The sequence below is a fragment of the Scyliorhinus canicula genome, chromosome 29 (assembly GCF_902713615.1).
Source record: "Scyliorhinus canicula chromosome 29, sScyCan1.1, whole genome shotgun sequence".
Lineage (NCBI taxonomy): Eukaryota > Metazoa > Chordata > Chondrichthyes > Carcharhiniformes > Scyliorhinidae > Scyliorhinus > Scyliorhinus canicula.
Window position 1 is genome coordinate 14,324,550 of NC_052174.1, and position 118,781 is coordinate 14,443,330.

The 118,781-nt window shown below is 49.7% G+C and overlaps 1 protein-coding gene across 4 annotated transcripts; it reads left to right on the forward strand.

Annotated features, from left to right (window-relative positions):
• Positions 1-8,749: 8,749 nt before the first annotated feature.
• LOC119958354 (fragile X mental retardation syndrome-related protein 1-like) lies at positions 8,750-78,297 on the forward strand. Of its 4 annotated transcripts, none has more exons than XM_038786803.1 (17): positions 8,750-8,788; positions 34,546-34,598; positions 43,022-43,115; positions 45,005-45,076; positions 47,625-47,773; positions 50,389-50,482; positions 53,152-53,268; positions 55,362-55,532; positions 60,085-60,163; positions 62,935-63,044; positions 63,709-63,795; positions 67,727-67,907; positions 69,150-69,365; positions 74,606-74,806; positions 75,898-75,996; positions 76,260-76,369; positions 77,257-78,297. In XM_038786803.1, the coding sequence occupies exons 1-17, from the start codon at positions 8,765-8,767 to the stop codon at positions 77,422-77,424; spliced, it is 2,025 nt and encodes a 674-aa protein (XP_038642731.1). In that variant the 5' UTR covers positions 8,750-8,764; the 3' UTR covers positions 77,425-78,297. The 4 variants fall into 4 exon arrangements, with proteins under 4 accessions (XP_038642731.1, XP_038642733.1, XP_038642734.1 ...); XM_038786805.1 differs by having other exon boundaries at positions 76,266-76,369; XM_038786806.1 differs by having other exon boundaries at positions 76,290-76,369.
• Positions 78,298-118,781: the final 40,484 nt, after the last annotated feature.

The following is a 118,781-nucleotide window of genomic DNA, read 5'->3' on the forward strand; positions in this document are numbered from 1 at the left end:
CCCCCCCCTCACTCCTGCCCTCTCGAGCTGCCCCCACCCCCCATGCTCCCCCTGCCATCGAGGCACGCCTGAAGATGCAGTAAATGCTACGACAGCTCCAGAATTTTTTAAATTTTGGGATTGGTAACCCCCACATTGCTGTTCCAGGGGAAGGGCTGCCTGGTAGCCTGGTGCTTGCTTACTAACTGAATTGCTGTATGTGTGTAGATTCAAATGTCAACATCTTTTCAGGAGGATCCTGAAGATGTAAAAATATTGTTTTTGTATAAGTTGCAGATCCCCCTCAGCCCGTGGTCTCCAAGCGTGTTCGTGGTTTACACATATCTTTTCAGATTGTCTTTTGTGGTTTGTTTGTGACCGTAAGCATGAAGATATTGCTACCTGCCGTCTCGGTGCTTGATTGTGTAAGATATTACAAAGACTCCGTAAATGAAAAAAGCTCGTGGGGAAAGAGAGTGTTGACAATCCAAGGTAGAAGTTCACACTCTGCTGTGATGTCAGGTTCAGTGGCTAACCCTCTCGTACTTCCTCTGAGCCTCTAGTTCTTACTGTAGACACGCGACAGGCACTGGGGGAGTTGCTGTGCTGCACTGTCAGTCTCGGCAGTGTTTTCAAACTTTCGTTCCAGTCCCCACGCTTTGGCCGGCCGGCTGACTTTCGGGACCCACGCCGTGATGTGACTGGGTGAGCCTACCTGGTCCTCACCATCCCATCCATGGGTTTTGCATCTTGTCCTGCCCAACCTCTCTCCCTTAGACTGGGTGAGGACCAGGGTGCAGGAAGTGCATTCCGGCAGCACAGGCACAGAGTAACTGGAGTGCTGAGAAGCTGTCTGGTCTGTGTCTGTCTCCAAAATTTGCCAGCCCCATTTAACTGTCACTCTAGCTGTCACCTTTTAGTGTTCAGCGTTTTCACCCGGATGTGGAAATAGACAGAATCACAATAGTTTATTTATGGTGGGCTGCGGATTTAAAATGACGCCCGTTTTTTGTCCTGTTGTCCTCGCACGAGCCTAAGTCTTGATCTATATCAAGAAAGTAATCTAACTCCTCCGCTTCTGAAAAGCAGAGAGGACTGCAGTATTGGCTTCAGCGATGTGAGAGGAGGCAGTGACCAAATTGTATAAATCAATTGAATCTTCCTTCAGCAATATTGCCAGGATCTTTCTGGAATACCGCCACGGACCCTTCTGACTGCCGGTTTCGACCCGCACTTTGAAAAACCCTGGTCTACGGCGTCATCTTGCGGTGAGGCGTTAAACCGAGACTCTAGGCTGATTGTATAAAGATCCCATGGCACTGTCTCAAAAGGCACAGGAAGTTCCCAGCGGTTTGCCCTGGTCGGTATTTATCCTTCAGCCAACCCGGCAGGCAGACTAATGGTTTTTTGCAACAATGTGGGAGCTTGTTGCATTCACAGGAGCTGCTGCTTTCGCTGACATTCCCACACTGCGGAGCGCTTGCCGATATTCTGAGATAGTAAACGGTGCAGTCTCAAAGTCATGTTTTTTTGCCAGTGGCACAAAGATTGGCAGTAGTTTAGATGTAAACATAAGATAGGTTATTAACTGCGGCAGATGGATTTCAATAAGGCCAGGTGTGTCAGCGCTTCCTAAAGGATGGGATGGTGTCTACAGAATGTTATTCCACAACAGTGCAAAGCCCCAGTTATGTCTCATCCAGGGGCACTGTTGCATTCGGGGCACCAGCCCTTGGACCTTGTGAGCCTCCGAGGGTGTGCAGCCTAGATCTTTCCAAATGATCCCCCCCCCCCCCCCCCCCCCCCCCCCCCCCCCCCACCCCCCCCCCCCCCCCCCCCATTTTAATAGGGTCTGGGCATCACTGGCAACGTTGGCATTTTTTGTTTTGTTTTTTTATTAAGGGGCAATTTAGCGTGGCCAATCTACCTACCCTGCGCATCTTTCGGTTGTGGGAGTGAGACCCACACAGACACGGAGAGAATGTGTAAACTCCAAAGGAAGTAGGTGTGATCCTTGATGATTTTGCATCGGGATTCACAAAGGAGAGGGACGTTGATTGGTGGTGTCTCAGAGGGATGCGTAAACACTTTAGAATAGGTTGTTATTACGAGGGAGGAATTGTTAGGTGTGTTGAAAAGCATTAAGGTAGACAAACCCCCAGGGCCAGGTGGCATCTATCCCAGATTACTGAGGAGACGAGAGATGAAATCTTTGTTTCCTCGTTGGCCACAGGTGAGATCCCAGAGGATTGGAGGATAGCCAATGTTGTACCATTATTTAGCAAGGGTTGCAAGGATAACCCGGGTAATTATAGGCCAGCGTGCTTGACGTCAGTGATAGTGAGATTGTTGGAAAGGATTCTCGGAGATCGGATCCATGCACACTTGGAAGTGAAATGGTCTTATTAGTGACAGACCGCATTGTTTTGTACGAGGGAGGTCATGTCTCACTAATTTTTTGAGGTGACAAAGATGATTGACGAGGGAAGGGCTGCGGATGTTGTCTAGATGGACTTTAGTAAAGCATTTGATAAGGTCTCATGGCAGGCTGAAGCAAAAGATTAGATCACGTGGGGTCAGAGGTGAACTGGCTGGATGGATTCAGAACTGGCTTGGCCATAGACGACAGAGGGTAGCAGTGGAAGGGTGTTTTTCCGAATGGAGGTCTGTAACTAGTGGTGTTCTGCAGGGATCAGTACTGGGACCTCTGCTCTTTGTAATATATAAATGACTTGGAAGAAAACGTAACGTATCTGACTAGCAGATTTAAATGATACTAAGATTGCAGGAGTTGCGGATAGTGATGAAGATTGTCAGAATACAACAGGATATAGATAGGCTGCAAAATTGGGCGGAGAAATGGCAGATGGAATTTAACCTGACAAATGCGAGGTGATGCATTTTGAGATCCAATTCAGGTGGGAGCTATAAAATGGCAGAGCCATCAGGAGCATAGAGACAGAGATCTGGGCGTGCAGGTCCACAGATCCTTAAAAGTGGAAATGGTGGTAAAGAAAGCATATGGCATGCTTGCCTTCCTAGAATGGGGTATCGAGTATAAAAGCTCGAAAATGATTACAATTATATAGAACGTTGGTCAGGCCACATTTGGAATACTGTGTTCAATTCTGGTCACCACAGTACCAGAAGGACGTGGAGGCTTTGGAGAGTGTACAGAAAAGGTTTGCCAGGATGTTGCCTGGTATGGAGGGTGTTAGCTATGAGGAAAGATTGAATTAACTGGGATTGTTCTCCCTAGAAAGACGGAGGCTGAGGGGCGACCTGATAGAAGTTTATAAAATTGAGGGGTAAAGATAGGATGAACAGTTGGAGGCTTTTTCCCAGGGCGGAAATGGCAATTACAAGGGGGCACAAGTTCAAGGTGAGGGGGGAAAGGTTCAGTGGGGATGTGTGGGGGAGGTTTCTTTTTTTACACAGAGGGTGGTGGTGGCCTGGAATGCACTGCCAAGTGAGTTGGTTGAGGCAGATACGTTAGCGACCTTTAAGACTTATCTGGATAGGCACATGTACAGACGGGGTATAGAAGGATACAGGCGGTTGGCCTAAATAGGACACGTGATCGGCGCAGGCTTGAAGGGCCTGTTCTTGTGCTGTAATGTTCTTTGTTCTGAATCCCCTGTTCTGAATCTTGGTTTGATGCTCTGGATACCTGTGCTGAAAAAACGACTGCGTATTATATTTTCCACCTGAGTCCTAATGTGCCACACAGGCTGGGTGACGCTCTGCAGGGTAACCTGTCCTCGGACCACTGCTCCTTGACTTGTTTGTGACACCAAATTGCATTTCTAATTGTTCCTTCAACAGAATGATTGGATTTGTTTATTGTCACGTGTACTGAGGTACAGTGAAAAGTATTTTGCTGCGAGCGGCTCAACTGATATTAAGTACATGGGAAGAAAAGGGAATAAAAGAAAATACATAATAGGGCAACACAAAGTACACAATGTAACTACATCAGCACTGGCATGGGATGAAGCATACAGGGGGTAGTGTTAATGAAGTCAGTCCATAAGAGGGTCATTTAGGAGTCTGGTAACAGCGGGGAAGAAGCTGTTTTTGAGTCTGTTCGTGCGTGTTCTCAGAGTTCTGTATCTCCTGCCTGATGGAAGAAGTTGGAAGAGTGAGTAAGCCGGGTGGGAGGGGTCTTTGATTATGCTGCCTGCTTTCCCCCGGCAGCGGGAGGTGTAGATGGAATCAATGGATGGGAGGCAGGTTTGTGTGATGGACTGGGCGGTATTCACGACTCTCTGAAGTTTCTTGCGGTCCTGGGCCGAGCAGTTGCCATACCAGGCTGTGATGCAGCCCGATAGGATGCTTTCTATGGTGCATCTGTAAAAGTTGGTAAGGGTTAATGTGGACATGCCGAATTTCCTTCGTTTCCTGAGGAAGTATAGGCGCTGTTGTGCTTTCTTGGTGATAGCGTCGACGTGGGTGGACCAGGACAGATTTTTGGTGATGTGTACCCCTAGGAATTTGAAACTGCTAACCATCTCCACCTCGGCCTCGTTGATGCTGACAGGGGTGTCTACAGTACTTTGCTTCCTGGCTTTGAAAGCAGACCAAGGCAGGCCAGCAGCACGGTTCAATTCCCGTACCAGCGTCTCCGAACAAGCACCGGAATGTGGTGACTAGGGGCTTTTGACAGTAACTTCATTTGAAGCCTACTTGTGACGATAAGCGATTTTCATTTCATTTCAGTGACCAGCTCTTTAGTTTTGCTGGCATTAAGGGAGAGATTGTTGTCGCTGCACCACTCCATTAGGTTCTCCGTCTCCCTCCTGTATTCTGACTCTTCGTTATTCGTGATCCGGCCCACTATGGTCATATCGTCAGCAAACTTGAAGATGGAGTTGGAACCAAATTTTGCCGCGCAGTCGTGTGTGGTGTAGGGCGTAGAGTAGGGGGCTAAGTACGCAGCCTTGCGGGGCACCGGTATTGAGGACTATTGTGGAGGTGTCGTTGTTTATTCTTGCTGATTGTGGTCTGTGGGTCAGAAAGTCGAGGATCCAGTTGCAGAGTGGAGAGCCAAGTCCTAGGTTTTGGAGTTTGGCTGGGATTATGGTGTTGAAGGCAGAGCTGTAGTCAATAAATAGGAGTCTGATGTATGAGTCCTTGTTGTCGAGATTCTCTAGGGATGAGTGTAGGGCCAGGGAAATGGCGTCTGCTGTGGACTGGTTGCGGCGGTATGTGAATTGCAGTGGATCAAGGCGTTCCGGGAGTATGGAGGTGATGAGCTTCATGACCAACCTCTCGAACCACTTCATTATAACTGAAGTCAGGGCCACCGGACGGTAGTCATTGAGGCACGTTGCCTGGTTCTTCTTTGGCACCGGTATGATGGTGGTCTTCTTGAAGCAGGTGTGGACCTCGGAGTGGAGTAGGGGCAGGTTAAAAATGTCCACCAACACATCTGCCGGCTGGTCCGCGCAGGCTCTGAGTGCACGACCAGGGATCCTGTCCGGGCCTGTCGCCTTCCGTGGGTTCACTTTCAGGAAGGCCAATCTGACTTTGGAAGCTGTGATGGTGGGTATGGGTGAATTATGGGCTGCTGGGGCACTCGACAGGGGATTGTTGGTTTCCTGCTCGAACCGAGCATAGAATGCGTTGAGTTAACCCCGAAATGTTCTACAGGAGAGTTGTCAAACAAAACATGACCCCCAAACCACTGAAGGAGTTATTTGGACCAGGCGAGGAGAAACATGGTCAAAGTGGTCAAGAAACATAGAGCAGGAGGAGGCCATTCGGCCCTTCCGGCCTGCTCGGCCTTTCAATGTGATCGGGCCTGATTCTCTCTCTCTCAAAGCCATGCTTTCCCCATACCACCTTTGGTGTATAGAAATCTATCTATTTTCTTAAATACGTTCAGTTTCTCCTCATCTCAATCTTAATTGGCTACCCCATATCCTGCGACTGTGACTCCTTGTTCTAGACCCCACTCCCCAGCTAGAGGAAACAACATCTGTGTCTGCCTGGCCCTGTCAGAATTTTATACCTTTCAATGAGATCCCTTCTCATTCTTCTAAACTCCAGTGAATACAGGTCCCGGCGACCCAATCTCTGCTCAGAGCAACAATACGGTCTTAAAGAAGGAGCGAGATAAAAGGGGAGAGGTTTAGCAAGGGATTTCTAGAGTTTGGAGGCCGTCAGTGGCGGACCCTGGAAATCGGAGATGTGTAAGCTGCCTGAATTGGAGGAGCGCAGAGATCTTTGGGAGGTTGTGGACTGTTGCAGGTTGCAGAGGTTTGGAGGGGGAAGGCCCTGGAGGGATTGGAAAAACCAGGATGAGAAGCTGAAAATCGAGGTATCGCTGGACCTGGAACGAACAAAGTGAGTCAGTGAGCAGAGGGTGGTTGCTGGGTGAATGGGATTTGGTGCGAGTTTAAGTTATAAACCGTAGCCTGTACAAGGATGCAGCACATCTCATCTCAACAGCTCCCCTTTGAGTCTCGGACAAGGTGCAGCCTTTATTGTCTGAGAACAAAGAACAATACAGCACAGGAGCAGGCCCTTCGGCCCTCCCAGCCTGTACCGGTCATGATAGCAACCTTTGCCAAAACCCTTGTGCTGTATCCCTCTATACCCATCCTATCCATACGTTTGCCAAGGTGCCTTTCAATGCCATTAATGTATCATCCACAACCCCCCCTGGCAATGTTTCCAGGCACTCGCCACCCTCTGTATTTTTTTTAAAAAACCTGCCTCGCACATCTATACTTTGCTCCACGGACCTTAAACCTGAGCCCCCAAGTGACTGTCTCCCTCCACCCTGGGAAAGAGTGCCTGTCCATCCACTCTATCCATGCCCCTCATAATCCTGTAGACCTCTTATCAGGTCGCCCTTCAACCTCCATCTCTCTAATGAAAACAGTCCGAGTCTATTCAGCCTCTCCGCATAGCTAACACCTTCCAGTCCAGGCAACATCCTGGTAAACCTCCTCTGCACCCTCTCCCAAGCCTCCACGTCCTTCTGGTAGTGTGGCGACCAGAAATGTGCGCAATATTCCAAGTGTGGCTGTACCAAGGTTCTATATAGAAAGTGAAAAGTGTGGATTTGTAGTCGGGCCAGAGAATACCATCAATGGGAACATTTTATTCCATACATTACTCCCAAAACTTGGTGACATGCAGCGAGTGGAGTGATGCTGTCTTTAGTCGTCTTGTGTTTGAGGCCCACTGGAGCTTTTCAGAAACCAATTTGGTGCCTTACGCCACAAATGTGAGGTTATCCATTTTGGTTGGAATAACATCAAAAGGGATTATTATTTAAATGATAAAACGTTAAAACATGCTGCTGTGCTGCTGGGTGTCCTAGTGCATGAGTCGCAAAAAGTTGGTTTACAAGTGCAACAGGTGATTAAGAAGGCAAATGGCGTTTTGTCCTTCAGGGATGGAGTTTAAGACTAGGGAGGTTATGCTGCAATTGTATAAGATGTTAGTGAGGCCACACCTGGAATATTGTGTTCAGTTTTGGTCTCCTTACCTGAGAAAGGACGTACTGGCGCTGGAGGGTGTGCAGAGGAGATTCACTAGGTTAATCCCAGAGTTGAGGGGGTTGGATTCGGAGGAGAGATTAAGTAGACTGGGACTGTACTCGTTGGAATTTAGAAGGATGAGGGGGGATCTTCTAGAAACATAAAATTATGAAGGGAATAGATAGGATAGATGCGGGCAGGTTGTTTCCACTGGCGGGTGAAAGCAGAGCTAGGGGACATAGCCTCAAAATAAGGGGAAGTAGATTTAGGACTGAGTTTAGGAGGAACTTCTTCACCCAAAGGGTTGTGAATCTATGGAATTCCTTGCTCAGTGAAGCAGTTGAGGCTCCTTCATTAAATGTTTTTAAGATAAAGATAGTTTTCTGAAGAATAAAGGGATTAAGGGTTATGGTGTTAGGGCCGGAAAGTGGAGCTGAGCCCACAAAAGATCAGCCATGATCTCATTGAATGGCGGAGCAGGCTCGAGGGGCCAGATGGCCGACTCCTGCTCCTAGTCCTTATGTTCTTATGAGAGGGGGTGTCCACATGTACTTTTACACACTGTTTCCTAAATATAGAGCATGTGGTGTTATTGCTGCAGCAGAGAGTTGCTGCTGAGATTTGAACAAACCCTGTGTTGTGTTGCCTGCAGGAAGCTGCTTGGTTCAATTATTTTTACAAACCATTGTTGACGAATAACTGATATTGCGAGGAAGCAATGCGTGCCCGGCTGTTTCTGAAACATAACTGCCTGTAAATGGCCCTGAATGTTTTAGCCGACATAAATGATTGAGGAGCTCGGCGTAGTACAGTTCCAACCATTGTGAAGTCTTTATCCCACCTCCCCCCCCTTTCGATTTGTAGTCGAGCCTCACTGGAATCTCGAGTCCACTTTGAAGCTATAACTAGGGCTGGGCTGATGAAAGGGTTAAGGGTTTTGTGGCGGGAACTGTGTGCGTCTCTCTAATCTGATTTAATAACCCGCTGCATTGACATTTGTAAAGCTGGTGCGTGTGAAAGGGAAATGGAATGTGATTTACCAGCTTCAAGAGGATACATTGTGCCAGACTCCATCCACCGGAGTGCAGTTTTGCATCTTATTTTTCATTTGTTTTTGAGTTATTGCTTCGCCGATGAGAAAGCGATCGCCCCTGTGTGATAGCGGCGGGGTGTTACACTGGAGATTACCTTTTGTTCCCGAGCGTAAAGCATGTGGGTGAATTGTGAAGAGAGTTTGAGCAGATTTTTGTAGCTTTCGAAAGTTTCCTTTCGCCTATCCCCAACTGCAAAAAATGTCTTTTGTTTTCCGAAAGCAGGTCTGTGCCAACCTTCGCTTTGCAGTCAGTATTGAAGAGATGGGGGGGGGGGGGGGGGGGAAGAGGAGATATTCGAAAAGGAGTTGTAAATAAGTAACATGAGTGAAATCTAATCTGGGTGTAGGCGTTTTTGGATAGCGTGGAGGAAACTGTTTGAACTGAGGTCTCGTGGTTTGATATCTGACCTCCTTGATTGAATTACAGCCCCGATACTGCTGGCTGTCCCTTATCCTGTATTTTCAGGGAATATAGCTTTGAAAGGAGGAATTGTGGAAGCTCCTCTCTGCCCAATTGCAAGTTGCCATCAATGTCCTTGTGAATTAATTGCTCTTGTGGTTTGCAAAGGCGAGTGTCTCCATTTGGGCTGCAGCCCAGAGAGTAAATGGGGTATCGCACGGAACTGTTGGTGATTTGACCAGCGAAACCTTCCTTGCTACTCATCACTGTGGCAAAAGGAACAGGAGGAGGCCATTCAGCCCATCGAGGCCTTTCTGCCTCTCGGTCAGCTCATGGGTGATCTGCATCCTAACCTCTGCTGCGTGCCTTGGTTTACATGACCTTTAATATTCTTTGGCAGCAAATGCTTTTTGGGCATGTTTGATTTTGGGCGATGTGCACTACTGTAGAATGGCCATGCTCGGTCACTTGTCTGCCCCTTCATTTCCCGTTCCTTATGTGAGTAAGATGTGAATCGTGGGGAGTCTTGACCTCTGAAACACTGAATTTGAGGGTGCAGGTGGTCCGAATGAATATTTTGTCTTAACTCTCCAAAATGGGTCCAATGTAGTTGCGTTGAACAGAATGGACTCTGAAGAGGAGTGTGCCATTCACTGCCTCCACTTTATTCGGTCCATGCTGCAGGTTTGTTCACCATGGTAGCTTCATCTTTTTATCCCTGACACACACACACACACTCTCTCTCTCTCACTCTTGCTCTCCCTTGCTATATGAATACCCTGTTTGAATGTCCCAATTGCATGATAGCTGGAGTAATGCATTTTGCATTCTCAATCTGTTTAGTGTGGATTATTTTCCGTTATACGTTTCACTAGTTTGGTTCCGATTTCTAGGTGACAAGCCCGTGCTTCCTTCCGATGACTCTTCACTATATCGATCTTTTAATATCTTGGTTTCATAGAATTTACAGTGCAGAAGGAGGCCATTCGGCCTATCGAGTCTGCACCGGCTCTTGTAAAGAGCACCCTACCCAAGGTCAACACCTCCACCCTATCCCCATAACCCAGCAACCCCACCCAACACCAAGGTCAATTTTGAACACTACAGGCAATTTATCAAGGCCAATCCACCTAACCCGCACATCTTTGGACTCTGGGAGGAAACCGGATCACCCGGAGGAAACCCACGCAGACACTGGGGAGGATGTGCAAACTCCACACAGACAGTGACCCAAGCCGGAATTGAATCTGGGATCCTGGAGCTGTAAAGCATTTGTGCTATCCACAATGCTACCGTGCTGCCCTATCTCTACCTCGGTAACACAGTGGTTAGCACTGTGGCTTCACGGCGCCAGGGACAAAGGCTCGATTCCCGACTGGGTTGCTGTCTGCACGTTCTCCCCATGTCTGCGTGGGTTTCCTCCCGGTGCTCCAGTTTCCTCCCACAGTCCCGAAAGACGTGCTTGTTAGGTAATTCTCCCTCTGTGTACCCGAACAGGCACCGGAGTGTGGCGACTAGGGGCTTCTCACAGTAACTTCATTGCAATGTAAAACTACTTGTGACAATAAAGATTATTACTAATCTTCCCCCCCCCCCCCCACCCTTCTCTCACGTGAGCTCTCTCTCTTTAAAAAAAACAAATGCTGCTTAACACCTACCTCTGAACCAGCATTTGCTCACCTGTGTAGTGACTGTTAACGTGTCTGATTCTGTTCCTGTGAAACACCTCAAGGCAGGTTGTGTCTCTAAGTGAGTAGGGGCGGATGAGAACTATTTAAGATGGGGGAGTGCTTCCCAAGAATTGGCTATAACCCCATCTGACAACCTGACTCGTTTGATGACCAGCATCCCTTTCTGAATAGAATTGGTTGGTGGACAGGGACTGTGGTACTCTGATCTGATTTGTTTAAGTAGAAGTGGAGCGGAGAGAGAGAGAGAGAGAGAGAGTGTGTGTGTGAGTGAGTGCAAGATGGCCTGGGTTTCTGAGAAGCTAGAGGGCTGGTAATCCAGGGAGAGGCGGTGGTGTTGGTGATGGGGAGCTGAAATTTGAATGGTTGTGGTAGGGAGCCACGTTACTCCCATCACATCAGGCTTTCGGAGGTGCTAAATGTGTGCTAATCATGCCATGTAAAATAAACCAGGCTGTAATGAGGACAAGAGAGCAGGAAGAAAATCAGTGAAACTCTCCATCGTCTTTCTGTCGCAATTAACTTTTGACTCGCGTGCAAAAGACTTTGTGAAGCATGTAGATGTCAATTATAAATCTCCGCACGTTGGGACATAAAGGGACGTCCAAAGCGTTTAAATTCTTCCCCTATTTTCCATCTGCCATAACGTCCTGTCTGTAACCATGGCAATGCGCTGTCCTGCTCCCTTTCACAGACATTGTAGAGCGGCGTACACAGAATGATCAGTCGCCCTCCGACAGCCTTGTACCCAGGCAGCGTACGAAAGGAGGCTGTCGGGTCCCAAATGCTGCTCTTCCTTTTGATGGTACCTTCCACAAAGTGGTATCCTCTTGTTGTACAAGGTTTGACTGATGACTCGGGGCCACCCCGGCACTGATTTTAGTCTGGGACTGTCCCGATTAGCATATTCTCTGTAACTGGGTGAGTTACACGTTAATTATTCGCGCAGTACCCGAACTAACCAACTGTGGTTAAGCTGAATTGCAGATGGCTGAGGAGGCAATGAGTTACGTTCTGTACAAAATGTGATTTCCCCCCCCCCCCCCCCCACACACACACACTTTTCACCCTCTCGCTCTAGCTTCACATTGTGCCTTGATAACATCAGGCCAGGGTGATTTTATAACCTATTCTGTTGTTTGACGTCTCCAAGCTCAATGGGAAATGTACCGCTGCTCAGCAAATCTATTGCTACATTCCAATCAACCAGCTGCAAATTGAATGCTGGCATTAGAAGAAAGCCTTGCATTTCTGTTATTTTAAAAAATATATAAATTTAGTGTACCCAATTCATTTTTTCCAATTAAGGGGCGATTTAGTGTGGCCAATCCACCTACTCTGCACATCTTTGGCTTGTGGGGGCGAAACCCACGCAGGCACGGGGAGAATGTGCAAACTCCACACGGACAGTGACCCAGAGCCGGGATCGAACCTGGGACCTCGGCGCTGTGAGGCAGCAGTGCTAACCACTGCACCACCGTGCAGCCCCTTGCATTTCTGCTATAATAATTGCATTTCTATAGTGCCGTTTACTACCTCTGGGTGTCCCAAGTAGTTGCCAATTAAGTACTTTTTGACTTCGTCGTAGTGTACGAAACGCAGTTGCCAGTTTGCAGACGACATTTCAGCACCACCTCGTCCTGGCCTCCCTCCCCTTTCTTCATCCTACCTGAACTTGACCTCATCCAAAACTGTGCTGCCTGTCACTAACTCTCACCCTGTTCAGTGCATCCATTAACCTCCCTTGGCAATACCCCAATTTTAAAATTCCCCTCCTTTTCTGTTCCCTTGGCATTGTGCCTCCATTGCCCTGTCCTACGTTGTCTCTGTGCTCCTCCAACTCTGATCTCTTGTGCATCTCTGGATTTACTTGGGTGCTGGTTTAGCACAGTGGGCTAAGACAGCTGGCTTGTAATGCAGAACAAGGCCAGCAGCGAGGGTTCAATTCCCGTACCAGCCTCCCCGAACAGGTGCCGGAATGTGGTGACTAGGGGCTTTTCACAGTAACTTTATTGATGCCTACTTGTGACAATAAGCGATTATAATTACTTGGTGTCTGTGCTTTCCACTGCCTGGCCTGCCACAAATACCATCCTTGAGGAAGGTGGCCATGGGCTTTCATTAGATTGGTCCATGGTCATACACCGCAAAGCGCTGCGGTGATTTGCCATTGCCTTCCGCAGTATGGCTGACCAGGAAACCTCCGCTCTTACCGCCCATCATCGGCCCTATCGGATGGATTTACAGGCTGATACAGGCTTTGTTCTGAACGCACCTTCCATGGCCATTAACTCCTGAAGTGAGACCTGGAGCTCCACATGACCTCCCTAGCATGGGCCCTGTAGTCTAGAATTCCCTCCCTGAGCCTCTCCACCTCTGTCCTTTTTAAGGTAGGATTTAAAACCAAGCTTTTGGTCACCGGCCTGGATATCTCCTTGATGTGGTTCGGTGTTGATGATGCAGTGAGCATTTTATTATGCTAATGGCACTAAGTTAATTGCTTGAGAGATCAAAGTTATGCAGAACATCCCACTCTTTCAGAAGTAGTACCGTTGGCTGTTTTAGCATGGTGGTTAGCACAGTTGCTTCACAGCTCCAGGGTCCCAGTTTGATTCCCGGCTTGGGTCACTGTCTGTGCGGAGTCTGCACGTTCTCCCCGTGTGTGCATGGGTTTCCTCCGGGTGCTCCGGTTTCCTCCCACAGTCCAAAGATGTGCCGGTTAGGTGGACTTGGCTAAATTGACCTTGGTGTCCAAGAAGGTTAGATGGGGTTACGGGAATGGGGTGTGGGCTTGGGTAGAGTGCTCTGTCCAAAGGCCGGTGCGGATTCGATGGGCCAAATGGCCTCCTTCTGCACTGTAAATTCTATGATTTACACTTGCCTTGAGAGAGCAGACAGTGGATTAGCATCTCATGTATGTAAGAAGTGCATTTTTTATAATTTTTTATTGTCACCAGTAAGCTTACATTAATACTGCAATGAAGTTACTGTGAACAGCCCCTAGTCGCCACGTTCTGGCGCCTGTTCAGATACACCGAGGGAGAATTCAGAATGTCCAATTCATCCAACCAGCACGTCTTTTGCCACTTGTGGGAGGAAACCGGAGCACCCAGAGGAAACCCACGCAGACACGGAGAGAGCCTGCAGACTCCACACAGACAGTGACCCAAGCCGGGAATCGAAGCTGGGACCATGGAGCTGTGAAACAACAGTGCTTACTACTGTGCAACAGTGCCTTCTATTTAATACATTTAATTGCAAGGATGTTGACTAATTTGGTTTCACGCTCAGCAAGTTTGGGCATAATTGTAACCGGGAAAAATCTGATTTTGGTGTTTGGAGACCTTTTGGAAATGCTTCCTTTTGTATTTGTAATGAACATCTTGTGTACATAGAACATAGAACAGAACAGGCCCTTCGGCCCTCGATGTTGTGCTGAGCCATGATCACCCTACTCAAACCCACGTATCCACCCTATACCCGTAATCCCCCCCTCCCTTAACCTTACTTTTTAAGACACTACGGGCAATTTAGCATGGCCAATCCACCTAACCTGCACATCTTTGGACTGTGGGAGGAAACCGGAGCACCCGGAGGAAACCCACGCACACACGTCACACGGCACCTGAGATGGCTGTAAATGATCAGCCTACCCCATTGAGAATCAGTGACTCATTACCCTGTACTAGACATGGGTCTTGACTTCCCGGCAGCTTTTTAACAATGGGTGTATAATCTCCGAACCGTGAGAGGTGAGCCACTGGTCCCAAACATTGACAAACTCATTTGCTACAGAGCCCAAAATGACTCATTATGTCCTTGGCAGTGCCTTCCGTTTTGATCTCATTGGCTAAGTGAGTTATTGCCCTGCCGCTGTCTAGCACTCCGTCGCGCCGGTTTCTGAGCCTGTCTGAATACTTGATTATCTCCGAGTAACAGCAAAATACGCTGGGACGGACAAGTTCTGAGCCCTAAAATGAAGTGAATGAAAAAAGTTCTGCTGACCCTGGTTATGGCTGCGGTGACAGTCTCTATTCTGGTTATGGCTGCGGTGACGGTCTCTATTCCCCTGGTTATGGCTGCGGTGACAGTCTCTATTCTCCTGGTTCTGGCTGCGGTGACAGTCTCTATTCTCCTGGTTCTGGCTGCGGTGACAGTCTCTATTCTGGTTATGGCTGCGGTGACAGTCTCTATTCCCCTGGTTCTGGCTGCGCTGACGGTCTCTATTCCCCTCGTTCTGGCTGCAGTGACAGTCTCTATTCAGACGAGTTGTATAAAACTCTCCTCTGATCCCATCAGGAGTTACTGGGCCCCCGCACCCCAGGACGGACCCCATCAGGAGTTACTGGCCCCTGCACCTCAGGACAGACCCCATCAGGAGTTACTGGGCCCCTGCACCTCAGGACGGACCCCATCAGGAGTTACTGGGCCCCTGCACCTCAGGACGGACCCCATCAGGAGTTACTGGCCCCTGCACCTCAGGACGGACCCCATCAGGAGTTACTGGGCCCCTGCACCTCAGGGCAGACCCCATCAGGCGTTACTGGCCCCTGCACCTCAGGGCAGACCCCATCAGGCGTTACTGGGCCCTGCACCTCAGGGCAGACCCCATCAGGCGTTACTGGCCCCTGCACCTCAGGGCAGACCCCATCAGGCGTTACTGGGCCCTGCACCTCAGGGCAGACCCCATCAGGAGTTACTGGCCCCTGCACCTCGGGGCAGACCCCATCAGGAGTTTACTGGGCCCCTGCACCTCGGGGCAGACCCCATCAGGAGTTTACTGGGCCCCTGCACCTCGGGGCAGACCCCATCAGGAGTTGCTGGGCCCTGCACCTCAGGGCAGACCCCATCAGGAGTTACTGGGCCCCTGCACCTCGGGATGGAGATGTCGCCCTTGGAGGGGATGCAGTGCAGATTCATTGCAATGGCACCGGAGCTGAATGGGAATAAGTTAGGAGGACAGATTGCACCATCTCTGCTTGTATTCCTTCAGTGGAGTTGGTTAGCTCAGTTGGCTGGACGGCTGGTTTGTGATGCCGAGTAGCTTCAATTCCCGTACCGGCTGAGGTTACTGATGAAGATCCGCCGTCTCAAATTTGCCCCTCCCTCTGGGTTAAATCGGCAGCAGTCAGCTCCCCCTCAAAGCTGAGAGAATCCTTCAGGTATCTGGCTGGATTCCATTGTTTCACTGCGATGCAGGCGTTCTTGCTTGGTATCGCCCGTCTGGACCATCTTTCTGAACGATGTGGATATCTGGTGAACGTGACACCAGGCTTGCCTGAAGCTCCCTGCTGTCAAATAATTTGGTGACAGCAGCTGTTAGGATCACACATGGGGAATGGTATTTGAACAAGGCAACAGAGTTAGCTAGCACCTGTGGGATTGGCCTGCAGAACCAATGGTGTTATTGGGAAGGGAGAAGAGGGGGATACGAGATTAAAGGAAGCAGTCATTTGCCCCAGTTTAAAATCTCACCGTTTCAGTTGGGTGCATGGGAACCTTGCACTGTGTAGACAGACTGATTCCAACAGCATGGTTTCTGCCCTTTTGTATTAGATTTGAATTCCTGTGTCTGTCAGTTGCCCCTTTTTTAAAAATTAATTATTTCGCTCTAAAGAGAAAATGCAAAGGATTCAGATGATCTGAATTATATTGTAATCAAGCCTCGACAACTTGGAGCATTGCTTTCAAAAGTTGTCTTGTACAGTAATGCACTTTGTGGGATAGTAAGCTGTAATAGGAGCTCTAATCTCATGCTGTCCCTGTACGCAATGACTGCTTCAACCCTTCTCACCTTTGTTTAATGGAATGCTGAGTAGAGCTGCCTCAGTTTACCTTCATTTCCGGCTCATCTCGCTGTTCCGGAGTGATTCTACCGGCTGTGTTGTTGACTGCTGGGGCTGGGAAGGTTAAACTTGTGAGGAGAGGTTGCATAGTCTGTGCCTGTATTTCCTGGAGTGATGAAAATGAAGGGCGATCAAATTGAGGGGCTTAAAATTATTTGGCGGAGCCAAACTCTCTTTCTGGTGGAGGAGGAGGAGTCCAGGACAATGGGGGCTAAACCTTCAAATTGCAGCCAGGACGTATGGGGTGATGTCAGGTAGTGCCTTCCGTGCACAAAGGGCAGTGGAAATCCCGAATTCCCTCCAAAAAGCTGTTGGAGCTGGGAGTCAATTGGAAATATCAGAACGGAGGTTAATTTTTATTGAGGGTTACGGAGCTACGGTGGGTAGATGGAGTGATGATCTAATTGATTAGTAGAGCAGACTTAAGGGGCTGAATGGCCACCACCTGGTTTGATTTGCTGCAGAATCAGAAAATTGACTGCCACCGTAGTCAGGAATAGATTGCGATTTAATAGCCTTGTGCTGAGTGCGTTGTTTTATTGACCATAGTTTAAGTGTCATTGCAAAGTTAGTTTTCTCCTTTCCTCATTGAATTTGACGTTGATCGTGTCTCTGGCTTTATTTCGAGCTACATGCATGTGTATCATTGAAGACCTCCGAATGCACAATTGCTTGTGGTATTCTCCTGTACTGTAGACCTGGGTCTGCATTCCGAATCGACTGGTTTCCAGTACTGACCCTTCCCAGACACAGCCCCACTGGATTTGATTCCCACTGGGTTTTTTTTTTAAATGAATTTTAGTATGAAGTTTTGCAGAGCATTGATCACATCAGTGAACAGTAGGAATGGGGAACTAACCCAGGTTCAGTTTCTGGCTTGGGTCACTGACTGTGCGGAGTCTGCACGTTCTCCCCGTATCTGCGTGGGTTTCCTCCGGGTGCTCCGGTTCCCCCTCACAAGTCCCGAAAGACGTGCTGTCAGGTGAATTGGACATTCTGAATTCTCCCTCTGTGTACCCGAACAGGCGCCGGAATGTGGCGACTAGGGGGTTTTCACAGTAACTTCATTACAGTGTTAATGTAAGCCTACTTGTGACAATTACTAAGATGAGTGGTAAAGCGAAAAGTGCAGAGGATACTGGAAGTCTGCAGATTTGGATAGGTTAAGTGAATGGGCTCGGGTCTGGCAGATGGAATACAATGTTGACAAATGTGAGGTTATCCATTTTGGTAGGAATAACAGCAAACGGGATTATTATTTAAACAATAAAATATTAAAGCATGCCGCTGTTCGGAGAGACTTGGGTGTGCTAGTGCATGAGTCACAGAAGGTTGGTTTACAAGTGCAACAGGTGACTAAGAAGGCAAATGGAATTTTGTCCTTCATTGCTAGAGGGATGGAGTTTAAGACTAGGGAGGTTATGTTGCAATTGTATAAGGTGTTAGTGCGGCCACACCTGGAGTATTGTGTTCAGCTTTGGTCTCCGTACTTGAGAAAGGACGTACTGGCGCTGGAGGGTGTGCAGAGGAGATTCACTAGGCTAATCCCAGAGCTGAAGGGGCTGGATTATGAGGAGAGGTTGAGTAGACTGGGACTGTACTCGTTGGAATTTAGAAGGATGAGGGGGGATCTTATAGAAACATTTAAAATTATGAAGGGAATAGATAGGATAGATGCGGGCAGGTTGTTTCCACTGGCGGGTGACAGCAGAACTAGGGGACATAGCCTCAAAATAAGGGGAAGTAGATTTAGGACTGAGTTTAGGAGGAACTTCTTCACCCAAAGGGTTGTGAATCTATGGAATTCCTTGCCCAGTGAAGCAGTTGAGGCTCCTTCATTAAATGTTTTTAAGGTAAAGATAGATAGTTTTTTGAAGAATAAAGGGATTAAGGGTTATGGTGTTCGGGCCGGAAAGTGGAGCTGAGTCCACAAAAGATCAGCCATGATCTAATTGAATGGCGGAGCAGGCTCGAGGGGCCAGATGGCCTACTCCTGCTCCTAGTTCTTATGTTCTTATGTTCTAATAAAGATTGTTAATTGAATGTTGTGAGTAGTGAAGATTCTTTGAAGCCTTGTGGGGAATTGGAGGTGGGTGGGTGCAAAGAGAGAAACATTGTACTTCAATTGTTTTCATCATTTATCTACTATTTCTCTCGGTGCGGTTTGCCCGAGAAGGCACTGCTAGGTGTCCTCATCTAATGTGTTGCACTATAATATTAATGTTGATTTATTAAAATAAATCATGGGCGGCCCGTCACCTTTGGGGTCTCTTGCATTGCTCCGATCACTCCTCATACAGGGTGGGTTTTTTTGTATACGGGATGGTTTTCTGGACCATTGTGCTGAGGAACCAACAAGGGAAAAGACTATCTTGGACTGGGTGTTGTGCAATGAGAGGTTTGATTGGCAATCTAGTTGTGATAGAACCCTTGGGGATGAGTGACCACAATATGGTAGAATTCTTTGTCAAGGTGAATAATTCGGTAGGTATGTAAAGAGAAAAAGATTAACATGGGGAGAAAGTTAGCAGGATACTGGCACATCATCTGAGGAAACAGGAGGCAGTAAGAGAAATTGGGAAAATAAAGGATTTGAGGGGGAAGACGGTGACGGACCCGGGGACGGTGAATGAAGTGTTCCGGGAATTTTATAGCCAGCTTTACGAGTCGGAACCCCCGGTTTGGGGGGCGGAGGGGGGGCATGAATCAATTCCTGGGGAGGCTAGAGTTCCCGAAGGTAAATGAGGAGCTGGTGGAGGCCCCAGGGGGTCCGATTGGGCTTGGGGAGGTGATCGAGGGACTGGGGGCGATGCAATCGGGTAAAGCCCTGGGACCTGATGGATTCCCAGTGGAATTTTATAAGACGTTCTCTGGGTTACTGGGGCTGCTCCTGGTTAAGGCTTTCAACGACTCCAAGGAGCTGGGAGTACTCCCCCCCCCCCCCCCCCCCCCCAAAACATTATCACAGGCATCAATTTCTGAAGCGAGTCACGGATCCGGAGAGCTGTGGATGGTACAGGCCAATCTCCCTCTTGAATGTAGATGCCAAATTATTGGCAAAGATCCTGGCCACTCGAATAAAGGATTGTGTCCCGGAGATAATTGGGGAGGATCTGACGGGATTTGTAAAGGGCAGGCACCTTAGACGGCTTCTTAATGTAATTGTGATGCTAGCGGAGGGGCGCGAGGCTGAGGTAGTAGTTGCCATGGACGTGGAGAAGACTTTCAACCGAGTGGAGTGGAAGTAACTATGGGATATTTTAGGCAGGTTTTGGTTTGGGCAGGGATTTGTGAAGTGGGTCCGGCTATTGTACCAGGCTCTAGTGGGAAATGTAAGAACTAACCGAGTTCAGTCAGAATACTTTAGTCTTTGTCGGGGGACAAGGGAGATGCCCGCTCTCCCCATTACTGTTTGCCATGGCCACAGAGCCCTTAGCAATGGCTCTGAGAGCAGCGAATATCTGGAGAGGTATAGTGAGAGGTGGGGTGTGGAGCACAGGGTCTCTCTCTTTGCGGACGATTTGTTGCTTTATATCACAAACCCGGTTGGGGGGATGACCGAAATCATGGAGATATTAGGAGAATTTGGGTGATTTTAGGCTATAAGTTAAATGTGTGAAAGAACGAGATGTTTGTGATTCAGGCACGGGGGCAGGAAAGGAGGCTGAAGGAGCTACCTTTTAAAGTGGTTGGGAAGAGTTTGGGTATCTGGGGATTCCAGTGGCCAAGGATTGGGGGCAGCTTCACGAGTTAAATTTGGACAAAGCAGTGGATCAAATGAGAAGGGGTTTCTGTAGATAGGACATGCTCCCACTGACGCTGGCAGGGAGGGTAGTGGGAGTGGAGTTGGTCTGGGAGCGGGTGGAGGCAGCATCCTGCAAAGGAAAAAGTCTGGAGGCTTTACTGGCGGCGCCCCTGCTGTTCTCGCTGGCTCGGTACTCCACAGGTCCTGTGGTGATGGCAGCCCTGAGGGTGTGGGGGCAACATATGAGACTGGACGGGGTGTGTCAGTGTGGTCACTGATCTGTGACAGTCACCGGTTTGTCCCGGGGGGCTTGAAGGTATGGCAGCGGGCAGGGGTTGAGAGGTTTGGGGATCTATTCATCCAGGAGCGCTTCCCGATATTGGAGAAATTAGAGGAGGAGTTTGATTTGCCGGGTGGGAACAGGTTTCGGTACCTTCAAGTGTGGGGCTTTGTACGGAGACAGGTCCCAAGCTTTCCTCACCTCCCCCCGGAGGGGACTACAGGATAAAGTGCTGTTAAAAACGGGGTTGGAGGTGGGAAGGTTTTGGACATATGCCGGAATTTTTGAGTGGGAAGGGGCCCTATCAGAGGTGAAGAGGAAGTGGGACGAGGAGTTGGGAGGGGAGCTGGAAACTGAAGTGTAGGAAAAAGCCTTGAAAAGGGTAAATGCATCCTCATCCTGTGCTAGACTTAGCTTGATTCAGTTCAAGGTAGTCCACAGGGCCCACATGACGATAGCCTGGATCAGTAGGTTCTTTGAGGAGGTGGAGGACAGATGTGGGCGGTGTGAGGGTAGCCCGGCCAACCATGTTCAGATGTTTTGGGCATGTCCGGAGCCCCCCAAAATCAGGAGCGTGCATCAGCAATATGGTAGGATTTCTCAGTCTGGAGAAAATCAAGTTCGCTCTGAGAGGATCAATACAGGGATTCTCCCGGAGTTGGCAGCCGTTCATCGATTTCTTTAACAAAAACTGAATGTCAGCAGTAAGGGGAGAAAGGGAAAAGGGGGGGGGGGGGGGGGAAATAGGAGGCTTGGTAATGTTAAATAAGGACAGGGAATAGTATCCCTAGGATGCTTGTCTTCATTGGATGGGGCTTAGAGTATAAAAATTGGCAAGTCATGCTGCAGTTGTATAGAACCTTGGTAAGGCCACACTTGGAATATTGCGCACAATTCTGGTCGCCACACTACCAGAAGGATGTGGAGGCTTTGGAGATGGTGCAGAGGAGATTTGCCAGGATGTTGTCTGGTCTGGAGGATGTTAGCTATGCGGAGAGGTTGAATACCCTCGGACTGTTTTCATTGGAAGGACGGAGGTTGAGGGGTGAACTAATGGAGGTCTATAAGATTGAGGGATATGGATAGAGCGGATGGGCAGGCACACTTTCCCAGGGTGGAAGGGGCATAAGTTTAAGGCCCGTGAGGCAAAGTTTAGAGGAGATGTGCGCGCAGGTTTTTTTACACAGAGGGTGGTGAGTGTGTGTGTGTCCCCCCCCCCCCCCCCCCCCCCCAGTTTTACCATCTCTCCTGTTCCTTCCCGGAGGTGTATGGTGCACTTGCCACCTGTAGCAGGAGAAATGAAAGGTGCTTCCCAAGGGGAGTCTCCACCGTTGCCGTTGATTCACTTCCAGCTCCACAAACCCAAGTGGTGTCAAGTTCCTGGTTGCTAAGGAATTGGATATAGCTCTTGGGGATCAAGGGATATGGGGGGAGGGGGATCAAGGTATTGAACTTGATGATCAGCCATGATCATAATGAATGGCGGAGCAGGCTTGAAGGGCCGAATGGCCTCCTGCTTCTATTTCCCATGATTCTCTGTGTCCTTTTTGGTTTAGTTGCCTCAATTCTCCTATTGTTAAGCAGGTTATCAGGTATACAGAAAACAATAGTATTGTTCACCTGTCTAATGTTCAGTGTTAACTGAATGGCTGTCATTCAACGCTCCTCGATGCCCTCCATCCAATGACTTGGCCTTAAATGCTGACAAACCTGTGGTTGAATCCAACCTCCCTACACTGTTGTCCCACTGAGCGTTCCCACTGTCTCTTTGTACCCAAAGGTTTATCAAACTAGGAGGACGAATCAAACTGGTTGCATTAATTTTATTTCCAATTGAGCTCTTTCAGCTACACGGCAGACCCGAATCCAGGCGGAAGGTTTTTAATCTTGTGTGTGCCAGTACAATGAGTAACTGCGTTTGCCTCATCTTGGCCCTGCTGGAAGAGGGGTTTACAGGCATGGTACTTGCTCACGGAAATGTCTGCAGTGTGTCAGATCAAACTCTCCCTCCTCATTTTCCTGATATCTTAACTGCATTCCTGAAATTATTTGTGTGGAATGCCGTCTAATTTCGGACAGGAATCCAACTCGGTTGCAAATTTGTCATCTGGTTTTCAGTGTGGCTCTCAGCAGGATAGACTGAAGATGCTGCACCCCCTCGGGGGGGCTATGTTTACACAAAGGTGTCAATTTGCAACGGATCTGTCATTCCCATCACGCCCCTCGGTGCCTGCATGTCACAAACTTTGCTCATCAATTAGAATCTAACTTGGAAATGATTGCATGTTTAGCTGTAAGCATGAAGGGTGTGATAGCCACCGCTTCACCCTTCAGTAGTAATCTATCTATCTATTGGCTTTCCACCCACAGAAAGGCTCTCCGAGTTAGTAACTGGTGCCCTTTGGGCTGACAGGGCCCTGAAATCTGTGTCTCCCCTGTTTCTGCTTTGCCCTGTTTTGAATTTCTGGAGCTGTTTTGTCTGGGATCTCGCAGTCTGTGCATCGTGCACGTTCAACATCTAAATAGAAGGGCAGCACGGTGACACAGTGGTTAGCATTGCTGCCTATGGCGCTGAGGACCCGGGTTCGAATCCCGGCCCTGGGTCACTGTCCGTGTGGAGTTTGCACATTCTCCCCGGGTCTGCGTGGGTTTCGCCCCCACAACCCAAAAGATGTGCAGGTTAGGTGAATTGGCTACGCTAAATTGCCCCTTCATTGGAAAAATTAATTGGGTACTCTAAAATTAAAAAAAAAAACATCTAAATAGAGAGGACTGGCATGTCAGAAGCTGGATCAGGAAGCAGACCCCTCTCCTGTTGGGTGACGGACGCTGACTGTTAGCCTGCGTGTGCCCAAGTAGTTCCAGTTGGCAGAAGCCTGCATTTATATGGTGCCTTAACATCGTAAAATGTCCCAAAACGTTTCACAGGAGTGATTATCAAGCTCAATTTAACTCTGGACCACATTGTTCAATCACAGGGCTCTGCTTTAGAGAGTACTAAAGGAGGAGAGGGAGGTGGAGACGTTTAGGGAGGGATGGGTGAACAGGACTTAGTGTGGGTTAAGAAACAGGCAGCAATCATGGAAGAGTTTTTAAAAAAAAATTTAGAGTATCCAATTCATTTTTTCCAATTAAGGGGCAGTTTAGCGTGGCCGATCCACCTACCCGGCACATCTTTGGGTTGTGGGGGCGAAACCCAAGCAGACACGGGGAGAATGTACAAACTCCACACGGACAGTGACCCAGAGCCGGGATCGAACTGGGATCTCGGTGATATGAGGCAGCAGTGCTAACCACTGCACCACCGTGCTGCCCTCGATCATGGAAGAGTTCAAGCTTCTGAAAGATGCAAGATGGGAGGGCGGCAAGGAGAGCTATGGAATTGTCAATTCTGGAGATAGCGAAGGCATTGATGAGCTGAGGCGGGTGGAATTGTTCAGTAATATGGAGAGGATGTCGATATGTGATCCCTTGGCAAGATGAAATGCTGCAAAGTCTAAATAAAGGGGCTGGTTTAGCTCACAAGGCTAAATCGCTGGCTTATAAAGCAGACCAAGCAGGCCAGCAGCACGGTTCGATTCCCGTACCAGCCTCCCCGGACAGACGCCGGAATGTGGCGACTAGGGGCTTTTCACAGTAACTTCATTGAAGCCTACTCGTGACAATAAGCGATTTTCATTTCATTTTTCATTTCATTTCATAAATGGCAGATCAATGCGAATCAATAACTACTTTGCCCAACTGGAGACCAGTGTTAAAACCTGCACCCATTTATGGATTTTTCTGGAGGGGGGAGGTAACTCTGGCCTCCCAGCTGAGTAAAGCTCTCTGCTGCAGCAGTGTGTGGTGGTGTGTGCTCTTGGCCATGGTTTACTGTGACTAGTTGCTGGTTTGAAAGCCACTTTGTGTGTAGAATGCTTCAAGCTGAGCTGTTTGTGCTTCTTGTGACATCAGCGACCCCCAAGATAGAAAATTCGAGGGACATAGTGCACAAATAAAATGAATGTGATGTGTCGCAAGCCCCTTTGATGCTCAACGAGGATTTGTACCTTGCCTCTTGGTGACTGTATTGTTGTCTTCTAGGATTGTGCGTGAAATCTCATCCATCCCGACTCCTCGAGTTTTATGGAGCACAACTTTACTGCCCAGACATCGTGTTCAGTTTGCAGTCGTGCACAGGAAGTGGGACCGATGCTTGTTAGACAGTTCCCTTGGCTATTGGGACAATTGGAGGAGGGGGGGGGGGGGAATGCGGCGAGACCTTTTCTGACACGACACAGAATGACGTTGCTGCAGATACTTGCTGAGGTGTATGGTTTGCAATCCCGCCGTCCCAGACCCATTGATTTCCAGAGTAAACATGAGTGACAATAGCAGGAGTTTTGTGGTGGGGGTTGGAGGATAGCCACTCTCTACAGGATTGGTATCCGTGTATATGGGGCTGGCGTTAATGCCCCCCCCGTTTTACTGGAATGCATGGGGTTAGCAGAACACTGAAAGTCGATCCTTCTATTTTGTCAGCTTTAAAGAAAACTCCACACTTAAAATGACCGTGAAGTCTGCAAAAGGGCGTCAGCTGAGTGGTGTCAAGTGAGCAATCCCTAATTAGGACTTGTCACAGATCCTGGCATTCACAGCCTGCCTGGTAAAATTACCTCTGTGTCACATCCATGTGAGAGCTAGTCAGTGGCAGTCACAGGTGACCTGGGCTGTTGAAAATGTGCACCCCCCTCCTCTTCCAGTGCAATCTTACTGCTGGACCTGTAGCTAGTGGGGTCGGGGGGGGGGGGGGTTGAGTGGAGCAGCATGGCAAAGTACAGGCGTGAGGAAATCTTTGCAAAGCTTCACCAATTGTGGTTGGTCAGCTTTGCGAGGAGAAGCTTTATGTTTCTGGTCTGTTAGCTGCGCTTTGCTGAGATACTGCATGTGAAATGTAAAGCTTCATTCTCCGAAGAGATTCCTGGGGTAATTGATCTCTGAAACCTGGGCATTAAAGGAACTTTTTATTTCATCTTTTTCTAAGAGCTTTAAGTGATTACTGTAAATTACTCCCGTGCTGCTGGAAGGAGGAGCAGGGCATGTTAGGTCTTGTAGTTCCAATCCCAGGCATGTCCTCATCATCTCGTCCATCTCTATAGCCTCCTCTGCGCCCTCCCCGATATCTCCCCTCCTCCAATTCTGGCCCATGAACAAAGAACAAAGAAAAGTACAGCACAGGAGCAGGCCCTTCGGCCCTCCAAGCCTGTGCCGACCGTGCTGCCCGTCTAACCTAAAACCTTCTACACTTCGGGATCCGTATCCCTCTATTCCCATCCTATTCATGTATTTGTCAAGGCGCCCTTTAAATGTCACTATCGTAGCTGCTTCAACCACCACCTCCGGCAGCGAGTTCCAGGCACCCACTACCCTCTGTATAAAAAAACTTGCCTCGTACATCTCCTCTGAACTTTGCCCCTCGCAACTTAAACCTGTGTCCTCTAGTAATTGACTCTTACACCCTGGGAAAAAGTCACTTGACTATCCACTCTGTCCACGCCCCTCATAATTTTGTAGACTTCTATCGGTTCGCTCCTCGACCTCTGTCGTTCCAGTGAAACAAACCGCGGTTATCCAACCTTTCCTCCTAGCTAATGTCCTCCATACCAGGCAACATCCTGGTAAACCGCTTCTGTGCCCTCTCCAAAGCCTCCACATCCTTCTGGTAGTGTGGCGACTAGAATTGAACACTATATTCCAAGTGTGGCCTAAGTAAGGACACGAGCGGTTGCCATGAGTCAGTTTAGTAGCGTGGCCAACTGCCATGAGGCATCCCTGATTTTAATCGCTCCATCAGTTAGTAACTAAGCATTCAGCTACTCAGGCATGAGCTCTGGCATTCCCTCCCTAAACTCTTCCCCTCGTGCCAGGGCTCCAAAGATGCTTCTTGCAAAGTATTCCTGTGACCAAACCTTTAGTTGCCAGTCCAGATATCTCTGTGGTTCAGTTTTGTCTGTTTACACACCTATAGAGCACCGTTCGAAGTTTTACCATATGAAATACAAGTTGTTGCTAAACTCATTGGAGTTTAAAAGAATGAAGTGATTTTTTTTTAAATCTGTAAGTTCCCAAAGGGGCGGGGGAGGTTTGATGAGTGGATGGAACCTCGAACTTGGGGGCACAGTTTCAGAATAAGGGAGGTCTGATTTAAGACAGAGGTGCAGCCATGATCTTATTGAAAGGTGGAGCAGGCTCGAGGGGCCGAATGGCCTTCCCTATGAGATGGAATGATGCAGTGACCTACAAGTGCCCCGAATAGAAGGTGGGATAATTTTGTGGCCTTTGAGGTGCTGAATGCCAGTCAGAGTGTGCAATCTAATCTGTATCCTCCATGGCAGCCGTTGAATATTTGGACAGTAACCCGCGGTTTCAATGGCTTTAGGGTGTATCCTGTATTTGAAGCCTCGGTTCTTTTGTGATCTTGAAACCAGGAGACACGACCCGGGGGAATGGAATTGGTGGCGAGAGGCTCTGGTGACCGGTTGGAGATTCAGCCCCTGGTTTTGTCACTTCCGTGTCCGCCATTACAGCTTTTTAGTTTTTGCTGGGGCAATTGAACTTTGTCACTTTTGGGAGCTTGCTGCAGACAATTGGGGGCCCATATTTCCCAATTCCAAAGCAGCGCTGCTGCACCAAGCTCCCTTTCCTAACAGCACTGTGGGTGTACCTACAACAAACACTCCTCTTTTGGAGTGGGGTTGATGAGGGCTTTGTAGACAGTGAGACGGGCATCAAAATCGAAGTATGAGACTGGAAGATGAGATTTTAGACGGAACCAGATGATTTTTTAAAGATACGAGTCTGGAAAGCGGGACTTTCCGAGAGCTGGCATGGGACAATGGGCTGAATAGCCTCCTCCTGTGCTGTTAGGTTTCTCTCATTCTGAGGTGCAGCTGTTGTGTGTTTGAACTGAGGATCTGGACTGGTACAACAGCTAGCTTGGAGTCCCCCTTGTGTGAAAAGGACAGTGGAAGCTTGGTGCTGGTTTGACACATTTGGATACCCACACAAAAGCCTGCCTAGAAAATACCAGAGAAGGATTGTCACGCATCTGCTGGTAATGGACATATCTAGCCAACAAAGTCACGGTAACAGTCATTTTTAATGCTTTCATGGGATTTCATTGGCTAGATCAGCATTTATTGCCCTCGATGGGGTGCTGGTGAGCTGTCGCCTTGAACTCCCGCAGTCCACGTGGTGCAGGTGCACCCCACTGCTGTTCGGAAAGGGAGTTTTGTGCAGTGGTACTGTTCCAGCATTGGCAAATATGGGTGGGTGTCTCCAGTTGGCCTGAACTTGAGCTCCTCCTCTTCGGGGGGGGGGAAAATCTTTCCGTGGGAGGCTAGGCCACAGAATTGTTACACATTCACGAGAGAGAGGATGAAACTGAGCAATCGCTGCTCGTGGCCACGTGGGTATATGATTGCCGTTTGGGTCTCCAGTTTCAAGAGGGAAGAAATTGGACTAACTCCCCTTCCCAAACTCCCCTTCCCATGTCCCACGAGTGGCCCAATTCCTGCACTGGGAACAAGCACCTCGGTAAAATTGGGATTGAACCTGGGGCTGGCTGATGTGAATGTGTCTGTACTGTGGCTGTCCAGTCATTCTGGATGATGGCGCTCGTGTCTCTGGTGTGGAACCAGAGTCCCGGAACCTTGTGACTTGGGCAAAATTGCTACCCACCTGCGACTGGCTGGTACTGAGAGAGCATCTGTGCTCTCGCATTAGAATGTGGGACAATGTGGACACATAGCTGGCCTCGCTTCAGCCCTGCAATTGTGACAGAAGTATGATCTGACCAAAGAGGTATTCGCTGGTTATAAATTTACTGATGAGGTTTCTCACTGAGGTGGAATAATGCCGTGTCTGCAGAAAGCTGGCCTGTTGTAACAGTCGTTTATCTGTTATGTACTGAATGGAGTTGGCTGTGTAGGGACGGTGAGCTTGCTAGACACAGAATCTGAGCGAGGGCGAGAGTTTCCCATCGTCCTCGGATGGGGACTAACACTGATTAACTGGGCAAAATCCCCACAACTCCCGTCTCTGCGATCTGTTATTTGGAGAAAATGAGGGGGTCGTGGAAAATTGTGGCATTCTCAATTTAATTTCCAAGTTAAACTTTCAATGAGCGCAAGCTATACCTGTATTAAGTCCGGGAATAGGAATACTATTCCTCGTGTGACTTCCACAAGGGAGTTATAGACTTCGAGTTGTCTTTCCGTGGAAAAACCAGCACTTGGTGCCATTCTGTTAGGTCTCCATTCGTTGGTGTGAATGTTGTACTGGATTGCTCGTGTGGAAGTTGTTCTTCATTCCTGTGCCCGATGTTGGTGCGGAACACTGCTCCATCATTCCGTGTTATGGTCGGTGTCCAGTGACAGCGCGATTGCAGTGAATACTCTCATCGCAGCCTTGTACCTTTGGGTGCAGCATTCTTGTATAATTCAGATCAAATTTCACTTGGCAGACGTTTGAAAAGTCGTTTTGAGAATGGCCTGTTCTTCAGGGCTGCAAAGCTCAAGAGAAGATGATACTTTTATTGACTTGATGGCACAGATTGACCTCCGGGCTAACTGCTCTCCCCTTCCTCAACTTTTTCCGTCCGTTGACATCGCACGACAATCGCCAGGCAGGAATGTTCCCTTCCACACTTCAGCAGTCAGGGGCATTCAGCCTCTGATCTCCGGGTAAGTGTTCTCCAAGGCGGCCTTCAGGACGTGCGAGAACGCAGAATTACAGAGCAGAATCTGATAGCCAGGTTCTGCACGCATGAGTACAGCCTCAGCCGGGACCTTGGATTCATGTTGCATTACATTCACCCCATCTCTACCATCTCGCCTGGGCTTGCGAAATCCAACCAACTGTCCTGGCTTGAGACAACTCGCACCTTTTTATAAACAAAAGAATTTTAAAAATTTAGAGCACCCAATTCGTTTTTTCCAATTAAGGAGCAATTTAGCGTGGCCAATCCACCTACCCTGCACATCTTTGGATTGTGGGGCCGAGATGGGGACAAACTCCACACGGACAGTAACCGAAAGCCGGGATTGAACCTGGGACCTCCACCCCCAGAGGCAGGAGTGCTAACCACTGTGCTGCTCTATTCACACCACCTTAACCTGTGATTATCCTCTCCCTCTCTCTCTCCCTCTCTCTCTCTCTCTCTCTCTCTCTCTCTCTCTCATTGCACCATCTGGACCTGTAAAGACTTCATTACCTGCAAAGCCTTCCATTCAAAGTATGAAAAATGAAATGAAAATCGCTGATTGTCACGAGTAGGCTTCAATTAAGTTACTGTGAAAAGCCCCTAGTCGCCACATTCCGGCGCCTGTCCGGGGAGGCTGGTACGGGAATCGAACCGTGCTGCTGGCCTGCTTGGTCTGCTTTAAAAGCCAGCGATTTAGCTCAGTGAGCTAAACCAGCCCCTATACTCTATCATCTTGCATCATCGACTTTGTCTATATATGTGTTTGTGGAACCCACCTCTTCTTTCACCTGATGAAGTAGCTGGGCTCCGAAAGCTAGTGATTCCAAACAAACCTGTTGGACTTTAACCTGGTGTTGTAAGACTTCTTACTGTGCCCACCCCAGCCCAACGCCGGCATCTCCACATCAACTTTTATGATCTGAGCGTGAAGATATTGCACTATTTATTTATTTATAAACAAGAAATATATTTAGTGTACCCAATTCATTTTTTTCCAATTAAGGGGCAGTTTAGTGTGGCCAATCCACCTACTCTCCACATCTTTGGGTTGTGGGGGCGAAACGCACGCAGACACGGGGAGAATGTGCAAACGCCTCACAGACAGTGATCCAGGGCCGGGATCGAACCTGGGACCTCGGAGCCATGAGGCAGCAGTGCTAACCACGGCGCTACCGTGCCACTGCGACATTGAACCCAAAGTGATAACTGCCACTGAGGGCAGTCTGGTGCTGGTGTCTGATGCAGAGTGGAATATCCACTGGTTAGCCAATGCATTGTCCTGTAAAAGTCTGACTGTTCTACTCTTGAGGCGCAGTTTAAGTTGGAGTGTGTCTGCGTTCCCCAGTACTTGCTATACTTCTAGCACCACAAGCTTCCTGTGATACGGGTGGCGAGTGGCTCCGTTCCTATGATGATTCAGGGCTGATCCGAGTGGGTCAGTCACATTTTGAGCAGCCTCTGCTGTTGGCATCCAGGGTTGGTATTAATACCCCGTGCTGCAGTAGCTGCTGACTTTATATAGCTTGCCCTTTTCTCTTCCAGCATAACGACGGTGGTCTGGTTTAAAAATAAACTGGGCAAGGGCAAAATTTTCACCTGGAGTTCTTCAATTTTCTTTTACCTTCGATTTTGAGGCCTTCGCCCTCTCGGTCTGGGTTCTGGAACAAACAGTCTGCTTTCTGAATATACCGTTCCTTCCTTCTGCCAATTCCGGAGGAATCTCTTTTCCCCGCGGGAGCGAGTCCCACATTCTCCCCACTCCCCGCGTAGTGGGGAGAATGTGGGACTCGCCCCCACAGGGAGTGGTCGAGGTGAATAGTATCGAGACCGTTGGGGAGGAAGCTGGATAAACACATGGGGGGGGGGGGGGGGGGGGGAAGAGAGGGATAGACAGAGATGCTGATAGGGTGAGATTGGGCGGGGTCTGGGAGGAAGCTCGCGTCAAAGAGTAGCACGAAGCTGATGGGCAGAATGGCCTGTAAATTATAAATGGTAATCTTTCAGTCACAAGACTGGGGCAGCACGGTAGCATAGTGGTTAGCATCAATGCTTCACAGCTCCAGGGTCCCAGGTTCGGTTCCCGGCTGGGTCACTGTCTGTGCGGAGTCTGCTCGTCCTCCCCGTGTGTGCGTGGGTTTCCTCCGGGTGCTCCGGTTTCCTCCCACAGTCCAAAGATGTGCGGGTTAGGTGGATTGGCCGTGATAAATTGCCCGCAGTGTCCTAAAAAGTAAGGTTAAGGGGGAGTTGTTGGGTTACGGGTATAGGGTGGATACGTGAGTTTGAGTAGGGTGATCATTGCTCGGCACAACATCGAGGGCCGAAGGGCCTGTTCTGTGCTGTACTGTTCTAAATCTAAAGACCTTGGACAATAATCGGTTGACTTTTAATTCCATCATAATGTGAAGGCCATTTGTTTCTTTTTTGTTCTTCAACAAATTCTCACCTGAACGATGATGGATTTTTACCCCTGACTTGCCCCCATCGCATCCCTATTTGGTTTAGCGCCTTGGGCTCCAAGCAGACCCAGGGGCTGCAGCCTTTGCCTCGACGACAACTGTTACTCTGTGGAGCAGCCCGCTCCGCACCTGCTCAAGTCATCAGCTCCAGGGGGATGGTCATTTGGAACTGTGCTCCGATCAACGGCTCGATATAGAAACATTCGTCAGCTCCGGGTTCGGCTATTTTAAACCGCACTAGGCTGGGATCACTGCTGTTTGCTCAGGTGGCCACTTTTCCCTTGCTGTAGGAGGAGGAGGGGGTGGCTTTCATGCTGGAAAAACATTCCAGTGTCACCGTATGACAGTGACGGAACCTGCCAATCCACCGTGATCCACTTGATTCTGAGAACTCCCTGATTCCAGTTCAGACGAAAGGCCTGGCTTTAAAGCCATAGTATTCTGATATCCTTATGGTAGAACACATCTAATGTATGCGTGTTCCCAAATATCTCTGCTGACGTGCCAGATGGATGCTTAATCATCCCAGGAACAAGAAAAATCAAGGCAATTTTGTTTTTATTCATTCGAGGGATGCTGGCTAGTTCAGCATTCATTGTCCTTGAGACGGCGGTGGTGAGCTGCCTTCTTGAGCCACTGCAGTCCATGTGGTGTAGGTACACCCACTGTGCTGTTAGGGAGCACCAGTGAAGGAGCAGCGACACAGTTCCAGATTAAGATGGTGGCTGACTTGGAGGGGAACTTGCAGGTTGTGATGTTCCCCTGTCCTTCTAGATGGTAGTGGTGGTGGGTCTGGAATCTATCTGAGGCTTCCTACAGTGCATCGTGTAGATGGTCCACACGGCTGCTACTGTGCGTCGGTGGTGGAGGGCGTGAGTGTTTGTGGAAAGGGTGTCAATCATGTGGGCTGCTTTGTCCTGGATGGGTTTGAGGTTATTTGGAGCTGCGCTCATCCAGGCAAGTGGGGAGTATTCCATCACACTCCTGACTTGTGCTTTGTAGATGGTGGACAGGCTTTTGGGGGGGGGGGGATCAGGAGGTGAATTATTCTCCGCAGGATTCCCAGCCTCTGACCTGCCCTGGTAGCCACAGTATTAATGTGGCTGGGTCCAGTTCAGTTTCTGGTCAATGGTAATCCCCAGGATGTTGATGGTAGTGGAGGATGGTAATGTCCTTGAATGTCAAGGGGCGACGGTTAGATTGTCGCTTGTTAGAGATGTCTGGCACTTGTGTTGTGCGAATGTTATTTGCTACTTAACAGCCCAAGCCTGGATATTGTCCAGGTCTTGCTGCATTTGGAAATGGACTGCTTCGTTATCTGAGGAGTCACGAATGGTGCTGAACATTGTACAGTCATCTGTAAACATCCCCACTTCTGACTTTACGATGCAAGGAAGGTCATTGATGAAGCAGCTGAAGATGGTTTTGTCTCCGACACTCCCATGAGGAACTGGAGCTGAGATTTTTACGCAATTCATTTTTTCCAATTAAGGGGCAATTTAGCGTGGCCAATCCCCCTGCCCTGCACATCTTTGGGTTGTGGGGGTGAAACCCACGCAGACACGGGGAGAATGTGCAACTCCACACGGACAGTGACCCAGAGCCGTGATCGAACCTGGGTCCTCGGTGCTGTGAGGCAGCAGTGCTAACCACTGCGCCACCCTGCTGGAGCTGAGATGATTGACCTCCAACTACCACAAACATTTTCCTTCGTGCCAGTTATTTTCTTTCGGTCTGAGTAAGGGCAAAAGGTTTTGTTTTTAGTTTGGGCATCATGACAGGCACAGGCTTGGAGGGCCAAAGGGTCTGTTCCTGTGCTGTATTGTTCTTTTGTTCTTACGACTCCTACCAGTGGAGAGTTTCCTCCCAGATTCCATTGACTCTGGTTTTGCTAGGACTCCTTGATACCATACTCTGGTGAATGTGACCTTGGTGTCGAGGGCAGTCACTCTCTACTCTCATCATGAGTTCAACCCTTTTGTCCACGTTTGAACCAAGGCTGTAATGAGGTCAGCAGCTGAGTGACCCAGGCGGAACCCAAGCAAGCAGGTTATTGCTGAGTGAGTGCCGCTTATCGGCGGCGCACTAGCACAGTGGGCAGCACTGTTGCTTCACAGCGCCAGGGTCCCGGGTTCGATTCCCGGTTTGGGTCACTGTCTGTGCGGAGTCTGCACGTTCTCCCCGTGTCTGCGAGGGTTTCCTCCGGGTGCTCCGGTTTCCTCCCACCAATCCCGAAAGACGTGCTGTTAGGTGAATTGGACATTCTGAATTCTCCCTCTGTGACCCGAACGGCGCCGGAATGTGGCGACGAGGGGATTTTCACAGTAACTCCATTGCAGTGTTAATGTAAGCCTACTTGTGACACTGATAAAGTTTATGATTATTATTGATAGCGCTGTTGATGACACCTTGCATCACTTTACTGATCGAGGGTAAACTGATGGGTGGCAATTGGCTGGGTTGGATTTGTCTTGCTTTTTGTGTACAGGACATATCTGGGAAATCTTCCACGTCGTCGGTAGATGCCAGTGTTGTGGGGGGGGGGGGGGGGGGGGGGGGGGTCTGTCGGTAGATGTCAGTGTTGAGGCTGGGGGGGGGGGGGGGGGGGGGTGTGTCTTGTCTAGCCCTAATAGAAGTTTCCGAGTTGTTAAATTCCCAACATCACCTGTTTTTTGGGTGTGTGGGAATAGGAATTCCGAATGCTCAAGAGTTCTCCGATTCTTAAATCGGGAGTGTTCCCTTCCTCGCTCTTTATTCATTGTCTCAAAAGGTATTTAATTTAATTTTTATTTTATTTTTGTTTTGGTCTGTTCCTCTCTTAGGGCTTTGTGAAAGATGTCCATGAAGACTCCATCACCATCGCCTTTGAGAACAAGTAAGTGCCGTTCCTTTGTTTGACCTTTTGCTTCCCTCAGTCCACAGGGCAGCCTGGAGCTGTCTCCAAACTCCAGCAATCTGCTTTCTAGATTGGTCACAGGAATGAATCCAGCTCTGCCTGTCTCAGATGTGCGATAGAGAGCATCCTATCCGGCTGCATCACAGCCTGGTATGGCAACTGCTCGGTCCAAGATCGCAAGAAACTGCAGACTGTGGTGAACTCAACCCAACCCATCACACAAGCTTGCCACCCCACACTGATTCTGTATACACCTCCCGCTGCCTCAGGAAGGCAGACAGCATTATCAGAGGCCCCTCCCACCCAGGCTTTGCCTTCTTCCAGACCCTTCCATCAGGCAGAAGATACAGAAGTCTGAAGACCCGCACATCCAGACATAGGAACAGCTTCTTCCCCACAGCTACCAGACTCCTCAACGACTCCCCCTTGGACTGATCTGTTCCCTGTGACAACACTATTCACGACGCCCTATGCTGCTTTTGCTCATGTATTTGCTTTGTTTGGCCCCTTGTTCTGCACTGTAACCAATCACTGTTTGTCAATGTACCATTTGTCAATGTTCTCTGTTGATTCTTCTTGTGTCTACTATGTACGTACTGTGTACGTTCCCTCGGCTGCAGAAAAATACTTTTCACTGTACTTCGGTACATGTGACAAATCAGACCAAAAAAGTTTTTTAAAAATCAGAAATACAGCCTCTTTGAAATTGCGTTACTGGCCCCTCCCTAGGAAACTTCAAAGCACTTCTGTAACCACTGGATAAATCACTGGTTACTTACGTAACCAGTTGGTGATGGAGAGAGTTGCCAATTTTAACTTACATTGACCACTAAGCATTTCCTCGCTCGCTCTTCCTTTTACACACTCCTCCCAGGCTGGGATAGTCAGCACATTCTCCAGTGCATATATTCAGTTTACATTTCGCAGACTCTGAACGTTTCTACAGAACTCCAGGAGTCTATAGACCCCTTGTTTGAGAACCTGTGGTTCAGAAATTACAACTTTCATTTATATTGCCCCCATATCATAGTACATCACCCCTCAGCTGTGCATCATTTGTGTTTTCAAACCGAATTTGGCACCCAGCAATGAAGGAAATACTACGACAAGTGAGTAAGACCTTGAGCAAAGTAGTATGTTTCAAGGAGAACCTTAAAAGATAGAGTTAGACAGATTTCGAAATGGAAATCCAGAACTTGGAGCCCAGACAAATGAAGGCATGGGAACCAATGGTGGAGCATTTGAAATCGGATGTGCAGGAGGCCAGAATTACAGGAACACGATAATCAGCGGGCTGCAGAGTTAGAGGAGATTATCGCGAGTTTCAGAATGGTTAAATCCAGGCATTGCCAGACAGGAACACATGTAGGTCAGTGAGCACATGGGTGATAGCTGAACACAACTTGAACCATCAGCCTGTTCACATTATTGCACCCTTGAACCTGGAGGACTGACTGCCTTGCTCTGGCTACTCGCTCTGAACTCTCGGAGGCTCCATCCACTCGCTCTGAACTCTCGGAGGCTCCGTCCACTCGCTCTGAACTCTCGGAGGCTCCATCCGCTCGCTCTGAACTCTCGGAGGCTCCATCCGCTCGCTCTGAACTCTCGGAGGCTCCATCCGCTCGCTCTGAACTCTCGGAGGCTCCATCCGCTCGCTCTGAACTCTCGGAGGCTCCATCCACTCGCTCTGAACTCTCGGAGGCTCCATCCACTCGCTCTGAACTCTCGGAGGCTCCATCCACCTGCAGGCCCCAATTTCTTGCCTTTTTCTGGTTTGTGGGTGCGAATGTGAGCGTATCCAGAAATACACATTCAAATCACTGCACACGGGCACTGGCGGCGTTATCCAAATCGTTATTGAGCTGGTAGAAATGCAGAACTTGATTTCTCCTTCATTCCCTCCTTCATTCCCTCCTGCTGGATTTCAGTGAAGCCTAAACCCAGAATGCAATCCTGCAATTGTTCTTTGGTTGAAGAATGTGGTTTACATTATGTTCCTTGTGTACAGTTTTCTACTGTCAGGCTTCACTTTCCTCTGCCATTATCTTTGGGACCTGTCTAATTATTCGCCCATAACTGGCATATTACTATTTCAGCAGTGGCATTAAAAGAAAGGTGATTTTTGAGAGCTCATCGTGATAAGCTTATTGCTTCCTCACACTGACTACTCAACAAGCATGCTCGCGTTCTAGCGGAGTAAGCACTGCTTGACCAGTCATATACAGCGAGTATCTGTGGGGGGGTGGGGGGGCTGACAGACTCCTGTGCACAGGATGTCTCTGCATCGAAAGGCCCCTTAATCCAAGCAAAACATTTTCAGTCCATTTTGAGGGTTGTGATGAACAGGTTGATGTCAGAATCTTGGTTATTGATCCAGATGTGTATCTCCGCGATTAGACGATTCACCACGAATCCTGGAATAATTGTTGTAGTCGTTCCTAGTTTGTCTTATTTCACCTGTATTCCTTTTTACTCTAAGAAGTCTTACAACACCCGGTTAAAGTCCAACAGGTTTGTTTCAAACACGAGCTTTCGGAGCGCAGCTCCTTCCTCTGGTGAATTCCTTCACCTGAGGAAGGAGCAGTGCTCCGAAAGCTCGTGTTTGAAACAAACCTGTTGGACTTTAACCTGGTGTTGTAAGACTTCCTACTGTGCTCACCCCAGTCCAACGCCGGCATCTCCACATCATTCCTTTTTACTGGTTTCCCTGATTCATTCCTCTCCGCCCGCTTTCATTTGTGATTGTAACGAACAATTTGGGATAATGCCTTGATGGTCTTTATGCTGACGTGGGAAGGTAGCTATTGTTCCAGAGAAACTGGTTTACTTGGGAATTGCTGTCTGTCCCTTGGGCCCACGTTGGGGCAAACATCAGGTTTGACCCGATTGGAATGGAGTTTAATCCAGGCCTGTTTCTGGGGTAGAAATGTCCAGAGATCCTGTCCGTGTTTCTCGTTTTACAAAGCTCATTCGACATGAGCAGGACAGTTCACAGTACAGATGTGTTTCGTTGTGCCGAAATTCTCAAAAGGTCACAGAAATAAACTGGAGAACGAGGGAAAAGGTCAGTTACCCATTGTGGCTGGAATGTACACTTTGGACCAACTCCAGTGGGTGTGTGTGTGTGTGTCAGTAACACCACTTGTCTAATAGTCAGAACTTTGACACTGTAGAAACCCTGGATAGCATCAATGCCCAAGATGATGTTTTGTCTTTTCTGTAGAGTGGCGATTGCTGAGGGGTGGCCTTAAAGATTATGAAGGAGTTTGTTTGTACCTCCCGTTTCACTCGTGGAGGGGGCCACAAAAAAAGACAGACACACTAAACCCAGTTGGAAATTCAGGAGCTCGCTCCCACGGGGAGTGGGGAGAATGTGGAACTCGCTCCCACGGCGAGCGGGGAGAATGTGGGAGCTCGCTCCCACGGCGAGCGGGGAGAATGTGGGAGCTCGCTCCCATGGCGAGCGGGGAGAATGTGGGAGCTCGCTCCCACGGCGAGCGGGGAGAATGTGGGAGCTCGCTCCCACGGCGAGCGGGGAGAATGTGGGAGCTCGCTCCCACGGCGAGCGGGGAGAATGTGGGAGCTCGCTCCCACGGCGAGCGGGGAGAATGTGGGAGCTTGCTCCCACGGCGAGCGGGGAGAATGTGGGAGCTCGCTCCCACGGCGAGCGGGGAGAATGTGGGAGCTCGCTCCCACGGCGAGCGGGGAGAATGTGGGAGCTCGCTCCCACGGCGAGCGGGGAGAATGTGGGAGCTCGCTCCCACGGCGAGCGGGGAGAATGTGGGAGCTCGCACCCACGGCGAGCGGGGAGAATGTGGGAGCTCGCTCCCACGGCGAGTAGTCGAGGTGAATAGTATCGAGACCTTTAAGGGGGAAGCTGGATAAAGACATGAGGGAGAGAGGAATAGATGGATCTGCTGAGAGGGTGAGATGGAGAGGTTACTGGTAGGACTTTGCTCTTCAGTCTGTGCTTCAGACAGATCTTCACATGACTGTGGCAAAATTTGGCTCCAACTCCATCCACACATGCTGACTTCACAACTGTACTGAGTCGGATCTCAAACAACGAGTCACAGGAAACCCACGCACACAGGGGGAGGACGTGCAGACTCCACACAGACAGTGACCCAGCCGGGAATCGAACCTGGGACCCTGGAGCTGTGAAGCATTTATGCTAACCACCGTGCTACCGTGCTGAACAAGTTCAGCAATCTGAGGAACAAGGAATAGGTTTAATAATAATCTCTATTATTGTCCGGGGAGGGCAGCACGGTGGCTCAGTAGGTTAGCACTGCAGTCTCACGGCGCTGAGGTCCCAGGTTCGATCCCGGCTCTGGGTCACTGTCCGTGTGGAGTTTGCACATTCTCCCCGTGTTTGCGTGGGTTTCGCCCCCACAACCCAAAGATGTGCAGGCTAGGTGGATTGAACACGCTAAATTGCCCCTTAATTAGAAAAAAAAAAAAAAAAAAAAATTATTGTCCGGGGTATCCGGTGAGTGAATTCCTTCTGTTCCGTTTGGATCCCGTTGCCAGGTCTGGAATGCTGCTCGTTTGCAATCTTGAGTTTGCCTATTCCAGTCTCGTAACGTTTGGCAGGCCGGAGACCTCAAACCTTCTCTGCTTCCGTCACGGCTCCAGGTCTCTCTTGGGGGCAGACTCGAGTGCCAATATCAAGGTGGTCTGTCCCGACATTAACGGCACTGGAGTGTTCGAATTGCTCAGGTCTCTGGTCCCGACTGTCAGGTAGTCGGTTCGGTCGATCTTGGATATTGCCTGGATGTCCTGAAGCATTTCCTTTGATGGCGATCACAAGGTAAGGATTGGTTGGTATTGGACTTCTGAATTCCATGCTTTCCAATGTTGGCGCCCGATAGGCACGATTGCCTCCTGCCCCTGGTATTGAAATCACTGAAGTGCGATCTCCAACTGAGAGCTGCATCTGGGTTTCGTTCACTGCGTCTTTGGGGTCGACGGTAGGTGTTTACACGAGGATTGCTGGTGAAGATCTGCAAGTTGCCCGGTTTTTACAGACAGATTCACTGGAAATGCTTTAACTGTTGCAGGGTATACAGGGCAATTCACTAGAATACAATTCTCCCTTTCAATCAACAAAGTGAACAACAGACTGATCATCTTCTCTTCCTTACGCTATCCACTTCCCTTAGCCAACTACATGTGATGTGTTCTCTTTAGTTAACCCACCGGTGCAAATCCTTGATATTAGAGGATGGCGGAGAAAAAAATATTCATTTTGAAGTGCTTTCTTATTCCAAACATATTTCACTGCCTTTTAGAGTCGTAAATGTTTTTGGAGCAGCACGGGGGAGCTGTGGTCGGCAACGACCTCTCGTCTGTTTCATTGTGAAAATGGTCGGTGGGTTTCTAAAACCCGTCACCTGCGAGGAGCAGAACCTCTCCCATGGCAGCAGGGTCGCCAACCCTAATTGAAGAACTTGTTAACAGCCAGCACAGCTGGGATGGGCCGAATGGCCTCCTGGGCTGAGAGATTCCTGACAGTCGTGCGCTACCAACAAAATCAATGGTGGACCACAGCTGCCAGCTCGCGAACGAGCTGCCCCACGGCACCATGAGCTTGCTCTCCGGTCAAGGCCAGTGTGCACAGGCCCTTGTTCTGAGATGCGGGAATTTGCTGTACTGTACACTCGGTGCCGCTTCCTTACGCCAGACGGCTGCTTTGGGCCTCGTTGGCACTGATATGAACACCCAACTGCCTGTCTGTAAGAACTGGAATAGGAATCCTGACTGCTGGCCGACTGGACCCGATAGTTTTATAGGTTGTGAAATATTTACTCTGCCTTCCTGCCCCACTGCTCTTGTGCCACTTTCCCTTGAGTTGGCAGTACCCACAGGACAGGATTTTGTGATGTTGAAATGACCATTCAATACCCTACAATACTCTGAGGGTACGTCCGGCAGCTGCAATTGTTTCTGTGATGGTGGGGTTTGTCCAGAACGTACTCAAGGCCAGGGAGTGCCCGAGGAGAAAGACCCTTACTTAATCGGCTTGTGAAGTTTTTGAAGACATCAGGTTAATTGTGGATAATGTCTGCCTGGACGTTCAAAGCTTTTATTCAGAGGCCTCCAGGATTGGTGACCAGATTGCATATTGTGGGATTAGGGGTAACCTCCTGTGCTGGACTGAGAGCTGGCTGGAAGCCACCATACAGAAAGTGATGATTTAGTGGCTGGGATTCTGCTTGGCAGTGGTGTAATGTGGGAATCGGTGTTTAACATGTTGCTATTTAGCTATTTCATTAAACGCCTAGAGTGGGTGTAATGAGAATGGTCCACAAGTTGATGGACAATCCTACGTGGTGTGTGAGCTTTGGAATTGTGCAGGGTGCTTGACCACTGAAGGCGTGATGTATTTGGCAAATTATGTTTAATTTTTAAAGTGTAATCTTGAGCAGATATAATGCGGAACCGTACAGGGAAGGATAACAATTTATCCTTTCAACAAGACCATGGTGTTGGCAGCGCGGTGGCGCAGTGGTTAGCACCGCTGCCTCACGGCGCCGAGGTCCCAGGTTCGATCCCGGCTCTGGGTCACTATCCGTGTGGAGTTTGCACATTCTCCCCGTGACTGCGTGGGTTTCACCCCCACAACCCAAAGATGTGCCGGGTAGGTGGATTGGCCACGCTAAATTGCCCCTTAATTAGAAAGAATGAATTGGGTACGCTAAATTTATAAAATGAAACAGTCAGTCAGAATTCAATTTTGACGCCCTCGCGCAGCGGGAGTTTGACGCACGGGCGCAGCGGGAGTTTGACGCACTGGCGCAGCGGGATTTTGACGCACTGGCGCAGCGGGAGTTTGACGCACTGGCGCAGCGGGAGTTTGACGCACTGGCGCAGCGGGAGTTTGACGCACTGGCGCAGCGGGAGTTTGACGCACTGGCGCAGCGGGAGTTTGACGCACTGGCGCAGCGGGAGTTTGACGCACTGGCGCAGCGGGATTTTGGCGCACTGGCGCAGCGGGATTTTGACGCACTGGCGCAGCGGGAGTTTGACGCACTGGCGCAGCGGGATTTTGACGCACTGGCGCAGCGGGATTTTGACGCACTGGCGCAGCGGGAGTTTGACGCACTGGCGCAGCGGGATTTTGACGCACTGGCGCAGCGGGATTTTGACGCACGGGCGCAGCGGGATTTTGACGCACTGGCGCAGCGGGATTTTGACGCACGGGCGCAGCGGGATTTTGACGCACTGGCGCAGCGGGATTTTGACGCACGGGCGCAGCGGGATTTTGACGCACGGGCGCAGCGGGAGTTTGACGCACGGGCGCAGCGGGGGTTTGACGCACGGGCGCAGCGGGAGTTTGACGCACGGGCGCAGCGGGAGTTTGACGCACGGGCGCAGCGGGAGTTTGACGCACGGGCGCAGCGGGAGTTTGACGCACTGGCGCAGCGGGAGTTTGACGCACTGGCGCAGCGGGAGTTTGAGGATTTGGACAGGTTGCAGAATAGAATCACGAGATTAATTCTCTGTCTATAACACAGCCACCTGTTTAGACTCTAGTATTGTCTTGTTGACTGCAGAGAAATGTAGGCGTGGGTGATTTGATTGAGGTTTATATAGTGAAACGGGACTTAACGGTTGGTACGCAGAGGCGGAACTAGGTTCCATGTAGAGATCAGTGAAACAGGCTGTCCCCTCGTGCAGTGACTGCTGATTGGCTGAATATCTGTTTGATGCTTTTGGCTGGAGAGGAAATCCAATCTCGAGATGGAGATCCTGAAATGGGAATCGGCGTTGGTGTGATCGCTTCGACTAGTTCCAGTTTCCTGATGGAACCGTGGTTTCTCATAGTTTACATCCCTGCCTGCCGATTTGACTGAGTGGGAGGGCAGTGTCTGATGTACTTACAGCAATATCAGATAGGCCAGCTGGCCAATTGGGCCTGTACCTATCCTTCGTTTTCTGATGTTGGAGACCCATTTTAAGGGTGCAAAGGCTGAACTAGGTTAAATTAACTAACATTGCACACACATCTCTGCCCCTGATATTCCTTCCATTGGACCCTCCTGACCCCTCTCTTCTGCCCTCGCCGTTATGCTCTGCCTTTGTAGAAGCTTGCAAATCGGGTCTTTGGAGGGATGCCATCATTACAATGCTGCCCTTACTGGAGGAACACATTGGTTTCGCCCGTATATGACCAATAGCTTGAGTTAGCGCATCCCGGGAAATGGCTTAGACAGCTTTACCTTTTGTAAACGATATCGGTGACTTTCGGGTAGGACCACGGTGGCTGCAGCAGACCCTGGCAGGGCCCAGTGAGTAATGGACAGCGCTGCGTTCTCCCTGTCCTGGAAGGAATGTTTTACTGCCAGACCATGGTGCAAACTCCTGAACTACATCCACCGCCATTCTTTTACCCGCAGCTGGCAACCTGAACGACAGCTTCCCTTCAGTGACGTGCGCCTGCCGCCTCCTGCAGATTTCAGCAAAGAGATCAGTGAAGGAGATGAAGTTGAGGTAAGAAACGTGTAGCTGTCTTTAAAATTGCTAAATGTTCAACCGTTATGTTAACTTTGGGAGAGATCTTTCTGCAAGCTCCCTCACTGCACGCCCCCACCCAAAACAGCTCTGCTGCTTGTGGGAACGGCAGTGATTTTACTGAACTTCAAATGGGACCCACATTGAATATGCAAGCCATGCTACCGTCCTGACCGACCAGAGGCAGTAGTTTCTCTCAATCGGTCCTTTTTGAATCCTTTAATCTCCTTGGACACCTCAGTTAGATCACCCCTTTCTCCTCTACGCTCTAGGGAATACCCGGTCAGTTTGTGGAAACTGTTCCAATTGAACTCCTTTTGTCCCTGGTACCATTTTGGTAAATTACCCCCCCCCCCCCCCTCAGCCGACCAATATCTCCTGGGGTGTGATACTCCGAACTGGATTCGGCACTCCCAGAGGCTGTCTGACCTGAGCTGTGTAACATAGTTTCCATCCCTTGGTAATCCAGTCCCTTGGAGATGCGGCCAATATTCCCTTGGCTGCTGCCATTAGGTTTTGTACCTGTTCATTAGCTTTTAATGTTCTGCAGATGGGATGCAGGAGTCTCTGTGTTTTGCTGGCAATGTGCCCGGAGCTATAACGTGCTTTGCCATTGCACGTTGCAAGGGGATTGCTGTATGTGAATCAACAAGTCTTGTTACAATTGTACCTGGGTTTGGTGAGGCCACATCTTGAGTAATATGCGCAGTTTTGGGCTCCATGTTTTAAGAAAGAATACCATTGTGTGTTTTGGAGGTGGTTCAGTAAAGGTTCCTGGAGTTGAGGGGGGATATTAGTCAATGGTAGGCTGAATAAATTGGGTTTATATTCTCTGGCACTTAGAAGACTGGGAGACTATCTCATTGAAGCAGACAAGATTCTGAGGGGTGGGCAGCAGGGTGGCGCAGTGGGTTAGCACTGCTGCCTCACAGCGCCGAGGTCCCAGGTTCGATCCCGGCTCTGGGTCACTGTCCGTGTGGCGTTTGCACGTTCTCGCCCCCCCACAACCCAAAGATGTGCAGGGTAGGTGGATTGGCCAGGCTAAATTGCCCCTTAATTGGAAAAAATTAATTGGGTAATCTAAATTTATATTAAAAAAAGATTGAGGGAGTTTGACAGGGAGGACATGGATTCTGAGGGGGTTTGACAGGGAGGATATGGATTCTGAGGGGGTTTGACAGGGAGGATATGGATTCTGAGGGGGTTTGACAGGGAGGATATGGATTCTGAGGGGGTTTGACAGGGAGGATATGGATTCTGAGGGGGTTTGACAGGGAGGATATGGATTCGGACGAGAAGTTTCTTCACTCAGAGTTGCGAATCTTTGATTATAGATGCTCCATCGTTGAATGAATATATCTCTGGCTGAGATAGACAGATTTTGGGTATCTCTGAATCGAGGGATAGGGGAAGCGGACGGACAAGTGGAGTTGTGAAACCCATGATCTTATTGGATGGTGGAGCAGGCGTTACTGCTAGAACCATAGAATTGCTGCACTGCAGAAGAAGGCCTTTCGATCCATCGAGTCTGTGCCGGCCCTTTGAAAGAGCACCCTACCTAGGCCCACTCCCCCTGTCCTATCCCTGTAAACCCCATCTAACCTGCCCACCTCTCTTTGTGTGTTCTTGTATACTGCTGCATTGTAACACCGTAGCTGCTTTCTCACTAATTTATTGCCTCCCTGGTGGCACTAGCTCCTGACACGCACACCTGATAGGCCGAATGGTCGCCTGCGTTATTCAAAGTTTTACATTTCTTATGTGGGGGACACAACCAAGTCTCATTTTTTAAAAATTTGGTCAAGTGGATGTCCAGTGAAGCAAAAATTTGTACAAAATTCATGTCTGCGATCACTATAATGTTCCAGGTTTACTCGCGAGCCAACGAAAATGAACCCTGTGGATGGTGGATGGCACGGGTCCGGATGATGAAGGGAGATGTAAGTATTTGTTTTGCGATTATTTGGGAGCCAGACCGGGGGGGGGGGGGAGGAAATCAAGCAGCAATGAAAACAAATCCACTTGCGACTACCTTGGTTAAAATAGCGATTGTGCATGAATGCTAAATTGCAGCGGATTACAAAATCGGAAACCCAGGCCTCTTATTTGCATCGCTCATTCAGTCTTGTAAATAATTCCGCTGGGGGTTGTGGAGATGCCTAAACGAAAGTGGCAGGCCACTCTCGCCCAAATGAGTGTCCACTGCCTGCCCGTCGTATTGGAGGCTTAAGCATTTGGTTCGCGCCCGAGGTCAGGTTTATTTTGATTACCGCCAAATATTGTCCTCTTTTATTTCTACTCTATCCATCCTAAATATTTGCCGTCAGGAATGTTTACAAAAGGGGGTTGGCACTGCCACGCCGAGAGCAATCAAGGCCACTCTGGTGTGGCTAAATCCAACAGAAAGATGCTGATGTAGCCCCCTTCCTTAGTGGTTCAGGTCCTCGATGAGGTGCTGAGAATCTCTCTGAATTTCAGTGCTTGTAACATAAGAATGGCGTGTTGGTTTGTAATTTTAATTCAACATTAGCCTTCCTGTAATGTCCCGTCCACCACTCTCTATTACTTGCTGAATTTATTTTGTTTTTTGCTACTTGCACGATAGTTGTTCCAATCTTAACCTTGCCCAAAAAATTTTTGGATGCAAGTCCTGCTATCATTCAGCCTTCAGAACGTGTTCCTTGACTGAAATATTATTCTTTAAAAAGCCATTAAGAGTGTACTTCATACAGGCCATTCCTCTCCAGAACTGTTCCCGGGGAATCTCTCAACACCCATTCTAAGTCCTTCTCAGATGCTGAATCATTGAGACATCCTGGTACATGACCACCCTCTGTCTTGTCTGACGTAGACAGTTGGGGGTGAATAACTCTAGTTACCTATTCTGTGCTTTTTACCTCACGAATGAGAGATGCATTTAAGGGGAGTCTTGGTAAGTCCAACAAGACCAGTGCAGTAGATAACGGGGAGCCAATGGATGTGGTATATCTGGATTTCCAGAAAGCCTTTGACAAGGTGCCACACAAAAGGTTGCTGCATAAGATTAAGATGCATGGCATTAAGGGTAAAGTAGTTTCATGGATAGAGGATTGGTTAATTAATAGAAAGCAAAGAGTGGGGATTAATGGGTGTTTATCTGGTTGGCAATCAGTAGCTAGTGGTGTCCCTCAGGGATCAGTGTTGGGCCCACAATTGTTCACAATTTACATAGATGATTTGGAGTTGGGGGACCAAATGTGAGGTTATCCATTTTGGTAGGAATAACAGCAAACGGGATTATTATTTAAATCATAAAATATTAAAGCACGCTGCCGTGCAGAGAGACCTGGGTGTGCTAGTGCATGAGTCGTAAAAAGTTGGTTTACAGGTGCAACAGGTGATTAAGAAGGCAAATGGAATTTTGTCCTTCATTGCTAGAGGGATGGAGTTCAAGACTAGGGAGGTTATGCTGCAATTGTATAAGGTGTTAGTGAGGCCACACCTGGAGTATTGTGTTCAGTGCCAGTACGTCCTTTCTCAGGTAAGGAGACCAAAACTGGAGGGTGTGCAGAGGAGATTCATTAGGTTAATCCCAGAACTGAAGGGGTTGGATTGCGAGGAGAGGTTGAGTAGACTGGGACTGTACTCGTTGGAATTCAGAAGGATGAGGGGGGGATCTTATAGAAACATATAAAATTATGAAGGGAATAGATAGGATAGATGAGGGCAGGTTGTTTCCTCTGGCGGGTGAAAGCAGAACTAGGGGGCATAGCCTCAAAATAAGGGGAAGTAGATTTAGGACTGAGTTTAGGAGGAACTTCTTCACCCAAAGGGTTGTGAATCTATGGAATTCCTTGCCCAGTGAAGCAGTTGAGGCTCCTTCATTAAATGTTTTTAAGATAAAGATAGTTTTTTGAAGAATAATGGGATTAAGGATTATGGTGTTCGGGCCGGAAAGTGGAGCTGAGTCCACAAAAGATCAGCCATGATCTCATTGAATGGTGGAGCAGGCTCGAGGGGCCATATGGCCGACTCCTGCTCCTAGTCCTTATGTTCTTGTGTTAAGTCCACGTGGAAGAATGGAATTGGTCACGAAGATTTGATTTTGAAGAATTTGGGTGGTTTGTGTGCAGTATAAACCCTCGTGGACTGTACCTTCCCTGTAATTCAGAGCATTTCCAAGGGCCTGCAATAAAAAGCTCAAGATGGATGGGAAGTCCTGTGTGGGTGAAGCAGAGCTTTCCAGAAACCTAACATCTTGGTTTCTTCTGTTCTATTCCAGAAAGCCAGCTGAGGAAGGAGGGATACTGCCAATCTTTCTTCAGTTTGGCGTTTATTTACAATGTCAACATCATGGCCTCCAAATTCATAGTATCAGTTGGAGTCTCTTTGATTGAAGTTCTCCACTTGCATATCAGTTGTGTATTGGGGGGTGGTTGGGGGGGGGGGGGGGGGGGGGGGAACGTTTGCACACCCAGCTTCAGTGTGTATACTGCCTTTTTGTTTCAGTTTTACGTGATTGAGTACGCCGCATGCGATGCCACGTACAATGAGATTGTCACAATGGAGAGGCTTCGTCCTGTCAATCCCAACAAGACTGCCACCAAGACCATGTTCCACAAATACGCCATCCCAGTGCCAGAGGACCTGAAAGAAGCGTGAGTCTAGCTTGAAGCCTTGGCTGCCATGCCAGGCAGTCCTAACCATCTGCCCCCTTTTTTTTGCAATATCCATCCGTTTCCAATCATTTCTGCAGAATAACAGGTGATATTCAGATGGGTAAAACAGCCGACTGTGCAGAACAATGGGTCTGCAGGTTGCACTCTGCGAATTAATGTATGCCAGACTGTTGTATGGTGTTGGGCGGGGAGTAAGGCTTTAGCTCAGCACGGTCATTGTGTTTTGGGTTGGTGAACTGGTGCTGACATTTGCCTTTGTATTGGGCAGTTGCTGGCCAATAAGCAGTGTCACCGAGGCCCATCGATACGCTGTGTGTGTGGTGCCGATAAACTGTTTTGAAAAGGAGCCCATTCAGCCCCTCTCCCCCGTGGCCATTTCTGTCATGTAGGGAGATTACCAAAAGCTGACGCTAGTGTGCAAACGTAATACCTGGAGCTGATAGATTGTTGTTGGCCTTTATTCCAAGGGGGGGGTGGGATTCAAAATTATTCCGTGTTTCATTCCGTTATGTCGTGGCTGATCTGTACCTTAACCCCATCTACCCACCTTGGTCAATAAGGTTGGCACAGTTACTTCACAGGGTCCCGGGTTCGATTCCCGGCTTGGGTCACTGCCTGTGCGGAATCTGCACGTTCTCCCCGTGTCTGCGTGGGTTTCCTCCGGTTTCCTCCCACAAGTCCCGAAAGACGTGCTGTCAGGTGAATTGGACATTCTGAATTCTCCCTCTGTGTACCCGAACAGGCGCCAGAATGTGGTGACTAGGGGCTTTTCACAGTAACTTCATTGCAGTGTTAATGGAGCCTACTTGTGACGATAAAGATTATTATTATTATTATTATTAACCCTTAACCTCCTTACCCAGCAAAAAACAATCTCGGTTTTGACATTTTCGATTGATTCCAGCTTCTTATGTTCACCACTCCTGACTGGCCTGCCTCTAGTTTTAAGATTATGCACGTTTGTTCTGCCAAACCCCCCCCCCCCCCATTCAAGAGAAAAGATAACTCCATTAATTAATCTTGAACGCATCAATCAGCCTTCACCATTAATCTCCCTTACTTGAGAAGATACCAACCTAGTTGGTGTAATCTTTCCTCACTTTAACCTTTATTTTAGCCCAGGATCGTTCTGGTGAATCTGCACTGCGTTTGCCCCAAGGCCAATATCTCTCCTTCCTGGGTTGTGATGGCCCAGAACAGAACCCAGTTACTCCCGCTGGGGGGGATCCAACAGAGACCCTGTACCACTGAAATCACTCGTCCTCTTGTGTGTTTCAGTCACCCCTCGATACGCAGGTTGATATTCCATTCATCTTTTGGGTTGATTTCTGTACCTGTCCGCTGGGTTTTGAGTGTGTGTCTGGGCACCTCAATCCCTTTGTTGCTCCTGAAGTCCCATCAATGTGTTTCTGTCTGATCCAGGGTCATTTCCCAATGTTGGCCTCCACCTGCCGCACTCTTGTCCTACTCGCTGAGCTTAAGTTCTGCATGGGAATGACGTGTCTGGATGTGAATGGTGTGCTTTGGCTCCATAGACATACATAGACATAGAATTTACAGTGCAGAAGGAGGCCATTTGGCCCATCGAGTCTGCACCGGCTCACGGAAAGAGCACCTCACTTCAGCCCGCACCTCCATCCTATCCCCATTACCCCATAACCTCACCTAAGTAAGGGCAATTTAACATGGCCAATCAACCCAACCTGCACATCTTTGGACTTGTGGGAGGAAACCGGAGGAAACCCGTGCAGACTCCGCACAGACAGTGACCCAAGCCGCGAATCGAACCTGGGACCCTGGAGCTGTGAAGCAACTGTGCTAACCACTTGCCAACATGCTGCCCTTGCTCATCCCTGATGGAGTTTCCAGCTTCACTCTGCTCCCAGCAGCCTGCGGTATGATGTAGGCACAGCTCAGTGACTGGTGCACTCCACAGGTCAGAAGGCTGTCGATTCAATCCCCACTCGAGACCGGTGTACAAAGTGTAGGGGCGCGCACTAGTGTAGGACTGAGGAAGTGCTGCACTGTCAGTGGTGTCGTTTTTTTGTGTGTAGATGAAATGCTAAACTGAGGCCCCGTTGCCCTCAGTTAAGACCGCATGGCCAATATCTTTGAAAGAGCCAGGGAGGTACTCTGTGTCCTGGCCAACATAGGGGGTGGTTTAGCACAGTGGGCTAAACAGCTGGCTTGTGGTGCAGAACAAGGCCAGCAGCGCGGGTTCAATTCCCGTACCGGCCTCCCCGAACAGGCACCGGAATGTGGCGACTAGGGGCTTTTCACGGTAACTTCATTGAAGCCGACTTGAGACAATAAGCGATTATTATGTATCCCTCAACCAACAGCACAAAAATGGATTCTGTTAGTTATCACATTGTAGTTTATGGGATCTTGCTATGCACAGATTGGCTGCTGCGTTTCCTACGCAAGAGCAGTGACTATACTGGGAAGTGGTTTATTGGCTATAAAGTGCTTTTGAATATCCTGAAGTAGTGAGCGATGCTGGAGCAACAAGTGTTTTATTACACATTGAGATTATTCTTCCTTCTCTCCCTCTTTCCCCCACCGCCTCCCCAAAATGTTTCTCCTTTCTGCAGCTGTGCAAACGAGAACGCTCACAAGGATTTCAAAAAAGCTGTTGGAGCGGACTCCATCGTCTACAACAGCAGCAGCGGCGAGCTGGTCCTTCTGGTAAGCAGAGTGCCAATTTCGTCACGCACACCGTTTGGCCAGCTCTTTAATGTCCATTCAGCACCTGACTTGCTTTATGAGTCTTGGACCCTTCCCCTGCCTTGGCACTCTCTCTCTCTCGTACTTTCTTTGACCGCTGTAGCCGTTCAAATGAGGGGACACGCTGCCTTTTGCCTCCCCTTTAGAGAGAAGTTGCTGAGCTGTGGTTGGCCAGGGTGGGCCCCTAGATTGATCCCTCCTGCCTGTTTATCTATTTCTAGTCACCCCGCTTTAGGGGAAATTAGCCAAGGTTCCCCCTCCTGTGCTGCAACCTTGTGGTTAGGCATAGTGTGAACAGGGGCCAGTTCAACTAAGATGCCCTTTGCAGTTGAATAGCTGGACATGTTGTGGGGGGTGGGTGGCTACAGCTGAATGGGTGACTTTGATGGAAGTTATCCTCCCAATTTTCCTATCGGCCCTTCCTTCGCAGTCGATGGATCAAAATTTGGGAACGCCCTCCCTTAACAGCGTGTACCTACGCCACGTGGACTGCAGCCGTTTGATAAGGTGGCTCACCACCACCTTCATGATGGCAGGGAAGGGCAGTAAAAACACTGGCCACCCCAGTCATGCCCAAATCCCATGACAGCATTCATTTAAAAAAGTACTTGCGGGCATCCAGTACCTGTTGTACTGTTTGAACGAAGGGAAGTCAGTCCCTTCAGGAATGGAGAGACGAGATTATTGCACGGTCGCACAAGTGGTTAGCACTGTGGCTTCACAGCGCCAGGGTCCCAGGTTCGATTCCCCGCTGGGTCACTGTCTGTGCGGAGTCTGCACGTTCTCCCCGTGTGTGCGTGGGTTTCCTCCGGGTGCTCCGGCTCCCTCCCACAGTCTAAAGACGTGCAGGTTAGGTGGATTGGCCATGATGAATTGCCGTTAGTGACCAAAAAGGTTAGAAGGGGTTATTGGGTTACGGGGATAGGGTGGAAGTGAGGGCTTAAGTGGGTCGGTGCAGACTCGATGGGCCGAATGGCCTCCTTATGCACTGTATGTTCTGAAATAATCTCACAGGTGGAAAATGGGGCTCCTTCTAAAGTGAAAGGTAAATTCCATTTTTCCTCTTCTGTGAAGATGTGGAATGATGAAAGATATCTTCCATACCACATGAAATATCCCTCATTCTTGTTAATATGAAGGATATTGATTGTGCCATGAGCACATATAAAGAGGGATTGCTGTTATACTGGATTAATAGGTAGAAGGCAGACGTATGTAATGTTGCGCTTTGTCAGTGAAGTAACTATCACAAAAAGGATTTCATACATTAACATCTGGCTTGAAATCCCTTTTCCAGATTTATTTTTTTGGGGAATCTTCCCATTCACATACAACTTAACTGCCGGGTTTTCGATGGCTTAATTTTGTTTATTTGTAGAAGTGCTTGCAGTGTACTGTTTATATATTCTCACAATATGGGTGTTGGTGGTACGGCCAACCTTAACTGAGCCACTTGCAAATCCCATTTCCCAGGAAATGTCATTGCTGTGGGTCTGGAGTCACGTGTAGGTCAGGCCAGGTGAGGACGGCAGATTTCCTTCCCTAAAGGACATTAGTGACCCAGATGGGATTTCAACAACAATTAGGTGGTTTCTTGATCACCATTACTGAGACTCTGTATTGGAGATGTAGCAATTAACTGAATTTAAGTTCCCGAGCTGCCATGGTGGGATTTGCGGTCTGAATGGAGGAGATAATGTAGCATGGCTTATCTGCGTGAAGTGAAATCAGATTTTCCAAGCTGTTGGTAGGACCCGTATGACCCTTTTTTGTCTGAAAGGAGCATTAAAACATCATACCCTTGTCAGTCGAAATATTGTACATTCCTAAATTCTTTTCTTCGTAAACAAAATACCTTTCCAAATGAAATATGCTCACACGCTTTCTGCTTGCCTCCCTCTTGCCAGCACTCTGCTGCTTGCTGGAGAGAGAGTATGAGGAGGGGGGGGGGGGAAGAGAAAGAGTCGGCGAGCCAGAGAGGCTACTACAAAATGGCGACCATCAGGTCACTCTGTGACGTTGGCCCGGCAACGCTAAAGTCCAACAATAAGTGCATGTACTGGCCTCATATCTCCAGCGTTAAAGCTGAGGCAAGTTAAAACTGGTTTAAGATGCTAAATGGACTGTCCACTCTAATGTTGTGTTCGGAAGCAGCCGTGTCCCCGTCATAGTTTTCCTGCCACTTCTCTCAACCAGAGTGGGCTGCACAAAACACTCCACGGGCTGGAGACCGCGAATAAAAATAGAAAATGCTGAAAGTACCTGATGGATCAGGCCGGTTAGGACAGTAGCCAGCGTTTCGGGTCTATCATCCGCCATTGGAACTGGCAGTGTGGGATTTAACAGGTTTAAAACAAGTGCAGATACCAAAAAAGCAAACTAGTGTACGGGGAGGGTAGAACAAAGTGGGAGGTCTGTGCTGGGGAGGGTGGGAGAGATTCGGTGACAAAATGGAGGATGGTGAATTGTGATGGAAGCTGATCGCCGTTCTGAGGTTCTTCAGCTCAAAACGAGCTCCATGCCCCAAAAATAGACGGAAACTTAAATAAGGTGCAGTGTCTAGCATGAGGGATTTTTTTTACATTACCAAGTATCTGAGAGTAATGGAAGTTCTAATGTCTCTGTTACAGTCCATTAATGAGTCGACCGTGAAGCGTGCAGGCTTGCTGAGTGACATGCACTTCCGCAGTATTCGCACCAAACTGATGCTGATGTCCCGGAACGAGGAGGCGACGAAACACCTCGAGGTGAGCGAGGCTGGCTGGAGAGGAGGGGTACGGGCCCTGAGGCTCTCAACTTAGTAGCTTTGTATTGTCTCCTGTGGCCCGAGTGGTTCTGACACTGGACTGGCGAGCTGGATGTTGCGGTCGTCCCCGCAAAGTGTGAACCGCGGGGCTCCCGCAAAGAGCTACGGTTGGGAAAGTACAGCAACAAATTGCATTTACCCGGTGCCCGTGACATGGTGAGAGATCCTCAATGTTTCGTCCCGTCCTTGCCAGACACCCGATTGACACCAAACTGTTTAAGGAGGCATTGGTGCAGTAGGTTTGGAAAGAGAAATTGAGGGGTTTAGGAAGGGAATCGCGGAGCGGAGGACTCTGCCTCCTGAAGGCCGTCAGTGGCGGAAGGGTTAGAATTGGGGTTGCACAGCAGGACAGAATTGGAGGAATGCAGGTGTTTGTCGGGCTGGGATAGGGTAACGGTATGCTGGGGTGGGATTCAACAATAAGTCAGCAAGCATGGGCGATGGGAGAACTGAGCTTGGTGTGATACATACAGCAGTAGGGTTTCTCCCAGCGAAGTCTGAACGAATGTACTTGAAGGTGAATGGTGTGTACCCTCCGTCTCCCACGACGCTGTTGACTGTCCGTGTCCTTGGCGATGAGCGCAGTCTTTGGCCAGTGTCGCCTTCGCTCTGTGAGCAAACCTATCTATTTTAGAATCCCCTGCTCGTCGAAGCAACAATTTAGCGCAGAATCCAAGTCCAATTGGGCAGTTCAGACAGGATCCTCAGGCCGGCACCAAATGGAGACTTTCGCACCAACAGTCGGGACTGGATTTACCCCCAGGTTCTAAAGGCTGGACGCAGCCAACTCCCCGTTTCACTTACAGTCAGCAGACTTTGTATTGACGCTATCCCCACGATGAACTGCGAGGTGAGATATCCGAGTGTTTCAGGTCATGGCGCACTGTGATAAACAGTTCAGTGACTCGGTGGCAAAGCACCCAACGCTCTCTTCCTGGGAATGACTGACATCCTGTAGCAATCGGCCAGACCGTCTTGAGTTCAGGTTTATTTTGGCTGAATGTAGCGTGGGGGTGGGGATCCAAGTTTGTTTCCGTGGTTCTGTTAATGTGCACCGTGGAGGTACTGGTTGGGGCAAAGCAACCCCGTGCCAGTTTGAAACCTTCCATCCATTATCCCAAGCACCTAAAACCACCGGCACCAAGAGTTCCCAGTTTTCGGATTAAGGCTTTATCTTCCAGTGAGACAAACTTACTAAAATTAAAAAAGATAAGTCCCTTTTCCTGACCTGGCGGGCTCGAAAGTTCAAGCAGGACGTACTAGTGAATGAGAAAGGAAACATGCACATGGGTCTCGGGATGCCTGGGCTCCTGTTTGCCAGGTTCTTAGGGCTGTTTATGGGGTTCCTGGATGGGGTCAGCCACATATTTAGGGATACAACTCGCAGGCAGAGGGACCTGTGAAAGGAGAAAGATCAAAGAGAAACGTTGAGGTGTTACGGGTCAGTTTGCTGTCTTTAGGTTCTGACTTCAAACAGTGTGGTGTAGTGCAGGAACAATCAACTGGCATGTCATTTTTCTGTGCTGACTGTCTCTCCCCCTTCCCGTGTCTCTCTTTTCCCCCCCCCTCTCTCCCACTTTGTGTGTGTCTCTCTCTCTGTGTCTGTGTCTCTCTCTCTCCCCCTCCCCGTCCCTCTCCCTCTGTGTGTGTGTGTGTGTGTGTGTGTGTGTGTGTGTGTCTCCCTCTCCGTCTCTGTGTCTCTCCCTCTCTCTCTCCCTCCCCCTGATTGTGTGTCTCCCTCTCCCTCTGTGTGTGTCTCTCTCTCTCCCCCTCCCCGTGTCTCTCTCTCTCTCCCTCTCCGTGTCTCCCTCTCCGCCTCTGTGTCTCTCCCTCTCTCTCTCCCTCCGTCCCCCTGATTGTCTCTCCCTCCCCCACTGTGTCTGTGTCTCTCTCTCTCTCTCTCTCTCTCCCTCCCCTTCACTCTCTCTCTCTCTCTCCCTCTGTGTGTGTGTGTGTGTGTGTGTGTGTGTGTGTGTCTCTCTCTCTCTCTCCCTCCCTCCCCCTCACTCTCTGTGTCTCTGGCGAACCCCACAGACTACCAAGCAGCTGGCGGCTGCATTCCAGGAGGAGTTCACTGTCCGTGAGGATTTGATGGGTCTTGCGATTGGAACACACGGCGCCAACATTCAGCAGGCCAGAAAGGTTCCTGGGGTGACGGCAATCGAACTGGACGAGGTCACGTGCACATTCCGGATATACGGAGAGGTGAGAGGCAGGGTGGCTGCATTCATTTATTCATTCATTATCAACTGGCTGCGTTTCTAACCTATCACTTGGTTAATGGAGGAAAGTCTGTTCCAGTTCATGACGTTTCTAGCTATAGGTTTGCTCAATATAAAAAGTACAGCACTTTACAGAGAGGTTTACGCATGATTAGAAATATAGTTTGTGTTTATAGAATCATACTGCACATATTTCACCTGTACGAGCTCTTTGATAAAGCTGTCCGATTAACCCCAAAGCCCTCCATAGCCCTGCAAGTATTTTCTCTTCTGGAACTTGCACAATCTGATTCCAATATTCCAACTTGCTGTGTTTATATAAACAGAGTTTCTTCATGTTGCTCCAGTTCTTTTACCAATCAGTTTAAATCTGTGTCCTCTGGTTACTGACCCTCTGCCATTGGTGTAAGTTATCCAGACCCTGTCAAAACCCTTCCTGATTTCAAACTCCTTGAACCTTCCTTCTAAGTGTCGGGGGAATGAATCCGGCCTCCCCATCGTATTATCAAACACATCTCAATATCCTCCTAACTCAATTCTAAACTGGCCAACGTGCTTTTAAAATGGCTGAAGTTATGCCCATCTGTGGCTGTGAACAAAAGGAGCTTCCGTGGTAGTATCACAGAAACCTGTGCCTCGTTGTCACTGAAGAGACGCTAACGGCCCCTGGAGGCCACACGTACCAAGTTCGGAGAGGGCTATAGAAAGGCCAACTGCATTTCATAAGCACACCAGAGCCTATTCATCTCCTGGGGCAAAAGACCTTACCACCTCCCTTTTAACGTCTTAATGGTTGGGACGTTCAACAATCTCGGGGACCCAGGTAACAGGATGGGTACCCCTTGTCAAAGCTAGAGTGAGTCATGTGACATGGCGTCCCAAAAGCTTGTGTAACCAGTAATATTGCCTCGCTGTACTGGGCAAAACTTCAGTCGGCCAATTTAACATCTAAAGCCGCACCAAAATGGGGCTTTGTTCAGATTGAATACCTGGCCCCATCTACACTGTTTCTACTGGACGTTATGTACCCTTGTCAAGATTAATTTATTGCTGTGTCTCTCGTCTACCTGTGGGAAGTCAAGGAAAAGTGAATTATGCAGCATCAGATTTCAGCCTGCGAATCCCATTGGACTTTGATTCAAGGCTCTGGAAAGACATGAAATAACTTTCTCTGCGGTCACTTCCCTGTGAATGTTTGTTTGCTCTATCCCTCTTTTTTTACTGTGTGGAGGCAAAGTTGCTCCCTTCCCACTTTTGTGACTTCACCCTATCACGCGTTTGCTGTGAGGTCATTAATAGACATTGAATCACACCAAAATTGAGGAAATAGCTTTTAATAAAGGGGGAAGTCTCATCAAAAAAAGCAAGAGGAGAAATCCGGGCTGTTGAAATGAACCCCGCCTCATCCCTGGAACCATGCTGATAAATCTCGGCTGCGTCCTCGCCAAGGCCGTTTCTGTTTTCCTTATTCGCTCATGGGAAGTGGGTGTCGCTGGCTGGGCCAGCATTTATTGCCCATCCCTGAGGGCAACCACGTTGCTGTGGGTCTGGAGTCACGTGTAGGCCAGACCGGGTAAGGACGGCAGATTTCCTTCCCCAAAGGACGTTCGTGAGCCTGATGGGTTTTTACCACAATCGACAATGGTTTCATGGTCATCGTTAGACTTTTAATTACTGTTTTTAAAAATTGAATTAAAATTCCACCATCTGCCCTGTTGGGATTCGAATCCGGGTCCGGGATTATTAGTCCAGTGACAATAGCACTTCCACCTCTTACTGAAGTCTCGTGCTCTAAATTGAACACAGTAAAAACGTTTCCAGTACTCTCCTAAATACTCTGAATAAATCTAGAATAAAAATCTAGTCTCCAGTAACGGTCACCATGAAACTACCAGATTGTTGCAACAACACTGTTTTGTTATGCTCTTGACGTAGCTTAAGCTGCTTCATTGATGTACACTCTGACAAAGTTCAGACTTGGAGATAGCTTTAAAACGTTTATTAAACTGCTAACAATTCTCCTACTTGGATTCGACTCTCCTGTTAATCCTGCTATAGCTGCTCAGACTATCTAACCAGTCTGCTACAATCCACGTGGTGGGTGTGATGTGTTCAGTCAACCCTGTGTCTGTACTCACTGAGTGTCTCCACTGGAAAGAGGAGGATCATGTGTCCTGTGTCCTTTTATATGGGTTGGTGTAATGCCCTCCTGTGGTAGTGTCACCTCTGTGTGTATCGTGAATGCCCATTGGTCGTGTCCTATCTTACTGACTTATTGGTTGAATGCCTGTTGTGTCATGTCTCTGGTGCTCCCTCTAGTGTCTATCTAGTCTACGTGTATTTACATGAACCCCTTGTGTATTTACAGTGATGCCTATCACCACAGACACATCTGGTTCACTGATTTTCTATTAGAGAAAGAAATCTGCCGTCCTTACCTGGTCTGGATGTGACTCTAGACCTACAGTATTGTGACTGACTTTAACTGCCCCTCTCTGAAATAGCCTAGCAAACCGCTCCGGTACCAGACCACTCCAACAAAGTATAATAAAACCAACCGACCTCCCAGCATCGGTCTCTGACACGGCAAAGGCATGCCCTGCTGCAAAGTCCTCTTTGGTAACATCCAGGTACTTGTGCCAAAATTGGGGAGAATGTATCCCACACATGAATCGAGCAGCAACTTGACATGGTCGTACTTACAGCCGATGTCCCAGATTCCTGCTGATGTCTCCTGACATCGGGTCACGCATGGGTAAAGAACCCTCTGCGTTGACGCACCAGTCCTCCATGTTGAACGGCACTTGGAGGAAATGGAATGTCCGTCGCTGGCCCAGTAGCAACGCTAAAATGAGGACAGATCTCTCCGCTCGAGCTAGCTGAAGGTGGTGAGGGAAACGACACGGGGGGGGGGGGGGGGGGGGGGGGGGAAACCTACGTGAACTTGTCCTAATTGGTCTACCTGTTGTAACGGCATCTGCCCCATAGCTAAGTTGGTAGGAGTGACCCCCTCACTGGCCTTGTGGAGACAAAGTCCCCTCTTCACACCGAGGGCACTTTCCACTGTTATGTAGCACTGTCGCTATGCTAAATGAAACACACAATGGTGGATTTAAATGGAGAAAAGCTGGGAGGAGGCTCGAGTGGGAGTATAAACTCCAGTAAGAACTGTTTGGGCCGAATGGTCTGTTTCTGTGCTGTATTTTCTATGGAATCAATTTAGTGCAAATCTGTGATCTGGCATCTCCCTTGTTCTGCTGTCATTATCAAGCCAGTTGACCAATCCTGGTTCAGTGAGGAGCGGAGGAAGAGCATCATGCACAGCACTAGACAAACCACAACTTAAAAAACCAACCTGGTGAAGCTACAACTCTGGAGTACATGCACACTGCCGCATAGAGCGCAGTGGCACAGTGGTTAGCACTGCTGCCTCACAGCACCAGGGACTCGGGTTAGCACTGCTGCCTCACAGCACCAGGGACCCGGGTTAGCACTGTTGCCTCAGCACCAGGGACCCGGGTTAGCACTGCTGCCTCAGCACCAGGGACCTGGGTTAGCACTGCTGCCTCACAGCACCAGGGACCCGGGTTAGCACTGCTGCCTCACAGCACCAGGAACCCGGGTTAGCACTGCTGCCTCACAGCACTAGGGACCCGGGTTAGCACTGCTGCCTCACAGCACCAGGGACCCGGGTTAGCACTGCTGCCTCAGCACCAGGGACCTGGGTTAGCACTGCTGCCTCACAGCACCAGGGACCCGGGTTAGCACTGCTGCCTCAGCACCAGGGACCCAGGGTCAATTCCAGCCTCTGGTGTCAGTCTGCACGTTCTCCCCCGTGTCTGCGTGGGTTTCCTCCCGGGTGCTCCGGTTTCTTCCAAAGATGTGCAGGTCAGGTGGATTGGCCAGGCTAAATTAGTGTCCAAAAGGTTAGGGGGCACTACGGGTTAGGGTGGGGAATGCAGGGTAGGGTGCTATTTCGACGGGTTGGTGCAAACTCGATGGGCCGAATGGCCTCCTCCTGCACTGTAGGGATTCTATGAAAACGACCTCTTGACTAAAACATTTCATCCCAAGCTCTGCACGTCCTGTCATGAATGGTGGTGGAAAACCAAGGATAGAAGAAGACACTGATCGTCCCGTCCTCGGTAATGGTGAAGGCATTATTGTAGTCTTCAGCCAATTCAGTCCACTCTGCATCGAGTGGTTGAGCATTCTGGAAGCGGGTGATGGGGCTCCAGCAACACCCCGTCTACAGTGTTTGAAGACGTGTGCTCCAGAACGGGCCGGGATGTTCCAACTTCAGCTCCAACACTGGTATCTACCTGACAATGGGGAAAATCTGCCGAGCTCTGTCCTGTCGACAATAAGCAGGACAAATCCAATCTGGCCAGGACGCACTGCCATCATCCGACTCTCCACAGCATTAACAAATTGCTGGACGGTCTGGCTGTGAGGCAGCTGGGTGTGCTGATCAGGTTAACGTGTTTCAGTGCGACTAACTAACTTAATAACAAAGACTCTCCTTTCTCACCCAGACACCAGAAGCAGTAAAACAGGCTCGAGGTTACCTGGAATTCTCTGAGAACTCGGTCCAAGTGCCGCGCAGCCTGGTCGGTGAGTATTGTCCTGCTCCTTGGCCACAGTTACCATTGACAATCAGCAACACCTTTGAAGCAGCTAACTCAAAGCTCTGCTGTTTGCTACTGAGCTGCACTTTCACATAGATAACCGGTTTATTGACAGGTGCCAAATCGTGGTGGTGATGCAAATAAAACAAGTAATCATACTTCAGAACATAGTTACAGATAACCGTTAAAATAAAGTGTGAATTAATTAAAGGATTGCACAGTTACGATCATTTCAGCATCAATATAATTCCAGGATTGACCAGAGTTATGCCTGTCACTTCAGTGTTCTGTGTTACAGAAGCTCTGGGTACTCGTATTCGCAGTTATTCCCTGTGGATAGAGTGCCTCACGGCAGCGTTGAAATAGGCAGAAGCCATTCCGCCTGTTGAGCCTTTCGATTAGATTGTGGTTGGTCTGTATCTCGGCTCCATCAAGGTAGACTGGGAGTAAAGACTTTGTGGTGGAATAGTGGAGAACCTTCCAAGCGATTTTTCACAGTGCTCAGCAAAGGTTTATACCAACAAGAAGAAAGGACGGGGGCAGCACGGTGGCCTAGTGGTTAGCACAACCGCCTCACGGCGCTGAGGTCCCAGGTTCGATCCCGGCTCTGGGTCACTGTCCGTGTGGAGTTTGCATGTTCTCCCCGTGTCTGCGTGGGTTTCACCCCCACAACCCAAAGACGTGCAGGATAGGTAGATTGAACACTCTAAATTGCCCCTTAATTGGAAAAAATAATTGGGTAATCTAAATTTATATTTAAAAAAAAGAAGAAAGGACGGTAGAAAGAGGGAAAATCGACCGTGGATACCGAAGGAAATAAGGGAGAGTATCAAATTGAAGGAAAAAGCATACAAAGTGGCAAAGATTAGTGGGAGACAAGAGGACTGGGAAATCTTTAGGGGGCAACAGAAAGCTACTAAAAAAGCTATAAAGAGTCAGATAGATTGAGAGTAAACTCGCTCATAATATAAAAACAGATAGTAAAAGTTTCTATAAATATATAAAACAATAAAGAGTGGCTCAGGTAAATATTGGTCCTTTAGAGGATGAGAAGGGAGATTTAATAATGGGAGATGAGGAAATGGCTGAGGAACTGAACAGGTTTTTGGGTCGGTCTTCACAGTGGAAGACACAAATAACATGCCAGTGACTGATAGAAATGAGGCTATGACAGGTGAGGACCTTGAAATGATTGCTATCACTAAGGAGGGAGTGATGGGCAAGCTAATGGGGCTAAAGGTAGACCAGTCTCCTGGTCCTAATGGAATGCATCCGTGAGTGCTAAAAAGATGGCTAGGGAAATTGCAGATGCACTAATGCTGATTTACCAAAATTCACTAGACTCTGGGGTGGTCCCGGTGGATTGGAAATTAGCAAACGTGACACCACTGTTTTAAAAAAGGAGGTAGGTAGAAAGCGGGTAATTATCGGCCAGTGAGCTTAACTTCGGTAGTAGGGAAGATGCTGGAATCTATCATCAAGGAAGAAATAGCGAGGCATCTGGATGGAAATTGTCCCATTGGGCAGATGCAGCATGGGTTCATAAAGGGCAGGTTGTGCCTAACTAATGTAGTGAAATTTTTTGAGGACATTACCAGTGCGATAGATAACGGGGAGCCAATGGATGTGGTATATCTGGATTTCCAGAAAGCTTTTGACAAGGTACCACACAAAAGGATGCTGCATAAGATAAAGATGCATGGTATTAAGGGTAAAGTAGTAGCATGGATAGATAATTGGTTAATTAATAGAAAGCAAAGAGTGGGGATTAATGGGTGTTTCCCTGGTTGGCAATCAGTAGCTAGTGGTGTCCCTCAGGGATCCGTGTTGGGCCCACAATTGTTCACAGTTTACATAGATGATTTGGAGTTGGGGACCAAGGGCAATGTGTCCAAGTTTGCAGATGACACTAAGATGAGTGGGAAAGCGAAAAGTGCAGAGGATACCGGAAGTCTGCAGAGGGATTTGGATAGGTTAAGTGAATGGGCTAGGGTCTGGCAGATGGAATACAGTGTTGGCAAATGTGAGGTTATCCATTTTGGAAAAAGGGATTATTATTTAAATAAAATATTAAAACATGCTGCTGTACAGAGAGACCTGGGTGTGCTCGTTCAAAAAGTTGGTTTACAGGTACAACAGGTGATTAAGAAGGCAAATAGAATTTTGTCCTTCATTGCTAGAGGGATGGAGTTCAAGACTAGGGAGGTTATGTTGCAATTGTATACGGTGTTAGTGAGGCCACACCTGGAATATTGTGTTCAGTTTTGATCTCCTTACCTGAGAAAGGACGTACTGGCGCTGGAGGGTGTGCAGAGGAGATTCACTAGGTTAATCCCAGAGCTGAAGGGGTTGGATTATGAGGAGAGGTTGAGTAGACTGGGACTGTACTCGTTGGAATTTAGAAGGATGAGAGGGGATCTTATAGAAACATTTAAAATTATGAAGGGAATAGATAGGATAGATGCGGGCAGGATGGTTCCACTGGCGGGTGAAAGCAGAACTAGGGGGCATAGCCTCAAAATAAGGGGAAGTAGATTTAGGGCTGAGTTTAGGAGGAACTTCTTTACCCAAAGGGTTGTGAATCTATGGAATTCCTTGCAAAAACATCCAAGAGCAGTTCAACCTGTGCTGTAGACCGGCCAGCAGAGGAATCGGAATATTGTTTACTCTTTTTAAATAACTTTTAAACAGTTGAGGTTTTTCCTAGAGAATAAATGGTTGCTGGCTAACCCACCCGTGTGTCTGTTTGTAATTCAGGCAAAGTGATTGGCAAGAACGGGAAAGTAATCCAGGAAATTGTGGACAAGTCCGGCGTGGTGCGAGTTCGGATTGAAGGCGATAATGATAAGAGGCTGCCCAGGGAGGAGGTGAATGCTACTAAATGCAATCCTGTCCTTGTGCTAATGGTGCTGTTACTGTCCCCTCTGCTTTGCAGAGTGCAACAACCTTAGTCAAAGTGTTTTGACGGCCCAATTCCCAGCCAGTGACTTGCTCAGCGCTCCTCCTCCTCCGATGATGTGGTACCTTGGAGTTGTGCGCGGCGTTTGGTGCAGAATGAGGGAACAGACCTCCAGGGAGGGGTAACCCTGCATTAACCGAGATGGTGTGGGGAACGGGGACGTTCACGCCATCTGGCGGTGCCCCAAATAATCCTGACTCCAGAGGTTCAGGCATCCTCCCAGCCCGGCCCGAAACCTTGCAGCCGCCACCTCCCCGGGAATGCTCCCAATGTGGGCACATTTCCGACAACCACTCCTCCCAAACAGCATTCCACACAAGGTGACCGTTGTGTAAAGACCCCATGGACGGAGACGGTGTGAAAACCCTCCCCGTCCCAGAGAGAGATGTGCTCCCTGAGCCAGACGCTGTTTGGAACGTGATGACTGCCTACCGCTGGCCAGCACATCGACAACCGACCCCAATCCTTCCCCCTCGCCAGGCTTTGCAGGCTGCCTCGTGGACAGGAGGCGCTAGACGGACGGAGGGAGTGGGCCATCTGCTTTAACGGTTTTGTCCCCCTCTGTCCTGCAGGGTATGGTTCCTTTCACGTTCGTTGGCACCAAGGAGAATCTTGTCAATGCTCAAGTGCTGCTGGAGTATCACCTGTCCTACCTGACGGTAATGCTTAGTTAATTTGTCAAATTGCTGTTTCTGCTGCCCTTGTCTTTTGAGGCGTAGGTTGGAAATGGGGAGGGAGTCTCCGCAGAGCGGTCTAGGAGTCCCTGGTGTATTCCTTCTGTGCAAAATAGATAGTATCTCTTCCAAAGAGGGGTGAATGTGTATTCTACACTTTCTTTTATCAAATGTGCAGCATTGTTTTCCTTCTATAAGCTAGGATTGTTCAGCTCCGAAGCCGAGCGAGATTCAGTGGGAACATTGATTGGGTAGAAAAGGAGAAACTGTTTTCGTGACAGGAAGGTTGGTAACCAGAGGGGGACAGATTTACGGTGATCGGCAAAAGTACCAGCGCGCCATTGGGAGTTTGTTTTCCACAGCGAGTTGTTGTGATCTGGAAGGCGCGCTGACAGAAAGGGCGGCGGGAGCAGATTCTGAAAGGGAATCGGGTAAATACTTGAAGGGGGAAGTCTTGCAGGGATATGGGGAAAGAGCAGGGGTGGGGATGTGGAACGAATCAATAGCTCTTTGAAAGAGCTAGCACAGACAGGACGGGCTGAAGTGCCCCCTGTGTTGTATGATGCTATGTAAAGTATAATCTTGTGTGCATATTCTTCGTACTGTGCAAATGGCGGGGTGCTGCTGTTGAGAGTGAATGTCTGACCGCGAGGCACATGCGTGGCCTGAGACGAGGTCGCAGCGAGCTTACTGAGTGTCCACATGCTGTGCAAGCCTGTGCACCGGGAGCTGAAGATGTGCCGTTTGATTTTTGTGCCCGGGGGGGGGGGGGGGGGGGGGGGGTCTGTGATCTAATTCAGAATTCTGTGTGTGTGTGTGTGTCCCCTCCCTGTGTTGGGTCGTCTTTGAACATTTGTTAATTAAATCACTGGTATTTCCTTACTCCCACCTCCCCCAGGGATGGATTACTCCTTGCTCATCACTTGTGCATCTAAATACAACTTGATGCTGTGACCTCTGGCAGGGCTCCCAGGGGAGGGCGAGGTGTCTGATTTGGTGGGGGGAAGCTGCATTGTGTGGCCCGGTTTGGCGACGCTGAGCTGCAGGAATCTAACCTCCTGTCGCTGCCTGTAACGCGGGAAGATTGATTCCTTTTTTGATTTTTCAGCTGTTCTCGTAGGTCAGAAGCTCCTGACGATTTGCGATTCTCGTGTGTGCGTCCCCCCCCCCCCCCCCCCCCCTCGCCCCCCTGCTGCGTTTCAGGTGAGATTGTTGCCCGTCTAGCATCGGGGATTGCGTTTCGTCACGACCACTTGCAGATAGCTGAATCTGGTGCGGCCAATCCGGCATCTTTGGCACTCATCCGGCGAGACTCTCGTTGCCAGGGCTTACCATTGAAACCGAATGCAGAACAGGCCGGTTTGCATTTCCGTAGCACCTTTCACGGCCCCCTGGGCATTCCCTTGCAGCCAATGGAATACTTTGCAAAGTGCCGCTGCTATAACATAGGAAATGTGGGCCAAGTAATTTGCGCGCAGGAAGATCTCTCAAACCTCCATGCGCTAACAACTAGGTTAATTCTTTCTGCAGTGGGGTGGTTCAAGGATAAGTGGAACCCAGGGAGGATGCCGAATAATCCTGTGGGATCTTTGACGTCCACCTGCGCAGGCTGTCAGTGTCTCATCCAAAAGTGCACAAGTTAGTCAGCATCTGAAAGAGACCGAGTTCCATCCACTTATTGCCGTTTCCCCAGCCAATTCCACATTTATTTGATTTCCCTCACTTATTTTCACTGCTGTTCGAGTCTTGACTTTGGTCAGTGGTCCTGTGCGGTCTGATACTGGGTAACGTATGATTGGCTGACTCGATGCGGGCCTCTAGACTGGGCTGTTTGTGGGTGTGGGGGTCGGGGGAGGGGGGGGTCGGACTGTTGTCTCCACAGTCAAATGGCCCCATGCCCAGTGGGTGTGTCGGGGGGTGGTACCCGCTTGCTGCCAGTGTCCTGGAGCCAATCGTAATGAGGAGAGGTCACGTTCACGGGCCTTCAGTCCGACGTTGTGAATTTCTCCCTCTCTCAGCTCCTGATTCCGCCCCCTCTCCGAATTAGAACATAGAAGGAGGCCATTCGGCCCATCTAGTGCACTGACCCACCCAAGCCCTCACTTCCACCCTATCCCCGTAACCCAATAACCCCACCTAACCTTTTTGGTCACTGAGGGCAATTTATCATGGCCAATCCACCTAACCTGCATGTCTTTGGACTGTGGGAGGAAACCAGAGGACCCGGAGGAAACCCACGCACACACGGGGGGAGGATGTGCAGACTCCGCACAGACAGTGACCCAGCGGAGAATCGAACCTGGGACCCTGGTGCTGTGAAGCAACAGTGCTAACCACTGCTACCGTGCTGCACTTTTTGGGGAATGGTTTAGTCATGATCGGTGTTTACAGTTTCAGAATGAATGCAGTCACGCTATTTCTCTAAACCCCCCCCCCCCCCCCCCCCCCCCCCCCCTGCGGCCCAACACCATCAAAAGAAAGGAAGGGAACAAATAAAACCGGTTTTCTACCCATTCAGTAAAACAATCCTGACTTGAGAAGCAAATCCCTCGGCGTAGCAGAGAGTCGCTCACATGGTAACCGTGGGATAGTGCCGGGCTACCCTTGTACAGTGCTGCACACCCTTGTGTGAATCCATGCTGCCGTGCTCTTTAATGGACAACGTTTTGCACGGCAGAAGCTGTCTCTTTTAATATCAACATGTGAACTGTGTGGAATTCTGAAGGAGCCATTGTTTTAAACCCTACTGGCCGTCAGTGAAGCAGTAATAGCGCCCCCAGCTGGCTGTGTCGTTTAACAGCAGCCTCGCGTCGACCTGATTGCAATTAGTTTTTCCCCTGTGCGTCTGAAGCATATCCAAGTGTGGTGGTTTCTAAAGTAGCAGTGATCAGTGAACTTTTGCAGCTGAACATATCGACATACTTCAGGATTTTTCATCAGTGTCCCAAAGCGACTTTTATGAGGCTTTTTTATTCTACTGTGTGCTCCGTGTAGTGGTGCTCCGTGCAGTGGTGCTTCGAAAACGCTGTTGGCTTTTCCTGCTCGTTTGGCTTTGGGGAGAACAGTTTGGAAGCTTTGAGTGAGCCCTGCGCACCGTGAGCCTAGTTCCACTGCCAATCCAGCAACCAAATCTCTGCCCGCATTTTGCACCGAATCCCTCAGGCGCTTGAGGAACGAAGGTGGGTGGAGTGGGAATCATTACATTAAACGTAGCGTTGAGGAGAGGCTCACGCAAGCGGAGAGCGAAGGACGTTACCCAGAGTTCCACTCCCGGGGCAGTGTCCATTGGCCGTGGCTCAATGGGTGATGTGGAGGCTCGAGGAAGTGGAGAGCGAAGGACGTTACCCAGGGAAGGACATTACCCAGAGTTCCACTCCTCCCGGAGCAGTGCCCATTAGCCGTGGCTCTGTGGGTGAGTCTGAAGATTCTCTGAGTCACTCGAAGGACACGAACGGCATTAACCTATATATAAAAAAAATGATCTGCTCATTTATTTAATTACTATTTGTGGGAGCTTTCTGGCTGTTGCGCTTCCTGTAGTGTAAAACTCTTCAAACATACTTAGTTACTGTGAAATACTTTGGGATGTCCTGAAGTTGTGAAAGACGTTATCAAAGTGCATTTTAATTTGACCGCTGCTGACTCGGGCAAATATCTGGAGGAGAATCGGAGTGGAATTTGAGGCAGTTTCGTCCCTACACTTTCTCACAATGGAAGAATAGTTAGTCGAGCGCAGTAGTGAAAGGGCAGTTGTTGGCATGGAACTGTATCCCAGAGAGCGAGCTTTTCCTTCAGAGGGTAGAAACTGTGGGAAGAGGGTGCTAAACGTTGCCATTGCTCGTGTGAGTTGTTCACATTTGCCATGCGTCTTGAAATCCTGTTGTGGACTCGCTGTGTCTCTGGTCCTTCTCTGCAGGAGGTCGAACAGCTGCGATTGGAGAGGTTGCAGATAGATGAGCAGCTCCGGCAGATCGGCATGGGGTACCGCCCACTGTCCACCCGTGCTGACAAGGAGCGTGGCTACATGACGGATGACAGCACGGCCTCCTCCATGCACAGCTCGAGATCGTACAGCGGCCGAGGGCGAGGGAGGCGAGGTACCTGCCATTTAACTTCATGGTGCCCTGACGTGGCAGGCTGATGCACTTTATCTTTACTGTGCAGCTTAAGTTTCACTTTACCAAAAACAATACCAAGTTATAAACAGCGGGTATTGTATCACCAAAAACCCTCTTCTTACTAAAACTCTGAATTTCATTGCCCTCCGAACTGGCGGCTGTGTCTCCAGCTGATTAGGTCCAAAGCCCTGGAATCCTCTCCCTAAACCTCTCTGCTTCTCTACCTTCCCATCCTCCTTGCCGCCTTGTTCACCTGCCGTAGCATCTCCTTTTACAATTGTTAAATTTCCATCTAATCCACCTATAAAATGCCTTGTGGTGTTTTACCACACGCAAGTGAATCGATTGTAATTCTTAATATGTCTCCTTTCATTTTCTCCCTCCAGCGCGGTTTCTCTGCTAGACTCTGGTTCCGCCCTCTGCTGCCTCAGCGGCCTGGTCGTCCTTCATCCAAAACCCCGGGCCCAGTCAGCAGCGGGGACACAGCAGCAGCCGCCCGGTGCTGCACTCGGGGTGTCTGCCCAGGTTACATGACCCGCTCACTGGGCAGGTCGTTGGCTGGCAGCCACAGTGCCAGTGCTGAACCACACTGATGTTGAGTGTGGGTAGTAAAGGAGCAAAATAAATAGCTCCTAATTCCTTAAGGCTAGGGGTGTGCAGACACCCCAGCGGCCTGTTCAGATGACCTGCGTACAGAATTCCCCCTCCAATTGTATTCCGCACCTACGTACCTATGGGGCCTCACGGTAGCATGGTGGTTAGCATCAATGCTTCACAGCTCCAGGGTCCCAGGTTCGATTCCCGGCTGGGTCACTGTCTGTGTGGAGTCTGCACGTCCTCCCCGTGTGTGCGTGGGTTTCCTCCAGGTGCTCCGGTTTCCTCCCACAGTCCAAAGATGTGCGGGTTAGGTGGATTGGCCATGCTAAATTGCCCGCAGTGTAAGGTTAATGGGGGGATTGTTGGGTTACGGGTATACGGGTTACGTGGGTTTAAGTAGGGTGATCATTGCTCGGCACAACATCGAGGGCCGAAGGGCCTGTTCTGTGCTGTACTGTTCTATGTTCTATGTACGTAACTAGTTACAGGCGTGGCGGAGACGGCCACACCATCAGAAGCGGGTCTTGACCTGATGGTTGTTTGGCTCCAGTGCGCTGCAGAGACACCCCCCCCCCCCCCCCCCCCCCCCCCCACCCTTTAACCTCCGAACTCTACTTGCTGCAGACAACAACTCCGACTTCTCCAATGTTTCCGAGGCCGAGTCGGAACGCCGGGCTGAGCTGAGCGATTGGTCGGCGGGCCAGGCCGACGAAGAGAGGGATCGCCGGCAGGGATCGGACACGAACCGGAGGAGGCCGACTGGAGGGCGTGGCCGAGGGGCTCCTCCCTCCGGGAGAGGTCGCGGTGGAGGTCGAGGCGGGTCTTCATCAATCAGTGCAGGTACATTGAGCTCAAGAGTTTGAGTCGCATTTTCTTCTGTTGAACATTGTTAACGAAAGAAAGCGGACTGATTAAAGCAGTGGGTTTGAAAGCTGCTTGTGGCCAAGACCTGGATCAAATTCAAACTGATCAAACTGCATACTGACATTTTTGAGTTCTTTCATTGGATCTGAGCATCACCGGCTCGGCCAGCATTTGTTGCCCATCCCTAGTTACCCCTTGAGACGGTGGTGGTGAGCACAAGAAATGGAAACAGGAGTAGGCCCCAGGTCCTTCGAGCCTGCCCTGCCATTCAGAAGGATCATGGCTGATCCATGCCGGCCTTAACTCCTTTTCTCTGCCGTTTCCCTCTAGCGAATATTTATCCAGCTCCACTTTAAATACTTCTAATGACCCAGCCTCGGGGGCAGAGAATTCCAGGGATTCCACACCCTCTGTGTGAAGAGATTTCTGCCCACCTCAGTTTGAAATGACCGGCCCTCTATCTTGTAGCCATGCCCTCTTGTTCGTCACTCTCCCACTGGTGAAAACATCACACCATCTACCCTGACCTGCCTGCTGCCTTTTTGTGGTTCATGCACGAGAACACAAAGATCCCTCTGCACCTGCGGTCACCCTCCATTTTGAAATTAAAATGAAATGAAATGAAAATCGCTTATTGTCACGAGTAGGCTTCAATGAAGTTACTGTGAAAAGCCCCAAGTCGCCACATTCCGGCGTCTGTCCGGGGAGGCTGGTACGGGAATTGAACCGTGCTGCTGGCCTGCTTGGTCTGCTTTAAAAGCCAGCGATTTAGCCCAGTGAGCTAAACCAGCCCCTGGTTTTGATAATCTGCCTTTTGATTTCCCCCGACCGAAATCCCCCCCCCCCAACGTTAAACTCCATTCGCCTGGTTTTCGCCCAGTCACCAATCTATCGATATCCCGTCCGAGAATCGCAACATCCTCTTCCCAACATGTCCTTCCACCTATTTTCATCTCATCGGCAAATTTGGAAACCTTGCATTCTGTTCCTAATGCAAGTAGGGGCTGGTTTGGCTCACTGGGCTAAATCGCTGGCTTTGAAAGCCAGCAGCACGGTTCGATTCCCGTACCAGCCTCCCCGGACAGGCGCCGGAATGTGGCGACTAGGGGCTTTTCACAGTAACTTAATTGAAGCCTACTCGTGACAATAAGCGATTTTCATTTTCATTTCATTTCAAGTAGCTACTTGCATCTTTCCATCTGAAAATTTATTCCAACTCTTTGTTTTCCATGTTACAGCCAGTTTTCAATCGGTGCTAAGACACTTCCTCCAATTTCAGGGGCTTTCACATTATGCACCAGCCTCTTGTGCGACACCTTGACAGATGCCTTTTGGAAATCTAAATACACTAAACTACACGTTCTCCTCTATCTACTCTCCCTGTTATATCCTCAACGAATTCGAGCAAATCTATTAAACATGATTTGCCTTTCGTTAGACCATGTTGACTAGGTTTGATTATATTCGGCTTTCCTAAACTATTAGCTATTTCCTCTTTGATTATTGACTCCTGTTGTTACTTAACCAGCCTCCATCAGTCGTCCCACATTTACCTTAGCCGCCCACTTCCTATTTATATATCCATACAAACTGTTTGTTTTTAAACTGCATGCAAGCTTTCTCTCAAAATTCATTTTCTCCCCAATACGCTTTTTAGTCTTTTGCTGCTGGATCCTAGAATCTTGCCTGTCCTCAGGTCCACCAATATCCCGTTCCACTTTGTATATCCTGCTTTCCAATTTAACATCATCCTCGATCTTCTTTGTTAACCATGGATTTTGCCTCTTTCTCGTGGAATCCCTCTTTGAGATTGGGATAAGCTCCTGCTGAGCACTATGGGCTGCTTTTGAATACCTGCCATTGCTTGCCTACTGCCCTGTATCTTGGCTTGTTTACCCAGATCGCCGTAGACAACGCCTCTCGCATACCATTATAATTGCCCTTTTTAAATTGAAGACATTGGTTATGGACATATGGTGTTTGCCCTCAAACTGTATCTGGAATTCTATCAAATTGTGGTCACTACCCCCTAGGGGATCATTAACAATGGGATCCCTTATTAATCCTTCATTACACAAAGCCAAATCTAAAATAACCATTTCCTGGGTAGATTCCACAACATACTGCTCTAAAGGCCATCTTTGATGTATTCCACAAATTCTTCTTCTACTTTGCCCTTGCTGCTTTGGTTTGTTCAATCGTAATGCAACTTAAAATCCCTCCTGATAATTGCGGTTCTCTTCAAACGTGCCCTTGATATTTCATTTATAGGGCAGCAGGGTAGCATGGTGGTTAGCATAAATGCTTCACAGCTCCAGGGTCCCAGGTTCGATTCCCGGCTGGGTCACTGTCTGTGTGGAGTCTGCACGTCCTCCCCCTGTGTGCGTGGGTTTCCTCCGGGTGCTCCGGTTTCCTCCCACAGTCCAAAGATGTGCGGGTTAGGTGGATTGGCCATGCTAAATTGCCCGTAGTGTCCTAATAAAAGTAAGGTTGGGGGGGGGGGGTTGTTGGGTTACGGGTATAGGGGTGGATACGTGGGTTTGAGTAGGGTGATCATGGCTCGGCACAACATTGAAGGCCGAAGGGCCTGTTCTGTGCTGTACTGTTCTATGTTCTATGTTCTATTTATGTGTTGACCTCCTTGAGTGGTCACGTTCTGTAGACCGCTCCCACCCTCGTCTTCCTTTCCCTGCTCTTGCTGATTTTAACCCTAAACAATTCTGCATCACTCTCCATTGCCTTTATATCATGACTCGGCACTGCACTGAAACCTTCCTTGATTAACAACGTTACCCCCCCCCTCCCTTTCCCCTTTGACCCCTCTGCATCCCTAGTTATACAGTCCGCAAGAACACTGCATGGTTCAGATATCGGCCGTCCCAGGCGTACAGCCCCCACTTTCCCCAGTACTGATTCCAATGTCCTACAATCCGGTACCCACACCAGCCTTTGAGCCGCGTACTCACCTCCCTAATTTTACGTACCCTTTGCTAGTTTCCACGTGGCTCAGGTGATTGATTCAGAGATTATAACCCTGGCAGTTCTGTTCTTTAATTTAGTGCCTAACTCAAAACTGCCTCCACTGGGCCCCCTTCCTCGTTTTACCTGAGTCATTGGTGCCTACGTGAACCATTAGATTGACATCTGGCACTCTTTCTTTCCCAAAAAGCTATCGAGGCTGGGTGGCAACTGAGCATTTCAAAAGTGAGTTGTTTGTTAGGCAAGGGACCGGAGGGTTACGGTATCACAGCTGGGGGCAGTTGAAATACCGATGGTGTTTCATACGATTAATTAGAACATAGAACATAGAACAGTACAGCACAGAACAGGCCCTTCGGCCCTCAATGTTGTGCCGAGCCATGATCACCCTACTCAAACCCACGCATCCACCCTATACCCGTAACCCAACAACCCCCCCTAACCTTACTTTTTTTATTAGGACACTACGGGCAATTTAGCATGTCCAATCCACCTAACCCGCACATCTTTGGACTGTGGGAGGAAACCGGAGCACCCGGAGGAAACCCACGCACACAGGGGGAGGACGTGCAGACTCCACACAGACAGTGACCCAGTCGGGAATCGAACCTGGGACCCTGGAGCTGTGAAGCATTTATGCTAACCACCATGCTACCCTGCTGCCCCCAATTAGGTGACTGGATTATGCTGGAGGGCATTATTCCTGTGTCCAGACCACTCCTCAAGCACAGACAATGGAAGTAACTGAGTTAAAGGTGTACAGTCAAATAAAGATCGCCCATTGTGTGTTTAAATCACTTTGAGTAGAGGGAAGAGAAATGCTTAATTGTTCCTCCCCATAATATCGTGGCTCTCACTGATCTGTCAGTGTTCGGATGAAGGCCCATCAGCCAGTTTGACATCCTCTCTGAATAATGGCTCCACTCTTGACAGTAAGAGCTTAGATTTAATCATCTTTATTGTCACAAGTAGGCTGACATTGACACTGCAGTGAAGTTACTGTGAAAAGCCCCTAGTCGCCACATTCCGGCGCCTGTTCGGGTACACGGAGGGAGAATTCAGAATGTCCAATTCACCTAACAGCACGTCTTTAGGGACTTGTGGGAGGAAACCCACGCACACACGGGGAGAACGTGCAGACTCCGCACGGACAGTGACCCAAGCTGGGAATCTGTGAAGCAACAGTGCTAACCACTGTGTTCATTTAGTGCATTTTGATGTACAAGCCACTACTGCCCTTTGCAGGCTGGTACAAGGGAAATCTGAACGCTGAGCTCGAGGAGCGAGGTGATAACATTAGACTTGGGTAAGAGGAAGAAACTGCATTTCTATAATATTATCTTTTTTTTTTTTAATTTAGATTACCCAATTATTTTTTCCCATTAAGGGGCAATTTAACGTGGCCAATCCACCTACCCTGCACATTTTTGGGTTGTGGGGGCGAAACCCACACAGACACGGGGAGAATGTGCAAACTCCACATATACAGTGACCCAGAGCCGGGATCGAACCTGGGACCTCAGCGCCCGTGAGGCGGTTGTGCTAACCACTAGGCCACCGTGCTGCCCAGAAACTGCATTTCTATAGCACCTTTCTACGCCCCTGATGGTGTCAAAGCACTTGATCCATTTTGAATTGTAGCCCCTTTTTAATGCAGGAAACAAGGCAATAAATTGACACACGGCGGGTTCCTCAAACAGCCTTGTGTTAATGACCCAGACGGCCTGTTTTTGGTGACGTTGGTTGAGGGGTAGGCAGTGACTCCGATCGCCCTTGCTCCTCCGAGGTAACCCTCTTGCCATTATTCTAGAAAGATGTCACTTCCAGCAAAGCAGCACTCCCAGGCTCGGTTATATCCACGAGCTACAATTCTATATTTGGAGTGATTTAAAGGCGGGTGGGAAGCGAGGTCGAGGGAGTTGGCGAGCAGAGACTAGGCCGCTGAATGCTATGAGAGCCGATTGCCCAAAGCAAAAGGTCAAAGGGCTGCGGAGAACACAAGTCGGTTGATCGGACAGAGACCAGGAAAGGACCCGAGGACGAGGTCTCTATTTAAAGTGTGTAAAGGAAGCTAAAGCAGCTTTGTCAGGACTAACTGATGAACAAAATATCTATGGCAGACGTTTCTGATGCGATCCTACTCGACAGCAAAGCCTTGTCCTGTTTCTGCCTGCGATGCAGTTACTTTTCTCTCTGGTAACTGTGTGCGCCTGCCTGTGGCCGCTCTTGTGTTTCAGTGCTGAAGGACCCAGACAGCAATCCGTACAGCCTGCTGGAGAACGCGGAAACCGATCAGGCCGGCGACACCGACACCAGCGAATCGCACGCCAACGCGAACCGGCGGCGCAGGTCCCGCAGGCGGCGCACCGACGACGACGCCACCATGATGGATGGGATTGTGGAGTCCGACAGCGCCTCCATCAATGAGAATGGTGTGGGTATGTGACGGGGTGCTTCCGGGTATGTGACGGCTGGGGAGGGGCTAGGGGTACAACTGGTCTGCTCCACTGAGTGCCCTGGAGTGAGCTGGCACAAGAGGAGGCCGTTTGGCCCCTCGAAAGGGCTGATGTCCCACTGTCCTCTACTCCCAACGACCCAGCAAGATTTCCCCCTTCAATTCACCCTTTTTGAAAGCTCCTAATGAATCTACTGCCCTTTCAGCCAGCATCTTCCAGACCTCAACTCGCTGTGTCAAAGGAAACGGATTTCCCTTACGCTCTCCAAATGTGTTGGTAAATGGGATTAGAACAGTCAGCTGGTTGTTTTTGACTGGCGCAGACTGGAAGGGCCGAAGGGCCTTTTCTGTTGCCCCTCAGCCTTCCCGGCTCCAAGGAAAACATTCCCAGCTTCTCCAATCTCTCCGCATTATCCCGGGCCCCCTCATCCCTGGTCCCATCCGAGTAAATCTCCCTCCACACCTCTTCGAAAGGTTGACATCCTTCCTAAAGGGCGGTGCCCAGAATGGGAGCGCAGTGATTTCTAACGGTTTAGCGTTAATCTCCTTGCTTTTTGCAAGCTCTGCCTTTGCTTCTGAAGCCAAAGACCCCCATTTGCTTTACGAACAGCCTTCTCAATTTGCTCTGGGTGTGCGTAAGCGAAGGCGAGCATGTCTGCTCCTGCAGCAAACGGCTTTGACCAACCTGTCGATTTCCACAGGCTCCCTCCCCCACGTGGGTGAAGATGAAGACAGAACCACCTTCCCTGAAGGCAGCTTGGCTGTAATTTTAAATCATTGTTAATAAAGTAATAGGTTTCAGAGGTGGAAGTTTTATCTGTATTTAACTTGGCCAGGAGCAGGGAAATGTCTGTCTGGAATCAAATTTGAAGGAAATGTTGGATATATCAATGGTGTGAGACCTGAAAGAGTAAAGGGAGCGTCGAACGTTAGTGTTGGGTGGGCGGCCAGGTTAAATCTAAAGCTGCCGGCTGTGAACTGCTCCTGGTCTGTGTGATAAAATTGTGGGTTTTGTGGGAGTTTGGAGTGAACTGAGCCCACTGCTTGTCTCCCTCTCCTGCCCCCCCCCTCCAGACGAGACCGAGGGGAGACCCCCACGCAGAAACAGGAGTCGCCGGCGCCGGAATCGTGGCAACAGACTGGACGGTTCCCTGAGCAGAGACAGGCAGCCAGGTGAGTTCGCCAATCCTTCACTGCCCGCAGCATGCTGCCGAGCAGAAAGAGGCCATTCAGCCCTTTGCCCCCCCCCGCCCCGTGCCAGCTGTTTTGGAAGAGCTGTCCCACTTGTGGAGATATTCCTCGCCCCTTTTGAACAGCTCGGTTACATCTCCCCTTGGACCTGCGCTGCTCCGAGGAGGAGAATCCCAGTTCCTCCCGGTCTCTGGCGTCGGAGCGGCAATTCGGTAAGCCAAGTTCTAAGATGCTTGTTACCTCAGTTACAGTGGCCGATTACATCTCCCGCGCAGATTCGCAGAGCCGACAGCGTGTCACGCAAACAGATCAATCCGAGAGAGCCCCTGGGCCGGAGCCAGAGGTGAAACAACAGGTAAGCCGTCTTGTTCAGGACCCCTGGCAGCCCTTTCGGCTGCCTGACTGATGGCTTGTGTTACTGTGTGCTGTTAGTGTGTGGGCCTTACAGAGCAGTGGCAGCTATCGTGGAGTGTGTGAAGAATAAACGGCAGGAGGAGGCCTTTCTGTCCATGCTTGCACTGGCTTTCTGGAAGGGCTGTTCCGTTAATCCCTCCTTCGCCATAATCCCCTACTCTTCCCTGTTTTCCTGTTGAAAGTTGCTTCCAGGAGCAGTGCATTGCAGCTCCGAACTCCTCGCTGTATAAAAAGATTTCTCTTCCTTCTCGTTTCTGTGTTCAGTGCGAGATGTGAAACGGTCCTTCCCTCGATTTCCCCACTGGACGACACATCTCCACATCCACCCTGTCACACCCGCTCAGAGTCCCATTTCGTTAAACTCACCCCTTTAATTTTAATAGCTTCCAACGTGTGTCGGCCTAACCTCCTCGCTAATGTCCTGTACAATTGCAGCAAGACTCCCCGACTTTAATACTGCCACCCCCTGGCAACAAATTCCATTTGCCAACCTAACAATTGCAGGCTAGCAATTTAGAGATTTTCAGGACACCCGATCCCTCTTATTCTCCATTTAAATAATTATCTGCTTTCCTGCCAAAGTGTGCCGTCTCCTGTTTTTCCCACATTATACTCCCAGCTGCCAAGTTGTGTCCACTCTCAGCCCTATCCGTAACCCTTTGCAAACTCTTCCTGCCCTCCAGGCAGCCCCACCCCTCAGAGTGCAGGGGGAGGGAATGGTGGTTAAGCTGTGCAGCGGGGAGACTCCGGGAGCATCGCGGGAAAGAGTCGGCAGGGGGGGGAAGTGAAAATGCAGTCACGGTGTGTTTTGTGCTTGGCCTCCCTCAGGAGCAGGTGGACCCCAGCGACGAGCCCAGCGCCACGCCCAACGGCCCCACCAGAAGCCCAGATGGCAGCGCCAACAAGACAGCGGGCGACTCCCAGGAGCGCGGGCAGAGCTACGAGCAAGCCGGCCCCACCATCAAGCAGCAGGCCGTGGTGAACGGCGTTTCGTAAAAACGCAGCAGCCGCCACCCTTGAATCTCAGTCCCGCTTGCATCATGTTTATTCAATAGTGCTTGTCAAAGCTTGCCAAAGATAGGAACCTGAATACTACATAACTACTACTTACTACTACCCGACTCGACACAGCACTTGCCCTCCCCTCACCCTCAGCACCGGACAGAGGTTTGAGGGGAGGTGTTCAAAACATATATCTGTGTATCTGTTTTTTGACATTTAATTAAAAAGTTCGAGGAAATAAAAAAAAATACACATTTAAAAAAAAACGCAAAAAAAAAACACATTTAAATAAAGATGTTGTGCCTTCTAAGAGTGTAAAAGAAAAGTGGGGTTTTGTTTTTTGACGTTTTGATGGCGGAGGTCAGCGATTAAATATATATATTAAAGAGAGGTTTGGTTCGAGAAGCTGGAGGATGGAGAGAGTGGAGGGGGTGTAGTAGAGAGCGGGAAGGCAAGGTGTCGGTTACTTGAAGCTTGTCTGTTTAATAAAAAAAAAAACTATAAAATGCTGCAGAATTAAAATCGCAAAACCAAACGAGTATGCAACCACTTGTGGTAAGGAGACACTATAAAACGATGCACTCCGAATTACTTGCACTGATTAGTAACAAAACAAAAGAGGAGCAACTAATATAACTGGGGAAAGAAAAATAAAAGCAGAACGATTCAGTCGTTGCTGGTTGGAATGTAGGAGATACACTGGAATGGAAGGAAAGGTACGGAGGGGCGGATGGGGGAAATGGGCCAACAGAAAGTGGCCCACGGAGTTAGCGGAAGAACGATGATTGTCAGCAAAGTTGGACAAAGCAGCTTCATTTAAAAAAAAAAGGTTAATTTATTTTCACTGTACAGTATTTAAAAGCCGATCTCTCTCTCTCTCTCTCTCTCTCTCTCTCTCTCGAGCCTTGCATCACACTAATCTTAAAGCCCACATTTCTTCAGCGACTGTACGACGGAGCCCACGCAGCTGTTTTTAATACTTGATACCCGATGTGCTGCAGGCGATGGCTAGTGTGTGTGATCATGGGACTTCATAATGGCAGAAATAAACTCAGCATTAATTATTCTTTTCTTTAAATTACTTCGCAACCCTATTTTCAAACGCGCGCGCGCGCACACTCCATATTGTGACAGCAGCCCCCAACACCAGAGAGTCGGCACTAGCATCGAGACTCCAGAGGCTGGTTGGCTTCCCGAGCCCCAGGTGAGGGGGTAACCGAGTGGGTCGTCGGTACCAGCTCGGTTTGTGTGTTGGGGGGGGGGGGGGGGGGGGGGGGGAGAAGAGTCGAGGCCAGGGGCTGAGAGAACCGGGCTGCTTATTCACAGGGCCAAGTGATGGGGGCCGGGACAGCTTTGTGCCCAGCGCAGTGAGTGGCGGATTGAGCATCGGCCCCGTTTGACGGGGGCCGTTCCAGCAGCAGGGGTGGTCAGCGGCAACTTCCTAAGTGCAGCCAGTCGCCCCCCCCCCCCTTCCCAACGAGGACGGCTAAGAGGAGCGGTGAGATTCACCGTCTGCACCCTGGCAAACGTGCCCGCTGTGTGACGTGCTGCCCTGCAGGGGTGTTGCGTGACTCGGTTGCTAGCTAGGTAACACAGATGAAGTAATTTTGTTTCTGTATTGAAAGTTTTTTAAATGATTTTTTTGCCCGCCGTGCATCTTCAACAGTTCGAAGGATATTTGAGACTGCGTTACGGTGTCAATTTGGATCTGTTTCGGGCACTCTGATTGTTGAACCGGGAAACCAGGATGGTTTCGCAAATAGTTTGGTTCCACAAATCTACCGGGGTTGGTTTCCTGCCCTCTGAACCGTCTTGTGTATGAGATTCCAAACTACAAATGTTTTTGTCCTTTTTAGTTTTGTTTTCTCTTTTTTTTTTTTTTGAAAAACTTGTTTCTTTTTGGTTGATGTGCAATATGTTTTCTTTGTATGCAAGTAGTTCCGAAATAAAGTTTGATCTTCCATCTTCTAAATGGCTGAGCTGTTTATTTGATTCCTGTTTCCGCGTTGATTTTCCTGGCTGGCGCGCAGCCTGAAAGCCTTTGCCCCTCGCACGTCCCTGACAGAAGGTGTCCCATCCACCCCAGCCTCGGCTAATGGAGACTTGCATGGCTAAAGCAGTTTTTAACGCAGCAAAGCATAATCAAGCAGACTTTGACATCCGCCCACTTAAGGAGCTCTGTTGAGGGAGGTGGCCAATAAAGAGAGGTTTTCAGTGGGGCCATGAAGGAGGGGGACTGGGCAGCGAAGGTGAGCGAGAGCCTTCACTCAGCACTCCCTCAGTACTGACCCTTCTGACAGTGCAGCACTCCCTCAGTACTGACCCTTCTGACAGTGCAGCACTCCCTCAGTACTGACCCTTCTGACAGTGCAGCACTCCCTCAGTACTGACCCTCTGACAGTGCGGCACTCCCTCAGTACTGACCCTCTGACAGTGCGGCACTCCCTCAGTACTGACCCTCTGACAGTGCAGCACTCCCTCGGTACTGACCCTCCGACAGTGCGGCACTCCCTCGGTACTGACCCTCTGACAGTGCAGCACTCCCTCGGTACTGACCCTCCGACAGTGCGGCGCTCCCTCAGTACTGTCCCCTCTGACAGTGCGGCACTCCCTCAGTACTGTCCCCTCTGACAGTGCGGCGCTCCCTCAGTACTGTCCCCTCTGACAGTGCGGCACTCCCTCAGTACTGACCCTCTGACAGTGCAGCACTCCCTCAGTACTGACCCTCTGACAGTGCAGCACTCCCTCAGTACTGACCCTCTGACAGAACGGCACTCCCTCAGTACTGAGCCCTCTGACAGTGCAGCACTCCCTCGGTACTGACCCTCTGACAGTGCGGCACTCCCTCGGTACTGACCCTCCGACAGTGCGGCACTCCCTCAGTACTGACCCTCTGACAGTGCGGCACTCCCTCAGTACTGACCCTGCGACAGTGCGGCACTCCCTCAGTACTGACCCTCTGACAGCGCGGCACTCCCTCAGTACTGACCCTCTGACAGTGCGGCACTCCCTCAGTACTGACCCTCTGACAGTGCGGCACTCCCTCAGTACTGACCCTCTGACAGTGCGGCGCTCCCTCAGTACTGACCCTCTGACAGTGCCGCGCTCCCTCAGTACTGACCCTCTGACAGTGCGGCACTCCCTCAGTACTGACCCTCTGACAGTGCGGCACTCCCTCAGTACTGACCCTCTGACAGTGCGGCACTCCCTCAGTACTGACCCTCTGACAGTGCGGCACTCCCTCAGTACTGACCCTCTGACAGTGCGGCACTCCCTCAGTACTGACCCTCTGACAGTGCGGCACTCCCTCAGTACTGACCCTCTGACAGTGCGGCACTCAGTATATCTGCAGTATCTGGACTGTTAACACTACTGTCTCACAGCGCCTGGGTCTGTGGCTCGATTCTGACCTCGGGTGGTTGTCTGTGTGGAGGTTGCGCATTCTTCCCATGTCTGTCTGGGTTTTCTCCCACAGTCCATAGATGTGCCGGTCAGGTGGATTGGCTGTGCTAAATTGCCCCTCGGGTGGGGTTATAGTGCCTTGGCAGGTGCTCTTTCAGGGGGTCGGTACAGACTCGAGCAGAATGGCCTCTCTATTGTGGGAATTCTATGATCCTAAGGTTGCTTCACAGGATATACTACACAAACGGGCCATTTGCGCCAACCAGTTTGTGCTTACTCGAGCCTACTCTCTTACTTCCCGTTTTAAATCTGCCGTAGCGCTCTCTTCCAATTCTTTTCAAAGTGGTGATGGCGACCCGCAGGTGGATCGCCGGCGGCTGTAAAACGGGTCGCCAAAAATGATCCCCCATCGGACCATCCCGTTTTCTCTGTGGGTGAATTCCCGCTGCCGTGCGGTGTATGACCACACGAGGCTGATGTTGAGGCCGTTGCCACCGAAGTGTGCTCCAGCAGAGGATCCCGTGTCTGCAGCAGCTGATCAGCCAGGTAAGTCAGCACCTGCAGCCTAAACCGACGGGTTTGAAAGGAAAATCGATTTTCTTTCAATTTCTTTCCCAAAGATGCTGCTTCTGCACAGTTAGGGTCCAGGAGTGCTCTGCACTTTTGCCAGATTGAAAAAATTATTTTTTATTTACAAATTTTACGTTTAGTACAGAAGTTCCAACAGTGAATGAGATTTTTTTTAAAGTAACTGTGGAGAATCTATTGTGAACGGGGCATGGGTCGTGAGAGTCGGCCATCTTGTAAAAATGGATCCCGCTGCCTCATGTACTCGTCTAGATTCCCCCTTAAAAACCTCTCCATACTATTCACCTCGACCACTCCCTGTGGAAGCACATTCCCCTCCACATCCCTGGACACTCGGGGGCAATTCAGCATAGCCAAGGGGCGGCACGGTGGTGCAGTGGCTGGTACTCCAGCCTCACGGCGCTGAGGTCCCAGGTTCGATCCCGGCTCTGGGTCACTTGTCTGGTGTGGAGTTTGCACGTTCTCCCCGTGTGTGCGTGGGTTTCACCCCCACAACCCAAAGATGTGCAGGTTAGGTGGATTGGTCATGCTGAATTGCCCCTGAATTGGAAAAAAAGAATTGGGCACTTAAAAAAAAAGTTTTAAAAATATATAATTTAGCATGGCCAACCCACCCTAACCTGCACGTCTTTGGACTGTGGGAGGAAACTGGAGCACCCAGAGGAAACCCATGCACACACTGGGAGAACGTGCAGACTCCACACAGACAGTCACCTGAGGCTGGAATCGAACCTGGGTCCCTGGAGCTGTGAGGCAACGGTGCTAACCACTGTGCCTCCTCTTAAAGAGCATCTTAAAGGAGGGTTAGAAAATAAATTCAGGAACTTGAGGGCCCAAGCAGTTAGAGCCACTTTCCATAAAGCATTGATTAAAACGGGGGATGTGTGAGAATCCAGAGGTGAGGCGCTCCAGAGGCTTGTAGGAAGGCTGGTGGAGGATACAGAAATGTCCAAAAGCACCTCCTGTCTGATTAATTACTTTGAAGGGCATTAAAGGTGCTAAATTAACCAGCATCAGGCTGACCAAGTCCCATTCACCTATCGCCCCCTGACCTCTCCTCGTCTCCCGATCTTCCGCAGCATCCACTTTAAAATTCTCATCCACTTGTATGGGTCAGCCTTCCCCCTATCTCCTCCGCATCCACCTCCAGCCCAGCAGCCTGCCCCCGAACCGTCGGGTAGGCGATCGCCAAGGACTGAGATATTCTGCGAGATGAGGCAGAGGTGAGCTTTAAGCATGAGGCCAAGAGATTCGTCACCAGCGCACTCGGAGCTTGTCTGGAAATGGTGTGGCGAACTACAGTATTAGGAGGTGGCAAAGGGATTAAGTTGCTGGGACGTGTTAGGGGTTTATCATTAGTTCGAACAGATAGAAGGGCACCATTCCCCCCAGTCTGTTCCACCATTCAATTAGATTTTGGGCAGCAGGGTAGCATGGTGGTTAGCATCAATGCTTCACAGCTCCAGGGTCCCAGGTTCGATACCCGTCTGGGTCACTGTCTGTGCGGAGTCTGCACGTTCTCCCCGTGTGTGCGTGGGTTTCCTCCGGGTGCTCCGGTTTCCTCCCACAGTCCAAAGATGTGCGGGTTAGGTGGATTGGCCATGCTAAATTGCCCGTAGTGTCCTAATAAAAGTAAGGTTAAGGTGGGGGTTGTTGGGTTACGGGTATAGGGTGGATACGTGGGTTTGAGTAGGGTGATCATGGCTCGGCACAACATTGAGGGCCGAAGGGCCTGTTCTGTGCTGTACTGTTCTATGTTCTATAGATTATTGCTGATCTGTATGTCAGCCCTGTTTAGCTGATAGTGAGAGCTTGCCATCGTTTTGGGTCACTTCTGAGGTAAACTCTGAATCTCCCAGATAGTAGCGGGAAGTATGTGAGAGGCTGAGATGCACAGGTTCGTAGTCCGCGAGGGTTATGGGGATGAGGTGGGAGTTGAGGATTATCGCATCCCACCGCATCATTGAATGGTGGCGCCCACTCAGTGGGCTGAACGGCCTGCTTCGAACCATGGGATCCCTCAAGTGCAGAAGGAGGCCCTTCGGGACAACACCGACCCTCGGAGGGAGCCCAATCCTCCAGGCCTATCCTCGCAACCCCACCTCCGGGGGGGGGGGGGGGGCAATTCAGCGTGGCCAACCGGCACGTCTTCGCACTGTGGGAGGAAACCGGGAGAACGTGCAGGCTCCGCACAGTCGGCCGTGGGAGGAAACCGGAGGAAACCCACGCAGGCACGGGGAGAACGTGCAGGCTCCGCACAGTCGGCCGTGGGAAGAAACCCACGCAGACACGGGGAGAACGTGCAGGCTCCGCACAGTCGGCCGTGGGAAGAAACCCACGCAGGCACGGGGAGAACGTGCAGATTCCGCACAGTTGGCCGTGGGAGGAAACCGGAGGAAACCCACGCAGACACGGGGAGAACGTGCAGACTCCGCACAGTCGGCCGTGGGAGGAAACCCACGCAGGCACGGGGAGAACGTGCAGACTCCGCACAGTCGGCCGTGGGAGGAAACCCACGCAGGCACGGGGAGAACGTGCAGACTCCGCACAGTCGGCCGTGGGAAGAAACCCACGCAGGCACGGGGAGAACGTGCAGACTCCGCACAGTCGGCCGTGAGAAGAAACCCACGCAGGCACGGGGAGAACGAGCAGGCTCCGCACAGTCGGCCGTGGAAAGAAACCCACGCAGGCACGGGGAGAACGTGCAGACTCCGCACAGTCGGCCGTGGGAAGAAACCCACGCAGGCACGGGGAAAACGTGCAGACTCCGCACAGTCGGCCGTGGGAGGAAACCCACGCAGGCACGGGGAGAACGTGCAGACTCCGCACAGTCGGCCGTGGGAGGAAACCAACGCAGGCACGGGGAGAACGTGCAGGCTCCGCACAGACGCGTCGGCCGAGGCCGGAATGGAACCCAGGTCCCTGGCGCCCTGAGGCAACGGTGCTGACCACTATCCCGCTCCGAGCATCTCATGGCCTTCACCCCCCCGGTGAAGATTGGGATAGAACCCCTTCAGACAGACAGAGAGAGAGGCCAACCCTTGCTTGTGTAGAATGTCCATCCAACGCAGCAACCACACAAACAAAACATTTTGGCTTGCATGTCCATTCCTGTGGGCAGAAACCTTTCCAAAATTCATCCACCCCCCCTTACCCCCAGTAGGCTGGCTATATCCACCCCTCCCCTTGAGAGGGGATGAAGGGAGGGGATAGGCTGGGGGTGGAAGGTGTTGCCTGTGGAGTGTTGGTATGTGTGTGTGTGTGTGTGGGGGGGGGGGGGGGGTTTGTTTTTGAAATGGTTGAGGGGCTTCTCCTTGGAGACGGCTCTTGTGACGCCTCCTGCTGCATTGTGAGGCGGACAGAGCAAAGCTGCCCCCACCCCACAGCCCAAACGTTTGGAGAGTAAAGTGGGGGCAAGCAGCAAGCACCTGGACGGGGGTCTTCGAAAGGCATTGCTCTTGCTGTTTGTGCGTGTGATCGGGAGGGTGAGGGGGCAGAGAGAGAGAGAGAGGGGCAATGTTGGGCTCTCCAAAACTCACCTGTGGCTTGTACTGCAGCCTGGTCCTGCTCACATCCAACCTGATCCCTCCTCAAGGTAATGGACACACAGGGCTGTGCGGGGGCATTGGGGGCTTGAACCATTCCCCACCTCCTTTCAGCTCACTGCTTCCCAACGGGCGTGTCCTGGGGGGGGGGAGAGCTGAGCCCAATTTCACCTTCACAAAGGGAGATTCCTTCAATCTCTCTTCCTCCAGGGTCCCAGCCAACTTTCTGGGACTATTCACACCTTTCTGCAGGACACGATGTTCAAGTCCAACTGAGATCCACTCACTATCCAGGGCCCCCCTCCACTCACTCACTATCCAGGGCCCCCCCTCCACTCACTCACTATCCAGGGCCCCCCTCCACTCACTCACTATCCAGGGGCCCCCTCCATTCACTCACTATCCAGGCCCCCCTCCACTCACTCACTATCCAGGGGCCCCCTCCATTCACTCACTATCCAGGCCCCCCTCCACTCACTCACTATCCAGGGGCCCTCTCCATTCACTCACTATCCAGGGCCCCCTCCACTCACTATCCAGGCCCCCCCCCTCCACTCACTCACTATCCAGGGGCCCTCTCCATTCACTCACTATCCAGGGCCCCCTCCACTCACTATCCAGGCCCCCCCCCTCCACTCACTCACTATCCAGGGGCCCTCTCCATTCACTCACTATCCAGGGCCCCCTCCACTCACTATCCAGGGCCCCCCTCCACTCACTCACTATCCAGGGGCCCTCTTCATTCACTCACTATCCAGGGCCCCCCTCCATTCACTCACTATCCAGGGGCCCCCCTCCATTCACTCACTATCCAGGGCCCCCTCCATTCACTCACTATCCAGGGACCCCTCCACTCACTATCCAGGGACCCCCTCCACTCACTATCCAGGGACCCCCTCCACTCACTATCCAGGGACCCCCTCCACTCACTATCCAGGGCCCCCTCCATTCACTCACTATCCAGGGCCCTCCTCCATTCACTCACTATCCAGGGGCCCCCTCCATTCACTCACTATCCAGGGGCCCCCTCCATTCACTCACTATCCAGGGACCCCCTCCATTCACTCACTATCCAGGGCCCCCTCCACTCACTATCCAGGGACCCCCTCCACTCACTATCCAGGGACCCCCTCCACTCACTATCCAGGGACCCCCTCCATTCACTATCCAGGGCCCCCTCCACTCACTATCCAGAGACACCCCCTCCACTCACTATCCAGGGACCCCCTCCACTCACTATCCAGGGACCCCCTCCACTCACTATCCAGGGACCCCCTCCACACTATCCAGGGACCCCCTCCATTCACTATCCAGGGCCCCCTCCATTCACTCACTATCCATGGCCCCCCTCCATTCACTCACTGTCCAGGGACCCCTCCACTCTATCCAGGACCCCCCTCCATTCTCTCACTATCCAGGTCCCCCTCCACTCACTATCCAGGGACCCCCTCCACTCACTATCCAGGGACCCCCTCCACTCACTATCCAGGCCCCCCCCCCCCATTCACTCACTATCCAGGGACCCCTTCCACTCACTCACTATCCAGGCCCCCCCCCCCCCTCCACTCACTATCCAGGGACCCCCTCCATTCACTCACTCTCCAGGGCCCCCCTCCACTCACTATCCAGGGACCCCCCTCCATTCACTCACTATCCAGGCCCCCCTCCACTCACTATCCAGGGCCCCCCTCCATTCACTCACTATCCAGGCCCCCCTCCACTCACTATCCAGGCCCCCCTCCACTCACTACCCAGCCCCCCCCCCATTCACTCACTATCCAGGGACCACCCTCCATTCACTCACTATCCATGGCCCCCCCTTCACTCACTATCCAGGGACCCCCTCCAATCACTCACTATCCAGCGCCCCCCTCCACTCACTATCCAGGGACCCCCTCCACTCACTATCCAGGGACCCCCTCCACTCACTATCCAGGGCCCCCCTCCATTCACTCACTATCCAGGGCCCCCCTCCACTCACTATCCAGAGACCCCCTGCATTCACTCACTATCCAGGACCCCCCTCCATTCACACTATCCAGGACTCCCTCCATTCACTCACTATCCAGGACCCCCTCCATTCACTCACTATCCAGGACCCCCCCTCCACTCACTATCCAGGACCCCCCTCCACTCACTCACTATCCAGGGCCCCCCTCCACTCACTATCCAGGGACCCCCCACTCACTATCCAGGCCCCCCTCCACTCACTCACTATCCAGGACCCCTCTTCGTTCAAGAGAAAGGAATCCCCTCCATTAACTCACGATCCTCAATGATTGTTTTCCTGTCTCCCTCCTCTTGCAGATTTCTCAGTTATTGCAAACACGCTCCTTCCTCCGTCCCACACCCCCTCCATCCCACACTCTGTCCATCCCACACTCTGTCCATCCCACACTCTGTCCCTCCCACACTCTGTCCATCCCACACTCTGTCCATCCCACACTCTGTCCATCCCACACTCTGTCCATCCCACACCCCCTCCATCCCACACGCTGTCCATCACACACTCTGTCCATCCCACACTCTGTCCGTCCCACACCCCCTCCATCCCACACCCCCTCCATCCCACACTCTGTCCACCCCACACTCTGTCCATCCCGCACTCTGTCCATCCCACACTCTGTCCGTCCCACACTCAGTCCGTCCCACACTCTGTCCATCCCACACTCTGTCCATCCCACACTCTGTCCATCCCACACCCCCTCCATCCCACACGCTGTCCATCACACACTCTGTCCATCCCACACTCTGTCCGTCCCACACCCCCTCCATCCCACACTCTGTCCATCCCACAACCCCTCCATCCCACACTCCGTCCATCCCACACCCTGTCCGTCCCACACCCTGTCCGTCCCACACTCTGTCCGTCCCACACTCTGTCCGTCCCACACTCTGTCCGTCCCACACCCTCTCCATCCCACACTCTGTCCATCCCACACTCTGTCCATCCCACACTCTGTCCGTCCCACACTCTGTCCATCCCACACTCTGTCCATCCCACACTCTGTCCATCCCACACTGTCCATCCCACACTCTGTCCATCCCACACTCTGTCCATCCCACACTCTGTCCGTCCCACACCCCCTCCATCCCACACCCCCTCCGTCCCACACCCCCTCCGTCCCACACTCTGTCCGTCCCACACTCTGTCCATCCCACACCCCCTCCATCCCACACTCTGTCCATCCCACACCCCCTCCATCCCACACTCTGTCCATCCCACACCCCCTCCATCCCACACCCTGTCCATCCCACACTCTGTCCGTCCCACACTCTGTCCGTCCCACACTCTGTCCATCCCACACCCCCTCCGTCCCACACCCTGTCCATCCCACACTCTGTCCATCCCACACCCCCTCCATCCCACACCCTGTCCATCCCACACTCTGTCCGTCCCACACTTTGTCCATCCCACACTCTGTCCATCCCATACTCTGTCCATCCCATACTCTGTCCATCCCACACTCTGTCCATCCCACACTCTGTCCGTCCCACACTCTGTCCGTCCCACACTCTGTCCGTCCCACACTCTGTCCGTCCCACACTCTGTCCATCCCACACCCCCTCCGTCTCACACTCTGTCCGTCCCACACTTTGTCCATCCCATACTCTGTCCATCCCATACTCTATCCATCCCACACCCCCTCCACCCCACACCCCCTCCATCCCACACCCCCTCCATCCCACACTCTGTCCATCCCACACCCCCTCCGTCCCACACTCTGTCTGTCCCACACTCTGTCCGTCCCACACTTTGTCCATCCCACACTCTGTCCATCCCATACTCTGTCCATCCCATACTCTGTCCATCCCACACTCTGTCCATCCCACACCCCCTCCGTCCCACACTCTGTCCATCCCACACTCTGTCCGTCCCACACTCTGTCCGTCCCACACTCTGTCCATCCCACACCCCCTCCATCCCACACGCTGTCCATCACACACTCTGTCCATCCCACACTCTGTCCGTCCCACACCCCCTCCATCCCACACTCTGTCCATCCCACAACCCCTCCATCCCACACTCCGTCCATCCCACACCCTGTCCGTCCCACACCCTGTCCGTCCCACACTCTGTCCGTCCCACACTCTGTCCGTCCCACACTCTGTCCGTCCCACACCCTCTCCATCCCACACTCTGTCCATCCCACACTCTGTCCATCCCACACTCTGTCCGTCCCACACTCTGTCCATCCCACACTCTGTCCATCCCACACTCTGTCCATCCCACACTGTCCATCCCACACTCTGTCCATCCCACACTCTGTCCATCCCACACTCTGTCCGTCCCACACCCCCTCCATCCCACACCCCCTCCGTCCCACACCCCCTCCGTCCCACACTCTGTCCGTCCCACACTCTGTCCATCCCACACCCCCTCCATCCCACACTCTGTCCATCCCACACCCCCTGCATCCCACACTCTGTCCATCCCACACCCCCTCCATCCCACACCCTGTCCATCCCACACTCTGTCCGTCCCACACTCTGTCCGTCCCACACTCTGTCCATCCCACACCCCCTCCGTCCCACACCCTGTCCATCCCACACTCTGTCCATCCCACACCCCCTCCATCCCACACCCTGTCCATCCCACACTCTGTCCGTCCCACACTTTGTCCATCCCACACTCTGTCCATCCCATACTCTGTCCATCCCATACTCTGTCCATCCCACACTCTGTCCATCCCACACTCTGTCCGTCCCACACTCTGTCCGTCCCACACTCTGTCCGTCCCACACTCTGTCCGTCCCACACTCTGTCCATCCCACACCCCCTCCGTCTCACACTCTGTCCGTCCCACACTTTGTCCATCCCATACTCTGTCCATCCCACACTCTGTCCATCCCATACTCTATCCATCCCACACCCCCTCCACCCCACACCCCCTCCATCCCACACCCCCTCCATCCCACACTCTGTCCATCCCACACCCCCTCCGTCCCACACTCTGTCCGTCCCACACTCTGTCCGTCCCACACTTTGTCCATCCCACACTCTGTCCATCCCATACTCTGTCCATCCCATACTCTGTCCATCCCACACTCTGTCCATCCCACACCCCCTCCGTCCCACACTCTGTCCATCCCACACTCTGTCCGTCCCACACTCTGTCCGTCCCACACTCTGTCCATCCCACACCCCCTCCATCCCACACTCTGTCCATCCCACACTCTGTCCATCCCACACTCTGTCCGACCCACACTCTGTCCGACCCACACTCTGTCCGACCCACACCCCCTCCATCCCACACTCCGTCCATCCCACACTCCGTCCATCCCACACCCCCTCCATCTGCAAATATCAGGTGCAAAGTTTCCAACTTTCATGATGCAAAGTTGAAAATGCCAATACAAATATTTCTTTTAAAAAAAAAAGATGTAATTCAATTTGCACCGGCTGCAGTGGGGATTGAACCGCGTCCCCGGAATGTTAGCCTGGACCCCTGGGTTACCTGCAGGGTGTGTGTGGTGATGATTCTGTGACGGGTGAAGGAGCTTTAGTGCCTCAGACAGCCGTTTGACCCTGTCTTTCCTGCCCCAACAGTAGCTGCTCCGGTGATGAAGCCGATGCCTTTTGAGGATGAATACATCACTGAGAGTAAGTATTCTGCTACGAAAAACCTTTTTGATAAGTTGGTTGTAGAATCATAGAGTGGTGACAGACATTCGGCCCGTCCAGACGGTGCTAGCCGGCCCCACTCCCCTCCCAATTCATCCGAGTCCTTTTGAAAGACAATTCAATCTCCTTCGACCACACTTTCTGGTGGAGGATTACAGATCCGAACCACTTGAGAACACCCACTACCCTCTGTGTAAAAAAACTTGCCTCGTACATCTCCTCTAAACCTTGCCCCTCGCACCTTAAACCTATGCCCCCTAGTAATTGACACTTGTACCTTGGGGAAAAAGCTTCTGAATATCCACTCTGTCCATGTCCCTCATAATTTCGTAGACCTCTATCAAGTCGCCCCTCAACCTCCGTCGTTCCAGTGAGTGTACCTAACTGCTCCTCATAGCTAATGCCCTCCATACCAGCCAACATCCTGGTAAATCTCTTCTGTACCTCCTCTAAAGCCTCCACATCCTTCTGGTAGTGTGGCGACCAGAATTGTGCACAATATTCCAAATGAGGCCGAACTAAGGTTCTATACAACTGCAGCATGACTTGCCGATTCTCATACTCAATGCCCCGGCCAATGAAGGAAAGACTACCTTCTCCACCGGCGTTGCCCCTTTCAGTGACGGTAGCACAGCGGTTAGCACCGTTGCTTCACAGTGCCAGGATCCCGGGTTCGATTCCTGGCTTGGGTCACTGACTGTGCGGAGTCTGCACGTTCTCCCCCGTGTCTGCGTGGGTTTCCTCCGGGTGCTCCGGTTTCCTCCCACAAGTCCCGAAAAACGTGCTGTTAGGTGAATTGGACATTCTGAATTCTCCCTCTGTGTACCCGAACAGGCGCCGGAATGTGGCGACTAGGGGCTTTTCACAGTAACTTCATTGCAGCGTTAATGTAAGCCTACTTGTGACACTAATAAAGATTGTTATTATTATTACGTACACCTAGATCCCTCTGCCTGTCAATATTCTTAAGGGTTTGCCATTTACTGTATTAGACCTTCCAAAATACATTACCTCACATTTGTCCGGATTAAACTCCATCTGCCATCTCTCCGCCCAAGTCTCCAAAAGATCTAAATCCTGCTGTATCCTCTGACAGCCCTCATCGCTATACGCAATTCCACCAACCTTTGTGTCATCCGCAAACTTACTAATCAGACAAGTTACATTTTCCTCCAAATCATTTATATATACTACAAACAGCAAAGGTCCCAGCACTGCTCCCTGCGGAACACCACTAGTCACAGCCCTCCAATTAGAAAGCACCCTTCCATTGCTACTCTCTGCCTTCTATGACCCTAGCCAGTTCTGTATCCATCTTGCCAGCTCACCCCTGATCCCGTGCAACTTCACCTTTTGTACTAGTCTACCATGAGGGACCTTGTCAAAGGCCTTACTGAAGTCCATATAGACAACATCCACTGCCCTACCTGCATCAATCATCTTTGTGACCTCTTCGAAAAACTCTATCAAGTTAGTGAGACACGACCTCCCCTTCATAAAGCCATGCTGCCTCTCACTAATACGTCCATTTGCTGCCAAATGGGAGTCGATCCTGTCTCAAAGAATTCTCTCCAATAATTTCCCTACCACTGACGTAAGGCTCACCGGCCTGTAGTTCCGTGGATTATCCTTGCTACCCTTCTTCAACAAAGGAACAACATTGGCTATTCTCCAGTCCTCTGGGACATCACCTGAAGACAGTGTGGATCCAAAGATTTCTGTCAAGGCCTCAGCAATTTCCTCTCTAGCCCCCTTCAGTATTCTGGGGTAGATCCCATCCGGCCCTGGGGACTTATCCACCTTAATATTTTTCAAGATGCCCAACACCTCCTCCTTTTGAAAATGAAAATCGCTTATTGTCACGAGTAGGCTTCAAATGAAGTTACTGTGAAAAGCCCCTAGTCGCCACATTCCGGCGCCTGTTCGGGGAGGCTGGTACGGGAATTGAACCGTGCTGCTGGCCTGCCTTGGTCAGCTTTCAAAGCCAGCTCTGTGCTAAACCAGCCCTTTTTGCTCTCAATGTGACCCAGACTATCTACACTCCCTTCCCCAGACTTGATATCCACCAACTCCTTCCCTTTGGTGAACACTGATGCAAAGTATTCATTTAATACCTCGCCCATTTCCTCTGGTTCCACACATAGGTTCCCTCCCCTGAGTGAGTGCCGCACTGTCAGAGGGTCAGTACTGAGGGAGTGCCGCACTGTCAGAGGGTCAGTACTGAGGGAGTGCCGCACTGTCAGAGGGTCAGTACTGAGGGAGTGCTGCACTGTCAGAGGGTCAGTACTGAGGGAGTGCCGCACTGTCAGAGGGTCAGTACTGAGGGAGTGCCGCACTGTCAGAGGGTCAGTACTGAGGGAGTGCTGCACTGTCAGAGGGTCAGTACTGAGGGAGCCGCACTGTCAGAGGGTCAGTACTGAGGGAGTGCCGCACTGTCAGAGGGTCAGTACTGAGGGAGTGCTGCACTGTCAGAGGGTCAATACTGAGGGAGCGCCGCACTGTCAGAGGGTCAGTACTGAGGGAGTGCTGCACTGTCAGAGGGTCAGTGCTGAGGGAGTGCTGCACTGTCAGAGGGTCAGTACTGAGGGAGTGCCGCACTGTCAGAGGGTCAGTACTGAGGGAGTGCTGCACTGTCAGAGGGTCAGTACTGAGGGAGTGCTGCACTGTCAGAGGGTCAGTACTGAGGGAGCCGCACTGTCAGAGGGTCAGTACTGAGGGAGTGCCGCACTGTCAGAGGGTCAGTACTGAGGGAGTGCTGCACTGTCAGAGGGTCAATACTGAGGGAGCGCCGCACTGTCAGAGGGTCAGTACTGAGCGAGTGCTGCACTGTCAGAGGGTCAGTGCTGAGGGAGTGCTGCACTGTCAGAGGGTCAGTACTGAGGGAGTGCCGCACTGTCAGAGGGTCAGTACTGAGGGGGTGCTGCACTGTCAGAGGGTCAGTACTGAGGGAGCCGCACTGTCAGAGGGTCAGTACTGAGGGAGTGCCGCACTGTCAGAGGGTCAGTACTGAGGGAGTGCTGCACTGTCAGAGGGTCAGTACTGAGGGAGTGCCGCACTGTCAGAGGGTCAGTACTGAGGGAGTGCTGCACTGTCAGAGGGTCAGTACTGAGGGAGCCGCACTGTCAGAGGGTCAGTACTGAGGGAGTGCCGCACTGTCAGAGGGTCAGTACTGAGGGAGTGCTGCACTGTCAGAGGGTCAGTACTGAGGGAGTGCCGCACTGTCAGAGGGTCAGTACTGAGGGAGTGCCGCACTGTCAGAGGGTCAGTACTGAGGGAGTGCTGCACTGTCAGAGGGTCAGTACTGAGGGAGCCGCACTGTCAGAGGGTCAGTACTGAGGGAGTGCCGCACTGTCAGAGGGTCAGTACTGAGGGAGTGCTGCACTGTCAGAGGGTCAATACTGAGGGAGCGCCGCACTGTCAGAGGGTCAGTACTGAGGGAGTGCTGCACTGTCAGAGGGTCAGTGCTGAGGGAGTGCTGCACTGTCAGAGGGTCAGTACTGAGGGAGTGCCGCACTGTCAGAGGGTCAGTACTGAGGGAGTGCCGCACTGTCAGAGGGTCAGTACTGAGGGAGTACCGCACTGTCAGAGGGTCAGTACTGAGGGAGTGCCGCAGTGTCAGAGGGTCAGTACTGAGGGAGTGCTGCACTGTCAGAGGGTCAGTACTGAGGGAGCCGCACTGTCAGAGGGTCAGTACTGAGGGAGTGCCGCACTGTCAGAGGGTCAGTACTGAGGGAGTGCTGCACTGTCAGAGGGTCAATACTGAGGGAGCGCCGCACTGTCAGAGGGTCAGTACTGAGCGAGTGCTGCACTGTCAGAGGGTCAGTGCTGAGGGAGTGCTGCACTGTCAGAGGGTCAGTACTGAGGGAGTGCCGCACTGTCAGAGGGTCAGTACTGAGGGAGTGCTGCACTGTCAGAGGGTCAGTACTGAGGGAGCCGCACTGTCAGAGGGTCAGTACTGAGGGAGTGCCGCACTGTCAGAGGGTCAGTACTGAGGGAGTGCTGCACTGTCAGAGGGTCAGTACTGAGGGAGTGCCGCACTGTCAGAGGGTCAGTACTGAGGGAGTGCTGCACTGTCAGAGGGTCAGTACTGAGGGAGCCGCACTGTCAGAGGGTCAGTACTGAGGGAGTGCCGCACTGTCAGAGGGTCAGTACTGAGGGAGTGCCGCACTGTCAGAGGGTCAGTACTAAGGGAGTGCTGCACTGTCAGAGGGTCAATACTGAGGGAGCGCCGCACTGTCAGAGGGTCAGTACTGAGCGAGTGCTGCACTGTCAGAGGGTCAGTACTGAGGGAGTGCTGCACTGTCAGAGGGTCAGTGCTGAGGGAGTGCTGCACTGTCAGAGGGTCAGTACTGAGGGAGTGCCGCACTGTCAGAGGGTCAGTACTGAGGGAGTGCCGCACTGTCAGAGGGTCAGTACTGAGGGAGTGCTGCACTGTCAGAGGGTCAGTACTGAGGGAGCCGCACTGTCAGAGGGTCAGTACTGAGGGAGTGCCGCACTGTCAGAGGGTCAGTACTGAGGGAGTGCTGCACTGTCAGAGGGTCAATACTGAGGGAGCGCCGCACTGTCAGAGGGTCAGTACTGAGCGAGTGCTGCACTGTCAGAGGGTCAGTGCTGAGGGAGTGCTGCACTGTCAGAGGGTCAGTACTGAGGGAGCCGCACTGTCAGAGGGTCAGTACTGAGGGAGTGCCGCACTGTCAGAGGGTCAGTACTGAGGGAGCCGCACTGTCAGAGGGTCAGTACTGAGGGAGTGCCGCACTGTCAGAGGGTCAGTACTGAGGGAGTGCTGCACTGTCAGAGGGTCAATACTGAGGGAGCGCCGCACTGTCAGAGGGTCAGTACTGAGCGAGTGCTGCACTGTCAGAGGGTCAGTGCTGAGGGAGTGCTGCACTGTCAGAGGGTCAGTACTGAGGGAGTGCCGCACTGTCAGAGGGTCAGTACTGAGGGAGTGCTGCACTGTCAGAGGGTCAGTACTGAGGGAGCCGCACTGTCAGAGGGTCAGTACTGAGGGAGTGCCGCACTGTCAGAGGGTCAGTACTGAGGGAGTGCTGCACTGTCAGAGGGTCAGTACTGAGGGAGTGCCGCACTGTCAGAGGGTCAGTACTGAGGGAGTGCTGCACTGTCAGAGGGTCAGTACTGAGGGAGCCGCACTGTCAGAGGGTCAGTACTGAGGGAGTGCCGCACTGTCAGAGGGTCAGTACTGAGGGAGTGCTGCACTGTCAGAGGGTCAATACTGAGGGAGCGCCGCACTGTCAGAGGGTCAGTACTGAGCGAGTGCTGCACTGTCAGAGGGTCAGTGCTGAGGGAGTGCTGCACTGTCAGAGGGTCAGTACTGAGGGAGTGCCGCACTATCAGAGGGTCAGTACTGAGGGAGTGCTGCACTGTCAGAGGGTCAGTACTGAGGGAGTGCCGCACTGTCAGAGGGTCAGTACTGAGGGAGTGTCGCACTGTCAGAGGGTCAGTACTGAGGGAGCCGCACTGTCAGAGGGTCAGTACTGAGGGAGTGCCGCACTGCCAGAGGGTCAGTACTGAGGGAGTGCTGCACTGTCAGAGGGTCAATACTGAGGGAGCGCCGCACTGTCAGAGCTTCAGTACTGAGGGAGTGCTGCACTGTCAGAGGGTCAGTGCTGAGGGAGTGCTGCACTGTCAGAGGGTCAGTACTGAGGGAGTGCCGCACTGTCAGAGGGTCAGTACTGAGGGAGTACCGCACTGTCAGAGGGTCAGTACTGAGGGAGTGCCGCACTGTCAGAGGGTCAGGACTGAGGGAGTGCTGCACTGTCAGAGGGTCAGTACTGAGGGAGCGCCGCACTGTCAGAGGGTCAGTACTGAGGGAGTGCTGGACTGTCAGAGGGTCAGTACTGAGGGAGTGCTGCACTGTCAGAGGGTCAGTACTGAGGGAGTGCCGCACTGTCAGAGGGTCAGTACTGAGGGCGTGCCGCACTGTCAGAGGGTCAGTACTGAGGGAGTGCCGCACTGTCAGAGGGTCAGTACTGAGGGAGTGCCGCACTGTCAGAGGGTCAGTACTGAGGGAGTGCTGCACTGTCAGAGGGTCAGTACTGAGGGAGTGCCGCACTGTCAGAGGGTCAGTACTGAGGGAGTGCTGCACTGTCAGAGGGTCAGTACTGAGGGAGTGTCGCACTGTCAGAGGGTCAGTACTGAGGGAGTGCCGCACTGTCAGAGGGTCAGTACTGAGGGAGTGCCGCACTGTCAGAGGGTCAGTACTGAGGGAGTGCCGCACTGTCAGAGGGTCAGTACTGAGGGAGTGCCGCACTGTCAGAGGGTCAGTACTGAGGGAGTGCCGCACTGTCAGAGGGTCAGTACTGAGGGAGTGCCGCACTGTCAGAGGGTCAGTACTGAGGGAATGCCGCACTGTCAGAGGGTCAGTACTGGAAATCACTGATGTGGGTTTTGGATTTTACCAGCTCTGTTGTTGTTAACAGTTTCTCTCTCTTCCAGTTGCAGCCATTGACTATCCTGAGGAGCGGATAGAAGCTTACACCGATGGTGGAATGGTTGAATATATTCGAGATAAACGTGCAGGTACATCCAGTGTCTCTCATGTCTCCATCCTTGTTCCCTGAACCTGTCTCTCACTGTATTACTCTTAAGTTCTCCACCCTCCCCCTCCCCCCACTCTCCCCATCACTCCCCATCCTGCCCCACTCTCCCCATCACTCCCTATCCTCTCCCCGCTCTCCCCACCCTCTCCCATGGTCTCCATCCTTGTAACCATGACTGCAACAGCTGCATATACACATAAATATATATATATATACACATGAAATTCCTGCATTCATCAGAAAGCACTTATCTGCGTTTGATGTGGTGAGGACAGGTTATGGAGTTAAGGCCGCAGTCAGATCAACCAATGATCTTATCGAATGGTGTCGCACGGTCATGGGTCAAATGGCCCACTCCAGCTGCTATTTAAAAAATTCCTCGCACAGTGTACGCCCTCCGTGAAGGACGTAAACGATGAAAGCTGCATGCACCTTGGGGTTTACTATGTCAGGTTGCTGTGTTGTTTTGCTAGTTTAAACCGATTTTAGTCAAAGATCTCTTTTAATGTACCATCCTCCACTTTGTTGCTGACATTGTTTGTCCATTTGCCCTCAGAACCAGCGCCTTCTCCCACATACTGGCCAATTGAGGAACTTATCACAACCAGTAAGTTTGGCCAACACCTGCGGAAGGTATTGGCGCACGCGCTGCATTTGGGAGGGATGAGGGGGCGGCCATTTTGAAGTGCGTTGAGGGGAGCATTCCTCATTCCGGGAATCCCCGACCCAGAGGGCTGGGCCAGCTCAGACATTCCGTATCTTCAAGTCTGTGGTCTAGAAACTTAGAGAATTAAGGGACCTTAAGGGAAAGAGTCATGTCGCCCCCGAAACGCGAACTCCATTTCTGAGGCGGGAATTGGGGAATATGGCCGGAAAGTGGAGTTCTGGTAAAAGCTTAGCCCTCGGCAGGCTCGAGGGGCTGAATGGCCACCCAGTTCCTCCTCCTCCTGCCCCCCTCGCCTTCAAGCCCACCCTGGGCTCATTGGAGGGAGGTGTCGTGTGTCTATGTCTGTTGTCCTGTCTCTGTCCCAGGGCGGAGCAGAGAACCCAAAACTTGATCTAATTCAGCACCCAACCCATAACCGGACTGCACAAACTTAGGAGGCAAGAACACCCTGTACAGTGTGCGATAGGGAGGGGTCGTCATAGGGAGGAGGCAAAGCCAATTGGTCAGGAAATATACAGTGTTATTTACTCTGAATCTAACCCCGTTCTGTACCTGTCCTGGGAGTGTTTGATGGGGACAGTGTAGAGGGAGCTTTACTCTGTATCTAACCCCGTGCTGTACCTGTCCTGGGAGTGTTTGATGGGGACAGTGTAGAGGGAGCTTTGCTCTGTATCTAACCCCGTGCTGTACCTGTTCTGGGAGTGTTTGATGGGGACAGTGTAGAGGGAGCTTTACTCTGTATCTAACCCCGTGCTGTACCTGTCCTGGGAGTGTTTGATGGGGACAGTGTAGAGGGAGCTTTACTCTGTATCTAACCCCGTGCTGTACCTGTCCTGGGAGAGTTTGATGGGGACAGTGTAGATGGAACTTTACTCTGTATCTAACCCCGTGCTGTCCCTGTCCTGGGAGTGTTTGATGGGGACAGTGTAGAGGGAGCTTTACTCTGTATCTAACTCCGTGCTGTACCTGTCCTGGGAGTGTTTGATGGGGACAGTGTAGAGGGAGCTTTACTCTGTATCTAACCCCGTGCTATACCTGTCCTGTGAGTGTTTGATGGGGACAGTGTAGAGGGAGCTTTACTCTGTATCTAACCCCGTGCTGTACCTGTCCTGGGAGTGTTTGATGGGGACAGTGTAGAGGGAGCTTTACTCTGTATCTAACCCCGTGCTGTACCTGTCCTGGGAGAGTGTGATGGGGACAGTGTAGATGGAACTTTACTCTGTATCTAACCCCGTGCTGTCCCTGTCCTGGGAGTGTTTGATGGGGACAGTGTAGAGGGAGCTTTGCTCTGTATCTAACCCCGTGCTATACCTGTCCTGGGAGTGTTTGATGGGGACAGTGTAGTGGGAGCTTTACTCTGTATCTAACCCCGTGCTGTACTTGCCCTTGGAGTGTTTAATGGGGACAGTGTAGAGGGAGCTTTACTCTGTATCTAACCCCGTGCTGTACCTGTCCTGGGAGTGTTGGATGGGGATAGTGTAGAGGGAGCTTTACTCTGTATCTAACCCCGTGCTGTACTTGCCCTTGGAGTGTTTGATGGGGACAGTGTAGAGGGAGCTTTACTCTGTATCTAACCCCGTGCTGTACCTGTCCTGGGAGAGTTTGATGGGGACAGTGTCGAGGGAGCTTTACTCTGTATCTAACCCCGTGCTGTACCTGTCCTGGGAGAGTTTGATGGGGACAGTGTAGATGGAACTTTACTCTGTATCTAACTCCGTGCTGTCCTTGTCCTGGGAGTGTTTGATGGGGACAGTGTAGAGGGAGCTTTACTCTGTATCTAACCCCGTGCTATACCTGTCCTGTGAGTGTTTGATGGGGACAGTGTAGAGGGAGCTTTACTCTGTATCTAACCCCGTGCTATACCTGTCCTGTGAGTGTTTGATGGGGACAGTGTAGAGGGAGCTTTACTCTGTATCTAACCCCGTGCTGTACCTGTCCTGGGAGAGTTTGATGGGGACAGTGTCGAGGGAGCTTTACTCTGTATCTAACCCCGTGCTGTACCTGTCCTGGGAGAGTTTGATGGGGACAGTGTAGATGGAACTTTACTCTGTATCTAACTCCGTGCTGTCCTTGTCCTGGGAGTGTTTGATGGGGACAGTGTAGAGGGAGCTTTACTCTGTATCTAACCCCGTGCTATACCTGTCCTGTGAGTGTTTGATGGGGACAGTGTAGAGGGAGCTTTACTCTGTATCTAACCGCGTGCTGTACCTGTCCTGGGAGAGTTTGATGGGACAGTGTAGAGGGAGCTTTGCTCTGTATCTAACCCCGTGCTGTCCCTGTCCTGGGAGTGTTTGATGTGGACAGTGTAGAGGGAGCTTTACTCTGTAGCTAACCCCGTGCTGTACCTGTCCTGGGAGAGTTTGATGGGGATAGTGTAGAGGGAGCTTTACTCTGTATCTAACCCCGTGCTGTACTTGCCCTTGGAGTGTTTGATGGGAACAGTGTAGAGGGAGCTTTACTCTGTATCTAACTCCGTGCTGTACCTGTCCTGGGAGTGTTTGATGGGAACAGTGTAGAGGGAGCTTTACTCTGTATCTAACCCCGTGCTGTACCTGTCCTGGGAGTGTTTGATGGGGACAGTGTAGAGGGAGCCTTACTCTGTATCTAACCCCGTGCTGTACCTGTCCTGAAAGTGTTTGATGGGGATATTGTAGAGGGAGCTTTACTCTGTATCTAATCTCGTGCTGTACCTGTCCTGGGAGTTTTTGATGGGGGACAGTGTAGAGGGAGCTTTACTCTGTATCTAACCCCGTGCTGTACCTGTCCTGGGAGTTTTTGATGGGGGACAGTGTAGAGGGAGCTTTACTCTGTATCTAACCCAGTGCTGTACCTGTCCTGGGAGTGTTTGATGGGGACAGTGTAGAGGGAGCTTTACTCTGTATCTAACCCCGTGCTGTACCTGTCCTGGGAGAGTTTGATGGGGCCAGTGTAGAGGGAGCTTTACTCTGTATCTAACCCCATGCTGTACCTGTCCTGGGAGTGTTTGATGGGGACTGTGTAGAGGGAGCTTTACTCTGTATCTAACCCCGTGCTGTACCTGTCCTGGGAGTGTTTGATGGGGACAGTGTAGAGGGAGCTTTACTCTGTATCTAACCCCGTGCTGTACCTGTCCTGGGAGTGTTTGATGGGGACAGTGTAGAGGGAGCTTTACTCTGTATCTAACCCCGTGCTGTACCTGTCCTGGGACTGTTTGATGGGGACAGTGTAGAGGGAGCTTTACTCTGTATCTAACCCCGTGCTGTACCTGTCCTGGGAGTGTTTGATGGGGAGAGTGTAGAGGGAGCTTTACTCTGTATCTAACCCCGTGCTGTACCTGTCCTGGGAGTGTTTGATGGAGACAGTGTAGAGGGAGCTTTACTCTGTATCTAACCCCGTGCTGTACCTTTCCTGGGCGTGTTTGATGGGGACAGTGTAGAGGGAGCTTTACTCTGTATCTAACCCCGTGCTGTACCTGTCCTGGGAGTGTTTGATGGGGACAGTGCAGAGGGAGCTTTACTCTGTATCTAACCCCGTGCTGTACCTGTCCTGGGAGTGTTTGATGGGGACAGTGCAGAGGGAGCTTTACTCTGTATCTAACCCCGTGCTGTACCTGTCCTGGGAGTGTTTGGAATGAGGGAATGTTCGCTCACTTTGGCTGAATGTTCCGTGGAGCCGAGGCTGTTTATTCACGGTTGGATATCTCTGTCAGGGAGCTGGGGCTCGAACGGGGCTTGCTGCTAAGTTCTCCTTGTGTTGTACAAATCATTCTTCCGGAGTTTTGCTCAGTCTAACCTTTGTAAACACAGGTCGTTACCCGATAATGGACGAAGATGGAATCATTGAAATCATCCGAGAGAAGAAAGAAGCTGGTAAGGGAAGCCACGAGCCCTTTGACCATGTCCTGTGGCCCTTTGGCAGTTGGCAACTGGTAGTCATTCAAAATGCCCGCACTTCTCGTGTCAATTCAGCAAATGGTGGTCTGCGAGATTGCGGGGGGGGGGGGGGGGGGGGGGGGGGGGGGGCTAGACGCTATCTTTTGCCTTTGGCCAATCAGCAAAGCGTCCAGCGCCTCTCCCTGTTTGATTGGATCAGAGGTTGTGTTTAAAGGATTGGAGGAGTTTCATTGGGTTAATGTTTAGTCAGATTGAGACGTGAGTCAACATGGTTGTGAAAAGGAAAATCGCTTATTGTCACAAGTAGGCTTCAAATTAAGTTACTGTGAAAAGCTGGAACGAATTGGGATGTGAGGGTTTGGGATGAGTTGGGATGCGAGGGTTTGGGATGCGTGGGTTTGGGATGATTTGGGATGGGAGGGTTTGGGATGAGTTGGGATGCGAGGGTTTGGGATGAGTTGGGATGCGAGGGTTTGAGATAAGTTGGGATGCGAGGGTTTGGGATGAGTTGGGATGCGAGAGTTTGGGATGAGTTGGGATGCGAGGGTTTGGGATGAGTTGGGATGGGAGGTTTTGGGATGAGTTGGGTGTAATGGTTGGGATGAGTTGGGATGGGAGAGTTTGGGATGAGTTGGGATGTGGGGGTTTGGGATAAATTGGGATTCATTGGGAATCAGGGTTTGGGATGAGTTGGGATGTGAGGGTTTTAGATCAGCTGAGGATCAAGGGTTTGGGATGAGTTGGGATGCAGGTGTTTGGGATACATTGGGATGAATTGGGAATCAGGGTTTGGAATGAGTTGGGATGTGGGGGTTTGGGATAAATTGGGATGAATTGGGAATCAGGGTTTGGGATGAGTTGGGATGTGGGGGTTTGGGATAAATTGGGAATCAGGGTTTGGGATGAGTTGGGATGTGGGGGTTTGGGATAAATTGGGATGAATTGGGAATCAGGGTATTGGGATGAGTTGGGATGCAGGTGTTTGGGATACATTGGGATGAATTGGGAATCAGGGTTTGGGATGAGTTGGGATGTGGGGGTTTGGGATAAATTGGGAATCAGGGTTTGGGATGTGGGGGTTTGGGATAAATTGGGATGAATTGGGAATCGGGGTTTGGGATGTGGGGGTTTGGGATAAATTGGGATGAATTGGGAATCAGGGTTTGGGATGAGTTGGGATGCGAAGGTTTGGGATGAGTTGTGTTATGACTTCCTGGACAAGTGTCCGGTCAATTCCAGTCCCACAGGACCTGGAGTCACAGCACAAGTGAATTAACCAATCATTCTTATCAAAATCCCCAGTCTTTGGTCCTTTGCTGCCCAATAATCACACTCACCAGGTTTGTAAGTTTAAACACAATTTATTTATAAGCAGCACTATCATGAAATATATACTAAATACAACAGGTTACTGACAAGCTAATACCTACCTTCAACTGTCCCAACATCTACCCACACACACACAACAGACAAACACAGAGAGGTACAAAGGGAAAAAAAATAATGAAGATAATGCTCAAAAGATAAGAGTCTTTGCTTTCGATGGTGGTTCGTCAGCACACTCTCCTCCCAGCATGCTTGCTGATTAAGGTCTCGGGTCTACAGCTGGCAATGGTCGTCCTTGAAGAGTGATTAATTCAGGGTCTACGGTGGTTAGAAAATGAAGTACTTACAGGCTTTCTGGAGGAACACCTTGTTGCTCATCAAACCTCAGCTCGAGGTTCGCAGTCAGTCATCTATGATTTTTGGAGAAATAGTTGGTCAATTCTGCTTCCGCCTTTTAGAGGAGAGAGTCGGTCGGTTCTGGTCTCTGCCTGTGCGTTGATTCGTCCATGCTGTCTCTGCCCGGCTCAGAAACACAGCCTTTTTGGAGAAAGCTGGAGAGGGGAGGATGTCAGGTCCGTCTCTGGGGCTGCCAAGACCATAAGCCCAGCCTCGGGAGTCTGAAAAACATTCCAGTGGGATCAGATCCAATCACCACCAGTTACCGGGCAGAACACAGCCTTTTGGACCAATTCATTGGCCGCCAGCCAAATCAATCAAACCAAGTCCTAGCCAATCTCTACACCTGCAGTACGATCCAGCCCAGTGACATCTCCTGCTGCTGAAGTCCTCTGCTTGAATTAAAGGCACCAGCCACTTGCCTTAAAGAACCACGTGCATTAATCATCCGTGGATCAAAAATACAACAGCGAAAGAAAGGGGAAATTATCAGTTGGGATGAGGGGGCCTGGGATGAGTTTGGGATCCAGGGGTTTGGGATGAGTTGGGAATCAAGGGTTTGGGATGAGTTGGGATGCGAGGGTTTAGGATGAGTTGGGATGCGAGGGTTTGGGATGAGCTGGGATGCAAGAGTTTGGGATGAGTTGGAAATCGAGGGTTTGGGATGAGTTGGGATGTGAGCGTTTGGAATGAATTGGGATGTGAGGGTTTGGGATGAGCTGGGATGCAAGAGTTTGGGATGAGTTGGAAATCGAGGGTTTGGGATGAGTTGGGATGTGAGCGTTTGGAATGAATTGGGATGTGAGGGTTTGGGATGAGCTGGGATGCGAGGGTTGGGGATGAGTTGGGATGCGAGGGTTTGGGATGAGTTAGGATGTGAGCGTTTGGAATGAATTGGGATGTGAAGGTTTGGGATGAGCTGGGATGCGAGAGTTTGGGAATGATTAGTTGTGTTAGGATATCGGAAAGCAGACCTTTGCTTTTGTTGGGATAACGGATGAGAACTCCAAACAATTCTTGAAAATTTGTAAAGCTGTGAGGAATGGACACTTCATTCCCCAAGCGATGACTCTGACCAATAGATATATTTTATGTTAATACAAACTTTAATTTCAACACAGAATTAACCAAATTAACATCAAAGAAATTGCTTTATAATTACCAGTTAAACTGACTAAAACAATGGGAAAAACCTGGTAACTTACTGTTTCCAGCTGCCACTTCCAGTTGAGCAACCCAATACAGTTCAAATGCCACTGATAAATAAAGTTAACAAAACAGGTTTATTTGCTTAGCTCTGTGGAGGCTTCTGGGAGAGTTCTTTCCAGGAGCAGATCCAGTGCACTTCTGCATTTGGAAAAACCTGCTGGTCACCTTAAAATCCAATAACAGACTGCAAAACTACAGGCAGACATGGCTCCTCCCATTAATGATATTAACTGTCTACCACTAAGTTCCATGACTTGCTTAGCTAAGACTAAACAGCACTCAAGCTCTTATAAAGTATCTACACTCCAGGGAATCTCCGGCAATCAAAACACAATTCCATTAGCCCTTTATCTGTAACCAAGTGAGTGGTTGCGATCAATCATTTTGACTCTTTAATTACAGCTTTAGTAGACACACTGTATTTCAAACCAGGGTTTTTAATAACATTACTGTCACAAATATGAAATAATGTACAACAGTGTTGACATTCATCACATCTCCCTCCTTTAAAAAATGAACCAGCAATATGAAAAGATGGCTTCATTTTCCAAGGTCTTTGCAACTTTAAACACTACTTATTACTAAACACTGCAAATGCTCCATAAGATACATACGTCATCGTGTTTATGTATTCTAAATTAAACATCAGTCCATTTCATTCTTCCCCAACTCTGAATGTTCCATTGTTCCCATGTGTCTAAGACGGGTAAAGCATTGGCAATCATATGTTCTCTTCCTGCTACATGTAGAAGTTTCACACTTTGCAACTGCATTGACTTTTCTATAGTCCACACACAATCGTTGCGTTCCATATGGTTTTGGTACCAATCGCTGCAACTCACTTCACTGATATCATTCTTAAGCATGCGTCCAATCTCCTTTTGAACCTGTGCCAACTTTAGTGGATTGTGGCTATATGGATGTTGCTTAATTTGAATAGAATTTCCGACATTTACATCATGTATAATTACTTTTGTACTTCCTAATTTGCTCCCACAAATATCTCTATGTGGCTGTAATAACTCTTTCAGGTCACCTTGATAGTCCTCCCAATTTCTTATCACTTCCTCAGTATTCAATCTAATTTGAGGAATGTCAAATTTAGAACAATCTGGATTTATCACTTCTCCCTGAGTTATATTGACTAAAATGTCCAGCTTCTGCTTCCTTTTTGAGCATATTAACATGACACACTCAGTTTTCTGGAGTTCTTATCAAATTATTCACCTCACTCAATTTCCTTTCAAAGTGATACGGCCCACTAAATCTGGCTTTTAATAGTTCACCCGCCACTGATCGTAATACGATTATTTTCTTCCCACGAATAAAACTATGACTTTTGATTTCTTATCTGCATCTTTTTTCACCACATGCTGTGACAATTTTAAATGCTTTCCAGCCAACTCACCAGCCCCAGTTAATCTCTCCCGAAAGTTTGACCCATGGTCCAACAAGGTAATCTCAGAACATTGACTCACCAATTTCTCCTGAATTAATTTAAGCGGTCCTCTCAACTCATGACCAAAAATTAATTTAAATGGACTAAATTTAGATGATTGATTAGGTGCATGCACAATTGCAGATAGTATAAATCGAATTCCTTTATCCCAATTCTCTGGATAATCCTAATGAGAGTTCCTCCACATGGCCCCTCCATAAAGTTTGATACCCCTTTCTAATGCTCCCTGCGATTCTGGATCATACGGAGTGCATTTACATTGCTTTACTTCTAAGCTCCCCATAACTTCCCTGAATAACTTTGACATGAAATTGGATCCTTGATTTGATTGGATTTCTTTTGGTAGTCCATATCTGGTAAAACAAATTTGGTAACTCCTCTACAACCCATTTGTTGTAAGATTTCGTAATGGAAACGCCTCCAGAAATCTAGTAGACACATCCATTATGGTCGACAAATACTGAGTCCCACTTTTTGTTTTAGGAAGGGGTCCCACGCAATCCATTAGGACCCTAGTAAAAGGTTCCTCAAATGCTGGAATGGGCATTAAGGGTGCTGGTTTGATTACCGCTTGATGTTTCCCTATTACCTGAAGTGTATGACATGTACTGCAAAATTCAACCATGTCCTTATGCAGTCAAAGCCAATAAAAATGCTTTATTTATTTTTGCTTGAGTTTTCCTTACTCCTAAATGACCCCTTACTGGAACCTGATACGTGACCCACAAAACCTCCTTTCCATAATCCGCCGATAATACCACTTGATGAACTTCTACCCACGTTTTTATCTGCCTGAATATGTAACGATCTCCAATTCCTCATTACTATATTATTTCTAACACTCTGGGATGCACTCAGATTCTATTTCTGTATATGCTTTTTTATACAATTGCTTTATCTCTGAATCCTTTTGCTGTAATTCTACCAACTTTCTTGAACTAAAGATATCCACTTCATTTACCATCTGCTCTTATTTATTATCAATCATCTGGTCAAAGATGGTTTCTGATAGCTGAACCTCAGCCTCCCTACCTTTACTCCTTGATTTCTTCTCCTCCTGTCTCAACCTGTGGCTTTGTGATCTTGTTACACAATTTAGAAACACCCCAGTATATGCTTCTTGCAACATTGGTTGTTTGACTTTCCACTGGCTTTTCAACCACAGTAGGCATCACTCCCACCTGTGATCCAGCTATGCCATTATCATGGATAAACAGTACCCCTAAAAAAAGTAATTTCTCTATTACTACTACCACCACTTTTAACCTGTCTCTTTAACCTTACCTTACACAGTGGCACACTGCTGCTCACACCACTAACACCACGTACTATCACCTTTACTGGCAATACACCTTTTGAACTACATATCTGCTTATCGCTCACCATCAGAGATTGATTTGCTCCTATATTTTTAAAAAATACATTTAAGAGTACCCAATTCTTTTTCTCCCCCAATTAAGGGGCCATTTACTTACCCTGCACATCTTTTTGGGTTGTGGGACCCATCCAGACACGGGGAGAATGTGCAAACTCCACACAGACAGTGACCTGGGATCGAACCAGTGCTGTGAGGCAGCAGTGCTAACCACTGCGTCACCATGCCGCCCTGTATTGCTTCAGATTTTAACCTCCTTACTTACTCCACCTTGTACACATGAGTAAATCTTACCCTCACAAATAAAATCTTAAAAGATATACTCTCCTTGACATCACCAACTAGACCTTCTTTGCCTTACCCACCTGTGAATTTCTCATTTCCCCAGTTTCTATCCTTCACAGACTGAAATTGATGTTGAAAATCAAACTTCGACTTATGAACTAATTCAAAATCATCTGCCATTTCTGCTGCCTGTCGAGCAGTTTTAATCCTTTGTTCTTCCCCAAATTCTCACCTCTGCGAGAAGTGAATCTTTAAATTAATCCAAAATACCCGTTTCCCTCAGAGCGCATACATTTGGTTTATTATTAATGCTCTGGTCCACCTATCAAAATTATTTTATTTGATTCTTTCAAATTCTATGTACGTCTGATCTGGATCTTTCCTTAGATTTCTAAACTTCTGTGTAGGCTTCTGGCACTAGTTCAGATACAATTCAGATGGCTTGTCTCACCCCATCGTAATCCCTCAATACCTCCTCTGATAGTGATACAAACACTTTGCACACTCTACCAACTAACTTTGTCTCTGGTACCTTCAATTGTTTTGCTACTTCCTCAAATGAGATAAAAAATGCTTCCACATCTTTCTCATTAAACTTCGACAATGCTTGAATATATTTAAACGTATTCCCACTAGGCTTTTGACTAGGAGAGGTTAATCCTTCCTCCAGAACTTCCTCAACTTCTGCATTTACCGCCACCTTTTTAAGTTTATTGTTCTCTTTGCAGCTCCAGTATCTGATGTTCAAAATCTCTTTTTTTTTTCCTTGCTTCTGCCATTGCCACTTTCTCTCTTTCCCTTTCTCTGAATTCCAATTCAAGCTGATTCATTTCTTTATCATAGAAACATAGAAAATAGGAGCAGGAGAAAGCCATTCGGCCCTTTGAAGCCGCTTACATATGATCACGGCTGATTATCCAACTCAATAGCCTAATCCCACCTTCTCCCCCCCCCCCCCCCTATCCTTTGGTCCCCTTATTCCCAAGTTCTATATCTAACTGCTTCTTGAAAACATATAATGCTTTACTCTCAACTACTTCCTGCGGTAACGAGTTCCACAGGCCGACTACTCTACAGGTGAAGAAATTTATCCTCATCTGTGTCCTCAATGGTCTACCCCGTATCCTCAGACTGTGACCCCCGGTTACCTTCATTGTTTCATTTGCAGGGCAGCACGGTGGCCTAGTGGTTAGCACAACCGCCTCACGGCGCTGAGGTCCCAGGTTCGATCCCGGCTCTGGGTCACTGTCCGTGTGGAGTTTGCACATTCTCCCGTGTCTGCGTGGGTTTCACCCCCACAACCCAAAAATGTGCAGAGTAGGTTGATTGGCCATGCTAAATTGCCCCTTAATTGGAAAAAATAATTGGGTAATCTAAATTTAAAAAAAAAAAAAAAAAAATTGTTTCATTTGTAATGGAATTTTAGCTCATTCCAATGATTCAGACTGTCTCTCTGACATCATTTCTAGAATTAAACGCTGAGCTATCACTATAATTATCTCCACTTTGCTTGTCTCTACAGGCAAAGCCAACAGCAGCTTGGATGCCCAATCCAAAATCTTTGCTATAACCACCGTTTGTAAACCACTCCAAGTGACATCTTCCTCACCCAAGAAACTCTTCGCTATTGTACCGGTTACTCCCTATTTAACCTGATAGAATCCAACACCTTAAAATTCCTCACACTCACGTTCATTAAATTCAATAATCCCAAACCAAACTCAGAATTATCCCAATTTTAGTTAATGTTCCAAACTTATGTTAGGAAACCGGATGTGACCCCCAAAACTCTTTTGATTAGTAAAACTGGCAGGAAAGGATATTTCACACCAGGAGTGACTCCACTGATAAATAGGTATATTTTATATTAAAACAAACTTTATTATTAACATAGGAGGAACCACATTAACATCGCAGTAAATAGCTTCTCAATCAACAGTTAAACAATTCTTAAAGTAAACAAAAACACTTTAGCTACAAACCTATGCCTTCCCTGTCTCCAATTAAGCAAAACCCTTAGAGGTCGAAGTCCACTTCTAAATAAAGTTAGCCAGTGCAGGGATATTTGCTTCACTCTTGTGCAAAGCTTTCTTGGACAGACTGCTTGGGGGGGGGGGGGGGGGGGGGAGAAAGCGAGAGAGAGAGAGACAGAGAGAGAGAGAGACCCTCTCAGGGACAGCCTGCAGATCCTTCTGTCTTTGTCAGACGAAAAAAAATCCTACAGCATTTGGCAAAGCTTCTGCTCAAGTTAAACACCCCTAGCTGACGGGCAAACCTGTATCAAATTGCAAACTTACAGACAGACCTGGCTCCTCCCATTAACTACATCATCTTTAGCCCACTCAGATCTCATGACCTGCACACCTAAATCTAAACACAATGTGTCTAATTGTCTACCCACCAGAGAATGATTATCGCACTTTTACAACACCTTAATTGCAGCCTTAGCAGGCACGTTGCCTCCCTGTATATTAAACCAGGATTTTTTTTAAATAGTACTGCGACAGATATATATATATATATACCATAACCCCAGTTTTTAACAACAGTACTGCAACAGAGAGAGATATATATAATACAATCTAGATAAAAATGTCCTATATTCATCAGGGATTTGGTGATCAAGCTGCAGTTGACTTTACCTGAAGGGGTGAGGAAGGTGAAGATAATTAAAATTTATAGCTCAGCATTTAAATTTGCCAGAGGCAGTCTGAATCATTGGGATTAGCTAAAAAATTCAATTACACGTGAAACAATTAGAGATGCCAGAAAAAGGAAATCGAAAGGAGGAAACTCGATGTGGAAATGGAAAGATTAGCAAGGGATGAAAAAGAAAAAGAGGCAAAGGAAAGGAAAACAGAGAGAGCGCCAGTGGTGGAGGAAAAGGACATTGAGACAGATTTTGAACTTTGGAAAATGGAACCGCAAGGAGACTATAAACTTAAAAGGTTGCAGTTAAATGCAGAAGTTGAGGAAAGTTTGGAGGAAGGAATACCCCCTCTTAGTCACAAGCCTAGTGGAGATATGTTTAAATATATTCAAGCTATGCTAAAGTTTAACGAGAAAGACGTGGAAGCGTTTTTCATCTCATTTGAGAAAGTAGCGAAACAATTGAATTACCATGTGGGTATTGTTGGATCAAAGTTGGTAGGTGGAGTTGGCATCACTATCAGAGGAGGTATCGAGGGATTATGATGAGGTGAGAGAAGCCATCTTAAAGCTCATATGAACTAGAGTCAGAGAGCACAAAACAGGCCCTTCGGCCCACCATGTCTATGCAGACTATCAAATACCAATCTATACTAATCCCATTTACCAGCACTTGGCCCATAGCCTACTCTGCCATAGTGATTTAGAGGCGCGTCCAGATGCTTCTTAAATGTTGTGGGAGTTCCTGCATCCAGCACCCCCCTCAGGTGGCACGTTCCATATTTCCACCACCCTCTGGGTGAAAAGATGTCTCCTCAGTTTCCCCTCAAAACTACTTACTCTTCACCGTAAACCTCTGGACTCTGGTCTCAGGCACTTCTGCCACGGGGGAAAGATTCTTACAATGTTCCCTTATATCTATGCCTCTCAGAATTTTGTAAACCTCTACGAGATCCCCTCTCAGCCTCCTCTACTCCAGGGAGAACACACCCAGCCTTTCCAGTCACTCCTCAGAGCGGAAACCGTCCATCCCAGGCAACATCCTGGAGAATCTGCTCAGCACCCCTCCCAGTGCAAGCACGTCCTTCCGATGGTGTGGCCACCAGAACTGCTCACAATATTCCATCTGGGGCCTGACCGATGTTTGACAAAGTTGCAGCGACAACCTCCCTGGCTCCTGTATTCTACGCCTCTGGCTAATGAAGGCAAGCATTGCCTATGCTTTCTTCACCACCTTATCTCCCTGAGGAGATACACCGAGTTCCCATTGTCCCTCATTACCCACGAAGGAGCTAATGCTGATTGTTCACATCCTACCTTTATTTGTTATGGGCCAGTGTTTAGAAACGCCAAAGTATATTATGGAGTTCACCTGACCTATAACCTTTTGTTGAATCTGGCTAGGTTGAGCACAAGGGCCTTCCCTTCAGGTGTGATTCAACAGTCTTCCCAGACACTTTAATCAAAATAAGCTTTATTCTAAGAACTTAGTTAACATTTATATAAACACACAGCAAGAATTTGTATCAATTACAAACATTAAAGACACCCCACAGCTACAGTAATCTATGTATAACACTTAATGAATTCCCCCTTAACTGTTCCAATTCAAAAACAAAATCCCATCAACCAAAAACCCCTTTTCAAGGGCGTGGTCCAACACTCTGTATTCTCACTTGAATAAGACTGGTTTTCCCTGAGGTTCTGACCCCCATCGCACCAGCAGGTTTAAACCCTTCCGGAAAGTCAACTATATCTTTTAAGTTGCCAAAGCAGGTAGCTACAATTAATGTTTTTTTTTCACTGGAACAGATATTTAAAATGAAAATAGAGAGACAGGAATGAAACACTTTTTTCTTCCCGAGTCCACGGCAGTCATACGTGAAAGCGAAACCAAAAAACAGCTCTCAGAGCCACAGCCCAGCTCCACCCACACAATGACATCACTGAAGCCATGTGATAAGACAAAGACCTTTCTTAAAGGGACAGTCCCATGATAATTAGACCAGGCAAAAAAGTGTCGGGAAGCCCACAGGTAGAAATCTATGGAAAGAAGCAGGTCAGATGTAGAGAGAATACCAAAAGAAATTCGATCAGATCAGGGATCCAGTTTTATGATAGAGTTCCTACAGTGCAGAAGGAGGCCAATCGGCCCATCGAGTCTGTGCCCTCCTGCTCCGATTGAGCACCCTACCCCAGGCCCATGCCCGCAACGCCACCTAACCTTTTGGACGTTAAGGGGCAATTTTAGCACGGCCAATCCACCTAACCTGCACATCTTTGGACTGTGGGAGGAAACCGGAGCACCCGGAGGAAACCCACGCGCACACGGGGAGGATGTGCAAACCTCACACAGTCACCCCGAGTCAGAATCGAAGCTGGGTCCCTGGCGCTATGTGGCAGCAGTGTTAACCACTGTGCCACTGCGCCGCCCGAAAGTTTATGTCAAAGTTATTCAGGGAAGTTATGGGTAGCTTACAATCCATATCATCCAGAATCGCAGGAAGCGTTAGAAAGGGGGCATCAAATTCCTTATCCAGAGGATTGGGATGAAGGAATTCCATTTGCACCATTTACAATTAGGGATGCACCAAATGAATCAACTAAGTTCAGCCCATTCAAATTGATTTTTGGTTATGAGGGGAGAGGAACACTTAAAGTGATCAAAGAGAAATTGGCGAGTCAGCGTTCTGAGATTAACTTGTTGCACTATGTGTCAAACATGAGGGAGGGATTAACTGGGGCTGGTGAGTTGGCTGGAAAGTGTTTAAAATTGTCCCAGCATGTGGTGAAATAAAAGAGGTGGAAAAGAAATCCAAAATTCCTAGTTTTGTTAGTGGGGAGAAAGTATGAGAGTTATCAGTGGTAGGTGAACCACTAAAATCCAGATTTAGGGGCCATATCAAATCGAAAGGAATTTGAGCGAGGTGAATTATTTGATAAGAACCCCAGATAGACGGAAAACTCAAAGTGTGACACGTTAATATGCTCAAAAGGTATTTTGAAAGGGAAGGGAAGGAGTAGGATGTGGTAGTAGTTAAGACTCAGAGAGGAGACATGAATCCAAATGATTCTGAATTTGACATTCCTCAAATTAAATTGTACAATGAGGACGTAATTCGAATTTTGGATAAATTACTGCGCTACCATCTGGCGGAAAATCAGAGCAATCTGAAAGAATCAATATAGTCACATATGTGGGAACAAATTCAAAACTACAAATGTGCTTATACATGCTGTAGATGTAGAAAATTCAATTCCAATTCAGCAACATCCATATAGATTCAATCCACTAAAGTTGGCACATGGTACAAAAGGAGATTGACAGCGTGCTTAAGAATTTTATAATTAAAGGGAGTTGCAGTAACTGGAGCTCACCTATTGTGATGGTACCAAAACCAGAAGGAACGCAACAATTGTGTGTGGACTATAGGAAAGTCAATGCAGTTATAAAGTCAGTCGTCTCCTATTCCTCGATTGGAAGACTGTGTTGAACGGGTCGCTCAAGCAAATATTATTGCCAAACTCGACTGGCTTAATGGATTCGGGCAAACGCCTTTATCAGAAAAGGTGAAGGACTTTTTGGCTTTTGTGACACTAAACGGTCTGAATCAGTTTAAAGTTACACCGTTTAAACTGAAGAATGTACCAGCAACATTCAAAGACTAACAAACAGGGTCATTTCTGGATTAAAGAATTGCTCCCTGTGTGTAGACGATCTGGTGGTGTTGAGGCAAATGTGGAAGGAACGTTTGGACCATGTAAATGAATTGTTTGATCGACTACACGAGCTTGGCTAGGCGGTAAACGCGGCTGCAAGTGAGTTTGCGAAAGCTCAAGTCGCATTCTTCGGCTATACTGTTTGACATGGTCGGCTGCCTTCCAGGATGTAAACTGTGTTAACCACCGCACCAGTCCTGGCAACACTGATTTACGCCAAACCATTTATGGTGGCAATTGATGCGAGTGTTGTGGGTGTTGGTACTGTGCGTTTACAAGGAGTCAACAAAATGATAGACAAGCCTGTTATATTTTCCCAGAAAACAAAATATTCATCAAAAGAATTATTCGACCATCGAGAAGGAGACATTGAGTTTGGTTGCAACATTTTCCCATTTGTGTTGCTAAAAAAATCAGGCTATAATCCATTGTTTAGATGGAGTTTATTGCTACAGCTGTTTAACTTTGAAAATTGTACACGTAGCAGGAAGATGTGATTGCAGATGCTTTATCCCGTCTTTGAGATGTGAGAAAAATGGAACGTTCAAAGTTGGAAAAGAAAGACTGAAATCAGCAATAATAATGTTTAAATTTGCATGGCTAAATATAATAAGATAAGTATCATATATATATTACTAGTAGTTTTTAGGAATGAATGGTGTTTATAGTTAAAAAGGCTTTGGAAAATGAAGCCATTTTAAAATATTACTGGTTATTTTTTTAATGAGGGGAGGTGTGATAAATGTCGGCCATTTTTATATAGATTGTATTTTATATATATATATATAATATGTTGCACTAATGTTATTAAAAGCCTGGGTTAAGGTATATAGACTTGTTGCAATAATTGTTTTTAAAATCCAGGTCTAACATACAGGCAGACGATATGTCTGCTAAAGCTGCAATTAAAATGTCATAAAAGTGAGATCATTGTTCCTTTTGAAAATGAAATGAAAATCGCTTATTGTCACGAGTAGGCTTCAATGAAGTTACTGTGAAAAGCCCCTAGTCGCCACATTCCGGCACCTGTCCGGGGAGGCTGGTACAGGAATTGAACCGTGCTGCTGGCCTGCTTTAAAAGCCAGCGATTTAGCCGAGTGAGCTAAACCAGCCCCATGTACTTGTTTACACAGACATGCCTAATTAAATTTTGCTATTTGAGACATTGTGTTTAGACTTAGGTAAGCAGGTCATGGGATCTGAGTGGGATAAAGATAATGAAATTAATGGGAGGAACCAGGTCTGTCTATATTCTTGCAGTTTGATATAGGTTTGGCAGTCTGTTGGGAGTTTTTACGTTGAGCATCAGTTTGACAAATGCTGTAGGATTTTTTTAGTCAGGCAAAGGCATAAGGATCTCTATCTCTCTCCAAGCAGTCTTTCCAAGAAAGCTTTACAAAAGAGTACAGCAATTATCCCTGTACTGGCTAACTTTATTTACAAGTGGCTTTTGATCTGTAATGGGTTTTGCTTAATTGGAGATAGAGAAACTATACATTAGTAGTTAAAATGTTTTCTTTTATTTTAAGAATTTTTAAAATATAAATTTAGAGTAGCCAATTATTTTTTTCCAAACAAGGGGCAATTTAGCATGGCTAATCCACCTGCCCTGCACATCTTTGGGTTGTGGGGGTGAAACCCACTCCGACATGGGAAGTATATGCAAATTCCACACGGACAGCGACCCGGGGCCGGGATCGAACCCGGGTCCTCGAGGCCGTGGGGCAGCAGTGCTAACCATGCGCCACCACGCCGCCCCATCTTTAAGTTCATTAAGCACAAGCCAAACTAGACATTATACTTTTTTATCCCAGTAAAAAGTCCCCAATTGTGTTTAGATACCAGAGAAGAACTCCAAATAATTTTTTTTTTGATTTGTAAAATTGTGCGAAAATATTGCTTCACCTCAGAAGTGATGACTGACCAATAGGTACCTTTTATGTTAATGCTGTTCGACTTAAAATCATTTAATAGTCCGCAAAACTACAGACATACCTGGCTCCTCCTATTAAATACATCATTTGTATCCCACGAAGTTCGATAACTTGCTTAGCTGGAGCTAAACATCACTCCCTCAGAAATTATCTACACTCCAGGGAATCTCTGGCAATGACAGCAATATTCCATTAGCCCTTTGTCTGTAACCAAATAAGTGGTTTGAAGCAACTATTACCTCCCATTTTACGACACTTTGATGACAGCTTTAGTAAACATTCTGCCTGTATGTATTTTGAACCAGAGAGTTTAATAACATTGTCACAAAACAATTTGGATGTGAGGGTTTGCAGAGGGCTAGGGATTGAAGGTTTGGGATGAGTTGGTGTTCAAGGGTTCAGGATGAATTGGGATGTGATTGGATGGGGCTGGTTTAGCACAGTGGGCTAAACAGCTGGCTTGTAATGCAGAACAAGGCCAGCAGCGCGGGTTTGATTCCCGTACCGGCCTCCCCAAACAGGCGCCGGAATGTGGCAACTAGGGGCTTTTCACAGTAACTTCTTTGAAGCTGACTCGTGACAATAAGCGATTATTATATTATTGTTATTGTGACTGTTTGGGATAGATGAGATGCAAGGGTTTGGGAAGCGTTGGGATGCAAAGGTTCGGATGAGTTGGGAATCATGGGTTTTGAATGAGTGGGATGCGAGGATTTGGGATCAGTTCAGATGGAAGGGCATGGGATAAATTGGAATGCAAGGATTTGGGATGAGTTAGGATGTCAAGGTTTGGCATGACTTGGGATTTGGGAGAGGGATCAGTGAGTTTTTGATGAGTTGGAATTGGGTTGTGGTCAGTTGGGATGCAAGGGCCTGGGATGAACTGGGATGTGAGGGTTTGGGATGAATTGGGAGGCGAACGCGAGAGAGAATTTGGGATGTAGCGGGTTGCAATGTACTGGAATGTGGGGTTTGGATGCGTTGGGATTTGAGAGTTTGGGATGGGATAAATTTGGATACCAGGGTTTAGATGATTTGGGATGTGCCTGGGATTAGTTCCGGAGTGAGGGTTTGTGATATGTTCGAAAGTGGGGATTTGGAATGAGATGGGATGTGAGGTTATGGGATGTTGGGAATCGTGGCATTCGAATGAGGCGGGATGAAAGGGTTTGGGATAAGTTAGGATGTGGGATTTTCACAATTGGGAATTGGTGTTTAGGGATGAGTTGAGAGGCGATCGCTTGGAATGACTTGGGATGCGGGGTCAGGATTTGTTGCTATTTGAAGGTTTGGGATGAGATGGGATGCCAAGGTTTGGGAAGTGATGGGAAGTGATGCGTTGGGATGGGAGAGTTTGGGGTCAGTTGGGATGGGAGAGTTTGGGGTCAGTTGGGATGGGAGAGTTTGGGGTCAGTTGGGATGGGAGAGTTTGGGGTCAGTTGGGATGGGAGAGTTTGGGTCAGTTGGGATGGGAGAGTTTGGGGTCAGTTGGGATGGGAGAGTTTGGGGTCAGTTGGGATGGGAGAGTTTGGGTCAATTGGGATGGGAGAGTTTGGGGTCAGTTGGGATGGGAGAGTTTGGGGTCAGTTGGGATGGGAGAGTTTGGGGTCAGTTGGGATGGGAGAGTTTGGGGTCAGTTGGGATGGGAGAGTTTGGGGTCAGTTGGGATGGGAGAGTTTGGGGTCAGTTGGGATCGGAGGTTACCAGCGTTCCCTCAGTACTGACCCTCTGACAGTATGGCACTCCCTCAGTACTGACCCTCTGACAGTGCGGCACTCCCTCAGTACTGACCCTCTGACAGTGTGGCACTCCCTCAGTACTGACCCTCTGACAGTGCGGCACTCCCTCAGTACTGACCCTCTGACAGTGCGGCACTCCCTCAGTACTGACCCTCTGACAGTGCGGCACTCCCTCAGCACTGACCCTCTGACAGTGCGGCACTCCCTCAGTACTGACCCTCTGACAGTGCGGCACTCCCTCAGTACTGACCCTCTGACAGTGCGGCGCTCCCTCAGTACTGGCCCTCTGACAGTGCGGCACTCCCTCAGTACTGACCCTCTGACAGTGCAGCACTCCCTCAGTACTGACCCTCTGACAGTGCGGCACTCCCTCAGTACTGACCCTCTGACAGTGCGGCGCTCCCTCAGTACTGACCCTCTGACAGTGAGGCACTCCCTCAGTACTGACCCTCTGACAGTGAGGCACTCCCTCAGTACTGACCCTCTGACAGTGCAGCACTCCCTCAGTACTGACCCTCTGATAGTGCGGCACTCCCTCAGTACTGACCCTCTGACAGTGCGGCACTCCCTCAGTACTGACCCTCTGACAGTGCGGCACTCCCTCAGTACTGACCCTCTGACAGTGCGGCACTCCCTCAGTACTGACCCTCTGACAGTGCGGCACTCCCTCAGTACTGACCCTCTGACAGTGCGGTAATCCCTCAGTACTGACGGGAGGGGGGGGGGGCGGTGTGGGAGGGGGTGCTTTGGCACATTAACACTTGTCAAGGCTTCCCATTACACGGGATAATGGCCAAGAGAGTACATAGGAGAAATTTGCATAAAATCTTTTGAAGTGATGCGTTTTATTGAATGTGACGTTAATCCTGTTGTCCCTGTTTGTACAGAGCACGCTGTGATGTTCCGGCCCGTCAAAGAATATCTCACCACCAGTAGGTATCGAAATGGAAGCAGGATACGGAATCTGTAAGAGAAACCCAGAGTGTGTGCGGCGGGGTGGGG

Excerpts from the sequence above, each read along its gene's own strand:
- LOC119958354 (XM_038786803.1), top strand. The coding sequence starts at position 8,765 with ATGTCTTTTGTTTTCCGAAAGCAG. Across the intron at positions 75,997-76,259 it reads GAGCAGAGACAGGCAGCCAG|TTACAGTGGCCGATTACATC; the intron begins GTGAGTTCGCCA and ends TTGTTACCTCAG. Across the intron at positions 76,370-77,256 it reads AGCCAGAGGTGAAACAACAG|GAGCAGGTGGACCCCAGCGA; the intron begins GTAAGCCGTCTT and ends GGCCTCCCTCAG.